The sequence below is a fragment of the Elgaria multicarinata genome, chromosome 3, assembly GCF_023053635.1.
Source record: "Elgaria multicarinata webbii isolate HBS135686 ecotype San Diego chromosome 3, rElgMul1.1.pri, whole genome shotgun sequence".
NCBI classification, from domain to species: Eukaryota; Metazoa; Chordata; class Lepidosauria; order Squamata; family Anguidae; genus Elgaria; species Elgaria multicarinata.
The window spans coordinates 15,773,714-15,915,559 of record NC_086173.1 but is presented as its reverse complement, the minus strand read 5'-3'; the positions used below and the strand labels follow the sequence as shown (position 1 = coordinate 15,915,559).

At 49.6% G+C, this 141,846-nt stretch overlaps 2 protein-coding genes across 6 annotated transcripts; both read left to right on the top strand.

Moving 5' to 3' along the window:
- Nucleotides 1–2,848: 2,848 nt before the first annotated feature.
- On the top strand, nt 2,849–20,818 carry HAUS7 (HAUS augmin like complex subunit 7). Of its 2 annotated transcripts, XM_063119381.1 has the most exons (11): nt 2,872–2,926; nt 4,489–4,604; nt 7,188–7,255; nt 10,156–10,217; nt 10,691–10,788; nt 12,681–12,839; nt 13,371–13,529; nt 13,823–13,919; nt 17,961–18,188; nt 19,531–19,642; nt 20,157–20,818. In XM_063119381.1, the coding sequence occupies exons 1-11, from the start codon at nt 2,885–2,887 to the stop codon at nt 20,222–20,224; spliced, it is 1,209 nt and encodes a 402-aa protein (XP_062975451.1). In that variant the 5' UTR covers nt 2,872–2,884; the 3' UTR covers nt 20,225–20,818. The 2 variants fall into 2 exon arrangements, with proteins under 2 accessions (XP_062975452.1, XP_062975451.1); XM_063119382.1 differs by lacking the exon at nt 13,371–13,529 and having other exon boundaries at nt 2,849–2,926.
- A 28,445-nt stretch (nt 20,819–49,263) lies between these two features.
- FLNA (filamin A) lies at nt 49,264–139,340 on the top strand. 4 transcript variants are annotated; one of them, XM_063119353.1, is made up of 48 exons: nt 49,264–49,402; nt 62,411–62,873; nt 73,947–74,195; nt 75,008–75,105; nt 75,517–75,664; nt 76,489–76,607; nt 76,727–76,804; nt 76,902–77,064; nt 81,133–81,333; nt 81,843–81,980; nt 84,686–84,812; nt 86,289–86,425; nt 87,079–87,272; nt 87,940–88,053; nt 88,262–88,405; nt 89,710–89,833; nt 90,908–91,068; nt 91,165–91,255; nt 92,837–93,006; nt 94,168–94,285; nt 96,720–96,982; nt 97,209–97,806; nt 98,868–99,041; nt 100,031–100,193; nt 101,647–101,807; nt 103,636–103,806; nt 103,892–104,015; nt 105,586–105,742; nt 106,677–106,866; nt 107,131–107,154; nt 112,121–112,368; nt 117,003–117,110; nt 119,489–119,579; nt 120,109–120,249; nt 120,912–121,040; nt 121,710–121,883; nt 122,040–122,201; nt 122,322–122,525; nt 123,616–123,768; nt 125,102–125,224; nt 127,534–127,800; nt 129,125–129,262; nt 131,644–131,759; nt 132,447–132,579; nt 135,603–135,779; nt 135,912–136,130; nt 136,667–136,870; nt 138,332–139,340. In XM_063119353.1, the coding sequence occupies exons 2-48, from the start codon at nt 62,486–62,488 to the stop codon at nt 138,517–138,519; spliced, it is 7,962 nt and encodes a 2,653-aa protein (XP_062975423.1). In that variant the 5' UTR covers nt 49,264–49,402; nt 62,411–62,485; the 3' UTR covers nt 138,520–139,340. The 4 variants fall into 4 exon arrangements, with proteins under 4 accessions (XP_062975423.1, XP_062975424.1, XP_062975425.1 ...); XM_063119354.1 differs by lacking the exon at nt 107,131–107,154 and having other exon boundaries at nt 49,265–49,402; XM_063119355.1 differs by lacking the exon at nt 117,003–117,110 and having other exon boundaries at nt 49,265–49,402.
- Nucleotides 139,341–141,846: the final 2,506 nt, after the last annotated feature.

Genomic DNA, 141,846 nt, shown 5'->3' with positions numbered 1-141,846 from the left:
GCTAACATATTCAAATATATAACCAAATTAAAGCAGTACTGAAATATTTCAAAAGCGACCACCTCTGGGTTGGATCCAGATTCACACTGGAGCAACTGCGCTGAGGGAAGTGGGTTTCCATGGCCCCTCCTTCCCACGACAGTCCTCCAGGCCCCTGGAAATACTACACAGAGGCACAGAAGCCCCTGCTCAAGGAGGTGATCTGCGATCTGGGGGTGGAGATCCCCCCCCAAATTAGGCAGAGGGACTTTCCATGAGCAGCAGGCAGATCCTAGACCCTTCCCTCTGTTGAGGCTCCTCAACTGTCCTAAACAGCAGTTAGATACGGAATGACATCACTGAGGTGATGACATCACTTGGAACCCAGAGCATTGTGGCCTCAGAGGTGTTGTGCATTTCTTCCTCTTAAAGCTATATCCCACATCCCCAACGGAAGCAGCCTGCCTGCAGGGCAGGGCAGCATACAAACCTGGATTCAAAACCACAGGATGAGACAGTACATAATTTCAGCTAGCTTGATGCCGGGCTGGTGGTGGCCTCCAAAAGGGTCCCCCAAGGCAGTTTGCTGCCTGAGCCAGAGCAGTAAATGGTCCCACCTGCCCTTACAAAAGCCACGGTACACAAAACCACAAACATTATTTTGGCCCCTGAAGCAGAAAATCCTACAAGGGCCTCTTTCCCCTCCCTGGCAGTAAGAATGCTGAACAAGACGTGGGCTACCTTGGCTGGTCCCAGGCCTGCCATCCTTCCCATCTGGATTCTGGATTTGGGCCTGAAAGGCCAAGGGAAAGTGTGGGTGTAAGTTGTAAGCATGCACAAATTGTGACACTGCACCGCATCATCACTGATCATGGGGCACATCTGTTAGGGCATCAGCTTCCCATTTCCTGGCTGTTTGGAATTTGAGCCAACGTTAGAGTGACCATGAGCCCGTCCCGTCCCCCCATGCTGCTCCTCTAGATCCGGGCCGACGCACTGCCTGTAATGGCTTTCTTCCCCTTTCAGGAGCCGCGCGGCACCTGCACGTCCGACAAGGTATCGTGAAAGATCCCACAATGCCTTGTGGGAGAAGGGAGAAGAAAGCCCTTACTGGCAGAGGAGAGGCTTGGCGGTCCATGAATCTTCCCTTCAGGAAAACCGGGGGGTGCAAAATGACCCCCTTACCAAGAACTATGGAGGCAACACGGGGCTTGGCAAGGGGGTCATTTTTGCCCCCCACCCCACCCCCGATTTCTCACTTTTTGTTTTTGTTCTTATAATCCCATTAGAGCAAATGGGATTTTGAGAAAAACAGCAAAACAAAAAACATTAGGAAATCAGGGGTGTCCCCCCCCCAAAATGACCCCCTTGCTAGACACTGTGTTGCCCCTACAGTGCTTAGCAATTCGAAAATACACAGTCCCTCAGGAAGCATATTCAACTTTTGAAAATAAACAATATCAAATAATTTACAACAACCATAATGATTTATAACATGCAGTACCATCCGGCCGTGTTCTGCCACATTAGTGTATTTGATAAACAGTAACCAAAAAGCCGCAAAGGGTCATACTTTCACTGACCTCTCATGACCTGTAATTTTTTATATGTCAATTTCTCCATTATTGCTGTCTTCCACACCGATTTATACCACTCATTCAACTCTGTAAATTTGAAATCCTTCCAATGCAATGCTATTACTTTCCTGGCAGCAAAAAACAGATATGAAATTAGCTCCTTGTGCTTCAAATTAATATTTTGGGGCAACTTTTGGAGCTTTTTACATCTGTCCCACCTAATGTGCATCTGGTGAGTTTGGTTGACTTACCTCATTTGAAAGCTGCTGTCCCGCCCCGTTTTGTGCAATATGAACTATGCGCGGAACAGGTATCGGAACGCAGTTTCTTTGCACTTTTTGTGGCTTCTTGCATCCCTGCCATGGAGTTATGCGTAACTGGTGAGTTTTGTTGATATCGCTCATTCAGAAGTGGCCGTTCTGGCTATCCCATTCTGTTCTGGATGTTGTTTTGGGAGTTCTGGGGTTAATAGTGATATAATATTGCAATGGTTTTAGTCCTAAATTATTGTTCCCAAGTGTTGCTAACACATGCCACTGTTTTTGGTATGGTTTTTTTAATATAATGGGGTCGTTCCGGCCTGTTCCGTTCCATTCCGGCTTTTACACCGTCCCAAGAGGGAATTTCACCAGGTTCTCCATATCTACAAATGACACCTGCTGAAATTCCCTTTTCTAGGCAACTGTTAAAGATACAGGAGCCCTGTCCTCCTTTTCATATGGTCACCCTATTATTGGGCCATTCATGTATTAGATTGAAAAGATACACACAAAATGCCAAGGTATGCAGGAAGGATTGCACCCTGAGGGGTCGGGGGTCGGCCAAGTACTTGCAGAGGAGTGGTATAATAATCTCCCCCAATATACAGTCAAACAACGTAGGTTTAAGACTACAATCCCGGGTGTCAATCGCTCTTCATTGTCCATTCGAGATCCTGCGTTTGTCGGGTACTATGCTCCCTGCCGCGCCAGCTGTTCCAGGAACTGATTCCTCCTGCGTGTTTGAATGCTCTCCCAGGTGAACATTGCAACAAAAGTCTTCCTATGGAGATCATCAGCATGTCATGAAGAAGAGCTCAGCCTAACTCGAACCCTCTCCCCTGGCCTGCTCTGTTGCTAAATCCAGGGGAGCCCGCCAAGGTGCAGCGCCGCCGCCCTCCGCATGAAAGTGGTACAGTTCGGAAAGAACTCTTAATATCACTGAGCCTAAGCAGTCCTTGTTTCAGAGGGAGGAGCCCTGTGCTTCGTTCTCTCCTATCAGCATCCAGGCAGCCGGGTCCGTGGCCAATAAAACTGGGGCAAGGGCGGGGCTTCTGTTCAGGCGGGAAGATGGCTGCCGTTGCTGCTGCTGCGCTCTTTGAGCGGCTCAAGGTATTCTGTCGCGCCATGGAGTGTCCTCGGGGCGGGGAGAGCAAGAGCGGTGGAATGGGAGGCGACGCGGTCCGTCTCCAAGAAGCGGGGGAGGGTAGTTTGGGGGGGGTTGCAGTGGATGTTAGGCAGGGGTCTCCCCGGAAGGAGGGGGAGAACCACTGCGGAGAACAGTCGTCCCCAACCTGGGGCCCTCCAGATATTTTGGACTACAACTCCCATCATTCCTGACCATTGGCCATGGTGGCTGGTGCTGATGGGCGTTGAAGCCCAAAACATCTGCTTTCCTTTCCTTTCCAAATTTGGGGAACAATCCATTGGGAAGATCTCCTGCGCAAGTCCTATTGAAACGAAGAGGAGCAGCTGTGTGAGAGAACAGCCTCTTCTTAATGGAGTGTGTGCAAACGGCCTTCTCAGTGAATTGTGCCCTTGGAGCTTTGATTTTTGTGGGACTTCATTTAAAAGAACGTCTGCATATGATAACCCATCCAATGTACAGTTTGCATGGCTTTTGCGAGATTGCTCGATCTCTGTTATTGGAGACATATGTTAGCTTTTCAGTTATGCTGAATTCTTATTCTGAGGAAATGTGGAAATAGCTGAAAAGTGTCCAGAATATTTACTGAGCGAGGCTCGCCCTGAATGTCAGAGTGGATTATTCCATAGCCTTGAGCACAAAAATACACTGACTGAAACAAAGTTATTTATTTATTTAAAATACTTGTATCCCACCCTATATCACTAGGATCTCAGGGTGGCGTACAGATAAAATTATACAATATAAGATAATAAATATACACAGCTAAAAACAAAACAAACCATTAGTCAAGTTAAAACCAGTATATAATTTAAAAGCAGTAAAAACAATTAAAGCAGTTAAAACAATGTGTGAGCTTGGTAAATTGTTATGATCTAGGAAATGTAGGGCAAGGATGGGGGTGGATGGGGTGAGTACAGTTGGAGTTAAGCTATCCACCAAAAGACCTGAATGTGGCTGGGGAAATGCTGGATAGATCCTAGACAGAGGAATTTGGTTTCTTCAGAACTTGGGCCTTATTTAGGGTTGATGTCTGGAAGTTTGATTCTGACATGTAGGAATTCCTGCGTGTCCATTTTCCCACCTCACCTTCATACATATCTATCCAGGGAAAGAGAATGTCAATCTTTCATGGGGTAGGCAACCTGGTGCCCTCCAGATGCTTTGGACAACTCCCATGATCCCTGACCATTGGCTATGCTGGTTGGGGCTTATGGGAGTTGTAGTCCAAAACATCAGGAAGGCATTAGGTTGCCTACCCTTGCTTTATGGTCTACATTGAAGGTCTCAAGGAGAAACTTGAAGTGACGCATTTATTTAACACATTTATATCCCGCCCTATATCATTAAGATCTCAGAGCAGTGTACAAATAAAAGCATACAGTATCAAACAATAAATATGCACAGTTAAAAACAAACTAAACCATGAACCAAGTTAAAACAATATATAATTTAAAAGCACTTAAAACAGTATAGTGAATGGAGACTAACCACTACCACCCCGCTCCTGTTTCTCACCATCTTACAGGAACTGGGCTGCCCTGCACTGGAGGGTGTCTACCTGTCAGAGGCTAAAGACATGCAGAAGTTGCTGTGTACCCCCTCAGCCCATCGCCTGGATATATTGGAATGGATCTGCATCAAGTAATGTCCATCACAGATAGATCCTTACTCCCTTTGTGCTTTTCTTTCTCTCCCTGCTTCCTACCTGACCAGTATTGCTTCCTGAGACAGTTTCTTCTGCTCCTATAGCTGTATTATATTCTTCGTTCACGTTTCTAAAACTAGAAGATTATATAGCCAGTTCTATTTTTAAGGTTAAGAGTGGGTTAACATCATTTTTGTGTCTTGTGTGCATTTCCTCTGAGTTAAGCTGCTGTTCCCAGTTCAGCTCCGAATTGTTTTCCTGTCCCAGAACTCCGTTTATTTATTTGTGGCATTTGTATACCACTGAATATAGTAAAATCCCTCAGCACTTTGCGACATTAGAAGTGCAACAAAATGGGGCGGTGTGATTAGTATACGTACAGTCCAGGCAAAGCCTAGGTGAAAAGGTGTGTTTTAGGAGGTGTCTGAAAGATGCCATATTTTCTGTGTCCAGAACTGCAGGGAGGGAGGGTTTCCCAGAGGGTGGGTGCCGCTGCAGAGAAAGCCCGTTGTAGTGGTTCTTTGTGGCGACATTCCAGTTGCTTTGGATGACCAGCAGGGTCTCCTCTGATAATAAGTGTCAGCTGGGTGTATATAAGGGAAGATGGTCTGCTAGGTATAGCTTGGCAGTTCTGGCATCTGAAAACTTTTTCTCTGACTTTCTATGCTAGAAACATCAGGAGTATGTGACCCTGGTGTGGAGGTTTGCTGCATGGTTAGGTTAAACCGGGCAGGGTGTAACGTGAAAATTTTAAATGCTGACATTCAGAAGTGATTTCCAGTGGCCTCCACATAGAGCTTTTAATATTTCATAGAATAGTAGAGTGGGAAGGGGCCTATAAGGCCCTCAAGTCCAGCCTCCTGCTCAGCGCCGGAATCCACCTCAAACCATCCCTGACAGATGGTTGTCCAGCTGCCTCTTGAATGCCTCTAGTGGGAGAGCCCACAACCTCCCTAGGTAACAGGTTCCATTGTCGTACTGCTCTAACAGTCTGGAAGTTTTTCCTACTGTCTAGCCGGAATCTGGCATCCTGTAACTTGAGCCCATTAGTCCATGTACTGCACTCTGTCCTCAGCATTGGAAGCTGGCAGAAAATGTTAATCCTCTCCTCTGTCCAAAGTCAATGATCTCTCTCCTGATGTTGTGACCATGAGTTGCAAAGCGGGGGGAGACTCTCTAGCTTGGACGGTCCTTCAACCCAGTTCGAAGTGTTGTAGGTAGTGGGGCATCTGGAGACCCTTGTGGGGTTGTGTATAGGGCTGGGCCGAGAAACAGCAAGGAAGAATGAGGAGCAAAGAAGATACTGAAGAGGTAGGGAGGTCCGGCAGCGGCAGCTTGTTTGTCCTATAGAACTGCATGGGAACTATTGAGCACTGAGTAGAGATGTAAAATTTTCCGAAATTTTGAAGCCATGGAAAAAAAACGGTTTTTTTTCTGGTTTTTTTCTGGAAAAACGGAAATTTTAGGAAAAAATGAAATAATGCAATATTAGCACTTTTTACAGATTGAAAGTCACTTTGTTACTTTAGGAACATAAAATGTAATTATGTCCAAGTTGGTTTGGCATAAAATTATTACATTTGGTATATTAAAAGTAGCGTATTCAAACAATTATTACAAATTTAATTTACCTTTTTACTTTTTTTTGGTAACAAATGGAGCCACAAGCTCCTGAACTGTAAGGAAACTCTTTAGTTCTGCCAGTTTATGAAGAGCAGGCAAAAAACAATTTTAAAAAACAACTGAAGAAACCACCAACATTAGTAACAAAGACAATTATTTATGTCTCCGCTAGTCCTCCAGTGTCAAGACATAAAGTACCCATTCCCATAAAAATAACTGAGAAAAAAAGCGGGGGGGACGGACAGACCCTGCACCTTTACTGGGGCTTCTGCCTCCAGATTCTTTGAGGGATTAAGATCAGCTCCATGACACATGCCTTTTTCAGGGGATTTTCTTTCTAAGATTTTCTGTGTGCGCCATTGTATAGCCATTAAATGTGGTATAGGGGAATACACACTCCTTTTATAGCGGCATTCAGAAAATGTTGGACTGTAGCTGGGATTACTAAGTATGGGAGATGCCCTGGAGGATTATGACATAGTGTAAACGACCCACAAACTATCGTGGATGAGCAATCATAGGAAAACCTATGTGAACCGCCCAGAGAGCTCCGGCTATTGGGCGGTATAGAAATGTAATAAATAAATAAATAGGAAAAGTCTTATGTAGAGATGCCCTAAGCTTGGGGACAGAGCTTGACTTTTTACAGTGCTTTGTTTTGAAAGCACTTTAGAAAAAAATAATTATCAGTACTTATCCAGAAATAACTTTCTACATATTGTGGTGCCATTCTTGCCTTCTCAAGCCCAGTCAATTTCCCCCCTCTTTGCTGCTTCTCCAATAATTACAGCTACTGTAATTCTTATTTGTGAAAAGGTGGGGAAGAATTTCTGGCTGTCTTTTCCAGTGCTAACACTGGCTGAAACCAAAGGTGGAGCAAATGTGTGTCCATTCTGCCACTGTTAACAATCCTTCCTGCAGCAAGGCGGTGATCCTCCTTTTGCTCTCCCTTGCAGGGTGTATCCACCTCTCCGAGAGCAGTTCTCATCTCTCAAGGAATCGCAGTCAGATTTAAAGATAAAAGGTATATATTGTGTCTAATCGACGTTGTTCAGTATAGTTTGCTGGAAAGCTATGGAATGCTTGCCATGCTGTGTGTGTGTGTGTGTGTGTGTGTGTGTGTGTGTGTGTGTATGTGTATGTGTATGTGTATGTGTATGTGTATGTGTGTATGTGTATATATGCATGCATGCATGCATACATGCACAGGGCCTGTACCATGTAGGGCGTCTGGGTGGAGATAGGGCAGGAGGGTTAAAATTTGTTTCTGTGCTGTGTTCACAGATGCAAATTGTATCCCCGTGTAATATACCTCTTGGTGGGGGCCACGTTAAGTGGTGTCAGGTGTGATGGACAGATTTTGTCCCAACCAGCAATCTTTAATTTCTCCTGTATGTATGAATTTCTCCTGCTATTTATGGGTGGGTGGGGGAAATAAAGGGATGCTTTTGGAAATATTGTTGGGGTGGGGGAGCTAAATCTGCCCCTGATGACCACAGATGGAGAAGGGGCAGCTGTGGGCCAAATCTACATCAAGCAGGATATAACACTTTGAAAGCAGTTTGAAAACGGCATATGGAATGTGTCCTGGGCCCCAAAAGTTGTCAATACTGTTATAAACTAGTATAAAGCAGTAATGTAGACCCTGTCCTGGTCCTCTGTCACTTGCATAATCTGAGATTGCATCTTGTTCAGTTTGTCCCGTAGGACTCTACGGGAGCCACTGAAACCGAAGCCAGGATTTTTTTTAATACTGCTTTACATCTTTCTCTGCATAACTGCCTTCTGGTTTTTTTGGCTGCACCAGACTCATGTGATGGAATGTAGAACTGGCTTTCTATACAGATGGATAGATAGGACTGGCTGACTAGAAGTAGATTCGGAGCTCAGTCTCTTGGCTATTGGGCCAGCCTTCCCAAACATGGTGCCTTCCAAATGTTTTGCACTTCATCTCCCAGCAGAGTCCCCTGCCAGTTGAGCTGTGCAAACCTAGCCTTGTACCTAATATTTTTAAAACTTTTCTTTTTCCTAAAGCTTTTAAAACTTGATGTTGTGCAGACTTCTACTGTTACTTTCTACTGTTAGTTTTTCCCTACCCAGTGCCTGCTTACCCTACCCTGTACCTGTTTGCATTCTCTTCCCCTCCTTATTGTTTTACTATGATTTTATTAGATTGTAAGCCTATGCGGCAGGGTCTTGCTATTTACTGCTTTACTCTGTACAGCACCATGTACACTGATGGTGCTATATAAATAAATAAATAATAATAATAATAATAATAATTAGTGTAACTAAAGGGCAGCTTTGTGGTTCTCTGTTCCAGTGTTGTCTCCTCACTACACTGCACTAGTTGGAGAATAAAAGGGGAAGTAAAGACTGTGTGATGTCTTTGTTTTGAAGATCTGGTTCAGCTTCCATGGACCTCCCCAGTGGGGGTCCCCTGCCTGCCTTAGGGCTCTAGCATCTGCTCCACCGTGGTATCCATGCACAGATGTGGATCCATGCACAGATGTGGAAGTGTAAAAACCAGTTAACTTGGGTTTTTAAAAGCTGTCTAAGACTAGCAAAACTCAAATGTACTAAACAAAGTAGTTGGCCATTTCAACATCATTCTGCATTTTAAGTTCATAGTTCGAAGGTACAAAATGGGTAAATTCAGGGCTAGAAAGCTGTCAAGTGCCTGGGCAGCCAAAGATCTGATGCTGGGGCGTAGGGGGTTGAGATGTGTCTTCCTGGCCTGGCTTCGATGAATGTAGGATGGTTTTGCCAGCTAAGATTTAGCCCTTTTGTCATCTTGCTTGGAGTAGTTCCGCTGTTTAAGTATTAAACCGACAAGTCAGTCTGACTTATTACACGATGCTGTTCACACTATTTAAAAGGTGTTCTGAAACTGGCCACTTTTATTTTGAAGGGAAAGCATCCATGCTGGGGGGGGGGGGGGCAAACTGGCATGTGCTCCTGATCATATTGTGGCCCTGTACCATTTCCTGCTAAAAAAATCCCCACCTTTTGGGAGGCAAACGGCACTCCGGGAGGGGGTTTCTGGTGGAAAGTCAGCATGGGGCCCCAATCCAGTCAGGACATGTTCCACAATGGGGGCATGCGTATCTGTTTTTCCTTCAAAATAAAAGTAGCCGCTATAAGCATGTTTTGTATCTAAGAAGGGTGAATGACGTAGTGTGTAGTTTGGCCTCCGTCTGAGAAGGAAGAGGAGGAAAAACTGCTCCTTCTCACTCATCCCGTCAATCCACCCAGCCCTCAGCAGTCGCTGTTTGTCATTTCCTCTGAGAACAGCACAGTGGTGAAGCTTCATGGCCACGAATCCAATACGATAAGATACTGCATAGTAGCCTAGAATTATGGACCTCTTAAAACTGACGCCTCATTGTTGTAGCAGTGAGCTTGTTCCACCAATATGGATCTTGCCACGGGGATAGCAGCTATCACCCCAGCTACTGTACACCGCCTGCAGGGGCCAGGGCCGGGGCTCAGTTGCAGAGCACATGCTCCTCTTTGGCTACTGCGATTCTACTTTTCTAAGTTTGGCTGCAGACAGGCAAGATGGGCATGGGAAGCAGTTATTTATTTCGCCCGAGGCCCAGGTTCAGTCCCTGATGTTTGCTCCATTAGGAGGGCTTCCTGTCGCAGACTTGGGGAAGGAAAGTCCCCCACCTAAGAGGGCTGATTCCAGTTGAGAGCAGGCAAGACCAGTGGCCTGACCCACCCAAGGTGGCTTCGCACGTGCAAGAACGCTTCATGAGCTGCACTGTGAATGGGAGCCTGTGCCTAGCTGATAGGGTGGGGATCGTTTTTAAAACCACATGCTCCAGAGCAGACTTAAGCCTGGGGAGAGGTGCATTTGCATAGAGCTGTGAGCCTGAGTGGCCCAGGCTATGTAGCTAAAACTGTCTCCCATCCTGACAGGAATAGCGAAGCTGGGATACGACCTCTGGCTTTCTCGAGCCGATGACCTGGATCTCATCGAGGTAAGCACCGGGGGAATGTCCATGGAAGGGGACTCTTGTCACCCTCCCCGGCAGCTTTTTCCATTGCTGAACTGTCCCGACCCCCATATTTAATCTAAAGCTGCCGCCTTGTAACTTCATTTCTCTGCTGCAGTTTGACCTACTTGCAGTAAATATAGTGAGCAGTTCCCCTTTTGATTGAGATAAATGGTTATATCATGATGATGATGTTAAAAAGCCTAACCGTATTCTATTCTTCCAGCCTTTCTGGAACCTTTCATAGCTTTCCTCTGAACCCTTTTGAATACATTTCATGTTCAAAGGCAGGGTATTTCTGGATGCCAGTTGCTGAGCATGGGACAAACAGTGTGTGTGGGGGGGAGGATGCCCTGCTTCTGGGCTTCCCAGAGGTATCTGGCTGACCATGTTTCAGAACAGGATGCTGTGCCACCCGAAGGCTTGCCTTGTGTCCTTACCCTCTTCCTTGCCCACAGGGAAAGGCCTGTGCCCAGAAGCAGCTTAGCTTCCTGCAGCAGCTCGTGGCTGCAATTCCACATGAGGGTCATTTCACAGTATCGGACTCTTCTTCCAGGTGAGGGGGTTTATTGGGGCACAGAGAAGATCCTCATCTCCTCTGCCGGAGAGCAGCCGTTGGGCTGGAGGGGGATCCGTTGGGTTGAATGGCCTTTGTGCCGAATATTTGGCCTCATCATGCTGCGTAGGATTGAATCAGTCCAGGTGGCAGAGGTTCTGGCTTTCCGTGCTTACAAATCCCAGCTGATTCTGAAATTTGGAATAAATCAGCATATTACGGTTGTGTCCTGGCCAAATTGGTCCCTGGGTCAACGTTCAGAGGGTATCTTTCTTTTTTTCATGGACTCAGGAGGGAAGGTCAATGAAATATTTGTGGCTTTGAGCTACTCCACTTGAGTGATTTATTGCACTGTCATGCTTGGTCTCTCACTGAAGTTCTCATGGCCTTTTCATGGCATTGTCAGCTTCCTATCCCTCCTCTGCTGTTTTCGAGCGGGAATCTGTCATTTTATAAAACCCTGAAAATGCAGTAATAAACAGCAAACATGCTGTAAAACATCACCATCTGCTGGTCGTAGAATTGAAGCCTATGGGAAGGAACTGGCAAAACTGAGGTGGGGAGATTGTGTCTATTTTGTCGATTGTTAAACCCGCCAAGACTCCAGAAGATAAAGCCCTGGAAAGGCTACAAGATTTTGCTGAACGTGGGGAGGCTGTATGTATGGTGGCGGAAGGGGCAGATAGACAGGAACTGGATGACTGGTAAAGATCTCAGGCACATCACTTCATACATACTGGCAACCCACGCACAGCCCCTCTGGTTCCTAAAACCTTCAGCAGAAACACACCATGCCCTTTTGGGCCTTCCTTTGCAGCCACGGGAGGACGAGCAATGCTTCTTCCAATGGCTTTCCAAATAGTTTGAAACGGAGGAGGCATCGGCAAGATTTTGCAAGATATGTGCAGAGAAAGACGAGTGGTCCCTGAGGATGGAAATATCTTTGTGAAACGCGTCGGGTGTATTATAGCTTTCTTTCTGGCACTTGAGAACGTTTTCTCTTGTTTCTGGCCTTAAACGCACGCACAGACATGCCGTTGGTCAGGGTCTTGCAAGCTTTAAAAGAAATGAAGAGAAGAGACAACCTCAGGGATGGACAGGAACAATCTGTTTTGAATTTGGGGGGGGGGGGCTCTTCTCCAAGCGCAACTGAATGGGGCTGGCACTGAACCCATTTCTTCAGATAGTATGTAAAACTTAAAGCAGTTCCTCTAAAGAAACTGGCTCTAGAGTCCCAGTTTTAAGGTCCAGTAATGTTAGAGGCTATTTCCTTCTTCTTTTTTTGTAGTATATAAAGGTGGTGGCGGCAATTTATTTATTATTGCATTTATATTCTACCTTTTTTTCCTCTTGCAAGGAACCCAAAACACCTTACACGATCCTCCTCCTCCTCCATTTTATACTCCAATAACCCCACTGTGTAGGTTAGGCTGAGAGTCAGTGACTGACCAAAAGTCACCCAGTGAGCTTCAATAGCCGAGTGGGGACTAGAATCTGGTCTCTTGGGCTCTTAGATGGTGATGAAGGTGATGATATCATTAGTATTGTCTTTTCTCCCTTCCTCCTTTCATCAAAGGCCTAATTCTGTGCTTCTCATGGCCATTTGTGCCATCCGGCCTCCAGCCATCAGAATGCTCTGATTCCAGATACCAAGGATGGTGCTCTGAGTCTGTTCCTTTATTAGAGCATCTTCTTCCTTTATTTTACTGAACTACATACACTTCCAGTAACAGGGCTAGGTTACAGCTTCCTTTGTGCCAATTTGCTAGACTTGATTCTCCTTCCCAGGGCTAGGAATGGAACTGCAGGAGACCTAGTGAGCTGCGTAAGCACCCTAGGCTCACTGCATTCTACCCCTCTAGTTTCCCAATCTCCTTATCTTTCTCTTCCAGCACAGTGGAATATTTCCAAGAGATGGCTATCAAGAGTGAAGAATTCTTGAAGCAGGTTTTCTGCAGCCCTGATCTACAGGCTGTGTTGAACCCGAAGTGCCATCCCTGGAGCCCAGACATCAAGCGTCTCCTGGTGGACAAAGACACCCTGCAGGAAAGGTGAACTCCCTGGTTCTTCTGCCCACCTTCTACCTGCAGAAAAGAAGAGAGCTCAGAAGTCCTGGATTGAATCAGTCCAGGTGGCAGAGGTTCTGGCTTTCCATGCTTACAAAATCCCAGCTGATTCTCAAATTTGGAATAAATCAGCATATTACGATTGTGTCCTGGCCAAATTGGTCCCTGGGTCAACATTCAGAGTGTGTCTTACTTTTTTCATGGACTCAGGAGGGAAGATCGATGAAATATTTGTGGCTTTGAGCTACTCCACTTGAGAGATTTATTGCACGCTCACGCTTGATCACTCACTGAAGTTCTCGTGTCCTTTTCATGGCATTGTCAGCCTCCTACCCTTCCCCTTCTGTTTTCAAGTGGGAATCTGTCGTTTTATAAAACCCTGGAAATGCTGTAATAAACAGCAAATATGCTGTAAAACAACACCATCTGCTGGAGACCTAGTGAGCTGCCTAAGCATCCTAGGCTCACAGCATTTTACCCCTCTAGTTCCCCTATCTCCTTATCTTTCTCTTCCAGCACAGAGGAATCTTTCCAAGAGATAGCTAACAAGAATGAAGAATTTGTGAAGCAGGTTTTCTCCAGCTCTGATCCACAGGCTATGTTGAACCCGGAGTGCCATCCCTGGAGCCCAGACATCAAGCCCTTCCTGGTGGATGAAGACATCTTGGAGGAAAGGTGAACTCCCTGGTTCTTCTGCCCACCTTCTCCCTGCGGAAAAGAGAGCTCAGAAATCCTGGAACTTAGTTTTTTTTTCTAGGGCTAGAGTGAGGTTGGAGCTGTCTGGGCAGAAAGTGAGAAAGGGAAGGACTTGGCTAATGTAAGGCTGAGCTGGGGTTCAAACTCAGACCTCATGCTCACCCCAACACCCATCCTTCCATTCCACTCTCTTTCCACACATCTTCCCTCATTATTAACCCAGTGGTGGCATCCCAGAGTTCTGATGCCCAGTCTTCCTGTCCCCTATAAAGGACCCTGCCATCAGCGACTTCCCATGAGAGAACCCTGTTGGATTCTTTGAAGGAGCTGGAAGAGAGGTCAGCCGCCCTAGAAGATCTAAGAGCGCAGGTAAGCAGTCAGCAGGGCAGGTTGTCAGGTGGGAGGTTGCAGGGTAGGTTGTGGCTGCATCGGCACCCCAGGTTTTACTTCGTGTAGGTTCACCACAAGCCACAGGTGAGTAGATACACCTGATTCTGGGAGATGGGGTCAGTAGCTTTATGGCCTGTCTCTGTTCGGTAATTGGGGAATGGTCTTGCTACTGAGATGCCTACCAGCTGGTGAAAATGCATATTGGAAAGTGGCCGTCAAGGTGGCGAGGAGAGTTGCCACCCTCAGCTCTCCTGTCTCGGGTGGCTTTGCCCTCTCTCTTTCCCTTGGACCCTGTCTCCTCCCTCTGTCATTTGTAGACGTTTTCCCCACCTGCTGCCTCATCCACCATCTTTGTTGAGGTCTCTGCTTCTCTTCAGGCTTAATTTCCTGTATCTCATCCTTGGAGAGGTCTAACCCTCAACTCCCCTTCGTCACTACCTTTGGGGCCCATTCTCTCCCTCATGGGCCGTGCTGCCTTTTTAAGTTTGTCACCTGCCTTTTCTGGCAGGTGCCTGTCATGCTGACATGTAACGTCTGTAATTATTTAAAGAAAAAGCTGCCGCCAGGGCCATCTTAAGAAGAGCCCCACTCGACCAGATCAAAGGCTGTCTTGAGTGCCATTTTCTTGGTAGAAAGGTGAGGTGCAAATCAAATAAATAATAAAGGTCTATCCAGTCCAGCAGCCCATTTTCCGCAGCGGGCCAACCAGCTGATGCTTAGAATTTCCAGACATGCAAAGCAGGCAGAGGAAATCTGAAATGGCCTGAGATAGCAGCCAGGGGCTTAGCATTGAGACCTTGCTTGTTACTGCTGTTCCGAGGGAGGCGTGGGCATGGCATTTTGTGGTCTGGGTGATGGGCGGAAGTTACAGCTTCCCCAAACAGAATAGGTTCTATCTGACCCTCTTAATCTTTGAATGGTTCCTTTTCTGCCTTCGCTAGTGAAAACCATTCAGGAAGAGTGCAGCATATGTATGGATGCCTCTGCCACACACAGATATGCGGGAGACTTTCATTATAGAAGATATTCCATAGGTGCGTTTTAAATGTGCCTTCCCTGTGGGTCATTTTCCTTCCCTCCTTAACGACAATAAATTTATTAATTTATTACTCGCCTCTCCCTCTGGATCGAGGCAGGGGACAACATTAAATACAAATATATCATCAAATAAAAACTGATTTAAAAACATAAAACTGATACAATATTAAAATAACTATCGAACATCTTAAAATTCATCTGGGTAGGCCTGCTGGAAGAGATCAGTCTTTACAGCTGTCTTAAACTCGGAGAGAGTGTTAAGTTGACGAATCTCCTCCGGCAGGCCATTCCACAGTCTGGGGGCGGCAAAAGAAAAGGTCCCCTGGGTAACAGTTGTTGGCCTAGTTATGGCTGAATGAAGTACATTCTTCCCAGAGGACCTGAGTGTGTGGGGTGGATTGTACAGGAGAAGGCGATCCGGCAGGTAACCTGGACCCAAACCATGTAGGGCTTTAAAGGTGATAACCAACACTTAATACTTTGCCCGGAAACTAATTGGCAGTCATTGGAATGATTTTAAAGTTAGTATAATGTGGTCATCCCTAGGTGTACCCGTGACCTACCTGGCTGCCATATTTTGAACTAGTTGAAGTTTCCGAACTAGGTACAAAGGTAGCGCTATGTACAGCACATTGAAGTAGTCAAGGCTTGAAGTTACCAGTACATGCACTACCGTCTTTAGGTCTTCTAACTCTAGGAAGGGGTGCAGCTGGCGTATCAGCCAAAGCTGAGAGTCGGCACTTCTGGCCGCCGTATCTATCTGGGCTGTCACTTGGAGTGACAGAAGGCAACTGCCCTCTCGATCACCTTGCCCAAAAACAGATTTGATACTGGTCTAATTATTAAAGTCCAGGGAGGGCTTTTTTTAGAAGCGGCCATACCACTGCTTCTTTTAAACATAACGGAAAACTCCCCTCCCTGAGGGATTCATTAATATGTTGTAGTCCAACTGCATCTCCTCCCTGGGAGACCAGCCGAGAAGGATGGGGATCGAGAGGGCAAGTTGTCCTCCTCACTCATCCAAGCAGCTTGTCCACATCCTCGGTACTCACCAACTGAAACTGATCCAGTGTAATCCTACTTGTGGAGTTGCTGGACACTCCACTGTCAGCTTCAGCTGTAATGTCGGCGTCTAAGTTAGCTCTTATCCAAGGGATTTTATCTGTGAAATGATCGTTAAAGGCATCACAGCTAACTACCGAAGGCTCTAAAATTGAGTTCAGGGGGGGAAGATGTCTGAGTTAAATCCCTCACCACCCTGAACCGTTTTGCTGGATGCAAATTCGCAGATGCAATGCGTGCAGTGAAGAAAGCTTTCTTCGCTGCACATATGGCCACCTCATAGGAACAAAGATGTTCTCTATGTCGTGTCTTGTCGCATATAAGTCAAGTTTTCCACCATTGGTGCTCCTGTCGTCATCCTTCCCACTTCAGTTCCCTGAGATCTCCTGTGTACCAAGGTGTCCGGGTAGAAGCGGGTCGGAGAGGACGTTTGGGGCGATCGTGTCGATAGCCCTAATTAAGTCTTGATTCCATCTGTTGACCAGGGCTTCTACAGGATCATCGACGATACCAGCCATAGAACCCTCTAAGGCTTTCTGGAATCCAAGCGAACCCATCCGCCTTCGAGGGTGGACCATCTTAATAGGTCCGCCACCCCTGCAGGGGTAGATAGTAGCCATGATACTAACCCTGAGCAGAAAACAATCTGTCCATGATAACGCAGAGGTATTTATCACCTCTGTCCCCAGATCTGTCTGTTCGGAACTGTTTGTGTTCCGAACTCCAGCTATTGGATCAATCAATAAAACAGCATCAAGAAATAAATAAAACAGCATCAAGAGTGTGACCTGCTGAATGTGTGGGTGCAGAGACCAGTTGGGATAGGCCCGTGTTTGTCATGGATGCCATGAACTCCTGAGCTGGCCTTGACAAACGGGTCCTGGATGGGACGTTGAGGTTGCCCAGGACCAAAAGCCTGGGCGTCTCCCAACACCAACTCCGACCAGTTCCGTGAGCTCGGCTAGGGAGTCTGATAGGTAGCGGGGTGGCCAGTACACTAACAGAATCCCCAGTCTATCCCTGGTCTTCTGACTCAGGTAGACACACCCGATGTGATTCAATTCCTGAACAGGAAGTCTGGTCAGGTTAAGATTGTCTTTGTAGACCACAGCTACTCCGCCCCCCCCCCCCCCCGGGCCCACTTTCCTTCACCTGCTGGGAGGGCCTAGGATGCACGTTTTTCAAATTCCTAATCAAATGGCCACCGTCTGGTCCTTCTCCTCCACCCTTAGGAGCCAAACCCAGGCCTCTTCTACGTTCTCTACCTTTTCCAAACTTCTCTGCTTCCTTGCCTTAAAACTGGAAGCTGCCCTTGCTATTGAATTTCCTCTGCACCTAATATAAGAAATTCAAATTAAGGTCAGATTCACTGTGAACTCACAAGCAACAGTGTGTGGGGGGTGGGGGGGTTGATACCCGCTAGTGCCTACTCCAGATTTGATCCCAAAGGCCAGTGCTGTCTCTGGGATTTTGAGGGCTCTCTTGGACAAGGCAGTGGGCCCGCCCCCTGGGTGCGTCTACGTTCTTGCCTCCATTCTCACCAGCTGCTATTACTTCTCCTCCTCTTCCCTCCTCATTGCTCCCACTTGCTTGCTTGACTGGCAGAGAGGCAAGGAGCAAGCAGGACGGGGCAGCTCCTGCTCCTCCTTTCTTCACATCATTGCTGCCGACGGCTAGAGCAGGAGGCCGCCGGTGAGGAAGCAGGTTGCAGAGGTGAAGAGGAGGAGCCACTCAAGGGAGGAGGGAGCTCTTCTCAGTTGGATGCCTGCTGGGGTGTGGCCCCCCAGCAGGTGCTCTCCCTTGATGCCGGCCCTGTGGCTCACTCTTTGGGAAGGGACGGGCCGTTTTACTTCCTGGCGCTGAGGGAGGGTGGGGACGTAGCAAAGCCATTCCCCTTTTAACGAAGCGGGGCCTTTTCAGTGTCCCTTCCTGCAGGGGGACCCGGCTGGTGCAGATGCCTCCCGCGATGGTGCCATGGCCCTGCAGACACTCCAGCTGCTCGCTTCCGACTTCAGCCAGCTGCTTGTGGCCTTTGAGCAGGTGTATGAGGATGAGCTGCAGCAGTATTGTGATCGCCCTACTCCCCAGCTGAACCCATGCGGCCCCCTCTTCCAAGCGGTGCACCGGGGCCTGCTGCTCTGTGTGCAGGTGCGTGCGTGCAGCGGACAGGGAAGGATTCGGGGTTGGGAGTCGGGGTGGGGGTGCGGGTAATTTAGGGAAATGCCCTTTAATCGTCACTGCCAGATGCTGCCTGCTGGCTCCTTCATCGCTTTGGAGAAGTGGTAAGTGTGGCACTACGGACAGAAAATGCTACAGCATGCGGTGGTGAGCTTCCTAGCAGCCATCTGGTTGTCTCTCCGGGGCTTCACTCCCTTTCTAGATCTAGTTCTCACTGAGTCAGTCAACCTTTGGCTGGGTTGTACCGCTTCAGAGTGCAGATGGGCCTCCCTAGACAATAATCACTGCACACTGGAAGCCAGAATGCGAGAGGACAGGTCAGGAAGAAGGATTCTACTTCGCATCTATTTGCTTTGTGAGTGGATTATTATTTTGCACAGAGGAGCATTCCATCCTGTGAGCCCCCAGGTATTGTAGAGAGTGGAAGCCGAAATGTTTTAGCCCTAAAATTAACCGCCCAGAGAGCTTCGGCTGTGGGGCGGTATATAAATGTAATAAAATAAATAATAAATAAATAAATAAATAAATAAAATAGTTTGGAATTACTCTGCTAGTCTACCTATGTTTCTTACATTTATTTATTTACTAGCAAAAAAGCCTGTCATACGACAGTTGTAGAGGAGCAGTCTGGTGAGGAGGTTAGTGAGTTTTGGCCCCTCTGCTGGGCCGGAAGCTCCTGGAAGTTACCTTTCTCTGAACTTGGAACTTCATAGAAGGCCGCAGTTCCAAGGAACGTCGCTTGATAGCGCCAGAGGGCAAAAACTATTTCTTGGAACTTCCATAGAAGGCCGCAGTTCCAAGGAGTGTCCCTAGATGGCGCCAGAGGGCAAAAACTATAACTGCCTTGGAGGAGCAGTCTGGGATTTTATATATCTAGATACACACATGCACACACATGTATATTTGCTTTACATGCAACAGACTTAACACTGCTGCCCCTCTGGAAATTGTATGTGTATATGTTTATTTATTTTAGCACTTTTAATCCCACCCTTTAGCCAAAAAGTCTCTCAAGGGGGCTTAGAAAAATATTTCTTAAGACAGTCCCTGCCCACAGGTTTACAATCTAAAAAACACGACACGAAAGGAAAGGGGATTGGGAGGGAGGAGGGGATGCCTGCTTGGGGTGTGGGCACACAGATTCACACACACACTGATAATTCATGCATCTGATGGATCTGAGTTGCAGTCCATAATAGGTTTTATACTGTGCCTGGAGGCACAAGATCTTGAACAGCTGGAGCTGTTGAGGGAAGCTACTGGAACGATGCAGCTGATGAGGCTGCCTGATTTTGTATGTTCCTCCCGACAGGAGCTGCAAAGTCTGGCCCAGGTTACAGAAACGTCTGAGCATGTTATGGAGAAGGTGAAGGCACAGCATGGTGAGGAGGTGGATTGGAGCGGCAGTGTCAAGGCCACGCTACGTAAGTTCTACTCCCAAGTCGAGGTTCCTGCTGTGGGTGGGTGGCTGCCACCCTTGGAGCGGGGACTCCTGTCTCCAGCGTTCCACTCACCCCGTAATCAGAATAGCTGCCAACTGCCCTTCCTGAACTGCTGGTTGCGAAACTCTGCTTTCCACTTAGATCCTAGTGGGAGGGTGGGACTCATAGCTGGAATGCTTTCTTCGCTCTTGCTCATTCTGCCCTGGCCTTAACCCTGTGGGGAGCCCCATTCTTTCAGGAGATGGAAACCCACCTTCCGAACCAGGAGGAGGGGTGAACATGTTGAGGATAGGACAAATTGGGTGTTATACTGGCTAGCGGCACTCAGGAGTTGGAGCCATCCGTCCCTGGGTACCTTGCTTCCAAAGAATGTAGGTTCCGTCACAGCAGGTGGGAGGAACATAGGGTAGGGGCGGGGGAGGCTGCCAGGCTGAAAGTAAAACAGGCACACGGCTACAGAGCCCCCTGATGCTAGCCGACATGTTCCCTTTTTCAGCTTCAAAACTGGAAGAGCTGCAGCAGAAATACAAGGCCATCCATGCCATGCTCGAGGATTGCCAGTGACCCTGATCTCTGGTGGACTGCAAACTCTAGGTTCCTTTGGGCAGGAGGAAAAAGCTCCCACCTTGACATGGACTTCAGAGGAGAAGGGCCTGCAAAAACATGCATGGCATTCCCAAATGTAAATACGTTGGGCGGTGGGGTTGTGAAGGGTTACAAATAAAGAGCATTTTCATACATTGTCCGTATTTCAGTGACGGGAGAAAACTCTCTTTCTCTCTCTGTAGTTGTCTGGTCTGCCAGGTGCGGTTTTCGCTCCGTGTGATTGGAAATAACAGGGATTCTCCCTAGCGTGACGCTCCCCCTCCCAAGTGCTTTATCTGCCCTGAATCCTCCGCAGTAGGCCAACGTATGGGGCAGGCGAAGCCGACCTGACCAAGACATAGCGGGATGATCGCTCCTCTGCCTTGTGCGTTGGTCAGAGCAGCTTCAGGGCACGCAGCCTTTCTCCGGTTGGGTCAGTAATCGTGAGATGACACTTAAAGCTTACCAGGGCTGCTGTATTTTCCTGATACAAAAGTGTCTTTGGTGTATAGCCATCTTGTACCCATCGCCTTGATCTGCCACTCAGATTTCACATTTGAAGGAGAAGCTATTTTTAAAGAAACTCATTTCTGCCAGTGACCGAATGAAATGTGTGGATGGATATTGTTAATTCTCCTGCTAAAGAGTATTCTTAATAAATGCTCATGTCTTAGGTACAAAAAGTCGTGACAGAGTACGCGCTTCCCTCCTTGCAGTCCAAAGAAAGACACAGAGTCTGCTGGTCCAATTAATCATAAATATATTTTCTAGCAACCATCCACCACCGACTACATCAACTACCCAACCACAACATGAACATTACCTACAGAATATATACACAGGGTTTTCAACCTGACCAGCAACATCCCAGGTGCTGCTAATCAGCACACCCTGGCTGATGCAATTAGCTCTCTTCATTTCAGGAGCTTGGTTAACCCTTACCATTCAGGTCTGTAAAATCCTTTTTACTTACAGTGAATACACTGACACCCCTCCATTTTACTGACCTGAATGAACATACACAAAACAGTTTACATATTGTGATTTACCATATTCAGTTTCTCAATTAACTCTTGATGCCTTTTTGCACATAATGGTTTAGTCATCAGATCTGCTACATTATTTTCTGATTCACAGTATTCCAGATCTATCAGTCCATTATTTACAGATTGTCTAACATTACAATATTTTATATCCACATGTTTACTCCTGGCATGCATTCTTTCAGTTTTAGCCATCTGGATACACGTTTGGCTGTCTTCATTTACTTTTATTGGTTTATCAATTGGCACATTTACATCTATCAACAGTTGTTTGAACCACACTATTTCGTTACACAGTTCAGATAGTGCTGCAAATTCTGCCTCAGCAGTAGAAACAGAAATTGCATTTTGTTTCCTTGCTTTCCAGCCAATTATGGAATCAGCAAATGTTACCACAATGCCAGTGGTAGATTTTCTATCACTTCTGTCTCCAGCATAATCACTATCCACGTAACACTCCAGATTTGGTGTTCCTGATGAACTTAATTTTAAGCATTTGTCCTGAGTGCCTTTTAAATACCTCATTATTCTTTTTACAGCTTGCCATGCATTTGTTGTGGGTTTTGCCACCAATCTACTCAAAATGCTTACTGCATTGGATATGTCTGGTCTTGACCATTGTGCCAGGTACAACAGACTTCCAATGATAGATTGATAAAGGTCTGGGTCTTGAAAATATGTTTCACCTATATTCTTTTGAAAATCTACTACCATTGGAGTTTGGACACTTTTGCAATTGTCCATGTTATATTCTTTTAATAATTGCTCAATTTTCTGTTTTTGGTTTAGCAGAAAACTGCCATCTTGTGCCCTTTCAATTTCAACTCCAAGATAGTTTTTAATATTTCCCAAATCTTTCAATTGAAATTCTTTACCAATTTCCTTTTCAAAGTCTTGAATTTGTTCCTTTTTACTTGCCATCAAACAAAGATCATCCACAAAAGCTAACAAAATCATTTGTTTTTCTCCTGTTCCCTTGGTATACACACATGGATCTGCCAAGCTTCTTTTAAAACCTTGAGATTGTAAAACTTCATCTAAACATTGATTCCAGTTTCTGGCTGACTGTTTTAGACCATAAATGGCTTTGTTCAATTTATACACCATTCCTGTTTTTCCACTTTCATACCCAGGAGCCTCCATCATGAAAATATTTTCCTTTAGTTCTGCATTTAGGTAAGCAGTTGTGATGTCAAAATGATTGACTTCAAATTTCTTTAATGCTGCCAATTTCAAAGCTAATCTTACGCTCTCTGACCTAACAGTAGGTGCATAGGTCTCATCAAAGTTCAAGTGCTTTCTTTGTGTAAATCCCTGTGCTACTAAACGTGCCTTGTATTTTACTTTACCAGACACTAGAACTTTCTTTTTGTATACCCATCTGCAGCCAACTGCTTTCTGATCTTTAGGCAACTGTGTTGGTGTAAAGACCTTGTATTTTGCCATTGAATGCATTTCCTCATCCATTGCCTCAAACCATTTTTTAGATTCAGCTTTTGGCAATTCCAACACATCCTCTAAACATTGAGGTTCATAACTTACATGACACACTCTCACTTCCCCCACAGTGAATCGCTCTGGAGGTATGCCTTTTGTTGCCCTTTCAGAACGCCTGGGTACAAAGATTTCAGTTTCCCCCTCCTCTCTCTCTACTTTAGGACTTAGAATGTCTGCTTTCTTTTCTGGACTCTTTGCTGATTCTTGTGATGGCTGCAAACTGTGTTCTGTCTCCTCACTATCACTTAGTGGCATGATTATCTCTGTGTTTGCATGTATTCCCTCCCAACCATCCTGTTCTGCAAACTCTGCTGACCTGGAAATTACAACTTTCCCATTGTTAAGTGCAAATCTATATGCCTTAGAACCAGGTTGGTATCCAACAAATCTCAGTTTCCTTGCCTTAGGCTGACCCTTTCTTCTTTGTCCCTTTGGTATATGCACCCATGCGTAACAACCAAATACTCTTAAATGAGACAACACTGGTTTCTTTCCAAACAGCAGATAATATGGAGTGTTGTTCATGACAGAACTCCATAATCTATTCAGTATATAATTCGCTGTTAAGATAGCCTCCCCCCAGAAATGCTTTGACAATCCTGAATCCTGTAACAGTGAGTCCTTCATGGTTTGTAACACACCATTCCTCCGTTCTGCCACACCATTCTCACTGGGGGAGTATGGGTTTGTTTTGCGATGCCAAATGCCTTGCCGCTTCAGCCAACGTTGAAAAACACCTGCAAGAAACTCTCCTCCTCTATCTGTTTGTAACTGAGCCACTTTGTAGGAAAACCTCCTCTCCACCCAAGCAACCCAGCTTTTAAATGTCTCAAACGTTTCATTTTTGGATTTGAGCAAATAGCAGAACCCATACCTTGTAAAATCATCTACTATTACCAGTACATATTTTGCCCCTCCTAGGCTTTGTGGCAGTGGACCAATTAAATCTGCATGCACCAATTCAAATGGTTTTTTCGTTGACCTATTACTCTGTTTACTAACAGGGTAAGCCTTTGATTTTGATACTTTGCACGCAGCACAATCCAAATACTTGCCACACTGTTTTATGTTTAACCCTTCACACATTTCAGGCATTTTGGCCAAAGCTCTGAAATTTGCATGACCTAACCTTCTATGAAGTAAATGTATACAATTATCATGCACTGGTTTGTTATACATTGCAGTATTTACATTATCAGAGATATTTTCTTTAGGTAACATGACATACAGCCTGTCCTTTAACACACCTTTCGCACAGAGAATTCCATTTTTTTCTACTTTGCAATACATTCCTTTAAATAACACAGAATATCCATCCTGTGTAAGAGAGGAAACACTTAAAAGATTGTACTCTAAGCCTGGCACCAGTAATACCCCATCAAATGTTTTGTTCATGCTTGGCACAAACACTTGCCCTTGACCATGAACTGCAGATTTCTTTCCATCTGCCAAACTAACATGGTCTTTAGAAGTTGGATTCAAAGTCACAAAATCTTCTTTTCTGTTGGAGATATGCTGGCTGGATCCAGAGTCTAGGAGCCAGGTTTCCTTTTGCAGCTCATCAACTGCTCTCACCACTGAAACAAACTGCTGACATTTGCCTCTTGTTAATCGCTGGTTCCTGGGTTTCTCAGCCCCTTCTTGCAGCTGAGCCATACAATTTCTTTTCAGATGCTGTGTTGATCCACATCTGTAGCAACGCTTTACAGCCAGAGCTCTCTCTACTCCTCCGCTGGTCGCTGCCTCCTCCATGTCTTTTTTTCCTCGCAAGCTTATTTTTGCACGGGCACATTCCTGTGCTTTATCAGTCCGTTTCTGCTCCTCTTCGAGAAGCCTCCCAGTAAGATAATGCAAAGTAAGCTCTCTTTCTGGCATTGATTCTAAGCTGGCAACAATCATATTCCAGGAATCATCTAGGGAGCTTAGAATAATATATACTTTGTTTGCTTCTGAAAAAGTCATTCCTCTTACCTCCAGTTCTGCAAACAAAGTTCTCATGTTTTGCAAGTGCTGAGATAAACTTTCCCCCAGCTTCAAGCTAGCTTTGTATAGCCTTCGGGTTAAAGCAATCTTGCTGCCTGGAGTGTCATGGACATAAATCTGTTGCAAAACATTCCAGCATTCACTGGATGTTGTTAACCCACGAATGTGGACAAGTTGGCTGTCTTCCAGACGCAAAATTATACATGCTTTAGCTTTTTCATCAGCTCTCAGCTCTCTTGCAGTAGGGTTTACTGGAGGATTACTGACTGCATCCCAGAGACCTTCCCTCCGGAGGTACATTTCCATTTTAATGCACCACGTTAGGTAGTTATGTTCATTTAGTCGGTTCAAAGGAATTCCTCCACTCACCGCAACTGCTGCCTCGGCTTCCATATCTTTTGGTGTTCTCAGGCCTCGTTACAAAACCTTCAACAGCTCAAGAAGATGCCTTAAGCACTGCTCACCAGTGGATCCACTCAAACAGAATCAGAGCTTTCAAGTCAGCTCTGGGCCCATAACCTGACAGAGTACGCGCTTCCCTCCTTGCAGTCCAAAGAAAGACACAGAGTCTGCTGGTCCAATTAATCATAAATATATTTTCTAGCAACCATCCACCACCGACTACATCAACTACCCAATATATACACAGGGTTTTCAACCTGACCAGCAACATCCCAGGTGCTGCTAATCAGCACACCCTGGCTGATGCAATTAGCTCTCTTCATTTCAGGAGCTTGGTTAACCCTTACCATTCAGGTCTGTAAAATCCTTTTTACTTACAGTGAATACACTGACAAGTCGTAAGTGGCCCAAGTACTGGGCAGGCATACAACTCCCCTTTTAAAAGAGCTCCACTGGCTTCCAGTCTGTTTCCGGGCACAATTCAAAGTGCTGGTTATGACCTATAAATAATAATAATAATAATAATAATATTCATTTATTTCTTACCCGCCTCTCCCTTTGGACTTTAGACTGTTAGTTATACTGTTAGTTTTTCCCTACCCTGTGCCTGTTTACCCTACCCTGTGCCTGTTTGCATTCTCTCCCCCTCCTTATTGCTTTACTATGACTTTATTAGAATGTAAGCCTATGCGGCAGGGTCTTGCTATTTACTGTTTTACTCTGTACAGCACCATGTACATTGATGGTGCTATATAAATAAATAAATAAATAAATAATAATAATAATAATAATAATAATGGAGCGAGGCAGGGAACAACATTAGAACAGGAATCAATACATCTTAAAAATTCATGATTTTACATTGATCTGGATAGGCCTGCCGGAAAAGGCTAGTCTTTAAAGCTGCCTTAAAATCACACAGAGAGTTAATTTTACGAATCTCCTCCGGCAGGCTGTTCCATAATCCAGGGGCAACAGAAGAAAAGGTCTTCTGGGAAACTGATGTCAGCCTAGTCTTGGCTGACTGAAGTAAGTTCTCCCCAGAGGACCAGAGTGTGCGGGGCGGACTGTATGGGAGAAGGCGATCCCGCAGGTAACCTGGACCCAAACCATTTAGGGCTTTAAAGCTAATGACCAACACTTTGTACTTTGCCCAGAAACTAATTGGCAGCCAGTGGAGTGATTTTAATTTTGGGGTAATATGCTCACCCCTAGATGTACTGGTGACCAACCTGGCTGCCATATTTTGAACTAGTTTCCAAACTAGGTACAATGGTAGCCCTATGTATAGCGCATTGCAGAAGTCAAGCCTTGAGGTTACCAGCGCGTGCACTACTGTCTTTAGGTCTTCTGACTCTAAGAAGGGGTGCATCTGGCGTATCAGCCAAAGCTGATAGTAGGCACTCCTGGCTGTCGCATCTATCTGGGCTGTCATTTGGAGCGACGGATCCAGGAGCACCCCCAAACTGTGAACACAGTCTTTCAGGGGGAGTGTAGCCCCATCCAGAACTGGCTGACACACCTCCGAACCTAGGTCAGAGCCCTTGACAGCAAGCACCTCTGTTTTGTCCGGATTCAGCTTCAGTTTGTTTTTCCTCATCCAGCCCATTACCGCCTCCAAGCATTCATTCAGAGGAGACACACTATCCTTAGCTGATGCTGTTATTGAAGGCATAGAGAAATATATTTGGGTGTCATCAGCATACTGATAGCACCCCGCCCCATGCCTCCGGATGATCTCTCCCAGCGGTTTCATGTAGATGTTAAACAGCATTGGGGATAGGATGGCACCTTGTCGTATGCCATACAACAGCTCCTTTTTTGAGGAGCAACTATCCCCAAGCATCACCATCTGGAATCTACCTGAGAGGTAGGACCGGAACCACTGGAGCACAGTGCCCCCGATTCCCAAACCCCTCAGGCATTCCAGAAGGATACCATGGTCGATGGTATTGAAAGCCGCTGAAAGGTCCAAAAGTACCAGCAGGGACACACTCCCCCTGTCAATACTCTTGCGGAGATCATCCACTAAGGCGACCATAGCTGTCTCAACTCCATATCCTGCCCTAAAGCCAATTTGAAATGGGTCAAGAAAATCTGTATCATCCAAGACTGCTTGGAGTTGGAAGGCAACTGCCCTCTCAATCACCTTGCCCAAAAATGGAAGATTTGATACCGGTCTGTAATTATTAAGGTCCAGGGGATCCAGGGAGGGCTTTTTTTGAAGCGGCCGTACCACTGCTTCTTTTAAACATGGTGGAAAACTCCCCTCCCTGAGAGATGCATTAACAATATGTTGTAGTTGTAGTCTAACTGCATCTCCTCCCTGGGCGACTAACCAAGGACAGGGGTCGAGAGGACACGTTGTCTTCCTTACTCGTCCAAGCAGCTTGTCCACATCAGAACTCACCAACTGAAACTGATCCAGCGTAGTCCTACTCACGGAGTTGCTGGACGCTTCAGCTTCTGTTATAACGACGGCATCTAAATTGGCTCTTATCCGAGAGATTTTATCTGTGAAATGATCATTAAATACATCACAGCGAACTACCGAAGGCTCTAAAACTGGGTTCAGGGGAGGAGGTGCCTGAGTTAGACCCCTCACCACCCTAAATAGTTCTGCTGGACGTGAATTCGCAGACGCAATGCAGTCAGAGAAGAAAGCTTTCTTCGCTGCACATATTGCCACCCCATAGGAACGAAGATGTTCTCTATGACGTGCCTTGTCGGATATGAGACGAGTTTTCCTCCATCGGCGCTCCAGTCGTCGACCTTCCCGCTTCAACTTCCTGAGATCTTCTGTGTACCAAGGTGCCCGACTGGAAGCAGGTCAGAGAGGACGTTTGGGGGAAATCGTGTCGATAGCCCTAGTTAGGTCTTGATTCCATCTATTGACCAGGGCTTCAACAGGATTGTTGACAATACCAGCCATAGCACCCTCTAAGGCTTTCTAGAATCCAAGAGGATCCATCAGCCTTCGAGGGCGGACCATCTTAATAGGTCCGCCAACCCTGCAGGGGCGGATGGTAGCCATGATACTAACCCTGCCCAGAAAATGGTCTGTCCATGACAACGCAGAGGTATTTATCACCTCCGCCCACAGATCTGTCTGTTCGGAACTGAAAACAGCATCGAGGGTGCGACCTGCTGAATGTGTGGGTCCAGACACCAATTGGGATGGGCCCATGTTTGTCATGGACACCATGAACTCCCGAGCTGCACCTGACAAACCATTCCCGAAAGGGATGTTGAAGTCGCCCAGGACCAAAAGCCTGGGTGACTCCAACACCAGTTCCGTGAGCTCAGCCAGGGAGTCTGATAGGCAGCGGGGTGGCTGGTACACTAACAGAATCCCCAGTCTATCCCTGGTCTTCAGACTCGGGTACACACACTCAATGTGATTCAATTCCCGGACAGGAAGTCTGGTCAGGTTGAGATTATCCTTATAGACCACAGCTACTCCGCCCCCCCCCCCCCCCGGACCACTTTTCCTCACCTGCTCGATAACACAGTACCCAGCTGGGAAGGCCTGGGCCCATGTCGGGCCACTGTCATCTCCCAGCCAGGTCTCTGTGAAACATGCCAGGTCGGCCTCCTCATCTGTGAGGAGATCATAAATTATATTTGTTTTGTTTTTAACCGACCTGGCATTGCATAGGAGCAAGGAGAGGGTCCGTGGTTGGCTTGGTTTGTTCTCCAAGTTCCCCAGGGTGGCAGGGCGACCGGAAGGAAAGATGGGTGTTAAATATCTACCTCTCCTTTCCCTGTAATGGCACTTCACCCTGCCATCACCATATCTCCCTCTGCCCTGCGCAACTTGTATTGTTGCCTCCTTTCCATTATACATTATACATCTACAATAACTTCACAATAGCAAATTAACAACAATACACAATTAACAGGGAAAATTAACAGTTAATTAGCTCAATTTCACTGGGGGGGGGGAATGGAATGGCTGCTGCCAGGTGACAGTTGCTGGAAGGGAGAAGGAGGGGCGGCTGATCAGGTGTCTCCTCAGCAGAGCTCCCCTTCTCTCTGTCTCCTGCAGCCTGGTGGAATGGCTGCTGCCAGGTAAAGCCCTATAAAGTCCTATATGGCTCAGGTCCAGGTTATTTGAAAGACCGCATTCTCCCTCATGAGCCTGCCCGTGCTTTCCGATCTTCTGGACAAGCCCTTCTTTCAGTTCCACCATCTTCACAGGTGGGAACATGGGAGAGGGCCTTCTCGGTGGCTGCTCCAGTGCTCTGGAACTCTCTTCCCGGGGAAGCTAGGCTGGCTCCCTCTTTGATGGGCTTTCGGAAGCAGGCTAAAACTTGTTTGTTCCAGCAGGCCTTTGGGGAATAATCTGGTCCTCCATCTATGTTAATTGACTTATAATTTTGTCGTGTATTTTAAACGTTTATGTTTTAATATTGGGTTTGGTGTGTTGTTGTTGTTTTTGTATATTTCTTTTCCTAGGTTTGACAATGTATGTTTTAAACTATGTAAGGCCGCCTTGAGGCCCAGTATTGGGCAAAAGGCGGGATACAAATAAATATGATAATGATGATGATGATGATGATGATAATAATAATTGGTGGTCCTGGGTGGTGAAAAACCAGTCTTATTGGTTGTCCTGGGGGTGAAGAACCAGTCCTATGGATCTTAAGTAAAACATAGAAGAGAAGTTCTCTATTTAACATTATAGTTATAGAAATTGTGTTGCTGGGTTTCACCAGGCCTTCTTCCAAAACTACCCCAATATTAGGTTGAATTAGATTCCCCCTTCCTTCCTCCCCTTGACAGGGTAAGTTGTTATGGCCGGCAGAACTGTGAGAAGCTGTGTGGGTGGGTGGCATACTCATGCTGCTATAAATGTGCGTGTGTGTGTACGTAACTTAAAGCACAGAAATCATTCCTGGGAGGAATGTTGTGAATGGAAAATGTAACATATTCATTGGCCCTTCTACATCCTTTCTTTCCCTTCAGTGACTTCAAAGCTGGACAAATGGACCAGCTTCACAGAACAACTTTTGATGTAATGTTATTACATTCTTCTAGCTAAATTCCTGAACATGTGCGTCTCATTCCCTTCTCTCCGCAGCACAATACAATTTTTGAACTTTACCAGCTTGGTCCAAAACAAAAAGTATTCTTTGTAAAGATCCAGCATTTCTCCATATTTGGATCCATTTCTGTACATCTGTATCTCACATTTGTACCCTGCTCTTCCTCTAAGCTGTCCAGGCAAGCATAGATGGGGCTAACCCATTTATCCTCACAACAGCCCTGTGAGGTAGGTTAGGCCGAGATAGTGATTGTCCAGAGTCACCTAATGAGTTTCTTGGCTGTGTAGGCATTTGAATCTGGGTCTCCCCAGTCCTAGTTTTGCTACACTAACCACAACGCTACATTAGGTTGTTCATCAGTCGAAAAACTGCATCAGGTTTGCCAAACCTAATGAAAACCGCACCGCTTTCAACAGAAACCACTTCAGCTCATTAAATCAGGTCCTAGAGCTGTCAACAAGACACGTACGACAAATGTTGAACTCTTGAACTGGGTTGAAATCCTACTTGGCAGAAGGGCCCGGGCATGTCCTGTTGCTCCAGCTTCAGTCCTTCATCTGTAAAATGGGAATAAAAGACCTGTTTTTTGATTTAGAATGAAACTGATGTTATGAGAGGATAAGTCATCACAGCTTCCCCTCCCCCATACTGATATTGTCAGGGCACATTTGAATAGATTGACATGAAAAGGGAAGACTTTGAGCATTTGTCTGAGCCCAAATATACTTGGTTATTGCAGTTGGGTCAAATTAACAGGTGTGTGGGTGTGGTTGTGGGTGTGTAAGTAACTATTTCTTAACTAGAGGGTACTGGCAACACTGACTTTTTTTTTTAAAAAAAAAAAGTCAGAATCCCAGGTGCCCTGTACTTTGAACAGCTTAAATAGTCACCAGATAAATACTCTCTTGAGCCTAAGAGTACACTAAAAAAAAATTAAATAAATCCTCAGCCATGCCTTTTTGATTCAGACCAGGATCTACCACGTCCAGCATTTATTTATTTATTGTAAGAATCCCAGCAAACAGCACCTGCAGGGTGGTTCACTGGAAGCTATTTATTTATTTGCTTTATACTCCACTTTTCCACCAAGAAAATGGTGCTCAAGTCAGCTGGAAACTAGCTGGTGGTCTCCTGGCAGACCACAACCAACCTTATGCTCATTCCTGATCGACACTAGCTTAGTGGCTAACACTTGTTCCTCTCATTGGGGGAATCCTAGACAAAGTTGGTCACTGGAAACTTCAGTAGCCTCAGGGGCATGGAGTGCCTTCCACCAACTTTGGTTGGTTGCCCAACTATGCCTATATCTGGACAGGGATAACCTGGCTTCGGTTGTCTACTCTGGTGACCTCCGGTTAGATTACTGCAATGCGCTCTATGTGGGGCTGCCTTTGAAAACAGTTCAGAAGCTACAGCTTGTGCAAAATGTGTTGGACGAATTAATAGAAGGGACAAGAAGATACGAACATATAACATCAATTCTGACCCACTTGCCCTGGCTGCCTGTATGCTTCCGAGCCCGATTCAAGGTGCTGGTTTTGACTATGAAGCTTTACATGGCTCATGACTGCAATACCTCATGGAGTGCCTCTCCTGGCATGAACCAACCTGTACACTATGTTCAGCATCTAAGACCTTCCTCCAGGTGCCTCCTCCAAGGGATGCTTAGAAGGTGGCAACAAGGGAGAGGGCCTTTTCTGTGGTGGCCCCTCAATTCTAGAATAATATCCATGACGACGAGGTCCACCTGGCGCCAACATTATCTTTTTGGTGTCAGGTTAAAACTGCTGTCTTCTCTCAGGCATTTGGCATAATCAAAGTTTTTAATCAGGCCCTGAATTGTCTTAGGTTGTTTTTATTTGTTTTAGATACATATTATCTCTGTGGGTGCTATCTGTTTATATGTTTTTATGTAAAGGTTTTGCACTTTGTGTAATGTATTTTTAACGGTTGCTAAGTTTAGTGAATTGCACAGAGTGCTTTGGTTATGGGGTGGTATAGAAATTGGATGGATGGATGGATGAATGAATTTTGTGAAGGGGTGAATGTGATGGCAGTAGTTCGGAATCTCAGAAGTCTCGGTGTCCCTCCCAAACCAAAACGTCCAAACTGGGGGAGGCGGGGCCTGATTCAAGTTTGCTGTGACAGTGTGCCGCAACCTGGGCATCAATTGCAGTGGGGCATAATTGTTCAGTCATTGGAAAGGGTGGCGGTAGTATGAAAAGTCCTTTTGTTCTCGGTTTAGCCTATTAGCCTGTTTCCCGCGTGCCGCCTATAAATTGGCATGGGAAAATAAAAGTGTGGTGTGCAAAGTGGTATCTGAAGTGGGCTCTTTGAGCTAAGAGTTAGTGGGAGAAGCCGGATGAGAAAATAAAGGTGCCAGACTGAGCCTCCAACTGCATCAATTGGTATGTGGTAATCGCTGCTGGTCTTCTTACCCCGTTGCCCCTCCTGTTTGTGGAAATTAGCTAAAGCAAGTACAACTTACACTGCTGAAGATAAATTTGGAGAGTGTGGCACAGGATGAACACTGGGGCTTTTCTATGGGCTAATGAGGGTATGTGGCATCACATTACCTTGAAGTCTGCCGTCTTTGGCAGTGGCAGACTCCTGTGAAGCAAAGTGCATCATTCCTACCCACAAGCCACTTGGAATAAAGACGTTCAGTAGCATCTCCTCAGCTTCTGTTGGCCTGGTTCACAATGCAAAAGCTACTTCAGTGCATTTCTGATTTCTAGAAGGGGTGGGTGAAGGTGAGTATGTGGGAATGCTCAGGCCTCCAGGACCTTAAGCCATGAAATTATGGTACATGTCTAGCATGAGGCATCCTTGTGACTGGCAAAAATCTGGAAATGCAAATAGCATTTTCCTTCAAACTGGAGGCAGAGCAGCCAGGAAAGTGGCAGGTAGTGCAAGGTGCATGGCCCGCCAGAAAAATCTGAAAGGGGGAAGTTTTGGTCCTAATATTCAAAATATGGGATGTGATGTCTATCCCCTCATGGAGGTTAACATTGCAACACAACAATAGCAGGGGTGAGGAAGATTTAGGCAGGGGTTCTGCAGCCTCTTCTGGATTGGATTTATGGGGGGAGGCACTAGCAGCTATATCAGTGCTTGCAAATTGCAAGCTTCCTTTATTTGTGTGTGTGTGTGTGTGTGTGTATAAATTATAGATATTGAATATGCTTACACACAAATTTATATAATTTATTGCATTTATGTCCCCCATCTTCAGCTGAAATACGTATTTGGCTGCAGAGCATTGGGGAAACAAGTGTACTTGACTGGATTACTTGGTTTGTGGCCCCACACATACAGAAAAACAGGCCAAGGAACGGCCTTGCCAAAATTAGAAAGAAGTGGCAGGGAGGGGTGGGCTTAATTTAAAGGTCTGAAGGAGGTCTGTGTCTCTCCTCTGCTCACTAGGTGGTCTGCTTGTGAAAGAGGAGATTGGGCGTGATTTATGGCAACTTTATTTTGGGGTATCTTGGATAAGAGGGCTCGATGCTATTGCCTGGTTTAAAACTTTTTGCGCTGCAGCGGTTCTGTTTTCGCATCTCTTGCAATTTTGCTTGTTTATTATGAGTAGACATAGGATCATAGGGTGGACCTAACAAAATAGAGGTGCAGCCCCCCAAAAACTCAGTACTCTACTCACAAAACTTTGATCTAGTAGTACACACACACTTGAATGAACTAATGTAATATCCATATACACACATGCAGTTTAAACTGGATAAAACCTATAAAGTAAATGGGGCAACAACTCAAATATCAACTCTTGGTCTGAAGCAGTCATCCAAGTGCCTTGGACTACAGACAGAGCAACTACCCTTCATCACTGAAGATCTTTCGCTATCACAGGTCATGTTAGGATGCAGACTTCCACGGAAGACTGCTCTGCAATGCTATTTTCTGATTGGGACAGCAGGGGGCACCAAGAGACCTTGAGAGCTAGTTACATGTGGAGCCTGCAGTTTAAATGTCCTGTGCCCCAACCCTCCCCTAGGGTTCAACAAGATGTCTTGCGTCCCATTTCCCTCGCCCCTCTTCATTCTTTTTGCCCCCCCCAAAAAAAATACCTGTGGGGGCTAAAGGACTGGATGCTTCTTGAAGCACAACACCCGTAACCCCTGCCTGCCCCCTTTAGCTTGTTCATCTAGACAAGACTTGCCCACCCCACTCCCGGAGCTCAGGAATGCAAGCCTGGAGCTGAGTCACCTTGGCTCAGTGTAAACACAGCCCCAAAGTGGAGTGGCTGCCTTATAGGGGAGAGATTCGAGTGCCCTCCCTCGCCTCCTCCACCAGCCAGGAACTGGCCTCCGTAGGCCTGGCTCTCGGCCCAGCCCACCCCACTTCCATTCTATCGCTCTCTACCCTGATCCTATCCCAGAGTTTTGAGAAGAGAGGAATCCTGGCCCACCAGCACTTCTCCAGTTCGCTAGAATTCTGGAAATCCGGCAGACCAGCTACCACAGCAATGTGTGTCTGTGTTTACAGCAGATGGTTTTAGCCCCCTCGGGTGTGTGCATGTCTTCTCTTGCATCCTACAGTTCCCTCAGAACTTGAGGGGCTGGGATAGCCCTCGTCTTACAGGCCTTTTAGCCCTTGTTAAGGCCCTTGCATCCTGCTGTATCGTGGCTGCCATAGTGCTTGAGGGCCTAATAAGGGGGCTTCCAGGGAGCGCCTGTGGGATTTTACAAGGGGCCCAGGCGATGACATTTTCTACTTGTAACCCTCCCATATTTTCAAACCATTTCCTCCCTTATCACAGAAAATTCACCTCAGGCCACCCACCCACACCCATGGACAAGAATAATGACATGATAAAAGGCTCCCCGGGAACGCGTCATTGGGGTTTTCCCCTCTTCTTTACAGCAGTAAATCCATTAAAGAGAGAAATACTGAATAGCTGCACAATGGCTTTTTATCCTTTGACAGCCCAAAGAGGAGCAGAAGCACTGTTAACTGCCCACCCTGCTCTAAATATCCACTGTGCCACCATTCTTCCTGTCCCCACGCAACACGGTCCACCATCCCGTCTCGTTATTAGCCAGGGGCATCCATGCTGGGATTCTCTGTGCCAAAAAGGGAAGCCGCTTAAGGTTAGGAGGACTTCGGAGTCCAGGCTATAAAACAGCAGTGGGCAGAAGTTTTGGACTTCCACTCCCAGCATTCCTCACCGTTGGCCATGCTAGCAGGGGCTTCTGGGAGTGGAAGTCCAAAACATCTGGAGTTCTACCTTATGCTAACCCTTGCTCTGAAACACAGCTTTCTCTGAATATACCCAGAACCAGGAATATTGCTTCTGGTGTCTCCGAGGCACCGTCCCTCCCTGCGACTAGGAAAATACGTCTAGGGGGGAAACCACCCATGCCTCCCCTCGGCAAACCTGCTTTTTTTAACCCACTAACCCCTTTGTGGGCCCTGCTGTAGGTTCTCTCTCCCTTTGCATGCTGAAAGAACAAACCCAGGCATCCTAGCTTGCAATGTTCCCCTTCCATGCTAAGGCAGGACACATGCCCCCCCCCCCCCCCAGCTGGTATTTCTCAATGACGCTTGGGCCTATCTCCCTCTTCTTCTCCCCCCCCACCCCATCCTTGCAAAGCCAGATTCCTGAGGGTCTGAGGTAATGGGGCTGGGTAGGAGGCGGGGGAGTGGGAGGGCCTGGCTGCTGCCCTGCTCACCCCGTTCTTGCTATCATCATCCGGCAACGAGCCAAGCCTGGTCTGGAGCATCCGGCTCTCAGTTCCTCTGGGCTGGAGCCAACGCCCAAGGCCTGCTGGAGAGCCATGCGGCCTCCTGGCTGCTTCACAGGCTTCCTGTGCTCGCTGTGGGGCAGGATCAGGGGCAGAGGGGAAGCGGCCTGTGTCGGACGCCCCTCGGCTCGTCCCTTCACGTTTCCCTTTAGTTGCCGAGAAGAATCAGCAGGCCTCCCTTTTAAAAAGGGCTTTTCCAAGAAGAAGGGGCTGCTGTTTTTACTGCCAGTTCTCTCAAAGGCCCCTCGGGACCACCCACTCTCCTCCAGGACTGGATTTGGGATCCCGAAAGCCAGAGTGGGGGCAGCAGGCTGTCAGTGGAGGAGGAGGCCTTAACCAGCAAGGTGCGCCGAAGCTGAAAGCGCTCCAGAGTGCTCTGGCCAGATGACTCATACAAGTTAGCCAAGCTGCGCCATGTGCCAATTCCCAACACCCCCCTCTCTCTTTTTTTCTTTTTTCTTTTTTTGCAGCTTCACCTTCCAACTCTCTGTCCTGTAACTAAAGGTCAGCTTCGTCATCATTCTCCACAATAGTGCTGCCCAGGAACGTTGCCTAGCTTTGTCTCACTTTTTCATCGAGCCCCCTTTCGATCTCAGGGGCCCAGGAACTGCCCCATTTTGCCCCCTTTGGGAGCTGGCTGAGCCATATCCAGCGATCGCTGTTGATCAGGTACAGCCATAGACACAGTCCTGCTACTCACCCCCCCGGGTAAAATGATTAGGTAGAATGAGGCAGCCGCCACAGGCAGCAGATGCTGGGCAGAGTGAGTACGTGAGAAGGTGCAGCTGCCCCGTGGCTCTTCTTTTCTATGGGTAGATAAAGCTGCACTGTTTTTATTTTGTTTTAGAATGCAATCCTATGCAAGTTTAGACAGAAAACAGCCCTAAACTCCCAGCATTCCCCAGTACCCCCCAACACGCATAAGATGTGCTTTAATGTTTGTACCTTGTTTTTAATGTATTGTACACTGCCCAGGGAACTCCAGTTATTGGGTGGTTTGAAGGGACAATAAAGAAATACATAAACAGAACCGCGTGTCCCAGACAATCAGCCCTGTACCCGTAAGCTGGCCTCCCATCACCACTGTTGAAGTAAGATTCAACTGCCAGTCCAGTTGACTAATGTTGGTGAAATGGGGGACGATGGGTTGCCATCTTTTCTTTTGCTTCAGGTAACAAAAGGTTTCGGGCCAGCCCTGATGCTGAGGGTGGGGGTGAGGGTGGTGGTGAGGTGTTGGAGGGACAGAACTTTGTCCTCCAAGCTATTTATTTATTTATTTATTGCATTTTTATACTGCCCAATAGCCAAAGCGCTCTGGGCAGTTCACAAACATTAAAACCATTCAAAGTATAAAACAGTATAAAAGCATGATATTAAATACAATATAAATGGGGAGCTCATTCCACAGCCACAGCAGAGAAGGCTCCTCCTGGTAGCCACCTGTCTCACTTCCTTTGAAGTCTGCCGCTTTCAGGTACTGTGAGGGTGCACCAAAGTAGCTCTACAGCCACTCCGGTCAGATTATGTATTTGGGATGGGATTGGGACGGGGTGGACGCCATCTTGCCGTTTGCCTCAGGCAGCAAAATGACTTAGGCCAGCCCTGCTCAGCGCTTCAAATCATTATCCCTGTTTCTTCCTGTTCCTATTTATTTATTACATTTCTATACCACCCAATAACTAAAGATCTCTGGATGATTCACAAGAATTAAAACCTTTCTAAGCCCTGGAGATGCTTCTGAGACATTTTTATGGCATGCTTGCTTTCCTTCCACCATGCTATAAAAAGGAACTTTGCAGTCAGCTTCATAAGTAAGGTCATTACAGAGTAAGTAAATGATTAAAGCCATGGTTGACACTTTTTCAATGCATCCCCCCATCTCCCTCAAGCCTGGGCAGTTTAATAGTGGTTCAATCTCGCTGTTTATTTCCAAAAACAAAAGACTTACTATAAAGTGGTTGGGTGGCCTATTTTAAAGAGGGCGCCCCTCTGTTTTGGAGAGATGGCAGAGGACAGTCCTCTCTTTGATGGGCTGCCCAGTCCAAGACTGGTTTAATGTCAAAGAACCATAAGAAAGGGAGGGCAGCAGGGGCCTTGGAGTTGCCCATCAAGAGTGAGAATCTGGATGGCAGACTGAGCAAACTCACAGGTCACCTAGAGGGAATCTACACGTCGTTGTGAGGGCGCTTACATGCGCCCCCAGTGTGCCCCCACAACAACTGTGTAGACCGAGAAAGAAGAGACGGAGGAAGAGGAGGAGGAGGAGGCGGCTGGGGAACCGGCCGCGTCCTTGCTGCGGCGGCGGCGGCAAGGACGCGGCCGGTTCCCCAGCCTCCTCCTCCTCCTCCTCTTCCTCCGTCTCTTCTTTCTCGGTCTACACAGTTGTTGTGGGGGCGCACTGGGGGCGCATGTAAGCGCCTTCACAACGACGTGTAGATTCCCTCCTAGTCACTCTTCTCCCCAAAGATGAGATATTTTGTGTTTCTATTTGAATTGCAGATGTTCATTCTCAATTTGCACCTACAAATGTGCATATGCAGCTGTTATGCAAATTGGTTAGGGTTGCCATACGTCCTGGAAAACCGGGAATGTCATGGTTTCCAAGCATTTCCAAAATGTCCCGGCCAGTCAGTCAAGTATCCCGGATTCCTGTTCCAGCGGGCCGGAGAAATTCCAACCTCCGAAATGGTGCCCTGAGCCTGCTCAGTGGAGTGTAAGTCTCCATATTGAAATCTCCTCTAGCTTTTGAGAACTAGTGGAGAAATGTAATTTTGTGTCATTTTTTTTCTGTTTGTTTGCTTAAACTGTTCTTTGCCTATTATTTGTTTGCAGGTGCTTAAGTACTTTAGGCTGCAATCCTATGCATACTTACCTGGGAATAAGCCCTATTTAACTTAATAGGATTTGTTTCTGAGTAGACACACATAGGATAGCAGTTTTAGATAACTAAAGCTTAGATAGCTTTCATTCTTTCCCTAGACCTTTACATATTGCTTAGTTTTTTTTATAAAAATATCCTAGCCCCCTCCCCCCCAAAAAAACTGTCCAGGTTTTGTGGATTCAGAATATGACAACCCTAAAATTGGTGTCCTCTTTTTGTGTGTGTGTGTGTGGGGGGGGGGGGGAATGCAGACACGGCTGCCTGACTTGCTCATTACTATCAATTGAGCTGTGGTTATAAGCCCAGCAGCAAGAACGCCTGGTGGAAAAGTTGGCAACCGGAACTATGGGAGGCAGAGGAAAAGCCTTGAGCAATCCGCAGTAGTGGAAGAGGGGAAGGGGTGTGTCCATGTAACGACAGGGTGAAACAAAGTGCCCTGTTCTCATCCGTTAAGGCCTGCGGCAGGGTATGCCATGGACACACCGCCTGCTGCCCACCGCCACGCCTCTCTTTCTGCAATGCGCTTCTTCCCCTGCAGGCAATGGTGCTCTGCCTTACAATATAGCCACTGAAACCATGTCCGAACCACAGTATTTCAGCCTTTGTGTGATACTTCCTGTAATAGTGTCAATGACTCGACATCCTTTCCGGACATGGAAGGCAAACCCGCTGCTCCTTCCCAGCCCTGTGGTTAGATATGTGCTCCAGAGTCTAAGACGGGGAGCGTACAGCCTCCCAACACAATGGATCACAAAATGACCAAGCATTTACAGAGGGAGGAAGCCAAGTTGCGGGTCTTCGTGCTGTAGCTTATGTGAGATCTGATGAATATTCTTGTCCCCGAGTTGTAGTGCAGAACATGAGAAAAGCCATGCTGGGTCAGATCAAAGGTCCATCTAGTCCAGCAGCTGACAGTGGCCAACCAGATGCCTCTGGGAAGCCCACGAGCAGGACACGAAGGCAACCTCACCCTCCCGTTCCTGTTCCCCAGCTACTGGTACGCAACGGCGTGCTGCCTCTGGACCTAGGGCTTCATATAGCCAGCATAGTTAGTAGCCATGATAGACCTGGCCTTCTCCATGAATGTATCCAGTCCCTTTTAAGAGCCGTCTAAACTAGTGGCCACCACCCCACATCCTAGGGCAGGGAGTTCCATAAATCAATGACTGTGTGAAATACTACTTCCTGCTGTTTCATTGGATGACCCCAGGTTCCTCTAAAATAATGAATATAAGAAGACTAAAAACAATGTGTAAATATTACATAATATTTATTTTTATTCATTTAAAGTACTTTTATCCTGCTCCTCAATCAAAAAAGGCTTCCAGAGAGGCTTGCATGTAATCAATAAAACAAGACCGTCCCTGACTGCAGGCTTACAATCTAACAAGACATAATACCCAAGGAAAAAGGGATAGGGAGGGAAGAGGAATAAGAACATCATCATCATCATTATTGGATTTTCTGTCTATTGCATTTGCAGTGTGCAACTGGTACCTGTGGAATGTGGCTGCATAGATCTCGCATCAAGAATGAATGCTTTGCTGTGTTTAATTGCTTTTAATTTTAGATGTTTGCCACTTGTAGCACTATCTCTCTGCTTTGCTTTCCTGCGTTAACCATGTTGTGTTTGGGTGTGTTCACTTTAATCTGTAGGAAAAATAGAAGTTTTAACTGCTTTAATGCAACAACAGAGGAGCTAAGAAAAGAAGAAAAAGAAATAAAAGCTATCAGGATGGGTTGGGTTGGGTTGGGGGGAACTGAACTGGAAAATAAAGCTGCAAACAAACACAGAAAGAGAAACTTAGTTCCCGAATCTGTGACCTCTCTGCACCCTCTACTGCATCAAACAGGTCAAACATTTGTGTCAGATCTATACCTGAAGATATGGGAGGAGAAAAGAGACGTTTAAAAAATGGCATTAATTATTATTTTCATAAGTGATTGTGAGATTCAGCTGGCTTGAAAGGTTGTCTAGGACTTGAGTAAATAATTTTTACATGATAAGGTAAATAAAGTTAAGAAATAACATTAGAAATTAAATGAATCCTGGGGTGCTTCCAGACAAAGGGGGCGTAATGCTAACTGTCTGGAGGCATGATGCAGCTATTCCATCTTTATTTTCCTTAGAGGATTTTCCACTGTGGGAAAACACAGGAGGCTTCTGAGTTGAAGGTGCCCCTGTAAAATTCTGTGAATGAGACAGAAAGAAAAGCATTGTCTGTACAATTTATTTGCAGTCTGAGCGGAAGAAAGAACCTTTGCCTCTCTGTATGGCTGATGGATTTTTTAAAAGTGTTTCTCTTGCATCAGAATAGACTGAACACCTCCAGATGTTTTGGACTTCAACTCCCAGCATTCCTAACCATTGGCCATGCTAGCAGGGGCTTCTGGGAGTTGAAGTCAAAACTATCTGAACATCTGCCTTCTGCTTTCCCTGCTGATGACCAGACTTAAATTTCTGGTCGTCACTGGGGCTCTTTTGAACATATTTGTGGCTCCTGCATTCTGCGATGTAGCTGTAGCTGCAGCATTTCTGAATTTGTCACCATCTTGTCACATTTCTGAGGACATGTCCAATTCCCCCATAGGTTATCCTGTCATTGTTGTCCATTAGCTAACTGAAACAAGCCCTTTGACAGGGTGCCTACAGACGAGGCTTTTAATTTGCAAGCACCCTGCCTCGTTCAAGATGTAACCTGCATATAGCCTAGTGGAGCATACTTTCAAAATCTACAATCAGTGCCTCAGTTAAGACCAACTATATATACACAAATTTATGGGCAAGCTTTTGAGATCTCTAGATCTGTTAATATGGCTCTGGAAAAGTTGAAAGCTTGCCTACAATTCTGTGACACCTAGAAGCTTGCAATTTTGTTTTGGGTTTTGTACAACATATTCCATTTCCTCTTAGAGCTCCATCTTACCAGTGTTTTATCGCACTTTCATCCTGCTTTGTTTACCATTTTGCCCCGTGACACTCGCACATCATTGTCCCTGTCCTGCAGTCATTTCGCCTCTTCCCTCCATTTTCTGTGTTTTCCCTGTTTTATTCCAAATTAACTTTGATTTCATTGCAATTAAGCAAGACGTGGTCAAAGGATAGGATAGCCATTCCCAGCCCCCAATTTTGGGTTTGTGTAACCAACAAGCTGTTACAGGGTTATGAAAAACTTGAAAGCTTCCCCATAATTTTGTGCAGTTTGGTTGGTCGTTCATGTGTGTGCCCTGTTTCTAAGCGACCACGTCGCGGGCCTACATGCTAGCAATTTTGTGGCAGCACCCACTGCTGGCTTGCAGCCCCTGATGTCCTTACCTGGAGTCAATTCAGCTGGTGGGCCGAAGACGATTCCCCATCCCTGTAATAAAAGGTTATTGCCTGATAGTAGAGAAGTGAGCTGGTTAACTTTAGGGCATCCCCTCTCCATGGAGACACCCATTCTTTCCTGATTCATCTCAAGCACCTCAAAGAGCGCTGGGTTCAGGACAAGTGCCATTGGTAATTCCCCAAGAAGGAAAGACCAGGTTGGCAAGGACCTGACAGCTTGTTGTTCACAGCTCTGAGCATCTTGGGTCAGAGATCTGACCTGTAGATGGAGGTGAAAGCTGGCTTGTGCAGGTTTCCACACCAGCAGAGGTCACTCACATGTGGGATACCAAAGAAGACGACCACCATCACCTGCCCTGTCCAGAGATGTCTGGCATCCCAGGGCTGGCCCTACCATTGGGCAGAGCAAGGCGGCTGCCTTTTGGTGTCCTGTGAGGGCAGCACATTGATAATGATTAATGTAGTAGTAGTATTTCCTGCCAGGGAGGGCACTTGTGGAGGATTGTGTTTTGTTGTTTGGGTTTTTTTGCAAGGTGGCAAAATAACTTGCCTGGCTTTAAATATTATTTACCGGTGGGGTGGGATGTTATTTGCTGCTCTGCCTTAGGCAATAAAATGCCATGGGATGGCCGTGCATTGCCCCCGCCCCCTGGCATTGTGGCATTAAGTTTGGTCGCCCAAGCACCATCTAAATTGTGCCTTTACCCTGACCTGGGCAAGTCATGAACTTGTAAGCATGTCAGGGTGCAAAATAGTGACAGGCACACGCGCAACTCCGCCGTGGGACACTTCCTTCTACATTCTTAGGAAACACACACAAAGTAGCCATGAGGGTTGTTGGGTACAGCACAGAACTGAAAGGCCCTAAGAAGAACTTTTTGCCCCCTGGGAATCCCCACCCACAAGGAAAGGAGAAAGGTCATCGCAGAGCGAACACAAGTTCTGGAGCTCTCCTTCCCTATTTGCGTAGATGAGCAGAAGATCATCACAGATTACATGCCCTGTGTTAGGACTGGGTACACCCACCAACAATTCAGTTGCAGAAATATTCTGGTGAAACTGGATGAATTTCCCAGGTGTCCTCTGTATGCATGGAAAATTGATTGGGATTCTGGATTTAGAAATTATAATTTTAATATAAATGCAGTACATCTCAGCATAGTGTGGAAGACTGTGACCAGACCAGGTGACCTGTGGGCCTGCCTGTTCAAGTGCTAATTCTTCATGGGCAACAGTTCTTACAGTTCTTTATCTTTAAAGCAGAATTGAAGCGGGCAGCTCTTCGATTCAAAGATGCTTTCAAATAGAGGACAGTCCTCTGTTAAAGAAGACACATAGCCACCCAGGGGCCCCTGCTATGTGGTGTTTATGTCATGAAAGGGGTGTTCATTTTTCTTACACACACACAGGCTTGCATGCCCACATAGGTGGGGAAAGTCTGGGATGGCTCCTTTTCACAGCTCTGAAGGCCACCATTTTGTTGCTGGACACATCATATACATTTGGCAGATTCCAGGGCTTGGGCAAGAATGCTGAGGTTGGCCATGATCAGCACAAATAGAGGCGGGGGGGGGGGGCTTGGGTGTTCCCCCTTCCAGTGTTTGCAAAGTGTGAAGTATGGGGAAATCCCATTCGTGGATGTAAATATCAAGAATGTTTCCAGCTCTGAAGTGTGGGAATGACATTATCACTGTATACCAGGGCCTGGAGGAGGCCTGAAATAGCTTGGTTATTCCTGCATTGAGCAGAGGGTTGGAGTCGATGGCCTTATAGGCCCCTTCCAACTCTACTATTCTATGATTCTATATCCCAATTTGGACAGGCCCTGGGGCCCTAAATGGTTTGGGGACTGCTCCAAAGTGTGTTGGCAGGGTGCGGACTCTCCAAATCCTGATTCAGAAATCTAGGTTTGGCAGGATTTGATAGCCTGCATGAGTAAACCAGATCCATATGTGAGTACATCTGAGGATTCACAAGTGACCAGACACAGTGTGGTGTTTACTTCATGTGCTGAGGAGAACATATGTTACAAGAAATTTGCTCGGTGCCAAAAGAGTTTGCTGTTTTTAGTGAGCGCTGGAAGATCCAACATGTTTACAGATACCTCCCAAGAGATCCATCAAGGAGATGTTCCAGAGTAGAGCATCACATATGTACAAAAATAGCTGGGCAGTGTTCTTTTTCAAAGGCCTCATCCCTCCCCAATCTTCCTTTACTCAATGCAAAGGAGTATGGGACAACCGTCCCTTCCTTTCTCAGTATGGGCGTGAAACAAAGAGAGCAGCAGTAGCTTAAACTGAAGTGCTTGAACCCTCTGGAAGTGAAGTACATTGCTGCAGGCCTTAACATGGGATTACATCACCGTGCTTATTTTGAAAGGTCTCCAGCAGTAAAGCCTGCCTGTGTGAATCGAAAGTATTTATTCCTGATGTTGCAAAGAGTCATTTCAAGGGTTGCAAATATGGTCATGCTGGTAGTTGCAGGAATGCGCCCGATCACACATCCTATTGCTTACGCTTTTGCACACAGGCAGCACGTGCATTCCATTCAAGTGACTAGAGGGTCAGATCCTAAACGTGATGTTGGATGTGCAGCTGGTAGTCTTGGATTCAAATCCTTGCTTAGCCACGTATTTGAGGGCAGGCTTTGGGCAAGCTATTCAGATTCAGGGTGTTTCCAGATGAGGCTTTTATTGTGCAATCGTCTTGCTTCAAACGTAAAATTGTATGCAGTTTCCAGATGAGGGTCTTCTATTTGCAAACCTCCCATGTTTTCCCACTGCTTCTTACACACATGTGCATGTGTGTTAGCACCCCAATACCATTTCTTTTTCAAGAAGAGGACAATGGATAGCAGAAAAAGAGCTTGCTTGATGTTTCTATACACTCACCATTTCCTTGCTCCAAATTTCCTCCTTAAGTCACTCCCCAAGCATACACACACACACACACACACACACACACACACACACATACACATCTCCCAGTTCCTGGAAAGACCTCTACCAGAGAGCTGCTACCAATCAAAGTAGACCAGGAGTGGGCAGACTTACAGGATCTGCTTTGCCTCTCAGTAGAACCCATAAGTCCATCAAGCAGAGGCAGGTGCAAAATAGACGGGCAGTCATATGGACCCCTTGTCTAGATAGCCTGGTAGATAGTGTTGGGCGGAGCCAGTGGTCGTCATGCACATTGATACCAATGACGTGGGGAAATTTAGTCATGAGGTCCTGAGAGCCAAATTTAGACTGTTGGGTAGGAAGCTGAAAGCTTGGACGTCCAAGGTAGCTTCCGCTGAAATGCTTGGTCCACACACAGGTGAAGCTGTGGCGGAGACAGTGGTGTAGGGAGAAGGGGTTTAAATGTATTAGGCACGGGAATGTTTTTGGATCAGCTGAGCCTATACAAGAGGGGTGGTATCCACTTGAAACAGATCAGAACCAGACTGCTGGCATTTAACATAAAAAAAAGATGCAAAGCAGCTTTTAAACTAAATCATGCAGAGAAGCCGACATGAGCTTTTGGTTCCTATTGCCCTAATGTGTCTGACTGCCCTAATGAGGACGCAGTGGAAATAGGCAATGAGCATTCAGTGAAACCTGATAGCTGGTCAAAGAAGTTGAAAGGCCATAGGGGCAAAAGCACATGTCAGAGGCATCTGGGGAGGAACATGTACAGGTGTTTCTATGCTAATGCGAGAAGCCAAAGTGATAGAATTAGAGTGCTTGGTTTTCAAGGAGAACCTAGATATAGTGGGCATTATGGAAAGCTGGTGGAATGGACAGAACCAATGAGAAATGGTCATCTTTGGATACAAGCTCTATCGGAAGGACAAGGAAAGCAATCTGGGTTGGGTGGGTGGTGGCACTCTGGACGTCAAAGAGAGCACAGTGCCACCGAATTGTTGTGGATGACAATACTAGCCCTCCCCACGAAGTAGTTTAATATGGAGGACTTGCAAAATACTCAGGGCAACCTTGAGATGGAGAATAAAATCAGGGAGGCATCCAAAGGAGAAAGTGGTGTAGTAATTTAAGTTGCCCTCATATAGACTGGATAAATGTGTGCTCTGGACATTTATTTATTTATTACATTTCTATACCGCCCAATAGCTGGAGCTCTCTGGGCGGTTCACAAAAATTAAAACCATTCAAAGTATAAAACAACAGTATAAAACCATAATATAAAATACAATATAAAAGCTCAACCAGATAAAAACAGCAGCAATGCAAAATTACAAATTTAAAACACCATGTTAAAATGTATTCATAGATTGTTAAAATGTTGGGAGAATAAAAAGGTCTTCATGGACATAATGAAGAGGTGAACTTTCTTCATACCCTGAACGACTGTTCCCTAGTTGGAAGCGACTTGAGGGAAGGTGACCCTGGAGTTAATCCTAGGTGGTGCCCAAGACCTAGTGCAAAATGTTGGTGCTGATGAATCAGTTGCAAACAGTGATGACAGTTCTATCAAATTTAATTTACATGAAAGTCAAAAATTGCAGAGAACATACACATTTGACTTCAGAAGTGGGAAACTTCTCTAAAATGAGGGACAGGTAAAAAGCATGTTAAAAGGGAAAGTCAAGAGGATCACATCTCTCCAAAATGCTTGGGGTTTACTCAAAACCACAATAATAGAAGCTCAGCTAGAATATATATGACAGGTCAGGAAAGGTTGCAGTAAGCCCAAGACCTCACCAGCTTGGTTGACAAGCAATGTCAAGGAAGTGATTAGAGAAAATAAGGTTTTGTTCAGAAACTGGAAGTTTTGACCAAACAAGGAGAACAAAAAGAAACATGAACTTGTACAAAAGAAATGCAAACAGGAAATAAGGTATCCCCACACACACAGGATTTTGAGGAGCTTATTGCTAATAACATTAAGGGGAAAAAAATCTTTAAATACACTAAAAGCAGGAAACTGGCTGGGGAACTAGTTGAACTGTTGGAGAGTTAAAGAACTATCAACAGGGTTAAAGAAGTATTAAAGAAGGATAAGGAGATTGCAGAGAATGTGAATTATTATTATTATTATTATTATTATTATTATTATTATTATTATTGCATCAGTCTTCACTACAAGAAACTGTTCGGCCTGGACTACAGGACATATGCCTGAACTGATGTTTTCAGGAAGGGTGTTTGTAGAATTGAGGCAAATAGCCTCAAGATATGAAGTTCTAGACCTTATTGACAAATTAAAAACAAATCAGATGGTATCCATCATAGAATTCTTAAAGAACTCAAATGTGGAATTGCTGATCTTCTAATAAAGCTATGTAATATGTCTCTAAGATTGGGCTTTGTACTGAAGAATTGAAAAGTGGCCAATATAACATCATTAAAACAGAAGAAGCTGAGGTGGGATCTAAGGGTGATCCAGGAAATTTTAGGCCAGTTAGCTTTATGTCTATCCTGGGTAAATTGGTGGAAAATATTACTAAAGATGAAATTATCAAGAGTATAGACGGAGAAATCTTGCTGGAAAAGATTCAACATGGTTTCTGTGAGGTTAATTCCTGTCTCACTAACCTTTAGGGTTCTTTGAGAATGTCAGCAAGTATGTGGAAAGGGATGATCCAGTAGGCATGGTCTACTTGGACTTCCAAAAGGTTTTTTGATAAAGGCTTTCACCAAAGTCTCCTGAGCAAAGGCATTTGGTGGGAAGATGGGATACAAACTTTTACAAGCAAATAATAAATAGGAGTGCATGTTCACAAGCTGGCACAGCCAAGCACCCACATTGGGCCACCAATGAGCAGGCAAACATAAATCATCCCCATTACATGAAGTCAAACGCATTACATAGGCTTGCTCAGCTACATGCATACATGAACTCAGGCGAATGGGTAACGAATCATGTAGATAATTTAACACATTTTTAAATTTAACGGTTTATCGGTTTTTAGACATAAAGATGGATTCTGTACATATTATCTCTTGCGAATAATGAAAGGCTTGTTATTTTAGCACCCATGTAGTTTCTCTCCCAAGTCTTTATCAAACCAAGACAGTCACCAGCATCTCCGGCTGTGGCAATGCCCAGCTGCAACTTATCACCCCACAAAACCGATGCCTGCCTTTCCTCATTTCCTGCCTCTTCTGAGTGTCCCCACTTCACTTCCTACCCCCCACAGGCTGACTCTCTCCCCTGCACAGAGGCACCTACCTCCTATGCCCATGATTCATCCCCAGACAAGACTGATGGCGCACGGAACAGTCTCATGACTAAGATGACTGATGCTCGGGTCAATGTAGGCAAAATGGGGCAATCAAATTACCATCCCTCTGTGACCCGGTTAATGGGGGGAGGGGCCTTGGTCTCGCCTCCCCAAAGTTTAGCGCAGGGGAAGGAGGAGCCCTAGAGGCATTTTGGTCCTTGAGGGAGAAAATCCAAATGGCATTCCTTCCCCCACCACACACACCCAGGGCACAATCTACACAGAGGTAGACAGCTTCTGGCCTTCCAGATGTGTGGGCCTACAACTCCCATGATCCCTCACCATTGGCTATGCTGGCTAGGGCTGATGGGAGTTTTAGGCTAAAACAGCTGGCGGGCCACAGGTTGCCCACCCTTGACCAGGAGGTTCTTCTGTGAGTGCCTGGGTGAAATATATGGGACCTGGGCAAGAGCCACCCAATTCCTTATGGCTGGTGTCCCATAAGCCAGGCCTGTTTGTCCTGCCCCCATCCAAAACCCGGTGGCCTGGAGGTAAGCCCCCTCCCCTTGCTTCAGCCCATGGCTGCTGCCACCTAGCGGAGGGAGAGGATTGCCCCGCTTGTTAATTCGCCGAGCTGCCCAATACCGGTTTCGAGTTGGCGCGCCCTAGAGGGCAGGCGCACCTCGACCACCAGCGCACTCCCCACCGCTCTACTCCGGATCGGGGCGGCACCCTGTACCCCGGGTTGCGACCGCTCTGAGCTCATCCCAGGGGCGGCGTCTGGGTCCCTCCTCCTCCCACCCTCTCGCTCCTCTCTCCCCCTCCATCCATCTGTTGCTGCCACCGGCAAACCCTCCCTCCCGTCGACTCTGCTCTTTACCAATTAAGGCTTGCTGAGCCGCCCGCCCGCCCGCCCGGCCGGTGTCCTCCCTGCCGCCCCCCGCCGCCCGGCCATTCCGTGCCGAGCTCCGGCCCGAGAGGCACCGTCCTATCCGAACCTCCGTGGGCAGCAGGCAGCAGCACCGCGATCCCCGTCCGTCGGTCCGGAGAGGTGAGGAGGGACTAGGCGGCGGGGGGCCGAGGAAGGGGCGGAGGCGGGGAGGGACGAACCCGGGGGACCCGAGGTGGGGAGAGCGGGACCGCCGCAAGGTCGCGACGAAGCAACGCAGCAGGCACGGGAGGACGCGGTGGGGAGCGGTGGGGGGGGGGCGGAGAGAAAGGGAGCGCAGCAGGGGATGGACGGAGGAGTGGAGAAGGGGAGTGGCAGGAGCGGAACAGAAAGAAGGGCAGAGAAAGAGAGAGGACCGGGGCTGCTCGGGGAGGAAGGGAAGGAGCGAGCGCGGCAGGGACGGGACGGGACGGGACGGGGCGGAGGAGTGGAGAAGGGGAGTGAGATCGGGCATGGGCGGAGGGGCCGAAAAGGATGGAGCGAACATGAGGGACCAGGCGGAGGAAGGAAGGGAGGGAGGGAGGGAGGAAAAGGATAGAACCCCAACAGAAGGTGAAGACAGGAGCAAAGGGATGGGGTGGCGGGGGTGGGGCGGAGAGAGGAGCCCGGAGGAGGAAAGATTGGGAGCCCGGAAGCGAAAATAGAAGAGGTCGGGATGCATCGGGGAGGGGGCAGGAGCCCCGAAGTCTAAGATGGGGAGACGGGGCGCGGGGAGCCAGAGGCGGCACGTGGGGGGCGGGGGATGCGCTGTGATGCAGGGAAGGGAGCTACGCGGAAAAGCGAAAGTGGGGAGGGGGCATAAGGGACGGCAGAGGTCAGGTGGCCAGCAGGCTGGGAGGGGACTCGGATCGTATTCCTTGCCATGGTCCGCTCCCGGGCTCAATTCCATCTCAACCCGGGTGGGTAGTGGTGAGTAAAACCATTAGCAACGGTGAATTCGCCATTATGTTAATGTCACCGTTTGGGGGTGCCGCTGCTCCTCCCACCAGGGGGTAAGGAATGTTTCACTCTCACATCAGGTGCAGCCATGTGATAAACTGCACTTCTGTATGAGCCCCTGCTGCATGCAGATGTGATCAACCAACTCCTATCCCCATTCCCCCCTCCGCTTGGCAGAGTGATACAGACCATCGGTTTATCAGGTGATTTGGTGCACACCCTCCTAAACTCAACAATCTTCTCTGTTCACTCGTGGCCGGTGTGGGATTGTTGCCAGTGCGTGTTTAGACAGGCAGGCTGGGAGTTCACATCGGGAGCCCGTGAACCACCTGTGTGGCTTTTGCAGCACATTCACAGGATCACTAACTGTGTACATGGTAGCTGTCACTAGGGTAATTAGAATTTGCCTGATAAGCATGAATTCAACATTCAAATCCATATGCTCCCACTCCCACTAACGTGGGGGGTTGGCAGTTACTGGACTGTGCCCTTGTCATTAATGTGACCCTAAAATGCTTTGTGAGGCCCTCTTATCTTCAGAATAGGTCTGTCTCTGGGAGAAGTCTATCTTTTAACAGCTTTTTAGCTTTAAGAGTCATTAAATTGTGCCAAGGGAAACTTATCTGCCATAAAAAAAAACACCCAAAAGTTGCAAGGCCCATAAGAAAAATGCCAAAATCTGCACTAGCGTAATGCTTTTATTAGGCCAATCAAAAGATCACCCAAAATGTGCAGAGTTTGCACACTAAACCCCCTCCCTGCCAATAACATGGATTTTGGAGATTTGTCTGCCACAAGTCATTTCTGGGTAGGCACCCTTCACACTTCATCGCATGCCACAATGCACGTGTTTCTGATCACTTTTTCCTATATGCCAGGGCATGCACTACAATGTGATCACACAATCATATGGTGGGTAGATATCTGAAGCTGTGTCAGCCACAAATGGGTGTGGATGAGGAGGGGAGGGGAGAATGCATTAGAGCACATGAGCTATCCCCGAACATCCTTTAAACATCTCGTCATGCTCATAATTTGCAAAATCATGATATTAATATCGTTTCTTCCCTCTAACGAGTTCAGGGTGGCATACACAGTGTTATCCCATCTTATCCTCATAACAACCCTGCGAAGTAGATTAGTCTAATAGAAGCTCTTAGGTACCCAGTGGGCTTTCTGCCTCAGTGAGCAGATGACCCAGTTTTTTTTCTGCTCCACGTCTAACAAGCTATCCATTCCACCACACAGACAATATTGAATGTTTTTCCTCGACCATTTTGATACATATTCATTCATGGGTCAAGTGGAAATTCTTTTGCAGCTTAGTGACTGCAAGCATCGAATCAGGAGGATATGGTATTATTCCAGATGAATTAGCACAATGTAGAAAGCTACAATCCTCTCTCTGTGTGTGTGTGTGTGATACAGTACAAATGCAGCATGATCACTCCTTAGCCACCCATTTGTACACATGGCTGTGGGGATTAAAGAGTTTTTCATCTCTTCCAATGCACACTCACATTCAAGATCATGTACCGTGAAATTTAGTGCAATCTTATACATGTCTATTCAGAAATAAAACCCACTGTACTCAATTAGGATCACTCACAGGTAAGTGTGCATTGAATTACAGCCTTTGGCTGCAGTCCTATATGTACTTACCCAAGTGTAAGTCCTATTGAACTCCATGGGATTTACATCTGAGTAGACTACGATTGCTCTGTGAGAGAGATCTCTGAAACTAACTACATGTTCACAATAAAACAGAAGGAAAAGGGTGGGATCCACATTACTGATAGTGATTATGGAAGCTGGATGGCGGTGATGTAATTTCCTTCATTAACTGATCAGGTGTAAAATGTTGTGATCTTGTGCGTGAGCCCTCCAAGCTCTTCTGCTGTGCCTTTGAAATGTGAATATTGTAGAAGGGGGATGGTAGTTATTTCAGATTATGCTGGAAGGAATATGGGGCACTGTTGTGTGTGTAACTTCTAGAAGTGTATTGAGGCAGAAAGAGGTGATTGGCAGAGGAATAGGCATGGTAGACAGTAGCATAGATACCATTCATTTATTGATTACATTAATACCAGGGAAGGGGACCATAAATGTTAAGGAACAGATTCAAGGCTATAACCCATCTGTGTCAACCCCAAGCACTACAGCAGCCTTCTGGCGCCCTCTAGAGGTTTTGGACTACAACTCCCATTGGCTAAGATTGATGGGAGTTGCAGTCCAACACCTCTGGAGGGTGCCAGGTTGGGGACAGCTGGAGCACAGGAATGTGCTTAAGAAATGTCATAGAGCAGGCATGGAGTGATCCCTTCTGGAACCCACTCAGAATTATGGAGTCCTAGTGATGGGTAGCTTCTAGCAGTTAAAAAATTTAGGAAGGTATTGCGAATTAGGATAGATGGAAGAGGTACATCCTTAGTGCTGGGTCTTTGTGCTGTGTTAGAACATTATTGGATATATTCTTACAGATTCAGCTCTATGCCATGTGTAAAAGAGAGGGGTGGGGTGGGGTGTCCCAGTGTGGTGAAAAGCAGCCTTCCCGAAATTCTGGTCCAACCTATTTGGAGGACACCAGGTTCAAGAAGGAAGATCGTAGCCTGACACTTTACACCAGTGAGACCCAGGTTAAAATCCCCACTCGGCCAGAAAGCTTACTAGATGGCCATGGGATGGCCACTGCCTCTCAGCCTAGCCTACTCACAGGGTTGTTGTGAGGATAAATGGGAGGAGGAATGCGAAAGTCACCACTCCAGGCAGTCACTTCACTTTGCCTCATGCTTGCGCCGCTTCTGGCAGAGGTAGGCCAAGCCATTTTGGTACCTGAGGCAGAAACTCTAAAGCCCACGTCCCCCCAGGATGGTAAAAATAAAACAGCAATAATAATGAAATACTTGACATTTTGTTGCTGTTTTAATTGTGACTTCTGCCCTGGTCCCGCAGAATTCACCTCCTGAGGCAGTTCCCTCATATTACCTCATACTAGTACCACCTCCCCTGTGGTTTTAGTCACAGCTGCTCAAAAACCTGATCCAGGTTTACCTCTGCCTGTGGCAGCAGCCAGCTTTTACACAACCAGGCAGTGTAGGAGTAAGTCAGTACCGGCAGACTAAAATCAGTGGCCACTCTGGGCTCAAAATGGTCGTGTGAACGGGCCCTGGGCCTTAATTGTGTCAGCAAGCGGGACTCCTAACCCTTTCTCCCGAGTGCTGCGTCCCTCAAGGCCGCAATGCAGCTCAGCTAGCCCATAATGCCTGTTAACTATGCTACCATACTCACAACCAGGGCAATTAAAGATTGGCAAAAATATAAATCACACACACATTCCTCTCACTCCTTCAGTGTATACTTATAAGGAAAGTAAAAGCCTTGAGATGAATACAGAATCGGGGGTGGGTGGGATACTTATTGCAGGTTAGGTAAGACAGAGTACCAGGAGTTGGGTTTTTTTCTAATGTAGCCTTCCTCAACATGGTGCTCTCCAGATGCTTTGGATTACAGCCCCAATGGCCAGGAATGATGGGAATTGTAGTCCAAAACATCTTGAGAACACCCAGGCAGGGAAGGCTGATCTCACAGCAGAACCAGGAACTGGGACACCGTCTTTGCTTCGAACTTCATTCCTTACAGCTGGGTCTCCCCTTGCTCTGATCCACCCCTGCACCCCCTGCCAATCCAGCCACTGCCCCCGCCACCACACTGCTGCCGTGCTCCTGCAACACCCGCGCATGCCGTTGCTCTGCCTCCCGAAGGCTCCCTGCTTCTGTTGACGCCCCTCTCGGAGCCCACTGCTGCCTATCCCCATCCCCCAGGGCCCTGGGGAGGGTCCGTCTGGTTACTTGAAAAACCCAAAGAAATGAAGCTCTCCAAATAAGGGGAAAATATGAAGCCGGGTCCCTAGGCTGGGAGTTCTTCTGTGCTGCTTGAAGGAGGAGGAGTGGCGGAGGTGATGGGGCGGGTGTGGATTTGGGAAGGGAGGCAAGAGTGCCATCTATTGACTGAACCTTGGAAGTGCATCCCTCTCTTTCATGAACACCCCGCCCCCATCTTTTCCAAATAGACCTGTTTTCTGGGTTGCCCTAAGGGGAAAGGAAGGGGCTGCTGAACATTTATTTTTCTGCAGCACAAAGCGACATCATTATTTCTCAAAGCGAGTGTTCAGTGAGTTGCTCTACAGATCAGATTATCTCTGGCTCCTTGGGTGGGTGGGGGTGGAAGGATCCAGGAATACGTAGCAATTTGTTTGGGGACATTCGTCCCTGTTACCTGCTGCTTTTTGTGCCTCTGTCTTGTCCTTCCCTTCCTGCCTGGAAACCACCTATTACCCCACCCCACCCACTAGTCGCTGCTGCAGAGGCAGCCCAGGATATTTGGCTACCAGAGGTGGAGTAGCAAATGGCTCCCCGTCCCCCCAGGACAGCCAAATTATTTTGGCACTTGAGGCAGGAGATCCAGCAACAAGCACCTCTCCCCTTCCCTAGCAGTAACACACACACACACACACACACACACACACACAGCAATAATAATAAATTAAATACCAATTTACTGCCTTTTTTTGACACCCCAAACCAGCCACTCATTCTGCCTTATGCAGGGGTGCAGAACTGCAAACCCAAGGGCCAAATCCAGCTCTCCTGGGGTCCCAGGATGGCCCTCAAGGGTTCCCCGGATGACCACTCCTCTTGCCTCTGGCCCCTCCCCTTTCTCCCAACCACCAATCATTTGGTGATTTCCTGACTTCTGCATGCCCCTCTCCCCTCTCTAAATGGTCAAAATGGCTTAGCTACTGGCAGTAAGGGCTTGAATGTAAAAGATGTGTTGGTGTTTTGGCCATGCCCCTTTTTGCCTTCAGCCCTGCCCACCCCTGGAATGCGGCCCTGGAGAGCTGCTTCCAAATAGATCGCAGCCCCGGGGCTGAAAGAGGTTCAGCACCCCCCTGCCTTCTCGTCATCACTACTTTCAGTTGAGAGCATCCCTTTCACAACATCACCCGCATACCACACCTGGATATCCCGCAGCCAGCCCAACGGAAACACACAAGCAGGACTGCCGCTTGTGGAGACAGAGATTTTTTATGGGTTCCAGGGAGGCTGTGTGGAGGTCCCAGAGGGCACCTCAAGACTCTCTTACAACGTCAAGAAAGAAGCTGGGGCTCAGCCCTCCTACTGTGCACGTCTCTGTGGACAACCTTCCCAAACCAGGTGTTCTCTGGAGGTGGTGTACTACAACTCCCATGCTGGCTGGGGATGCTGGGAGTTGTAGTTCAGCCCATCTGGAGGGTGCCGGGTTTGGGAAGGTTGCTTTGGGAATTGCACAGGTGGCATCACTGCTTGGGGCTGACACAGATCTATATTCTGGGCAGAAGCTGCACCACATGCCAGGTTCTGCAGCCTTTCCCACCCAGATGTTTTTCAACTTCAGTGCCCATCAGTCCCACCAGCATGGCCAGGGATGATGGGTGTTGTAGTCCAAAACACCTGGAACGCACCTAGTTAGGAAAGGCTGACCTAAGAGTTCCTTCAGAGGTACAACGTCTAAAAATGTACAACATGCCCCCCGAATGAAATACCTACTTTGCAAGACGGCGTTCCCTCCACCTGTCATAAAATCTTGGACACTTTGCTAGCAGAGAAGTGAGCCGGTGCTCTGCTGGCCACCATAGAGCTCTGAAGCCAAGGGTTGCTGAAACCCAGTCAAGTAGCAAGAACCACGATGACTGGGGTACATTAAAAAACCCTCCTGGCAATTGTAATGTACACATTTGCATGTGCGCACACAATGCAAACACCATCACTCCAAGTGCATAAGCGTGAACGGGCGTACCTTCCTCCAACACACTTGCAGGAGGGGGTTCCACAGCAAATGGTGTACATGGCCAGGTTTTCCGGTAATAAGCAGGGGGGGAAAGAGCCTGATCTTTCCTTGATTGCTGCTTCCGTGATTACAGGGGAAACAGCCGATTTCAATGGGTATGTGCCATTCGCAGTTGACAGCACTGTGTCTGCATTTCCCCTCTTTAAACTGGCATCTTCCCCACCCCTTCCCACATTCAAAATTTAAAGTGTGAAATGTCTATTCTCATGACAAGTGCGTACGGCCAGCCACACACAAGAGAAAAATGCTTAACCCTCGCACTTACTGTCCTACTTTTCAGAGTCACGGAGCCTGGTCCTCCTCATACTGGGCCTGAGACACATTTATCTCCTCTTCCTCCCCACTGTGGCCATCACTGACAAACTAGCTTGTGAGCAGGCTTTCAGAAGTACCTGCTAAACCTGGAAACGGCCCTTCCCCTGAAGTGCAATCTGTTATTACGTTATTAAGGCTGTGTGCTACAGTTTTGCACAACTACCCAAGGACCCTACTGGCCACTGCCTGTGACATCACGAATGTCAAAATACAATTCTTCCGCCCCTTCCCGTGTGTGTATGAGTGCATGTGTGTGCAAATTGATAAATGACATAACAGCATTATTTAGTTAAGTGCTTGGGCAGGCTTTATCAGTAATTAAAGAAGGGTGCAATTCTATGTATGTTTAGACGGGGGGGGGGAACCTACAACTCCTAGCATGCCCCAGTCAGCCATGCTGATTGGGACATGTTAGGAGTTTGTTTTTTTGTGCATATTTGCTTGTTTATTCCTGCAGTTGCCCTCATAGGAGCTCAGTAACTACTCTTGTAGCATTACCCCACTGGCACCAGCACACGCACACACATTATTGTATTCTATGTTCTTACATCTGCAATATGGCGATAATTTTGGCTTACTTTGGCAGGCTGTTGGCAGGCTCACTGAAATGCCATATGTGATGCACTTTCAACACTTGACCCGTATGCTAGTTCACACTACGACTCCCACCATCCCCAGCCAGCAGGTCCAACACATCTGGAGGGTGGCAGGCTGGGGGAAGGCCATGCTTTATCGACGCTAAGTGTTATCCTGACGGTGACTTCTGCAAAGGCTTGAGGCCTGGCACATCTCACATGAAGAGTTTTGCCAGCAAAGAGGCTGTGTGTGAATTTTAACTCTCAGGCAGGGCTTTTTCAAACCTTGTTTTTTCATGGATCGCAATAAAGAAGTATGGTATGGCTTTTTCAAAGGCGTTGCAATAAGGGACTCTAAGCAAACTATAACAATTCCCGGGCAGACCAGCAGGGGGCACCCACGCACCCTTTTCCCTGCCCAGATGCTAGTTCTCCTGTTCTCTTCATTTGAGAGCCTATGGCCCTCCAGATGTTGTTGGACTGCAACTCCCATCAGCCCCAGCCAGCATGGCCAGGGATGATGGGAACTGTAGTTCAACAACATCTGGAGGGCCACTCACTCCCCATCCTTGCTTTAGACTGTTCCGAGCACTTCAGGCACATTGTCTCAGAAATCTTGATAACAACCCTGTAGGGATTAGGGCCATTATTACAGCAGTAGTGGAGAGGCTGAGAAAGAGCGGCTTGCCTAAGCCCACCTTGTGAGTTTATGGCTGAGTCAGATAATTTGAAGTAGGGACGTCCTGATTCATAGCTCAGGCTCTTCTGGGTGTGATTAAGGTGTCCAGATGCAGAAGAGGACAGACGGGGTTTCTGCAGCTTTAATGGTTGTGTAGATGGTAAAAGAGGGAATTTCAGCAGGTGCATCTTGCATGACAAGCTACACCCGCTGACATTCCTTCTTCTACACAAAGGTGCAGGATCCCCCTGTCCTCTTATGCATCTGCACCCCCTCTAGCCAAGATGTTACTCTTAGAATGACCATATGGAAAGGAGGACAGGGCCCCTGCATCTTTAACAGTTGTATAGAGAAAGGAATTTCAGCAGGTGTCATTTGTATGCATGCAACACCTGGTGAAATTCCCTCTTCATCACAACAGTTAAAGCTGCAGGAGCCCTGCCCTCTTGACCATACGAAAGAGGACAGGGCTCTTTTATTCTTAAACAGTTGTATAGAAACGGGAATTTCAGCAGGTACTGCATGCATACAAATGACACCTGCTGAAATTCCCTTTTCTATACAACTGTTTAAGAATAAAGAAGCCCTGTCCTCTTTTCCATATAGTCACCCTAGTTACTCTACTCTATTTATGCCAACACCAAGGCTTAGCCCCCCCTTGATCATGTGCAATGAAAATGATAAAGAAGAGTGCCATTGAGCATGTGTTGAGTTCTTTGTCCCGCCCTCATCTCTACCACCCTGCCACATATCTAGAATGAGGAGGAAGAAGAGGGCCAAAGTTTAGAGCAGGAGCAGGAAACTTGTGGCTGCCCAGATGTCATTTGACTCAACCCCCTATCAGCCCCAGCCAATGGTCAGAGAAGATGGGAGTTGTAGTCCAGCAATAATTGGAGGATTCTCCACCACACAGTTTAGAGGGCCTAGTTTTGGGGCCATACCACAGCCTCTAAGAGTAAAGAATTTAAGCTCTCCCACCAATATTCTCTAGCAAGGGGCGTCCCCTCCTACAACGAAACACACATATTGTTCCGTTGCTCCTACACACACACACACTGCCGCCCCCCCACCCAAAGTCCTTTCAGATGAGGAAGTCTCACGGTGGGGTTGTCAGGAGCTGCTACAGAATGAGAAATTTTAAAACCGTTCTCAGGAAGTCTGGGTGGGGTCGGTATTGCTTCTGCAAAGTTGTTGGTCAGGGCAGCTTTGCTGAATCATGGGTGTACGGGGAATGAGGACAGAGCAAGGAACTCAGCAATATGTGTGTGTGTGTACGCACACACCTCTTAGGTATGTGCTTCGCCAGCAGAGGGCAGTCTCATGCTGCTCTTTAGCTATATATTCCCACGACTGGGGCTAATCCACATGTCACATCTCCTGCCTTGCTACATGCCAACAGCTGGGGGGTGGGGGGCATTAAGACATCGTCCTGTCCTGGTCCTGAGGAAATCCTATTAGAGCTGAGCGTGATGCTGGACTGAAGCTGCCCCACGCCCAGGCATTTCCTTCCTGCAAAGAATACACTAGACCAAGCTCCGTGAGAAGACCAGGTGCATGCAAAACCAATGTCAGCTATGCTTTGGTGGGCACAGGGCTCTATCCAATGTGAATCCTACTCAGCGTAGACTCATTGAACTGAATGGGACCAAAGTTAGACAGGGTTAGGGTAAGTCGCATATGGGTCTACTCTGAGTAGGACTAACATTGGATACACAACCCACAGAGTACAAGGCCAGCCTCAAAAATGCTTTGAGGGAAAAGACCAAATCCCCCAATTCCTGCTCTGCTGACTACCATGGAGCACAATCTATGGGGAAAGCAATCCTGCACAAGTTCCATTGAAATGAATGGGAGCTAAGCAAGAGCATGGCAGCGCTGTTGGGGTGGAGGTCCCATCTATTCAAATGGAACTTGTACAGAGGAATTCCCTGGTTCATTGTGCCCAAGGGATGGTCATATCCGTGCGTCTCCCCACTCACCACCCTGACTGATGTCACCTTGCCTCATGGTAGGGCTGGTTCTGAATGAGCGACATGGAATAGATGGGGAAAAGGCACGGGGGAAACCCAACCAGTCCAGTTACAAGTCGGGCTCAGATGAGCCTGGCATCACTCTAACTAGCACTGTGAGTGAAGGGGCAGGGGGCAGGGGGAGGCAATGAGAAGCCACCCATACATGGGGGCTGTAGCCCAGCAGAGCGTCTTTTGCCTGGGGAGCCCAAACGGAGCAGTGATCTGACTCCGTGTAAGCCAGCTTCTCACGAGTCCCAATGTTCTTGGGCTGAGTTAATCTTCTAGCAGGAAAATCAGGTGCAACTGGTGAAGTGGGCCTTAGACCACGAACGCTAGTGGCCGTAATGTTAGGGTGACCCTATGGAAAGGAGGGCAGGTCTCCTGTAACTTTTAACAGTGGCACAGAAAAGGGAATTTCAGCAGGTGTCATTGGTATGCATTCAGCACCTGGTGAAATTCCGTCTTCATCACAACAGGTAAAGTTGCAGGAGCCCTGCCCTCTTTTGTATCTGGTCATTCCCTTTTCTACATAACTGTTAAAGATAAGGAGCCCTGTCCTCCTTTCCATATGGTCACCCTACTAATGTTAGTCTTTTAAAATGCTGCAAAACACTTCATTGTTTTACAGACTTGCTGGGAAATGCTGGGAGTTGTAGGACTCCCGCCCCCCTAAACCTGCATAGGATTGCGCCCTAAATTCCTGTTGCGAAATCAGGGCTTGGGAGGACTTCCAGTCCTGAGCGCCCCTACCCCATTCATTTGCCTTAGTTGTGCTGGGATTCTCCTCCCCAGCATGGAGGCAGCTCTGTCCTGTGGATTGATTGAGCATGTGTTCGCCTGAGAGAGAGAGAGAGAGAGAGAGAGATGGTGATTACAAGATGAGACTGGCCCTGTCGCAGTCTTGCGGATGGAGAGGCGAGGCGGAAGATAAGGAACTCTTGATTTTGCAAAGGTAGAACTCGGCCCAGCCACAGCAGCCACCCAGGCCGGCCCATCCAGGTAGAAACAGACGCACGCAGGCACACCGCCCTCGCGTTTCCATCGCCTGGGGGGACTCTGGGATTCCTCCCCCCCCCTTTCTTTCTTTCTTTTTCGGCGCAGGGCCGGGCCGGGTGTGGAGGTTGGAGGGGAGGAGGCGCAGGGAGCCGAGGGGGCTGCTCCCCTTCGGCGGGGCCTCACCGCGCAGGAATTCGGGAGACGTGCGCTTACTAGCCCGGTGGTGTTCCTCCGGCGCCTTCCAGGGTTGGGGTGGGGGCTGCTGAGCGGCCCTAAACCCACCTAAGCGGCTGACTCCCTCAGCTTCAGATCTGTCTCCCCAGTTGGGCAAGTTTCGTTTTCTCTCCTGTATAGCTGGATGGGGCGGGGGGGGGTGTCTGTGGGCGCGCGGGGTTTGTGCGTAAATCTCAGGTTCCTGGCTAAGCAGCAGGGACGCGCTCTCTCCTAGGGCATGACCCCTCCCGTACCTCAGTCCCACCACAGGCCCCGGATCTTTGGGCCTGGGGCCTACAGTCCTCCACTTTGAAAAAGATGAGAGCAGCAAAGGAAGGCATGGCGCTTTCTCCATTCATTCCCCCCACCCCCCTCCACCTCGTCTCACTCTCTCGCTCCAGCGCCGCCTTCCTTTCTACCGCGTGGAAGAAATCAGTGAATGTGGTGGCTGGATCAGTGTCTGGCTCGTGAGTCAGCTTGTCTGGCTCAGGCTGGAATTCCCAAATTCTCTCAACTCCCCCCCCCCGCACCTTTCCTAGATTTCTTTTTTTGCTCACTTCCCCTCTCCAAAGGTTCAGCCTCCAGCGCCTCCTCCCCGCAGCGCCCATGAGAAGAAAGGGGCCTGGAATCCTCTCGCCCAGGCCCTGCTGGTGCGCGCGATCAGCTCTCCTCTTCCTCAGCTGTACTGTCGTCGCTCATACCCATCTGCTTTGAGAAAGCCTCCCCCAACCTGGCGCCCAACAAATGTGTTGCGCTACAAGTCTACACTTCTGGAGGGCGCCAGGTTGGGGAAGGTTGCTTTAAGAGCCTCAGCCGATAGCCCCGCCTGATCGAGCCAACCAAGGGGACTTTGCAAGCGGGCATCCTGCTTCCAACACTAGCTAGCCTTCAGGAGGCTCGCAAACAAGGCAAAAGAGCCTTGCCCTGTTTGCCTCGCAGCAACTTCTGTTCCGAGGTCAAGTGCCTCGGAACAGGGAAGCTCGGTTTGGCTGTCGTGACGAAGACACAGCTAGCGAGTCAGCCGCTTGCAGGTTTTGCAGAGTTGCCCTCCTCCCTGCAGGATCCTGGGCATGTTTACAACCCAGTCCTCTAACGTTCACTCGGGGGTAAATCCTGACTTTATTTCCGTGGGCCCTCCTTCCAAGTAAGCAGGCGAGCAGTGGACGGCACGCTCTTCCGTCTAAGCATTCCTCCCCTGCCTGTCCCGGCAAGAGGCGCGCGTCTTGCAGGAGCTGGCAGCTTCCCTAGGGCGGCTGTCCGGGTGGGATCGCCCCAGCCCAGGGGAAGGCGCGGCGCTTCCCTCCTTGGGGCCCCTGCGTGGTGAACTTCCCGGGCCGTTTCCCCCCGTCCCTCCTGCCTGGGACAGCTGTGTGTATTGGGGGGCAGTGCATCTCCCCAGAGCCGCCCCCTCCCAATCCGTTGCCACTACAATGAGCCTCGCCTTGCGCTCCCAGCCTCGCGTAACCGCGTCCCGCTCTTCTCTCTCTTTCCGTAGGATCCTGTGCCTTTAATCCGGGGCCCAACCCACCCAGCGCCGGGGTCCCACCCACCCCCAAGCCCAGCCGTTATAATGAGCGGCTCTCAAACGCGGCTCCATCAGGCCGCAGGAGCGGGAGGAGTCGGCGGCGGCGGAGCAGGCGGGAACCAGGGGGAGGCCGCTGCCGAGATGCCGGCCACCGAGAAGGACCTGGCCGAGGACGCGCCCTGGAAGAAGATCCAGCAGAACACCTTCACGCGCTGGTGCAACGAGCACCTCAAGTGCGTCAACAAGCGCATCGCCAACTTGCAGACGGACTTGGGCGACGGGCTGCGCCTCATCGCGCTGCTCGAAGTGCTGAGCCAGAAGAAGATGGGGCGCAAGTACAACGCGCGCCCCACGTTCCGCCAGATGCAGCTGGAGAACGTGTCGGTGGCGCTGGAGTTCCTGGAGAGGGAGAACATCAAGTTGGTCTCTATTGGTGAGTCCCCGGGGGGGGGGGGTGTCCGCCCGTGGGGAGGGGAGAGATTTTTCCAGGCGCAAAGATTTGGGGTGCAGGAGGGCGAAAGAGGGGAGCTCAAGGGGGCGCCCAGAAAGGGGCGAGTTGTCTGCGGAGAAGGGGTGGGGAGTCGGAGGTACCCAAGCCGATTTTCTATATAGGGGAGGGGGCGGGTATTCAACGTCCTGCTGGTCTTGCTAAGCCCCCGCGCTCTTCTCCGCTTGCGAGGCCCAGGTGGAGAGGAGAGGGGCGCCCTGGGGAGCCCTTCCCGCGAGGGGGTGAGGGTGGAGGGGGTATGCGCAGCGTCGCGTTATGGGGGCGCGAGGGGGGCGCTGTCGGGCGCCTGAGCTGGTTTGAAGATGGGGCGAGACGGTTCCTGCAAGCAGGGGGTGCCTCCTGCAGAAAGTTGTGTGTGAGTTGTGGGGCGGGGGTGGGAGGGGGCGAGGAGAGTCTCCACTGGCCGGGGCCTGTTGGAGGGGTGGGGCGGGCCGTAGGACGCCGCATCTAGGCGTGGTCGAGGAGGGTGCCGGGGGCGGCGGCGGCTCCGGTTTCAGGCTTTTTGTCTGCGAAAAAGGGGGCGAACCCGTTCCCTAGGCCCGGCCTCAAGTCGCGTTGGTGCGTCTGCCAGCCTCCCTTCACTCTCTCCGCCCCCCCTCCCGACCCATTCTGGCCTAGCCCACCTCTGCGCGCTGCAACTTCGGGAAGGCCCGTTAACTTCTCCAGAATGGGAGGCGGGGCGCGAGAGGCTTCCAAGCACCATATGCTTTTGATTCGTGGATCGTTCTGGATGCCCTGATCTCTTTCCTTCCCACCCTCGCCGCACCCCCACCCCACCCCCCGCTCCCGGTACCCTCAAGCCCCGTGTAAAAGTCCGTATACTCATTTTTCAGGTTCAACCAGCTTCTTTCCCGCTTCTCCCCGCCTTATTCTCCCCCACCCCCTCCCGTCCTCCAAATCTCTGGTTTGCTGCCAGATTGTGAACAAAGTTACCGAGAATTTGTGGCTACTGAGAAGCGGGGTGGAGAAGACATGGCTTTTGGCCTGCCGATCATTAGTGGCAACCTTTGGTCTGGAATAAAAGGGCCACCTTTAGGAGGCCTTTTTGTCCTTCTGCTTGGGGAATGCAGTAGACTGGGTCAATGCAGGGTTTGCAGGAAGGTTCTGCCTTGGGGCAAATTGGGAGTGTATCAAACAAGATGCCATTCCCTTCCGGCCCCAGGATGTCCTAGCCCACAACAATATAGGTGTGGCTGCCCATTTTGTGGGTTGGCCTTGGTGGGTGAATCACTTTGTATACTCTTTACAATGGCTGCTGCTTGCCTTAATCCAAGGGTGAGGAGCTGGGATGTTCCAGATGTTGTTGTGTTGCCAGTATGTGCATTGGTCAGAGAAGATGGTAGTTGTAGTCCAACAATACCGAAAGGGCTCCAGACTCTTACCTTGTTGAGAAGGTTAGAAGCTATAGCTTTTAAGTGTATTCCTAGGTAGCCTGTTTTTTGTTTTTTTGGCTAATCCAGTTTATGGAGAGATACCTGCAAATATCTAGTCTACTGACAACCCTAAATATCAGAGTTGAGGCTCTCCAGATGGGTTGGACTCCAGGTCCCATCATAGGTGATCATTGGCCATGCTCGCTAAGGCTGATGGAAGCTGGAGTTGAACGACATCTACAGGATTATAGGTTCTCCATCCCAGCTATTTAGCTCACCTTGGAAATGGGCAAGGAGCGTTTAGACTGAATTTAAATGCAACCTATGCCCCCATGTAGTGCCAAGTTCCATGAGATGAGTGGATAACACCTCCCACCAGCCTCTGAAACCAAAGCTCAAATGGCATTCCCTAGGATATTGCACACATGTAGGAGAGCAAACAACTATTAATTGCCCTCTGCCACCTGTGATGGTTGCCTCAGTCTGCTTCGTGTTTGGGCCCTCCTTGAAAAACACATACTTGGTGCTTGTATGGGTTCTATGCTTGGACAGTTTGTCACACATCCAAGCTGATGGCATCTATGGTCTGTGGACCCAACGAAGGAAGTCTGCATGGTGCTGGCTAGCTTGCTGTGTGCATAGATTTGGACTGACTGGTCCAACATACTTGTGCTGTTAAAGCTCCTATGGTAAGTCTGCGGAGGATGTGTGTGTGATGTCTTGAGGAATGCAACATGGCCTTGGGCAGCCTCATATCTTACACAGCCTGATGGAGGAAGAAACTCAGAATCTATTCTAGCCTTGTCTATCACAGTCTTGTCTTGAATGGGTATGGCCAAACATATTCTGTGGCCCATTAATGTAGTCTTGTGGGTGTCCTTGGCAGGCAACTCGTGGTCCTCCAGATTTTTTTGGGGGGGGGCTTACAACTCCCATAATTCCTCCCCATTGGCTACGCTGGATAGGGCTGATGGGAGTTGTAGGCCAGAAAACAAGGACCACCGGTTGCCAACCCCTGATGTTCTCTTTGACTCCTCTAAAACAACAACTTATTATATGTATGCTTTGTTCTTGCATGAGGCTTCAGTGGTCTCTTATTCAGATTGCCAACAAGGTCTATGCCTAGTTCAGCATCCTCATTGTTGGGGTTGATGTAGAGCCACCAACATCTTGTTCTGGAGATGTGGTCCAGGTGGTCTCCAGTGATGTTCTGCCCATAGCACTTTCCTGTGAACAGGTGAGCCGGTATCAGCCCTGCAGTCTAAGTACGGTGAGATGGTATGGACCTTCCCACTTCAACGTGGCACAATAAAGTGTGTCTTGATCTAGAGCAGGAGGGGGGAACCTGTGGCCCTCCAAATGTTGTTGGGCTACAACATCCATCATCTCTGACCATTGGCCAGGCTGGATGGGACTAATGGCAGCTGGAGTCCCACAACATCTAGTAGCCTAGTGTCCATATTAGAATAGGACACTGCATTGAGCGGGGGGGTTGGACTCGATGGCCTTATAGGCCCCTTCCGACTCTACTATTCTATGATTCTATAAGGGCACCATGATTACACCTGGAAACTTTAAACCCTGCTGTTGATTGGCTCAGGCCACGTCTGAGGTCAAGAAGCCACCTTCCATCTTGACAATGCCAACAGCAGCTCTTCCTGTACTGATGCCCCAGTCTTCTCTGCACTCCTGACATCCCAGTTGACAGAGGTCTTATCTCAACCTGGGAGGCATGGAAATCCAACACATGTGTGGCCTGGCATCCACTGGACTGGGATCTAGTAGTCTTCTCAGGTTGTTGCTGAATGCAGCCCACTGGACCCCTCTGTGGGTGGGTTGGTGGGTGGAGGAAGTTGTTGAGACCTCCTGTAATCCCAATGGGCTGTGAGATTAAGTGGATGCCGCTGGCGGTGGTTCAAGAGCTGGATAATCCCCTACTTGGCTTGGGACTGTGCAGTTTGGGATGAGATACATGGTGATGGTAATCCAGATGCACCTTTTAAAGGCCTGAATGCTAAATGTGGAGATCCAAGGATCATGCTGATGGCTCATAAAGAGGCCAGAAGATCCGTGTCCTATTCCCCACTTGGCAACGAATTTCCTTGGGTGACTTTGGGCCTGTCACTGACTCTTGGCCTAACCTGCCTCGCAGATTGTTGTGAGGAGAAAATGGAGGGGAAGGTCTTGTGCACTGTCTTGGAGGAAAAGCAGGACAAATGTAACAAACAAATAAGTTAATACAAAATCAGCCAAGTCCTGGAGCTGCAGGGGTTTTAACTTCCCAGCTCCTTCAGAGTCTGGGGACTGAGCTACCCACTGCTAGCAGTGAAGAGAGAAATGTGTAATTGGAGAACATTTTCCTACACTGCTGTTCCTGTGGCATCTGACTTGCCAGTGATGGAACACTCTTGAGCAGTCTGCTGTAGCTGGCTGTGTCTGCTTCATTTACCCTAGATGGCTTGAGGAGGGACGGGGCGATTTGGGCTGCTCTGGCGAACTTGCTGGATGGCTTTAAAGGGGAGCTGGATAAATTCCTGGAAGAGAAGGCTATCAATGGCTACTAACCCTGATGGCTGAGTGCAGCCTCCAGTATCAGAGGCAGTAAGCCTATATACACCAGTTGCTGGGGAACATGGGTGGGAGGGTGATGTTGCACTCATGTCCTGCTTCTGAGTTTCCCACGGGCAGCTGGTTGGCCACAGTGTAAACAGAATGTTGGACTAGACTGACCCTTGGTCTGATCCAGTATGGCTGCTCTTATGTAGAAATGTGGACATGGGGGCCACAGTTCTAAAAGGGTCCTGTGCTGGATCAGCAGTAGGAGGAAGAGGAGGCACGTATTGCCTTCTCTCTCCCTCCCCCCACTCCCAGATCTGTGGCAACATAAGTCACGGAGGCCAGTGGGAGAATGGAGTCTAAGCCTTGCTCTTTGATGCTGTGAGTCACTGAGCCACAGACGCTGACTCAGACCAGACCAGACCAGGCCTGGCAGAAAAAAATACCCATGGCTGCAGGCTAGAGATAGGTAGCCCAGGTCTGGGGAGTGTGTGTGTGTGTGTGTGTGTGTGTGTGTGTGAGAGAGAGAGAGAGAGAGAGAGAGAGAGAGAGAGAGAGAGAGAGAGAAGCTGTATGATAGTGAAGAAAGCTAGCTGCTGAATGGGGATGGAAAAGGATTCCCCTTTATCCTGCCCTCTAATGTTAGATTGGTTGTGGTGCTTGCTCTGGTAACTCCTCCTTTTGATTTTGTAGGAAGGATGGTGCTGTGAAGGCTGTTCTCTCCTTTTCTCTGGGAGGCAGGATGTACTGGGGGGGTGAGAGAGGGAGGGGCTGAGCCTAGCGTGTGGAGGGAGGGGGTGTTCTCTCCCCTCCCCCTGGAAGGAGGATCCTGCTGGGATATAGGAGCCGCTGCCTGCCGGCCACTCCATATAAGGCTAAAAAATGCTGGAGCGGCCTGCGCAGGGCTGTGCGGCTGTGTGGGCGGTGCAGGGCTGGGTAGGGAGGCGGCTGGGGATGGCTCCTGACTGCCCCCCTAAAAAAAAAGTGGTGGGACGGCATGGAGGGCTTAACCCTGCCCAGGGAAATAGGGAGGTCTGGATCTGCTATGGATCTCCCCAAACAAAAGTGCTCTGTGTGTGTGTTTGTGTGTGTGTGTATGAGAGTTAATTGGAAGGGATTCCCATTCTGGTTGTTCTAGTAGCCTTTAGGCAGGATGAGGGGCCTGCAGCTTTGCTTCCATGGGGTGGGGTGGGGTGGCAGCCTGGTGCTTGTAAATCCCACCTGCCACTCCCTCCCTTTGGATTCTCCCTCCTAGGCCCGGATGCTTTTCAGTCCTCGTGCCCTCTTTCATAATGCTTATTCGGCTGTTCATGGCTCATTCAGCTGAATAGTGCTGAGTATTTTTCTCTAGCTCTGAGGGAAGTCCCGAAGCCTGTCCTTTTGAATGCTCCATAGGTCTCCATGGGGGTGAAGAGCAAAACTCAGAGTGGGTGTGCATGTGCAGGGATTTCCCTTTCCAGGAAGATATTGGTTCCGTTGTCCATGCAGCCTGTAACTAGACCTTGGAGTGTCCCGTTGACCCATGATAGGGAGAATTGTCCCCACACATTAGCAGTCGTAACAGCTAGAAAGCTGCCTTCTCCCCAGTCTTACATGAAAACGCTGAACGCCACGGAGGCACGTCACTGCATTCCGTAGCTGCAGTAATGCAAATTTCTGAATTCATGTTAGATTCCCATCTCTTGCCTTGATTCTATTCCATGAAGTTCCTAGGGCATGAATAATCTTTTACACACTGAACTCTGGATCCCAAGGACTCCCAAGGTGGCCTGCATGTAGAGAATGAAAGAATGTGCAATTCTAAAATAAATTAAAATACAGGAAAGCAGAAGAATACATAACTAGTAGCATAATGTCAATCTCTAGATCAGCCTTTTCCCCAACCTGGTGCCTCCAGATGTGTTGGACTATAGCTCCTATCAACCCCAGCCAGCATGGCTGGGGATGATAGGAGCTGTAGCCCAACACTTCTGGAAGACATCAAGTGTGTGGGGGAGGCTGCTTTAAAACCTTCCTTGTAGAGCCAGGTAATCTACTGCAATGCAAGCAGTGATTAGGCCCCTCTCCATAGGCAGTCCCAGAATTGTGGTGCCACAACGGAGAAGGCCCTGTCTCTTGTGCTTGCCCACCTCACTTTTGAAGTCAGGGGAATATGGAGCAGGGCCTCAGCGGTTGACCAGAATGCGCGAGGAATCACATTGCGTGAGCCCACTTTACTGAGCTTGCCCAAAGTTTGAGATTTAGGACTTGTACAAAGAATAACTGGGCCCTGTTCATGTCGTGTCTAGTCTCTGACAATATCATCTTGGCAAGAGGCCAAGGCATTGAGTGAATTCTTTGCTACTCAGAATCCTGGTGTGTTTACGCCCATTCTGCTCTGCACAGTCTGGGCCAGACTTCCTCTGTGTCTTTTTTCTTGCATTCTTACCTCTGGGCATGTGTGAAAGGCTGCATCATTCCTTTGTGCCTTCTTAGTAAGCTGTTCTTTTTGGTAGTCGGAATGCAACCCTGCCGCCTCTACACTTTTCACTCAAATCCCTGAATTAAGGACACTATGCAGCAAAACCATCTGGATATTTCTCACCTTGCTACTCTCGTGCATTCAGGCCATTTTTTATTTTTTTAAAAGACATGGAGGCAGGCAAAAAGTCTAGTTTGGGACAGCCCACGTGTGGTATTCCTGGCAGTGTATGTAAACAGCTTTGTTCAGCTTCTACAATTGTAATGTAACTACAGAGGTAGAATCAAAATGCTGAGATGCAAGTAGAGGTGCAAAAGAATGAATTGCTACCTGCTTTGGGTTCGTTTCTGCTTTTCCAACTCTGTACTGAACGTGGGCTTGACTTCAAAGGCCAGTTCACGCATCTTGGCTGTGCAAGCTGAAAACACCAAGACAGAAATCCCGGGAATCCTGGTTTATCATTTACAAGTGAGCATGCCAGTGCCTGCTGCCCGGTTGCGCCCTCTTGGCTTCTGCCCATGTGAAGTCTCAGTAAAAAATAGTGACAGCCGTTGCATTTTCATGTGCAAATGGCCCACTTCACCGTTCAAAACTAAAAAAACAAAACCAAATTCCGCAGTACATGAAACAACCAGTTAAGCATCTCCCTTTAAAGGTGGCGGCAGAGAAAAACTAACCATACACATTAAAGGCCTAGAGGGGGGGAATAAAACCATTCTTATCTGGTGCCTGAAATGCATATGCGTTGGCACCCAGTGCTTGAACTTGGAGGGGGCGTTCCCAGATTGGGGCGCGAACTCTGAAGAGGCCTAAACCTTGGATACTGCCTGCCGAACCTTAGTCATAAAGGAGGCCCTATTACAGGTAACTCCACTGTCCTTGGGGCAGGTTAGTACGGGAGCTGGTGGTTCTTGAGGTACCCTGGTCCTCAGCCAGGCTGCTGATAGAGACGTTCTGTGTCTGGTGTCTTATCTGTGAGGGCTCATTCCTTACAGATAAGATGGCCGAATCCTAATCTGATGCTGCCGCATTCCTCAAGTGGCAAGCATGCATGTATTATTACAATAATAATAACATAATATATTTATTTGTATCCCGCCTTTTGCCCAATACTGGGCCTAATGTAAGAGCCACTTGTGGGGTCTGCTTTCTTTTTCTTATTCTTTTTCTTTTTTTAGTAAAACCCCAAGGTCTATCAAACAGTGTGGTACAAAAGACATACATCTGGAATTAAACAATTCTGAGCCCCCAAATTCGTTTTGACTACTGAAACTGAAGAGCTTTTCCACACAAAAATCCATACATGGGCCTTAGCTAGACCTAAGGTTTATCCCAGGATTGTCCTGGAGTCAAACCTGTTCATCTAAGTGCCACACAGGGCATCCAGCACTCAGGCAGGGATGAACCCGGGATGATCCTGGGATAAACCTTCGGTCTAGCTACGGCCTTGGTTACCTGTCCCCCCTCCCAGCTTTCTTCATTTCAGCAGTATAATGGATGTGTGTCGGGGGGTGGGGGGGGAAGAGATAACTTGTTGCAGCTTTTGGGGCTGTTCAGCTCTGTGGTTGTTTTGAACCATGGGTTGTTTGATGAACTGTGAGTTAGTGTGTTGTCTGAACACAGCCAGGGTGGCTTGTTAACCGTGAACTGGGCTTATTTAGTCAAACAAGCCACCTTGAGAGCCCATGGTGGTTGTTGGGTTATCAAAGGTGGCTAACAAGCCACACTGCATGGTTAACAAGCCTCCTAACTGCGTTCAGACAACACAGTAACCCACCCTGTGGAAAAAGTGCTGCGTTCAGACAACACACTAACTCACAGTTCATCAAACAACCCATGGTTCAAAACAACCCACACTCAACCACTGAGTGTGAGTTAGCATGTTGTGTGAACAGCCTCATTATTAAATAATTGGGAGTTTGGCAAGGTTTTATTTCTATTGAGTTCTACCAGTTGATTCAGATCTTCCTTCTGCCTAACCCTCCCTCATGTCAGGGGAGATCCTGAGAAGAAGCAAGACATATTTTAAACCTTGATATCTTTGCCTGCATCTGCTGTGGGTTTTATTTGTTACATTTCTACCCTGTTCTTCCTACTCTTGATCGGGCTTAGGGTGACACACATGGGCCTTCCCACCTCCACTCCCTCAGTTAACCTCACAACCAACCCTGTGAGGTAGGTTAGGCAGAGAGAGAGTGTCACTGACTCAAGTTCACCCAGTGAGCATCATACTTAAATGGAGATTTGAACCTGGGTCTCCCCAGTCCTAGTTTGACACTCTAACCACTGCATTGGACCAGCTCTCAGGTGTGGTACATAAACTATTTACTTTAACCTGACAGTTCTGGGAAGTGCTACAAGCTAACCAGGTTTTATGAATCTTGGCATCTATGGAATGGCTACTGGTCTGCCTCACTTTGAACCTGTTCAGCCACAGTGGTTAAGCATTTTGAGCTAGCATGTCACGTGAACCATTCCTAACCATGGCGACTGCATAACCATGGTTTAAACATGCTCGCTAACCATTTACTGCAAAGGGGTTAGTGGCCCAACCATGGCTTAGTGTGTCATCTGAATAGGCCCATTGTCTTTTTGCTCCTGCTTCATTATTATTATTATTTATTTATTTATATAGCACCATCAGTGTACATGGTGCTGTACAGAGTAAAACAGTAAATAGCAAGACCCTGCCGCATAGGCTTACAATCTAATAAAATCATAGTAAAACAATAAGGAGGGGAAGAGAATGCAAACAGGTACAGGGTAGGGTAAGCAGGCACAGGGTAGGGTAAAACTAACAGTAGAAAGTAACAGTAGAAGTCTGCACAACAAAGGGTGGTGGTGGTGGTAGCAGCAATGGCCCCAACCTTTGGCATCTCGCCGCTTTGCTGGCAATACCTGCTCTCCCTGAGATCCAATCTAATTGCTTCCTGCACTCAGGGCAGCTTGACAAGTCAACAAAAGCTAGTAGCCCATGCAAATGTTTACTGGCTTGCCTCATGATATTAGTTGGAGCCCATCAACAGCACGAAAAGGGCCTAGGATAAGATGAGAACAAGCGTCAGCATACCAAAGTTTCTGCATTTGGGCACCTGGAAACATATCTGTCTTATCCATTTGCCTGTGGCTTCTACAAAACTGAATTTAACTGATTCAGGGTTTCTTCAATTTCCTCTTTCCAATTTCTTTGGTCAGTTCCAGTTGTATTCCCCCCCCACACACACACACTCGCATGTAAACACACACTTTGTATAGAGCTACCATCTCTCTATTTCAGATGGCTAAAGGCGAGACTGAGAACTGTTCTACCTGGGAGGAGCTGCTTTCCCTCAGATCCCTGCTAGGCCTTGAGCAATGCCTGGAGGTCGGTCCTTCCTGGGTCACTCATGCTCCTTTGCTCAGAGCTGTTCTGTACATCTTCAGCACACTGCTATTCTTTACGGGGTGTCTTGTGGAGTGTATTGCACCAGTGCCCAAACATCTGACCTGGCTTCTTGCTTGTGTGTTCAACTCGAGGTGTTGAATTTACCCTATAAATTCTTCAACAGCTTGGGCTCTGTACGTGCTCCTGGGTACCACCTTGCCTTCTTAAGACAGTCGTGACTGTGCCATCTCTATGCCAAGCTTGAGCAGCAAAGGGCACAGAGGCCTTCTCAAGTTGGAGCATCAGTCCAAGCCCCCCCCCCCCCCCCCGAGGGTTGTGACACTACATTGGGGTTGGTATTCAGTGGTCAGGAGTAGGTTGGCATGAGGCAATTCTTCATGCATGGAAGCTCACTGGGTGACTTTGGGCCAGGCACAGCCCAAACTATCTCACAGGTTTGTTGTTGTGAGGTAAAATAGAGAGGATGAGGATTATGTATGCTGCCTTGGGTTAAGGAAGAAAATGATGATGATGATGATGTTTTTGTGGGGGCTAACTTGCCCTGAGCCCTTGGAAGGACAGGAAAAGAACTGGAACTAAACCAAATAGTGGCACTAATCCTGGTTATGTTGGGATTTGTGGTGTCTGGTCCTCCCAAGGGAATTCCTACGGCTCTGAGGATCTGGCAATAATGCAGATCAGGTTTTGAGGCGGCAACTCTGTGGTGAGCGGGGACATCAGAAATTGGTGGAGCGGAGGACAGGTCCATGTTGAATATCTAAAACTTGAATAGAAGTAAAATGCTTAAAATGCTTTAAATTGATTTAATACCATTAAACTGTCTAGTACTTGTTGGTTATTCCGGTGACTTTTCTATGCACTGGATAAGTATACAGTGCATAGAACTGGCTTACTACTTTAGAGACCAGCTGGGTAGCACACTGCCTGCGTACTTTTCCATGTAGTAATTATTATTATTATTAATTAAATTTATATACCGCCCCACAGCCAAAGCTCTCTGGTCAGTATAAAAAAGTATTTCCCCCTATGAATGGGCTAGAGACTTGCCTTTCTGCTAAATGAGAGAGAGCTAAACTTTTTTGTAAACCGCCCAGAGAGCTTTGGCTATGGGGCCGTATATAAATTTAATAAATACATAAATAAACTAAATAAACGTTTGGAGGCCATTTTCTCCTTGTGCCATTTTCTACGCATACTGAACTGTGCTTCTGACTCCCTCCCAGACAGCAAAGCAATTGTGGATGGGAACCTGAAGTTGATCCTGGGCCTGATCTGGACACTGATCCTGCACTACTCCATCTCCATGCCCATGTGGGATGAGGAAGACGACGAAGAGGCCAAGAAGCAAACCCCCAAGCAGCGACTCCTGGGCTGGATTCAAAACAAGCTGCCCCAGCTGCCCATCACAAACTTCAGCAAGGACTGGCAAAGTGGCCGGGCGCTTGGAGCCCTGGTCGACAGCTGTGCCCCAGGTAGGGAAGGCCAGGAATCCTGTGCATACAAGTGAACGGAAGGGTGTTGTAAGCATGTTGGTTTTGGCAGTGGAGGCGGTTGCATTTTGCTGTGGAGATCTAGATTTCCCACAATACCTTGAGGTGGCATTGCCGGGGTGCATTGTGGAAAATGTAAAATGGCCACTGCCAGTCCAGTGGCAAGGAATTCTGCTGATAGACTTGTGGTGGGCTGGCCATTATTGAGGGTACCAGATAGCACTTTGTCAGGGGCCTTTTCAAACCTGGAGCTTCCCCTGCGTCAGTGTGCCTGGGCAGACGACGATTCATGCGTGAGCAGGAAGGGAGCTGGCCTGCCTATGTGATCATGGGCCCGCGTTTCAGAGTCCTTGGCAATGCAACACCAGAGTGCATGGATTCAACTTCTTATTGGCCTGCCTTGATCATGAAGTTGCTCTGGGGTTGTGCATTGATCGTTTCTGCTGGGCAATCTCCAGATGGCCTGGTCTTTTTTACCATGGAAATGGATGCATTTACACTTTAAGTAAAATGGGGCATGATGGAACTGTTTAGTGCTTTGTGGACGAAATTCCTGCCATCCTAAATGACATTCAAAATATACTAGTTTAGTTGGCTGCTTTTTCCCTTCTGGTAGGGCCACCTCTTCTAGACAGGTCTTGGTGTTGGTTGAGATTTCAGGTATTAATGACTGCCAGTCGACTCTGGTTAGAGGTGCAGGTATATACAGGTCACCCTCCTAAAAACTCTTCTGTATGGCGAAGTAATTTCTACTGCCTGTGGTTAATGGGGGGATGGGAACTCTCTCCAAATAGGTCTTTGCCCCGACTGGGATTCATGGGACGCTAGCAAGCCTGTCAACAACGCCCGGGAGGCCATGCAGCAAGCTGATGACTGGCTTGGCATCCCACAGGTGAGTAGCTAATACTTGGCCTGTGCAGTACACAAATCTTCACTAAGCTGAATTCTGCTTTAAATGATGCTAATATTGGCCATTTTTTAAAAAAATCAACCAAGGAAGGGGCAGTAAGCAGGGCAGAGGGTTGGAACATTGTCCTCCCTCTCTCTCTCTCTCTCTCTCTCTCTCTCTCTCTCATACACACGCACGCACGCACGCACGCACGCACACACACACTCCAACTTGGATTCCCCCCCCCCAGATATTTGGTGCAGGCTTTAAGGGCTAGAAGTTTGCCATAGAAAACAAAACCCAATTTCACGGGGGGCTGTCTCATGTTGGTCCTGCATCTAACCACTTTGGCCTTGGGTGTGCTGTGCAGAGCTCTGTCCTCTACAGCTATTTCATCTTCTTTCTCCTCTGTAGGTGATCACTCCTGAAGAGATTGTGGATCCCAATGTGGATGAGCACTCTGTCATGACATACCTCTCCCAATTCCCCAAAGCCAAGCTAAAGCCAGGAGCCCCCCTCAGGCCCAAGCTGAACCCTAAGAAAGCCAGAGCTTATGGCCCAGGTGAGTTGAGGCATAGAAGACGAAGATCATAGTGCTTGAAAAACTTGTTGATACATGCTCATGATTACCCTGTGATGGTCACTTTCTCTGTAGTATCTGTTAAGTTAACTTATTTGAACATAACTTGGTCCTTTCCAGATGTGTTGGACTCCAATCTTATGCCTATAGCAAGATCTAGGCATGGAGGAGCTCAGAAGGGATGTTCAGCAACTCCTGGCAATTATAGAATATCGGAATCCTTCCTCTTGATTAGGGGTGGGCAACATGTGGCCTTCTAGATGTTTTGGCTTCCAACTCCCATGATCCTTCACCATTGGTTATGCTGGCAAGGGCTGAGGGAGTTGTAGGTCAAGAGAACAGGAGGGCCATACCCCTGGTCTAGATAATCTTGTAGATGTAGAGTAGAGGGTACACAGGTGTGTGTGTGTGTGTCCTTGCCTAAGGCCACTCCGGGTGCAATCCTATGCATGTTTAGCCAGAAAATGTCCTACAACTCCCAGCATGCCCCAGCTAGCCATGTTGGCTGGGGAATGCTGGGAGTTGTAGGACTTCTTTCTGGCTGGAGAATGCTGGGAATTGTCGGACTTCTTTTCTGACTTAAACCTGCGTAGGATTGCATTCTTGGTTGTGCTTACAGTTGAGATGTGTTTTTGACCAAGGTCTTCTGGCCGCTGTGCTATACTGGCTCTGGAGTCAGTGACCCTGCATTGAGCAGGGGGTTGGACTTGATGGCCTTTTAGGTCCCTTCCAACTCCACTGTTCTGTGATTCTATGACCCCAAGGCAGCAGGGCAGTACAGTCACTTCTGCCTCTGGTTATTTCAGGCATTGAGCCCACAGGCAACATGGTGAAGAAGAAGGCTGAGTTCACAGTAGAAACCATCAGTGCTGGCCAGGGAGAAGTGTTGGTCTATGTTGAGGACCCCGCTGGGCATCGTGAAGAAGTGAGTACTTTGCGGAGCATGTAGGGAGAAGGTCAGGCTGGCTGGGAATAAGGTGGGGGAGTTGAGGGACCCATGGGGGGTGCAACAGCAGCCACGGCATAATGCCCCCTGTCTTCTAGGCCAAGGTGATTGCCAACAACGACAAGAATCGGACATTCTCAGTGTGGTATGTGCCCAAGGTGACAGGCATCCACAAGGTAAGAGTCTTTACTGAGCGTAGCTGAGTGGAATGAGATCCTAGAGCGGGGCCTTGTTCTCCATGTTGACTTTTGGCTTTCTTCTCTTCTACTCCAGGTAACGGTGCTATTTGCAGGGCAGCACATAGCCAAGAGCCCGTTTGATGTGAACGTGGACAAATCGCATGGAGACGCCAGCAAGGTCACTGCCCAGGGCCCAGGCCTGGAGCCCATGGGCAACATTGCCAACAAGACCACCTACTTTGAGATCTTCACTGCTGGTCAGTGGTGGTGGTGGATGGGGCTGAGAGGGTGGTGGATGGAGGAGGGCCTGTTGATCCTAGACAGATAGTAGCCTGGGCAGGAAATGTTATAGGTGCATTGGCTTGCTCAAAGCCTGCCTTAGAAGAGTGGTACATCTCCAGACGTTTTGACTTCAACTCCCAGAGGTCCTTGCCAGCATGGCCAATGGTGAAGAATGCTGGGAGTTGAAGTCCGAAAAAATCTGGAGATCTATTTCCTGACCACCTCTCCTTTCGAATTTGAAGGCTTTTAAAGCAATGAATAATTTTATCTCTGAAAGACATCTCTCAGAATGGATTGAGTTAATGGCATTGGGAGCTTTAACACTGCATATATGTCGAATGTTTCTAGCTTTCATGCTTTCAAGTGTGTCTGTGAAGATGGGCCAGTGTGTTGAGATTTGGGTAAGGCTTTCAAGTTAGAAACGGTAGCTGGAGTTTATGTAGCACAGCTTTCCCTAACCCAGTACCTTCTGGATGTTTTGAACTACATCTCCCAGCATTCCTGACCATTGGCTAGGTCTTACGGGAGTTCAAAGCACCTGGAGGACACCAGGCTGGGGAAGGCTGATGTAGCACTTTTAAGTGTTCAATGCTTCATACGTGTTTCTTGCAAGAATTGCAGAGAATGTCAAGAGGAGGTTATTGTGACTGAGGTGCTGGCTCAAGGCTAACCGGTGAAGTGAGATTTGAACTTGGGACTTTCCAGCTGGCATCTGTTGCCTTTACTACAGTACATGAGCCTCCATTTATAGGGAGTGGCTGGATTACCTCTAGCCAACATTATGCCTATTTTGACCAGCATACTGTGGAGTAGAAAGGGAGAGAAGGACCCAAACTTTCCTCAATATTAAGGGATCCACATTTACATGGTTCCTTCTAAGCATGTGAGCTAATCTTCCCTGCTCATAAGTCACTGGAGATTCTAAGCTACCTTGTGATATCTTATTGAACTTGGCAGGATATAAAATCAAACAATGATGCAGAATACACAGCAGTATTTGGATGAGATCAGTCATCCCTGCGACTCCTAGCTACCCCAAGAATGTCAGCCTCCTAGGAACCGGTTTCTTTACTTACCTGGCTTGAAACTTTGGCTTTTGCCTGAAGGGAAAAGAACCACGATTTCCTTGTCCCAATAGCCCTTGGCAAACAATTGATCTCTTGTCTTGGTGTTGCTTTTTATACATAACTGGCTGTTGCACAGCCTCCTTTGAATCATCGGAGGCTGAAGATGAGCACTGTCAAAAATTAGCTGCTGCGTAAGCCATCTATGTGGAATCACTGGCTTCATCTTTGAAGCATGAACCTCTCTAGTTAAATCCCAGCTGAAGCCTGGCCGGTGCTAAATAGAGCAGAACTTGCATCCCACAGTCACTGTATCAAAGCAGGCCTCCATATACAATTTTTGCTTTCAAAAATGGGTCTGACCATGAGCCAGAGCGAAGCTTGAAACAAAACATACAGAGTTGAGGAACAGGGAGCTTCACAGCACTGTTCCCCCGGGCTTAAAAGCCAACTGCAAACTATGTGTCAGAACATTCTTAAACAGCTTTAATCGCTAGGTGGTTGACTTTGTATATCTAGTGGAGGCAGTAGGCACGGAATATAGTGAAGTAGTATAAATGGTGAGCTCAAGACAAGTTTAATTCTGGTTTTTAAAAGGCTATCCCCAAAAGCCCAAGCTTTGCTACCTGTGTAAATTATGTAAATGAAGCAAAATGTTATAATGTGTCTCTTTTATGGTTCTATTAGCCATGGAGGAGCTAAGCAGGACACACCTTTTCCACGGGAAATCTTCAGTCACCCTTAGAGCTGTAAAATTTCCAGAAATTTTGAAGCCATGGCGGGAAAAACGTTTTTTTCCCCGGGTTTTTTGGGGGGGAAACGGAAATTTTCGGAAAAATTGAAATAATGCAATATTAGCACTTCTTACAGATTGAAAGTCACTTTGTTACTTTAGGAACATAAAATGTAATTATGTCCAAGTTGGTTTGGCATAAAATTATTACATTTGGTATGTTAAAAGTACAGTGTATTCAAACAATTATTACAAATTGAATTTACTTTTTAAAATTTTTACTTTTGGGGGTAATAAATGGAGCTACAAGTTTCTGAACTGTTAGGAACACCTGAACTGTATGGAACCTCTTTGGTTTTGCCAGTTTATGAGGAGCAGGCAAAAAACCAATTTAAAACAACAACAGCAGAAGAAACCATCAACATGAGTAATAAAGAAAATTAGTTATGTCTCTGCTAGTCCTCCATAGTGTCAAGCAGACATAAAGCCCCCATTCCCATAAAAAGAACTGAGAAAAAAGGGGGACCAAGATTCAATGAATATGCATGAAATTTAATCAGACTCATTTTCTAAGTTATAGCTATCACTATTCGTTTCAGTCTCTACTTCAATGGCAGTGCTGCCCCCTAGAGGCAGAAATGCATCTTGCCCTTGCATTTGAGAATTGTAGTCTTAGTTTGCAACCTAGGACTTGCTTGTCCTCGGTGCACAGTAATTGTAATAATCTGATACTGTACATAGTTTTTATAAATCATTTAGAGAAGTAAATATATGAACACCTTGTCTTAAACATTTTATTCATCGTGCTAAAATAAAACATCCCATAATCCATTTTTCTTTGGTTTTTTTTCAATTTTTTGAGGGGGAAACAAAAAAGCCTTCGGGGAAAAACATTTCCCTATTTTTTCCAGGGGTTTTCCAGGCCTTCACATCTCTAGTCCACCCTACTGGATTTAGGTTCGCACTACGCACTGCCCATATGGTCACACATATATTTGCACCAGTATGGGCTAGGATCTTGGTTTTCATTTAAAGAAAAACCAAGCTCCTCAAGCACCCAGGATAAAGTTCTGCACTTAGCGTAGGAATGTATAATATATACACAGTAATCCCTTCCCCTGCCATATTCCACTTGAGATTAGCTGTGTTGAAGATCTGTCCCACTTTGCGTTTGACAGTGTGTTCTATTAGCAGCATCCAAATCCAAAATAGACTTTACAGCTTGGATCCCCTATTCAGCCGTTCCAAACTCTTTTCCTCCAAGCCAATTGTGCAAGAATTATCACTGGTGTTGTCAGATCGAAACTATCATATTCCTCCCAGAATACACATTTTAAAATGGGCCGGGTCCCTGGCTTAACTGAGACAGAGCATCAGTCTTGACACAAGGGTTTACATTCAGCGGTCTCCTGACGGGGGTTGTTGCGTGTCCTTGGAATTAGGGAAGTAGGAAGTATCTTAACGATTCTGCACCCCAAAAAACAATACATACTTTTTGCATAAGCTTGATGCTTGCGACTGGTAGAAGGTCAGTGGACATGCGCTGACCTCTGGAAACTGGCATCTACTTGGAAATGGAAGGCTGAAAAGTTTACTTTATAAAGGTGTGATTCCCAGGAGTCCAATGTCCATAGAACATTCCATACACAAAGCTGCCTTTTAAGATGGAGGTTAGAGCAGCCTTCCCAAATCTTGTCCCTTCCAGAGGTTTTGGACTTCAACTCCCATCAGCTCCAGCCAGCATGGCCAATGGCCAGGAATGTCGGCCTTTGTCGCCTTAAAAACATCTGGAGAGCACCAGGTTGGGGAAGGCTGTTCCAGAGGTGCTGTGCCTGATTCCACTGGAACGCGATAGGATTTGAGCCTGCAGCTCCAGGGCTGAGCTTAACAGAGCCCACTTGTTTCTGGGTGCGAGGAAAAAGTAGCTTTGTGCTGAAACGAAGGCAGCTGTGGTTGGGAGCTGCCACGGAGAAAACCAGGACCTGTCGTAGCTGTGATCTGCCGCCACTTTCTCTTTAGTATGAGGCAGGGAGTCCTTAAAACCATTTGAATGTGTTCTTGATCCATATAAAAATCTTGCTGTAACTCAGCCCTTCCCCACCCTGAGGCCCTCCAGTCGTGCTGGACTCCGACTCCCAACATGCCCCAGCCAGCATGAAGGCTGCTCTAGCTGGATTCTGATAGTTACGCAAGAGAACAACCCATGTGACCTCTGTGTCTTTATCTCCCCACCGCCCCCCAAATAGGTGCAGGGGTTGGGGAAATCGAGGTCATCATCCAAGACCCCACTGGCAAGAAAGGGACCGTGGAGCAGCAACTGGAAGATAAAGGCAACAGCACGTACCGCTGCACCTACAAGCCCACGCTGGAGGGCACCTACACCATCTACATCACCTTTGGCGGGATCCCCATCCCTCGCAGCCCCTACACGGTCACCGTGGGCCAGGGTGAGCCTCCGGCTGGGCTCGTCAGAAGGGCCTCTCTTGCCCTTTACCCCCACTGCCTCTGCTTGGTTTCCTCTTTGTGGCCGGAAGGGGTTGATGCTCTGTCCTGCGCTAACCTCTGTCCTCTCCTCTCTGCCTACCTCCTCCTGTCTGGCCAGCTCTCCTCTGCTCTGTCCTCTCTTCTCTGAAGAGCCCTGGATCTCTGCCGACACTCATCTCCTCCCCGGCTGCTCGGCGCCTGGACCCGGGGCCAATGGTATTTCATGCTGCAGGGGCGGGTGGGGTTCTGTGGCCAGGGTGCATGTCAGTTCTGTCCACGGAGGGCGGCCCGCTTGGCTTCAACTCTCGCCCGTCAGCCCCTTTCGTGGTAGGGGAGCTAACGGAAGGCCCGGCACATTAATGACAGCAAAGACCTGTCTGGTTGGAAATCCGGGCATCTCATCTGGCTCTAGAGAGAAACTGGGTGGGAATGGTTGTCTTGCTCACCCTCTTTCCCCTCTCTGCTGCTGCAGCATGCAACCCCAGCGCCTGTCGGGCCGTGGGCAGAGGCTTGCAACCCAAGGGTGTCCGGGTGAAGGAGACGGCGGACTTCAAGGTCTATACCAAAGGCGCTGGCAGTGGAGAGCTGAAGGTCATAGTAAAAGGCCCAAGTAAGTTTCTCTGTGTGTGCGTACTTCCTTACCAATGATTTGCCTTGAAGATGAGGTTGGTGGCAGGACTTGCACTTACCTGGAAGCCCTACCCTTTGACCTGGAAGCAGTGGTCTCTGATTCCTGTCTCTGGATATTCTGTGCCCAGTTGCATTTCACATGTGCTGGTTGGTGTTGCCCCTTTGGGAAGCAAATCATGTATGGCAAAGCCCAACTGGCTACTGAACCCTTTCTCAGTCTGGTAGTCTTCAGATGTCTTTGACTATAACTCCCAGCATTCCTGACCATTGGCCATGCTGCCTGGGCTGATGGGAATTGGAGTCCAAAACATCTGGAGGGCACCAGGTTGGGGAAGGTTGAGTTAGTGCATGCCCAGATGTGCTTCTGAATAGAAGAGGGCTGAGCGGTGGCCTTGAACATTTGTTAGATAGATTCATAGAATAGTAGAGTTGGAAGGGGCCTACAAGGCCATCGAGTCCAGTTCCTGCTCAATGCAGGAATCCACCCTAAAGCATCCCTGACAGACGGTTGTCCAGCTGCCTTTTGAAGGCCTCTAGTGTGGGAGAGCCCACAACCTCCCTAGGTAACTGATTCCATTGCCTTACTGCTCTTAACAGTCAGGAAGTTTTTCCTGATGTCCAGCTGGAATCTGGCTTTCTTTAACTTGATAGCTCTTGATTCTCTTATGTCAGCAACTTGTTGGTGCCGTGATCGCTCCGACTCCACTGGTTTACCAGCTTGTGTAGATCCTTCTTGTAGGGACAGACTAGCTTTCCCACTGCAGGTGATGGAGAATTGCCACTACAGGCTGCTCCAGAATAGGCAAGAGCACGCTGGCCCTTCCTAAAGGCCACACAGAGTAACTCTTGCCTCATGGCAGAGGCTTTAAGAGCCTTAGTTGGATGCAGCTAGCTTAGCACCTTGAAATATGGGAGCTACTAGGCATGTTCTGTTTAATCCTACAGCTTCTTGCCATTGCTGGCCCTGAGATGGACCTAGGAAACGAGACTGAGTATGGTGCTGTTAACATAGTTAAAACCAAGCAGAACTTGGCCTAGAGAGGGAGAGTGCCTGGCGAGGGGATAGAAGTTTGAAGTGCCTTAAAGACAGCAGCCTTTGGTGGTAAAACTTAACGCTGGCCCTGTTCAGAAGATGCCTTAGGCCATGGCTTTAGCCACGGTGAATAAAGCAAAAAGGCTTATTCACTGTGGTTAGAGCCGTGGTTTAAGGCGTCTTCTGAACAAGGCCAATGTCTTCTCCCCTGCCTGTTTGCGCCTGATGTGCAAACGCTAGAAACCTCAGCCCCATCGTTTGCCTATGGGCAATTTTAAATCCTTGAGTCTCATGGCAGGCAGTTCCTCCTAACACAAGCGTATCTGAAGTGTAGGAGGGTGCTCATCTTGGATATTTGAACTTTGGTACAAGAAAGGAGATGTTGCGAGCCAAAGAAACAAAGCAGTCAGCTATTGGGAGGTGTAACAGAGTTGGGGTTGGATGGCAGGGCGGCTCCTATGTGGCCAGCCGTGGCTCTGCGCTGCTGCTAAAGAGCATAATGGGATCTTGTCTAAGCTGGAAGTGGAGTACATGAATGATGGGGGTGCTGGATTTGACAGTTGTAACCCTGGGTTCAAACCGCACACAATTCAAAGCCAGGTTGGGCAACTAGGCCTGAGGCAGGCCTGAGGAGCCCCAGACTTTTGTTAGAGCCAACAAACATGATCTCTCCTGGCTGGAAGATAAAAATCTTGAGAACGTAGCTGCAGTTTATTCGCCTGGGGGCTCCATCCTACAAAGAACCCAAAGAACCCACTGGCTGTTGTCAGTGAGGAATGCGACCACATCCGGAATGCTTGGCTTGCCACATAGCAAGCTGTGCCTGGGCTAGCTGCAGGTGTGTCTGTGTGAGGCCTGTGTGATCTTAGGCACCTCTCATGGGGCATGGGGGTAAGCAAAGGCCACAGTTCCCACGGAAGCACAAGCAAGCATCTCTCGGGGACTGAGGGGGTGAGTGGGTCGTACCCATCAACCTCCCCTCCCTGCCAGAGTGAGGATGACCTTGGTGGCATCGCAATGCCAACCTGCGATGAGCTGCTTCTCATGCCCTCTTCACCGCCGTACCCTGCCCTTCTTTTTCCAAAGAGCTCAGGGTAGTGTAGATGGGAACTGACTCCCATTTTATCCTTGAAGAATATGGGGTGGGGTTGTGGGATAGTGACTGGCTCAAGTTCGCTTGGTAAGTGGGCATTCGAACCCAGGTCTCCCTGGTAGCAGTGTTGGACTTGCTCCTACACAACAGACCATCGAGTCCACACATGAGGTTTTTCTGTGGTAAACGATAGGCTGGCAAATACATGGAGGTGTTTTTTTAACTTCCTCTGTATGGATGGATGCCTGTCTCCCTCAGCCACAGTTCCTGGCCTAAGAGATTTTGCTGCCTGAAGCAGAGCAACAAATGGTACCCTTCTTTCAAGTCAAGGTGCATGCTGCCCGAGGCTGGCCAAGTTGTTATGACTGGAAAATAACTGAGGCAGAAAATCACACAAGTGTCTCTCTCCTTCCCTAGCAGTAAAAAATAATATCAACAGTTAAATAACAATTTGCTGCCTTTTTCACCATGTCCCAAGTTAGCTGCCTGAGGCAACTGCTTCACTTTGTGTCTAACAGTAGGGCCGGCCCTGCTCAACCACCCCAATCTCTCTCCACAGAAGGGATGGAGGAACGTGTCAAGCAGAAGGATCTGGGTGACGGAGTCTACGGTTTTGAATACTTCCCCACCACGCCTGGCAACTACACGGTCACAATCACTTGGGGCGGGCAGCACATTCCCCGCAGGTGAGACTGAGATGATAAAAACACGGGGGAAGAAGGCTTGAGAGCAGGGAAAGCGGATTATAATAGGCCTCTGCCAATAGGAAATAGATGGAGAGCGTTACGTGCTTAGGGTGAAAGTGGCATCATGAACTGTGGAGTTCATCGATTACATTTCTATGCCGCCCAATAGCCAAAGCTCTCTGGACGGTTTATGAAGATTATTACATTATACATAGTATAAAAACCCATGTACAGCGCACACACAAACACGCATATCTAAACAATTTTAAATGACCAACAATAAGGAAAACCCAGGACCTGATTAAAACCTTGTCATATGCTGCCAAAGCCTCGAGATAAGAGGAAGGTCTTCACCTGGTACTGTTGGCAATCTCAATGCAGGGAGATAGTTCCGTAATTCGGGGGCCACCACTGAGAAGGCCTTTTCCCTTGTTTCCTTGAATCCCTTCCTTGTTTAGCATTCAGGTAGATCATTTAGTTGCAGGGTGCTCGTTTTATTTATTATATTTAAGAGTATTTTATGTCCCACATCTTAGTTTTTTCCCTTGGATTTTCATTACCAATATTTGGTCATATTCATATTATCTGTGCATCTGATGAAGTATAGCGCATGAAAACTTATGTCAGAATAAATGAAAACTTATGTCAGAATAAATTTGTTAGTTTTTAAGGTGCCACAAGACTCTTGTTTGTTTGGCTACTTTCTGTATATTTGCCTTGTATTTGATACGTTGCCAGCGGCTTTGGGTAAGATTAATGTCTAGATAAGATTAAACAAACGGGTCCCACAAAGCACCTTTCAAAAACATATATATACCGTATATAAATAATATAATATAATTTATATCTCTATAATCTCCATTGTTAGTCGAACTTAGAATCATAGAATCATAGAATAGCAGAGTTGGAAGGGGCCTACAAGGCCATCGAGTCCAACCCCCTGCTCAATGCAGGAATCCACCCTAAAGCATCCCTGACAGACGGTTGTCCAGCTGCCTCTTGAATGCCTCTAGTGTGGGAGAGCCCATGACCTCCCTAGGTAACTGATTCCATTGTCGTACTGCTCTAACAGTTAGGAAGTTTTTCCTGATGTCCAGCTGGAATCTGGCTTCCTGTAACTTGAGCCCTTTATTCCGTGTCCTGCAGTCTGGGAGGCTTAAGTCTCATTCTTTTCAGTGGGTAGAACTAACATGGGATACAACCCATGGGAATAATTTGTTTAGATGTGGAGCGGTATATAAAGGCTGGAAATGCAAGAAATAGTATATGCAATTAAAATCCAGAAGAATTCTGCGGCTTTCTTGCTCTGCATCATGACAGGGAGCGGGGGAGTGGGGATGGAGCGGGCTGCAAGTAATTCTCTTGTCCTGACTGGTTGCATTGCTGAGGCAAATCTGAGCATGCAAGTGCTCCTGGCGATGGATTTGTTGCCATTTGACCCTGTGGCATGAAGGTGTGTTGTCTTTTGACTTCTAGCCCATTTGAGGTCAAAGTGGGAACAGAATGCACAAACCAGAAGGTGCGAGCCTGGGGGCCAGGCTTGGAAGGAGGCGTCGTGGGCAAGTCGGCTGATTTCGTGGTGGAGGCCATTGGAGATGACGTCGGCACGCTAGGTGATTTGGGAAAGCCGGAAGGGGACCCAGCACAGTCTTGCGCTCGTGGGTGGGAAGTCCTGGTGTTCACGAGTGCATCGCTACCTTAGGGAATTTATTTATTGCATTTATAGCCCGCCTTTTTTCCTCCAAAGAACCCAAGGTGGCATACATAATCCTCCTCCTCTCCATGTTATCCTCACAACAACATCCCTGTGAGGTAGGCTGGGCTGAGCGAGTCTGCCTGGCCCAAAGTCACCCAGTGAGCTTCCATGACCTAAACACAGGTTTAGGCCTGTGTTCAGAAGGGTCTTCATTTGACCTTGCCTTGCCTGTCCAAACCTCTAGGGTCAAAATGATTTACATGAACATTAGAAGAGCCCTGCTGGATCAGACACAGGGGCCAACCAGCTGTTGACCAGGGACCAACAAAACAGGACGTGGTGCAACAGCACCCTCCCACCCATGTTCCCCAGCTGCTGGTGGCTTTCATTTTGCTATATTTATACTTTAAACAGCCTTGGAAACCCCTGTAGGATGAGCAGGCGGGTTATCATTTTTAAGCCAAATAAGTATCTCTTCTCCGGTGGCTGGGAATTGGCCAGTGTAACCTTGATCTCATTGCCTCTTCTGCCCATGCCCCCTTGCTCCCTCTCCCTGCCCCCCCCTTGCAGGCTTCTCGGTGGAGGGCCCCTCGCAGGCCAAGATCGAGTGTGATGACAAGGGCGATGGCTCCTGCGATGTGCGCTACTGGCCCCAGGAGCCAGGTGAATATGCGGTTCACGTGCTCTGCAACAATGAAGACATCAAACTCAGCCCCTTCATGGCAGAGATCAAAGCTGCTCCCAAGGACTTCCACCCAGAGAAGGTAGGTCGGATGCTTGTGGGAGAACAGGGGGACCTGCACAGCACGCTTTGTGGCGTGCACACGGATCTTCGGGAGGGGAGCGCAACTAAGAACCGGTAACCACATGCCCCACATGGGTTCTGTGGTTGCCGCCGTGCCTTCAGGAGGTGTCTGCTCAAGGCTGGGTTTAAAGCAATTGCTCTTATCTGGAGCAAGCATCTGCTCGCTTGGAAAACAGACTTGAGTCATAGGTTCTAGTCTTCATTTTTGCAAGTCTTCATGACCCCCCAAGTTTCTCTACAATTGTCCCAGTCGTATAACGGCTATCCAGCCTTGGTTCCGATTTCCTGTCTGCCGACTAGTTCCTTTCCCCATCGCAATCTCGATGAGAATTGGGCAACCGGATTGGGCAAACTCAACCGGAGCAGCCTCCCCCAAGCGAATGCAGTTGTGTGTTTGGCAGCAGCCACGCTTCTTCCTCAAAGTGTTGTATATATGAAAGTGTCCAGATTCCAGCCAAAGCCATCCGCTCCCTCTTAAGCGGAAGGACATTTGCTTTCGCTTGCTTTCAAGTCCCTTCGGGTATCTTATCAGTTGACATCGCCTTTGGCTGCAGTGACGATGGTGTCTCTAAACAGGGCAGAAGCTGCTTTGCAGTTCAGATTCTTTTTCCCATCCCGCTTTCCAGGTAAAAGCCCACGGGCCGGGCCTAGAGAAGACAGGTGTTGCGGTCAACAAGCCTGCTGAGTTCACTGTGGACGCCAAGAGCGGTGGAAAGGCACCTCTCAAGGTGCAAGTACAGGTGAGAGTTGTCGTTTGCCCTCTATTATCTAGCTGGGCCTTCCCCAAGCTAGGGCTCTCCAGATGTGCTGGGGATAATGGGTGTTGCCGTTCAGCATGTCTGGAGGCTGCTGGGTTGGGGAAGACCGATCTAAAGGATGAGTGTGGAAGTTTCCGCGCGGCAGGGTTGGGATAAGGGAAGCTGATCTCCTGCCATTTCTCCATCGCAGGACTCTGAAGGATCCCCTGTGGACGTCTTTGTGAAGGACCATGGCAACGGCACCTACAGCTGCTCCTACCTGCCCAAGAAGCCCGTGAAGCACACAGCTATGGTGTCATGGGGAGGAGTCAACATCCCCAACAGTCCATACAGGGTCAGTATCCCCTGCAGCAGTAAGCAGAGTGGTGTGTGTGTGTGTGTGTGTGTGATGGCTTGATGGGAGTTCACCATCCATGCTCCCAGAGAACAAAAGCTAGAAGATATTGTCTTAGTAGTAATAAATAATAATAATAATAATAATAATAATAATAATAATAATATATTTGTTACCCGCCTCTCCCTCTGAATCGAGGCGGGGTACAACACAAATAAAAACACCAAAAAATACATACAACTAATTCAAACGTTTAAAACCGGTGCATTATTAAAATCAGCACACCATTAAAAAGGCATCTTAAAATTCAACTGGGTAGGCCTGCCCGAAGAGATCAGTCTTTATGCCCTTCAAAGGGCTCGGAGTCCAGATGCGCCTTTCCACCAGCAAGCGGTTCCAGTTTGTGGGCTCGGCACAGAGAACTGCGTTTTCCCAAGTGCTCTACAGCTAAGCCAGGTCCTTGCAAACTGGTTCTGTTGGTATGGGCTGATGCGCTTGTGGCGTCAGATGTTATGATCACACACACATCCCACCTCTCTTCCAATATGGGCCTCAAGGTGGCACATCTAGGGTTTCTGGGTGGCTTCCCATCCAAATGCTGACCAGGCCCAGCCCTGTTTAGCTTCCGCGAGGCGGTTCCTCATGCACCCTCGGACCAAGCCGTGGGACCGTGGCATGCCTTCGCCCCCCGAATCCCATGAAAATATACCCCTTCAGAATTTTTTGCATTCGTTTCCCTCAGACCTCACTGCCTACAGTTTCCTCTTCAACAACTCTGTGTGTGTGTGTGTGTATGTGTGTGTGTGTGTGTGCGTGTGCGTGGTTAGGATAACGCTTCAGATGCACAAAGGGGACTTGAATCCCCCCAAACTTGTGCCGTACTAAATGAATTTGCCGCAAGACTCTGTCTTAGGGTGGTAAAGTTACTCTCTTTCTTTCTTGGAGGTTGAGCACTCTCTGCAGTGCTACTGCAGTTGGACCCCTCTTAAGACCTTTAGGGCAGAGGTGGGCAACGTGTAGGCCAAAACATCTGGAAGGCCGCAGCACTAACCTTTGGCTCTGCTGGCTAGGATTGATGGGAATTGTGGTCCTCCCAAGTCTTTTCGCCTACCGCTTGCCCACCTCTGCCATTAGGGCAGGAGCCCTGGGAACAAATGGGTGACGGTTTCCGTTCAGTAACCACAGCGGACTCCCACAATCTCGCTACGGTACACGTGCCGACTCTGGATGAGGCACATCCTACTTCGTGGCGCGTCCCTCCCTCAAGTCAAAGACAATAATAGCTTCTCTCTCTTGCTGTCTAGGTGAACGTTGGAGCTGGCAGTCACCCCAACAAAGTGAAAGTGTACGGTCCCGGTGTGGCAAAGACTGGCTTGAAGGCTCATGAGCCCACCTACTTCACAGTAGACTGCACAGAAGCCGGGCAAGGTGAGTCTCGAGACGGAAGCGCTGCTAATCTCTCGCCGTGCTGCATCTGGAATGGAGGCCTAGGAGAGTGTCCACCCCCCCACACTCCAAGCTCTGTTAGCCAGAGTGGGGGTCCGGCTCTGATAGGCCAGCCATCTTCTCTCGCCCCACCCCTCGCTGTTACCAAAAGGAAGCACAGCTATGGCCGAGCTGGATGGAAGCCAATGGAGTTTGGGGAAGGTGCTAGAAGTGGAGGAAGATGCAGCATGGGAGTGAGGATTCGGCCTATCCCTCTGCACATGGTTGGAGACTGCATATGTATTGAAGCCCGTGTGGTTCTTGTCCCTTGCTTTATTGTAGCCGCTACCATTTTAGACAGCTCTAAAATCTCTACTGATGGCTTCAGCTTCCCTTGGAACTTTTGTACTAAGTGGCAGTCCATACGACACCCTTTTCCAACTGGGCACCCCCTCTAGATGTGTTGGACTACAGCTCCCACTGTCCCCAGCTAGCATGCTGGTGGGGATAGTGGGAGTTGTAGTCCAATGAATTTGGAGTGAGGGAGTGCAAAGTTGGGAACGGCTGCTGTAAGAAATGATGGGTAGATGTTGCACGCTGCTTACCAGTTGGAAGTGAGGGTGCTGGAATACACCAATCTTGGGCTTATCTAGCAGCTGTAGAAATTGTGGTGGCTATAATCGTCAAAGCTATTTTTAATGGGGGTCAGAAGAATCTTGTGTCTGCAGGCTGCCCTGCTTATCTTGAACAGCCGCATAGAAACAGCCTTCATCTTCCCTTGTCTGTGCCTCCCTTTCTGCTCTGGCAGCTAAGGAACTGACTGACAATGCTGAGTATTCTCTTTCCTGCCCCTCTGCTTAGGTCTCTCTCCCCTAGTTCAGCAAAGCCTCAGCGGTGTGTAGAAATGCAGAATCTGCACCAGAGGTTGCGGTACGGCTAGAATTACTTGGCCCTTCCAGTCCCCTGCAAGTTTGGCTACTTGCTGCACACTTGGGCTCAGGCTGTACTAAAGCAGACGCGCGCCCATAAAAACAGCCCTCCTTCTGCCATTTTGCTGATCCTTGTCCCTTCTTAAAGGTGACGTGAGCATTGGCATAAAGTGTGCGCCCGGCGTTGTGGGCCCAGCTGAGGCAGACATAGACTTTGACATCATCCGGAACGACAACGACACCTTCACGGTCAAGTACACGCCCCGTGGCGCCGGCAGCTATACGATCATGGTGCTTTTTGCTGACCAGGTAAGACTTGGGTGACACCTGTAGAATCTGGGTGTTGGGGGACAAGCTGAATGGATGTGGCCGTGATTTTTATACCTGCTCCCTGTTCACTTGCAGGCCACCCCCACCAGTCCAATCAGAATCAAAGTGGATCCTTCACATGATGCCAGCAAGGTCAAGGCTGAGGGACCTGGCCTGAACAGGAGTGGTGAGTTGGGGAGCACCATGAACAGGCATGGGTTGGTGTGGGATCTGGGGGTGGGAGTCTGGAACCTTGAGCAGAGACGGCTTCCCTCGTGTCTGTGTGGAAGAATGAGCTTCAGCCACAGGCTGTACGTTTGGACGTGGTGCTTCCTATCTTTGAAAGCTTGGGAGGTTACACGTGACTCTGAATCTGGGGCAGTGCATTGCTGTGTGTAGAAGGCTACTGAGGTGAGGGCAGGTTAAATTTGGTGGGGCGGGGCTTTGTGCTAAAAATCCCAACCCACCTTGAGCAGTGCATCCCCACCCCATACAGATGGGTCTGGCAAACAAGTATTAGTAATAGTAGTAGTAATAAATTTATGTGCTGCTTAACAAAGAAATTATCAAAGTGGTATGCGATACAAATACTGATGATTTACAAATGATGATGATAAAATCAATAATGATGTAATTCCCCCTGGAGGCCACATCCTTTATTTATTTATTGCATTTTTATACCACTCAATAGCCGTAGCTCCCTGGGTGGTTCACAAAAATTAAAACCATTCAAAGTATATAACAGACAGTGTCAAACATGATATAAAATACAATATAAAAGCACAACCAGGATAAAATCAGCAGCAGTGCAGAAATACAAATTTAAAACAGCAAAGTTAAAATTAAATTTATAGGCTGTTAAAATACTGAGAGAATAAAAAGGTCTGAAAGACTATAGTGTAGGTGCCAGGCGAGCTTCCTTAGGGAGCTCATTCCACAGCTGGGGTGCCACAGTAGAGAAGGCCTTCCTCCTGGTAGCCACCTACCTCACTTCCTTTGGCAGGGGTTCATGGAGAAGGACCCCTGAGGATGACCTTAGGGTCCGGGCAGGTACTTATGGGAGGAGATGTTCCTTCAGATAGCCTGGCCCAAGCTGTTTAGGGCTTTAAAAGTTAATAACAGCACTTTGAATCAGGCCCGGACCTGGACTGGCAGCCAGTGAAGTTGGAAAAGGACTGGCGTGATGTGGTCTCGTTGACCAGTCCCTGTTCGCAAACGTACTGCTCTTTTTTGTACCATTTGAAGTTTGCAGACCGTTTTTAGAGGCCGCCCTACATATAACGCCTTGCAGTAATCCAAACGAGAGGTTATGAGAGCATGGGGTGGGTGCTGGAACTGGCTTGCAGACCTGCCCTTATGCCAGACTCTACCCACAGTTTCTGTTGCCCAAGGGTAGAAGCAGAGGTCTTCCCAGGGAGTGTTGTGTCCAGATCTGTTCCGTCTCTATAGAGACATACTTCGTCAAACACCCATTGGAAATCTAGGGCTAAAAGAGAGAGGTACAATTCCTCTGAAATAGGCAGCTGGCTAGTTTCCAGTCGGTGATTGACAAAAGGCAACAGATGGCTTTAAATGTGTTTCTACCAACTTTGCAAAATGGGCAGAGCTCAGACCGTGACAAGCAGTGCAGAGGAGGCCTTGGGAAAGGGTGCATTGAACTGTTAAGATCAAGAGGGAAGGGGGTAAGCAATGTGCTTAGGAGCATGTTAAGAGAGCTCATCCTATGGGCCTTGGCAGACCTTCGTAACATCCCTCTCTCTCCCCGCAGGTGTGGAGATTGGCAAACCCACCTACTTCACAGTCAACGCCAAGCCAGCTGGCAAGGCCAAGCTGGATGTCCAGTTCACTGGCCCGGCCAAGGGAGACGCTGTAAGAGACTCTGAAATAATTGATCACCATGATAACACCTATACCGTCAAATACACCCCTGTTCAGCAGGTAAGTGGGAGGGGAGGGTGAGAAAGTGATTTCAAGAGCTCAGACGTACTTGACACCATGATCAGCTATAGACTTCAGCTCAGAATGCACAGCTAGGATCGGGCTTTTCTAGCTCAATACTGATAAGAACCCAGGGTTCTTGGTGACTTCATGAGAATGGGGTGATGCTGGATAGCCTTTATGTAGGGTTGGTCCCAGGGCATGGTCTGAAGGCACATGAGGCAGCCACCTTGCTGAAGCTAAGCAGGTCTGGGTCTGGTCAGTGCTTGGAGGGAGACGACTTGGGAATCACATGTAGCCACCTTGAGTTCCACAATGGAAGAAAAAATTGAAATAAATGTAATAAATAAATAAATAAAAATAAGTGTCCTAACCTATATGGAGGAGTACTTACGGGAGCCCCTGCCTGAAATCTGAGGTATTGCAGTCCAGGTACAGGCTTGCCAGCTCAGTGAAACTAGGCCTTAAATCTGCCCAGGTTACAAATGTGACTGACCACGGTCTGGGGGAGGCTGTAGATGTGGTCTCTTGTCACTTAACTGTGCCTCTACATCAGGGAAGGGGAACCCTTTAAAGTCAAGGGCCACGTTCCCTCAGGCAAATGGTCAAGGGCTGCAGAACCTGTGGGGCTTGTGGCATGCAAGGCCCGAGTGAGTGGGGAAAACCCTTTTCTCTCAGGTGTGTGTGTGTTGTAAGTAATACACACACACACACACACACACATTCTTCCACACGTTTCTTTCTCTCTGTCTGTCACACTCTATGTGTCTGTCTGTCTCTCTCTTTCACACACACTCACACTCACCAGGATTGCAGGAAGAGGGGAGTTTCAGTCCTTCCCTCAACCTGTGATCTGCTGACAATTGCTCCTTTGCTGCTACTATAAACTTGTGTGTGGGGATGCTTAATAAAAGCATATTGGGGGGGGGGCAGTATCTTCCATGGGATCCCAGGGGAGGGAAAGAGCTAAATCGCCCCTCCTCCCTGCTCTGCAGATGGTTGACAGGATGCGTTCCTGCCATGAGCAGCCGGACTCGGTTGCCGTGCCTCCTCTTCCTCTCTGAATAGTTGTTTCCTGAGAGGGGGCACAGTAGGCAAAGGAGGCTGGGCTGAGCTGAGGCTGCCCGCCCTGGGTAACACCAGTGACCTCTTGTCTTCCAGGGTAACATTGGGGTGAACGTCACGTACGGAGGAGACCACATTCCCAAAAGCCCTTTTAACGTGGGTGTGGCACCCACGCTGGACCTCAGCAAGATCAAGATCTCTGGGCTCGGAGACAGTACGTATCTCGGTGGCTAAAACACTGGGCAGAACAGGGCTTATTCCTGCTTTTGCTAATCATAGGGTGGTGAGCTGTATACCATGCTAGCCTCCAAGCCCTAGGAATCCTGTTGAGGCTCTCTTTGCCTCTGGAAACTTTGCCAGAGCATCCTTTTTTCGCTGCCGCAAAGGCTAGAAACCTGTCTCTCAGTGAAAGATTCTCAGGATGTCGAATCCTGCAGACATTATAAAATCTACGTTGCCTGTCTGCACATGCTCAGCAATACTCTCTCCCCCCTCACCACCCACTTCTGAAATCACAACCCTATCCAATGCATTTCACTGGTTTAAGTAGCCATTCGCAGGGGCATCTCCTCTAGATGACTAGATTAGGAAGCTTCTTGTCTTGTCTCCTTAAACCAGAATTGACACAGCTAATCAAAACCCTTGTGAATCACTAACCGTCCCGGGCTTACGCTTCTGATCATTGCATCATTCCACGGCTGTGTTGCAGTTCAAAACTGCAGCCTGTGGTCTGGCTCGCAAACCACAAAGGACCAAATCTGTTCTGTTGCGAAAGGCCGTTGCTCATTCGTAAGTCTGGAACTAAAAGCAGGAGGGCCATCTAAGCTTGAGGGTAAAGTAAGATGGCACCAGTACCTCCCATCTAAACTGGCCTTAGATTAGGCCAGTACTTGCCTTGTGGGGGACACATTGCCTTGATTGCATTTTTCAAAAAAAACCCACCAGTAGTCGAATATGAGTGACCACTATTTGTTTTTATTTTAAATGCCACCTGTAGGTAACATAGCAGCACGACCCAGCTTCTCTACAGTCATTCACTTTCTCTGAGACGGGTTGGGCGTAACGTCCCGGGCAATCCCTAGGCTTAATACAATAAAGCCAGTGTTTGCAGCTGACTCGCGCAGGGCGACAGCTGCCCTCTGGGACCGGACCAAGAATCTGTCTGTTCCAGCTTTCTGCCAGGGCCACGTTGCCCTGAGGACACAGCAGGCCACGATTGAGATGATGACTAAATGCAGCCTCCCGCGTTCATAGGCCGTATATGCAGGGCTGTGCACAGGGCCGTTTTGCAATAGCTTAGGGTGCGGGCCCAGAAACCCTGTTCTTCGTCTCCTTGGGCTTGTGAGGCCTGCGGAACATCAATTGTGCTCGTTCCGAGCACGCGTCTTCCTCTTTCTTTAAGCCGAGCTTACTTTTGACCTCAGAAGAGGCTGCAGTAGAACCATGTCTCCAGTGAAAGCTGATATCTTCAGCGTCAAATTAGGTTGCACAAAACATGCAAACGCTGCCGAAGATGGCAACGGTACACTTCCCTCACCACCTCCTCCCTCCTCCTCCCTCACCACCAACATTCCAACCTGGTGCCCTCCAGATGTGTCGGGCGGCAGGCCCCATCATCCCCAGCCAGCTGGCTGGGGATGATGGGGCTTGCCGTCCAACACATCTGGAGGGCACCAGGTTGGGGGAGGCTGGATTTGAACTCCCCAAGTCGTGCTTCCCTGCCCTGACAAGAATTCGGGGAAAGTCCCTGCCCTCAGAGGCGTCTATATTACACAGCCACAGCCCCCTTCTAGAGCTGTAGTTTCAGGGATAAGGCCATGGTGGGAAAACTTGCGTGATCAGGCCCTGCCTTCGGAGGTCTCCCCGGTGGCTGCTGATTAAAACCTTTCCCTTCCTGGAGACCTGCCAGGGCCAAATGGTTGGAAGCCCTCCAAGGCCTCTTTGTTTTTCAGGAAACATTAGTCATGCCGGTATTACTCCCTTTTCCCTGCTTAACCCTTGCCCCCAGGCCTTGGGATATGGAGGCATAAATCTGCAAGCTGCTACCTAGGAGTCGAGGGGTTAGTCCCTCCTCGGGGCTTCTTGACAATTCTTAGGGCCTGCTGTACTGGGCAGAGGGCATGAATAGACGGCAGTGGTGTAACGGAGCCAGGGATCACAGGGACGCAGTACCGGCACTCTTTTATTAGCAGGGACCCTGACGTCATCTGCCACTACCCCCCACGCTCAAGAATTCCCCTGTTCCCTCTGAGCTTAGCTGCAATCACACAGTAGCTGCCGGGGAGTGAACTTTCCCAGCAGTAATCCAGTATATTGTTCTCTGTGGGTATGCAAAGTATTCTGGGGTGGCTCGGTCTTGAATAGGCCATTAAGACCCAGTAGCTTTATGAAAGTCCTGCTCCTGGTGGAGATGAAAACTCCTAGAATTGGTTCGTTGCTGTGGGTCAACACAGCAGCCTGGATTCTTGGGCCCTTCTTGGGGACGTGGCTCTGGGGATTCTCACGCTGAGCGCCTGCACTTTGAAATTCACCGCTACGCCGCTGCTTGTGGGTGTGGGGATCTTTGGCCCCGGGAAGAACGAGGTGGGTCTTGGCCAGAAGAAGCCATGTCAGTTTCTCTTCTCTGACCCGCCACGCCATTCTTGCAGAAGTGGAAGTGGGCAAAGACCAAGAGTTCACCGTCAAATCCAAGGGGGCCGGAGGCCAAGGCAAGGTGGCAGCCAAGATCACGGGCCCCACCAGCAAGCCTGTGCCCTGTAAGGTGGAGCCCGGCCTCAGCTCGGACAACAGCGTGGTGAAGTTCATCCCCCGGGAAGAGGGGCCCTACGAGGTAGATGTGACCTACGACGGAGTGCCTGTCCCAGGGAGCCCCTTCCCCGTGGAGGCTGTACCCCACACCAACCCATCCAAGGTAAGAGTCCCCTGGCTGGCTTACAGCAGGGATGTACAACCTCAGGCCCAGGGGCCAAAGCTGGCCCTTCCCAGCTGGCCCCACCTTAACCATGCATGACTCTGGGGGCAATCCATAAAGCATTTCTCTCCATCTGGGTGGGGTAAAAGATCTTGCTTTGGAGAGGCATCTCAGATAGGGGCCACAGTCCTCATTGGATGTTCTCTTTTGCCTGTGCTCTCCCCAGGTGAAGGCCTATGGACCGGGCCTGAAGGGGGGCTTGGCCGGCTCCCCTGCTCCCTTCACCATCGACACCAAAGGGGCTGGCAACGGAGGCCTGGGCCTGACGGTGGAGGGGCCTTGCGAGGCCAAGATCGAATGCCTGGACAACGGCGACGGCACCTGCTCGGTCTCCTACCTGCCCACGGAGCCGGGCGAGTACAACATCAACATCCTCTTTGCCGACACCCACGTGCCCGGCTCTCCCTTCAAAGCCCAGGTGGCGCCGGGCTTCGACCCCTCCAAGGTGAAGTGCTCTGGGCCGGGGCTGGAACACGCCACGGTGGGGCAAGCGGGCGAGTTCAGCGTGGACTGCTCCAGCGCCGGGAGCGCCGAGCTCACCATCGAGATCATCTCGGAAAGCGGCACGCAGGCGGAGGTCCACGTGCGGGACAACGGGGACGGCACGTACACCATCACGTACATCCCGCTCTGCCCAGGCGTCTACACCATCACCATCAAGTACGGTGGGCAGCCTGTGCCCAACTTCCCCAGCAAGCTCAACGTGGAGCCAGCGGTGGACACCTCCGGGGTGAAAGTCTATGGGCCTGGAGTGGAAGGCAAAGGTGAGGCCGCGTGGGCACGTCGAGCCTCCCCGGCGGGACTCGAGGTCGGGCAGTCTGCGCTGTGTCATGGGAGGGTTAAGGGCAGCGTGGGATGTGCTCTAGGAAATAGCTTGTGAAAAAAAGCCAAGGGCAAGGGGTGGAAACGGAGAAATGTCTAGGAAATATTTATTTGTTTATACAAATAAATATTTCCTAGACATATCTCCGTTTCCACCCCTTGCCTTTGGCTTTTTTCACATGCTCTTTGGGGTTCCCTTTCATTTCTGGGGAATAGGTGCCAAGGCAGCCGGTGTTTGCATGATTTCTGTAGGCTGGAAGAACATCTTTGCATCGCTATCGTTTCTCCGTCTTATAATTCTGCTTCCCCTAGTCTAGGGCTGGACAATTTGTAGGCCCAAACATCTGGAGGGCTGCAACTCCCATCAGGCCTAGCCAGCATGGCCAATGGTAAGGGATGATGGGAGTTGTAATAGGAAACATCTGGAAGGGAGCCAAGTAGCCCAACCCTGCCCTAATCATAGCGATGCCTGAGTTCTTACGTAACCTCTCTGCCTCAAGGTTTTGCTGGGCCTGCCTTCATACTTCCAAAGTGTGCTTCACAGCCTTAAGGACTAGACACTTAAAAGCATACACTGGGAACAACTTGCACAGTATTCTGGCAGGCCACCCTCCGTGAGTGTAGGGTTCTGCACTCGGAGGTTTGGAGGAGGTTAGTGGGCATGGGAGCGAAGGCCCTTTGAGAGAGTTATGGGGCCTGGGGCCTGTACATGGGATTACATAGGAGCCTCTTCCTTGCATTGAGGGTGTCCTTGGTCTGGGGATACCCTGGCAATGAACAGAAAGGACCATGTGTTGGTGTGTCGTCATGGATTTCGGCTCAGGCCCATGAGCATAATCCGGAATACCTCACCAGGTGGTGCTGGGTGCAGTGGGGGTCTAAGGTGTTGATAGGACAGGATGCGAGTGAGGTATCGCTTTCTCGGACTGACTTGGGAGGAGTTCTCTCCCGAAGCCTGCTTCTTCCGTATTTTGTGGCTTCTGACGCTCTTCTGGGTTCCCAGGTGTGTTCCGGGAGGCCACCACAGAGTTCAACGTCGACGCCCGGACCCTGACTAAGGCCGGAGGTCCTCATATCAAAACCAGAGTGTCCAACCCCTCGGGAAACCTAACCGAGAGCTATGTGCGTGACAATGGAGACGGCACCTACAACGTGGAATACACTCCTTATGAAGATGGTGAGAGCTGGGGGGGGACGGGGGACAAAGAAAGGGGGTTCTTGTGGTGGTGGGGAGGGGGTGGCGGGGAGCCAGTCGACATTGATAGGGGAGAAACTGGTGGTGAAAAAGGGCATGTGCTCCCTCGGATGCTTGCCTTGTAGGCCTGACTTTCTTTTTTTGAGAGAGAAGGGGGGGGTGTTGGTGCCAAATTGCAAAATGCAGGGCGTTTCTTAATTTATTTTTCAATTTATTTAATACATCTGTCATGGAACCCTAAGCGACGTATGCAGGGTTCCCAGGCAGTCTCCCATCCAGGCACTGACCAGACACAGGCCTGCTTAGTTTAGCAAGCTGGCAGCATCTGGTGTGGCTAGGATTGTAGACCTGAGCCAGAGCCGGCCCTGACATTGGGCACCGTGGGATGATCTGCTTCGGGTGGCAGAGGTGCTGTTAAAAGTGCAGTGAAGTGTGTGCCTAGACCTGCTTTAGTTTTATCTGCTTTTTTTTCTCCTGGGACACGCGGTCCTTCTCAAACATTCCGCCTAAAATACCAACACCTCTTGGGCTGTTTGAACCAGGCCTTAAGCCTGCTGCGTAAAACAGGGTCAGAGGAGCGAGCAGCCGTCCTTGGGCTGCGCACCCCTGAGACGGCAGAGGGGAGCTTCCACCGGGAATCGTCTCTGACGCTTTGAGTCTTTGCGCCCAGGAGCTTAGCTGGGGGATTGAACAGCTCCTGCTTGTGTGTGCGGGATAGGAACGCTGGGAGCTGCCTTATACTGAGTCCTTGGTCCATCTGGCCTAGTATTGGCGACACTGACTGGCAGCCACTCTCCAGGGTTTCAGGCAAGAATTTTCCCAGCCCCATCTGGAGATGCTGAGAATCGAACCTGGGGCCTTGGGCACACAGAGCAGCTGCTCTGCTGTTGAGCTACGGCCCCTCCCTTCGCGGTGAGCAAGCGGGGCGGATTGGACTCCTGCTGCTCCTACCCTTCCTCATCTCCTTTCAGGCGTTCACTCTATTGACGTGACCTACGATGGCAGCCCTGTGCCCAGCAGCCCCTTCCGTGTCCCGGTAACGGAAGGGTGCGACCCCACAAGGGTTAGAGTGCATGGCCCTGGCATCCAGAGCGGGACGACCAACAAACCCAACAAGTTCACTGTGGAGACCAGGTAAAACTAGAGAAGTGGGTGGCAGGGGTGGGCGGGGATGTTGTGCTAAAGGTGTGGGGGCTGAGAGAGGGGCAGCGTGTCCGTTCAGTCTGCCTGCTCTTGCCCTGCTGCTTCGTGAAACACAGCCCTGCCTCCAAGACGTTTCTGGAGACCACCGGAGGATTAACCTCAGTGCCTGCTGGGACTGTTGCAAGGCATTGTGGGACTGTATTAAAACGTCTGTGGTGCTTTTGGGTCCACTGAGCCCCCGAAGCAGCGTCCAGTCACTGAGATGATGGCGATACAAGGAGGAGCAATGGCAACCACTGATAGGCGGGCCAGTTAGATCTAGCCGACTTTAGTCTGATGTAGCCAACAGGGGCTGTAAGGAGGCGAAGCGAGAGTGCGCATTTTGGAATGCAGTGAGGGCAAACTCCTCCTTTAAAAGGGCCTGGGCAACATCCGATGGGGCTGCTGCTCTCCCGCTGGTTTCATTGTGCCGGTGGGACCCACCGCTTGCACAACGGGGAGTTAGCGCTTTGGGAAGGGACCCAGGGAACACGTGGAAATGCTCGTTTCCGGATCCGGACGGGTCAGCGAAGCTCCCTTATATAGCTGCCCTGTTCCAAAAGCGAGCGTTTCTCCTTGTTTCGGGTTGCTCTAATAACAGCTACTTCCCCATTCAACTAGCGGGGTATGTCCCATTGGTGTACGGGCAGCATAGTATCCTAAGTGCGTCCTCTCTCTGTAATCTTTCAAATCCATTGGCCTCTTGGAGATTTAGTTTCTTTTCTTGGGTCATCAAAAAAACAGTTAGTGAAAAATGGACACAAAGAGGAATAAAACAAAAAGACAACCTTAAGAGAGATTGGCAAAAATATATAGAATATATGAAGAAAGAAATGGACAGAACAACTCTGGCAGAGGCCTATAGGACGCTCTGGGACTCCTGAAAAGAAGTAATGTTAGAAAATAACTATAAATAAAATAAAGGAAGAGATAAACAGAAACGATATAACATCCCAGAAAAAGAAATGGGACAATCTATGAGAAATGTACCAGGCTGGGGGGAGGGAATGAGATAAAAGGGATAAAAGATGAAACCTGAATGGAAAGTAATTATGCTTATAATTTTGGGTGGTAAAAAGGTTTTACTGTATAATGAACATTCATTTATTTATGAACATTTGTTTATATATGTATATACTGGAAAAATAAAATTATTATCCGGGGGAAAAAAAGACTGTCAAAAAAGTAGGGTATGCAAGACGGCTTCACTAGTCTTATGAAAACATTTTAATGCCCCCCCCCCGCCCTTTGGAATTGCCTGAAGAGGCGCGTCCTTGTTCCTTCTTAAACTTCTTGCTTAAGGCAAAGTCTGTGATGACACCAACTCCCCATCGCGCGGGCTTGGGTTCAGAGATCGGTGGGCCATTTAACATGCGTGGTCCACACCTTGTTTCTTCTGCTACAGGGGTGCAGGTACCGGGGGGCTGGGCCTAGCGGTGGAAGGTCCCTCTGAAGCCAAGATGTCCTGCACTGACAACAAAGACGGCAGCTGCTCCGTGGAATACATCCCCTACGAACCGGGGACCTACAACCTCAATGTCACTTACGGGGGCCACCAAGTGCCAGGTACCACTCGTGGTGGGGCGATGGAGTTGGGGCAGTGGTAGTCAGCGGGGGAGGGGGGGAGTTGTGGTGTACAATTGGTAGCTGATGTGTCTTGGTTGAGGCGATTCCTGAGGCAAGGGTGCCTTCTCTGTGGCTACCCGGTTGGCACTCTGCGTGTGCTTGGGCCTAGAGAGGAAGAGGGTTGCTACACATAAAGGCCGTGCTACGTCAGGCCAAGGGTCCATCACATCCAGCATTCTGGCCAACCAGCTGCTTGTGGGAAGCCCACAAGTAGGAATTGCGTACCGCAGCACCCTCCCACTCGTGTTCCCCTCCAACTGGTACTAAGAGGTGTACTGCTTCTGATACTGGAGGTAGCATCAGGGCTAGTAGCCACTGACAGCTTTATCCTCTCATGAATATGCCTAACCCTTTTTAAAGCCATCCAAAATGGCAGACATAAGTGGTCGTAAATTCTATCGTTTCACTATGCCCTTAATTGGTGTTTGCTGCTGCTGTTGATTTTTCACTTTCAGGGCATTTGTGGAAATAAGGCAAAAGTCAGTATTGTAGCGAGTGAGGCGAATTGTGAACTGCCCAGAGAGAGCCTTGGCTATTGGGCAGTATAAAAATGAAATAAATAGTGTCATTCTGGGCTTGCCTGTTATCTGAAAATACTGACAGCCAAGCTAAAGACACATAACAGGAATCTTCAGCCCTGGATGTTGCTGCATAATGAATTTACCAACTTTATTTGCATTCTTGGAGCATTTCGGCAGCTCTCCTCTAAGGAACAACGGCCAACCCAGGGGAGGGGTGTGGTGTGGTTGGGCAGATATGATGATTTAGCTGCTAGCCTGGGGTTCGAGACTCCAAAACTTTTGCATCCCCAGCTGGTCCAGGCTGCTGTGGCATCCTTGGGCTGGTCACCAGTAGTCCCCATAAAGCCTGTAGGATTTGGAAGCACTTTTGAATCGGCCGCACCCATCCCTTGCTAAAACCTGGGTCTCTTCAGTCCTCTTGAAAACACCAGGCAGGCAGGCAAGCAGGCAGGCAGTTGGATTACAAATAGGGTTCGCTGCTCAGCATCATCTGCTTCCCCTGAAACCAGGCAGTAGATGGAGAGGAAAAAGTAGCAGACCTCTTTGGAAATGCACCAGCTGTAGGGTAGAGTTGCTTTGCCCTATTTATTTATTATATTTATTTGTATCCCGCCTTTTGCCCAATGCTGGGCCTCAAGGCGGTCTTACGAAGTTTAAAACATACATAGGGTGGGGGGAACATAGTTTAAAATACACAACAAAATTATAAGACATTAACATAGATGGAGGGCCAGATTATTCTCCAAAGGCCTGCTGGAACAAACAAGTTTTAGCCTGCTTCCGAAAGCCCATCAAGGAGGGAGTCAGCCTAGCTTCCCTGGGAAGAGAGTTCCAGAGCATTGGAGCAGCCACCGAGAAGGCCCTCTCCCATGTTCCCACCAAGTGTGCCTGTGAAGATGGTGGGACTAAAAGAAGGGCTTTTCCAGAAGATCTCAAAGCACAGGCAGGCTCATAAGGGAGAACACGGTCTTTCAAATAACCTGGACCCGAGCCATATAGGGCTTTATAGGTCATAACCAGCACTTTGAATTGGGCCCGGAAACAGACTGGAAGCCAGTGGAGCTGTTTTAACAGGGGAGTTGTATGCTCCCTGTAACCAGCCCCGGTCAACAATCTGGCTGCAGCTCTTTGAACCAGCTGGAGTTTCCAAACACTCTTCAAAGGCAGCCCCACGTAGAGCGCGTTACAGTAATCCAATGCCCTAGATGTGGCTCCTCAGCTCCCACCTGACCTCCTTTCCTCCATAGGGAGCCCGTTCAAAGTGCCGGTGCATGATGTGGTGGATTCCTCTAAGGTTAAGTGTTCAGGCCCCGGCCTGACTCCAGGCGTCGTCCGAGCCAACGTTCCCCAGTCCTTCACCGTGGACACCAGCAAGGCAGGAGTGGCCCCTCTCCAGGTCAAAGTTCAGGGCCCAAAAGGTAAGCAGATCCCTACCTGGCCGAAGCCGGTTAACGTCTTCCTGGGTCTCGGCTTTTCTCTTACCTGTCGCAACTCTTCCTGCAGGGGTGGTTGAGCCTGTCGATGTGGTGGATAACGCTGATGGGACTCAGACTGCAAGCTACGTGCCAAGCCGGGAGGGGCCCTACAGCATCGCAGTGCGCTACGGAGACGACGAGGTGCCTCGCAGGTACAGGATGTGGGTGCAGGCCAGAGGGCGCAGAAGCCTCCGTGGGACAGGAGTTTGGTCCGCGGGACCTTGGCGCTTATGATCAAGTTTCTAGTCCTTATGATCAATTACCCGCTTCTAGGGAAAAGGTGTTTTAAATGAGCCGTGTAACGGCTTTTAAATCTTGTGGGGCCTCAATAGATGCACCCACTTTTGTCTTCTTAAATACTGTGTTGCCTTAATTTTAGACGGTTTAAAAGTAATGTTTTAAGGTTCATGTATTTATTGTTTGTTTTTAACATGTGTTTATGGTGTGTGAAATGGTCTGAAGACTTATTCAATGAACTTTTGATTGATTGACCCACTTCCAGTGGGGAAAATGCAGGAAAATTGGCAGCCAGAAGGGACTGAGCGGAGCTGCTGTGAGTGAGTGAGTGAGTGAGTGTGTGAGTTAGTGAGGGAGGTGTCCTCTTATGGCTGTCTCTTAAGCTTCATACTGTTCCTTACTCCACGAGAACAACACTTGCGCAAAAAAGAAGAAGGGACAAATGTTAGCTTTGAAATTCTTGAACCATGCAAATTCTTGAACCATGTACAATAAGCAAAGGTTGGGAAAATGCCTCATGGGGACCAACCAATGTAGTAGAATTAGTTTTAAGGACACAGTCCTATGCATGTTTAGACAGAAGAAAAACCTTCAACTCCCAGCGCTCCCAGCCAGTACGAGGCATGCTGGGATTTGCAGGACTTCTTCTGTTACATGAAACACATTGGGCTGATTGAGAGACAACTGTTAAATCTTCCTCATAGTTATGGCTTGTGATTGTAACTTGGACGCAAAAGATTTTGCCCCAAATATATTTCAGAGCAAAAGGTGCCACAAACGCTACTTGCCCTTGCGGTGGTTTGGCAGAACGGATCAGATAAGCAGATACATCAGAGCAGTCTTCCCCAACCTGGTGCCCTCCACCTGTTTTGGACTACAACTCCCATCATCCCTGGGTACTGGCCATGCTGGCTGGGGCCGATGGAGTTGTGCCCTGCAGGGTTTTTGGGCTCCACTGTGTTGCGGGACGCTGAGCTAGAACAAGATGAGTTGCTTCCGTTGAAGCTGCTGTTCCTGCCTGCCTGACAAAGGGACCCATCATTAAGTCCTCTGTACCAGACAGGCTTCAATGGTGTCAACCTGGTAGGCCTACAGCACCCCCCTTTTGTGAAAGAGGGAAACAAGAGTGATGTTGAGGAACATCTGTACACCTCGGAAGTGGAGGTTCAGCACCTGGTTGTTTTTTTCTTAGGCTCTGTTCAGAAGGCACCTTAAATCATGGCTTTAACCATGCTGGATAAGCCAGAAAGCCGGGCTGTGTTCAGAAGACACCTTAAACCACAGGTTTATCCATGGTGAATAAAGCAAAAAGCCTTATTCCCCATGGTTAAAGCCATGGTTTAAAGTGTCTTCTGAACACGGCCCATCTTTCTGGCTTAGCCACCATGGTTAAAGCCATGGTTGAAGGTGACTTCTGAACGGGCCCTTTGTCTCATAACATCAGCATGGCACTAGTTTCTCTCTCGCTCTTTTCTGTGTTCCCAGCCCATTCAAGGTCAAGGTTCTACCTACACATGATGCCAGCAAAGTGAAGGCCAGTGGTCCAGGGCTGAACACTACAGGTGTGCCAGCCAGTCTGCCTGTGGAGTTTACCATTGATGCTAAGGATGCTGGAGAGGGCTTGTTGGCCGTGCAGATCACGGTAAGGGGAACATGTCCCGGGGCAGGGGTGGGGGAGTCCTTGGAAAAGACATAAGTTGGTGTGTGTGTGTGCGTGTGTGTGTGCGTGTGCGTGCATGCGTCCTGTAGATCTCCAGATGTTTAGGACTTCCCAGCATTCCTGATGATTGGCTGTGCTGGCAGGTGCTTCTGGGAGTTGAAGTCCAAATCATCTGGAGATCTACCTTCTGCCCACTCCTGTAGAAGCAGCTGAGCAAATTCCAAGTAGATATTCAGGGTAGCAGTGAACAGGCAACAGCGGCAAGGAACTGGGGCCAGCTTCAAGCTCCACAGCTCAAGGGTCGTGCTCAGGGAGATCAGGGATGGGAGAGCTCTCGCCTCCCTGATCAAGTCGCTGGAGTTCCCTTGTGGTACCAAGCCTAGTTGCTGAGCATGATTCTCTCTAGTCCTCATGTCATGGCACAGCTGCCTCCGACTTGAGCCTGAGGGCCTCCTTGACTTTGAGAACGTCTCTAAACTTAGCAGAGCTGCCTTGTTCAGTGTCCACAGCCTCCTGAAGCCGCTGCCCTCGATTTGGGTGACACATCTTGCCTCTAGTTGAAGGACCTGAGGGTCTGTCGTGGTGGGAGAGTGGATTTGGTCCATATCGCTGGTGGGCCGTGAGTTGAGCTGGCGTATAGAGCATTGCAAGGGTTTAATAGGAGTAGCTAGTGCCATTGTAGGGTTGTCCTTGTAAGACTGGAGGTTATCAGTTGTGATTTCTTCTGGATCATCTTGACTTACCCATGCTTCAGTCTTGTGTCATGAAATGTAAGTGGGTTGTTACTGTTGTTTTTTAAAAAGTGGTTTTGTTTCTATCAAAATTCTAGTAACTGATCATGGTAGCTTTGGGGTTCTGTCTCCCCCCGGCTCTAACTAAAATGCCTTCCTTCCTTCCTGGGCTGTGCCTCTGTCAGGATCCTGAGGGCAAGCCCAAGAAAGCCACCATCCGGGACAACCAGGACGGCACCTACACTGTCTCATACGTCCCTGACATGACCGGCCGCTACACCATCCTCATCAAGTACGGCGGGGACGAGATCCCCTACTCGCCCTACCGCATCCGCGCCCTGCCCACCGGCGACGCCAGCAAGTGTACTGTCACAGGTGAGAGCGCCCCTCGGCCAGGGGTCTCGGGGATGCTGGAGGGTGGGGCGAGCCACGCTGAAACAACGCCACGCCCCCCTCCTCTCCACACACTGACCGCTTTTTGCCGGGCACCTCCGGCCACACTGCTCACCTACTGTGGGGAGGGAAATGCGCCGCGTTGCGTTGTGTTTCTCGTGTTGTGTTGTTGTTTTTAATTGCGCACTGTTCTGTGTGATTCTCGTCTCACTCTGATTACCCTTGCTCTTTGCCCTTTCACCTCAGTGTCGATTGGAGGTCATGGGCTAGGTAAGCAGCTTGCTGATGGCTCCCTCCTCCCCCACTCCCAAATCCCTGCCTGCCTGCTTCCCCCTGCGACCTTGCATGGTTCCCCCCCACCCGTGTTAGACCCCACTTCTGCTTAAGTTTGGAGAGAGGGCACGGCTCCAAGGTGGTGTCGGCAGACACCTCTCCCGGCACCCTCCAGTCTCCTTGCCCCTCTTGGAGTTTTTATTATTATTATTATTATTATTATTATTATTATTATTATTATTATTATTTCCCGCCTTTTTTCTCTCCAATGAACCCAAGGCGGTTCCTTGGGTTCATCTTCCTCCTCCTCTCCATTTTATCCTCACAGCAACAAACCCTGTGAGGTAGGTTGGGCTGAGAGTCGGTGACTGGCCCGAAGTCATCCAGTGGGTTTCCATGGCCGAGTGGGGACTAGAACCCGGATTTCCCAACTCCCAGTCCAACACCTTAGCCACTACACCACACCGATTTTATTTCCTAAGATTAAAAAATGATAATAATACTGAGAGGCTTGCAGTGCTGCAAAGCAAAGTGCTGCGCTCCAGCGTCATCTGTATTTGGCGTTAAAAGGGTGTTTTTGTGTTTTGGAGCTGAGGCCCCCATCTCTGCCTCATACTTTGGTTCTTGGGGCAAGTGGCTTTTCGTTTAGTCGTCCTCTTTGCCTTAGAATCATTGAATCGTAGAGTTGGAAGGGGCCTCTAAGGCCATTGAGTCCAACCCTCTGCTCAATGCATCCCTGACAGATGGCTGTCCACCTTCTGGGAAATAAGTGCTTTGCATCCAGCCCTGGCCCCGGTGGGCAGTCTGTTTCAGCCCAGCCCACGGCAGCCATTTTGTGAGAGCGTCCACATTCCAAGTAGGCCCACCGACTCAAAGAGGTTGGGGGCCCCCTTCATTAAGGTTTCCATTTAACTGAAGCTGGCTGGCAGGTTCCAGTTCTAGCTTGGACGAGGCATTTTAAAGTGTCTCCATGTTCAGGCTAAAATTAGGACCGTCCAATTAGAAAAGGTAAGACCAGTCGTTTCCAAAACGTCGTGGTGCCTTGGCACGAAGCAGCTATTAGTCGCTTAGGTTAACTTTTAAAGGAGGCATCTTTATTCCCTACTATAGTAACACATACCAGGGGCAAAATTAGCTTCAGAAAATCCAAGCGTGCCCTTAAGCTGCTGCTCCGCTTGATTAATCAACGCAAGCCTTTGGTTTTAAAAGCTGCAGTCCTTGTTCAAATCCTGTTTTTCAGTAGCTCTGTTTAGATACCTCCTGCTGTACAGTTTCAGCAAAACAGGAGAAGAGATTGAAGGGAGAGGTACAATCTAGCATGTTTTAAGGGCACACGTTGGAGGCTTGTAAGGAGCACACACCAAGACCGTCTGCCCAGCGGTCTGTCCATTGATGCCTCAGTCCATTTATTGAAGGCAACCAAATATAGGTTTTAGCCAATTACATACACAAAAGTTATACGCAGAGTATAAAAGCGTGTCACGTACAAAAGTATAGATAAAACGTTATAAAACGTTAAAACATACATGCGCATACAACTAAAACCATACATCTCAAGGCTCTTGATGCCTTCTCCAATCTGGTGCCCTCCAGATGGGCTGGACTGCAACTCCCCTGGCTGGGGCATTCTGGGAGTTGTAGTCCAACACATCTGGAAGGCATCAGATTGGAGAAGGCTGGTCTTTGGCAAGCAACACCGGCTCCCGACGGTCTTGAGCAGAGGCCTTCCCTGGCCAGCCCTTCTAGGAGAGCTTTTTTCTTCCTTTCTCCTTTTTAAGAGCAGAAGCTCTTTCCGCCCGAGGGCCGGATTCCATTTTGAAGACGCTCTCGGGGGCCGCGTTCCTGTGGTGGGGCGGGGCTAAAGGCAAAAGAGAGCAAGGCTAAAATATCAAGCTATTGTAGCTTAGAGCACTTACTGCTTGTAATTAAGCCTCAGCAAAGACATTTCAACCTTTTAGAATGGGGGGGGAGGGAGAGAATTTCACAAAAGCCAGGAAATTGCCACACAATCAGCAGCTGGGGAAATGGGGGCGTGGCCATCTAGGGGGACCCCAGAAGGCCAGCTTGGCACCCTGAGCCTGAGGCTCTGCACCCTTTTTTTAAAGCAAAGGTGTCAGGAATTAAATCTAGGCCATCCCTCTTCCTTTCTTTTTGTGTGTGCAAAGCTGATCTGCTGGGTCCTCCCCACTGCTTGAACATGTATTTCAGTTCTGTTATGGCTCCTGCCAGTAAGGCAGGGTGGCTTGAGAATCGAGCTTCTCCTTCAGAGGGCAGAAAAACAACCACATTTTGCAGAATTCTTGCACTTTCTCCAACCTTAGGAATTGCTGTAAAGCAAGGAGGTGGGCCTAAGTGCTGGGATGGGGTTGCAGCATGGCTGTCCTGGAACAACCTCCCCCCCCACCCCAAACCATCTCCCCACCGCCCCCAAAGTAACCCTTTCCTCCCTTCAATCTTCTGCAGCACTCCGGAAGTCTCCTCTCTTGCTGGGCTGGGCTTGCACAAGGAATGGGGTGTAATCGGGAAACGGATCAGGGCCGTGCATGTTCCTGAACCCTTCTTGGGGTGGGGGAGGCTTTTCTCATCAGGCAGGCATGTTGCAAGCATTGTGGTGACTTGGGTGGACCCTGCAAAGAGCCCTGTTTGCCTCGGTTTTCCCCAAGTTGTAGACGTCCCTCGATTTCAGGCATGCGCTTCAGAGTTGGCCTGTGGGGCTCCCTGGAACCACCAGATTCCTGCATTTAATATGGTGGACTCCTGGATGGGCTACTTGAGAATAGGGGAACAGACAAGCAGTTGCCATTTCCAGGGCCGCAGGGTCCTCTGCCCCCCAGATCAGGTGAGAGGAAGAGCCCCAACGTTGAAGGTGGTGCGCAGTTCTGCACTATAAGAACCACCCTGCGACGCGCTGAGGCCTTCTCCTCTCGACTCCAGTGGGACTTGCATGATCCATGCAGTTTTCTAAGCCATCTGGTCAGGGAGACCAGTCGCCCGCCTTTGCTAGAACAGAGCCAGGCCGAGTTAAGGCTTGGGTGGGGGGTGGGGGCGTCTACCTCATTTTTACTAAAAGCCCAAAGTCCACCAATCAGAGCCAGGTGCAAAATGGAGGTGGGGGAAGAAGCTAGATGGAAAATCCTGGTTAAGCGAGTGGATCCAGTTACTGTCTGCAGCACGCGAGCCGCAGGCTGTGTATACAGATCTGCATCTGAGCTACTATAGATCAGAGATTCTTAGAATTGGCCATCAGAGCTGCACAGAGACCTGGTCAAAAGCATCTGCTTTACAGGCGAGGAACACCAGCGATTGATAGAAGGCCAGCTGTGGCAGGGAATGCTTTTCGCCTCCTTGGATTTTTACTTGTTAATCTGTTGGGAGTCGGCCTTGCAAATCCGCCGTGAAATCCGGATCTGCCTTCTGCCCACCCGCTGGCCTAGACGGGTTTATGCTGCCTCAAATTGGCAGGATAAAAGTCCAGACACTTTCCCTTCTCAGCCTGCGTGTCCCAGGAACCCTTCCACAGCTAGAATAAAGGAGCCCGGTTTGTACCAGCTTTGCATAGCACTGATTATGCCCCCCGCCTTCATAGAACAGGGATGCTAGCAACTCTTACGAAGTCTTGGCTTCAACTCCGTAGCTGTGCTTGGAGGATGTGTTGGCAAAAAAGAGGCAGTCTCAAAAAAGCGGCTTTCCGTAGCAGCTCTGTCAGTTTGGAGGAGCCATGACTTAAAACCCTGCTTCTAAAGTATCCTGAGAAGGGCAGCTTGTAGGCCTGGAGAACTTGCCGTAGGAGCCCTGGCACAAAGGGACTAACACTTGAAAGCAAATCAAGTCTACAGCTTGGATGAGAAGGTTATATTGGTGCGTATAGGGACGGAGCTCCCATTTTCCTTTGCTTCTGAGGCCTAGGATCCTTTTCCAGTGAGCCCCGGCTCTTCTGCAAACAGCATTGGCACACGTCCCCAGGCACCCAAGGCGGTAACATCCCTTGCTCTGTGAACAACCAATTCTGCTTCTGCTGGGGTCCAATCATAACTTTGGTTGCTATAACTCCCATCTTGCTTGAGTCTTTTTTTTTTTAATGTGAAGCCCTCCGGCTGGTTCCTTGGGGGTTGTAGGAGATACCGGCGGCTGTGTCTGACCTAGCTCCCAGCCTCCGGTGCAAGCTGGCAGGGTTTTAAGCCATCCACCCACCCAGGACAAACAACAGTGGAGGCTGCCACGCTCCCCGTTTGCACCTTGGCTGCCGTCTCCCTGGCAGGACTACACGGGGGGACGGGAGTGAGCCACGGAGGTGCATAAGGGGAGGACGTAGTCAAAGCTTCTGGTAGGTAGCAGTGTGCGGGGGGAGCCCTTGGCTGATACCTCGGATCTTGAGGAAATGGGGCCTGGTGTGTTAAAACTGCTGCTGACCAGGGTTCTAGAAGCAATTGGGGACAGAGACGGCTGCTGCGTTGGAACAGTTGCAATTGGGCAAGGGGCTGCAGCTGTAAATACAGGCCTCCTATTGAAGTGTGTGAATTCGGGGGGTTTCTCCCCAGAAAGGGCTTGCAGGGGGACCAGCAGCAAGTGCGAACGGCCCTGGGCTTTACCAGCATGCATTTGCTGCTCACAGCTGAATGTCTGAATAAGCCCATTGGAAAGCGCTGCGCTTGAAGGGGCTTGCCCATGCAACTGTCATTTGACCCTGTGATTCCTTAGTCCAGGGGTGGGCAACTGGTGGCCCTCCAGATGTTTTGGCCTTCAACTTCCGTCAGCCCTAGCCAGCATATCCCATGGAAAGGGAAGATGGGAGTTGTAGGCTTGAGTCCATTGATAACGCAGCCCCTCCAACGTTGTCCTTGGGGGGGGGGGTGGCCCTGCCGGCTAGTGTTGGAGGCTGAGGGCTTAGGGAGGCGGACTGCGCGTGGTGGGAGGGCCTTTGGGGGCCACGTTCTCCGTTCCCCATGGCTCTCCCTTCTGCCAGGAGCCGGCATCGGCCCCACCATCCAGATTGGCGAGGAGACGGTGATCACGGTGGACGCCAAGGCGGCCGGCAAGGGCAAGGTGACTTGCACGGTGTGCACTCCGGACGGCACCGAGGTGGACGTGGACGTGGTGGAGAACGAGGACGGCACCTTTGACATCTTCTACACGGCCCCCCAGCCGGGCAAATACGTCATCTGTGTGCGCTTTGGCGGAGAGCATATTCCCAACAGCCCGTTCCAGGTCACGGTGAGTCCCGGGGGGGGGGGGGGGGTGCGCTTGCACGTGCCCAACGGCTTCCTTGGAGGGCCCTTGGTACAGTCCAGGGCTTAATGCTGAGGTTCTGGCCGGGATTATGGGCTGGGGGTGATACAGTGCTGCTACCGCTGCCGTTAGAAGGCTCATCTCTCACAGATGTGGGCAAGCAAGACGGACTCCCCCCTGGGATCGTTCTGCCTGTTTCAGTGAGACGGACCTGGGCTCTCGAGGCATCCTGGAAGCGGTGCCTCTTGGCCTATGAGCCTGGATGTCATGGTGGCGGAGGCTGGATGATTCCCGGAAGAGTTGGGGAGAGGCGAAGTATGAACAGAGGCCTTTTTGGGGGGTCCCTGTTCCTGGCCAAACTTCACAAGCTTGTCCAAAAGCAATCACCGCCTTCTCAAGGGAACAAGCACCCCAGCCACCAACCATTTCCCCCAGCAGTATAAAGAGGGAGCCCGAAGTCATGCCTGGATTGAACATCCAGGAAGAAAAGTGGGGAAAGTCCCCCAGGGTGGCCTGGCCAGAACGAATCTGTTAAAACGGGCGAGCTGGTACTGTTTATTGCTGCCTTCCTCAACCTGGCACCTTCCAGATGTGTTTGACAAGTCCCATCATCCCCAGCCAGCGCCCGGGCAGTCTGGGAATGGTGGAACGCAGAGGGCCCACACATTTGGAGGGTGTCCGGTTGGGAAAACCTGGCTTTATTGGATGGATGTGGAGAAACGGGACTCACGCTTGGGAGGCCGAGTCACGGGAGGTTGGGGGTGGGGGCAGCTCAGAGGCCTGCCCCTTTTAAAGCCCGGGGACATGGCTGGACTAAGTGCTGAAGAAGAACATGGGCCTCTTTGTCTGCGTATGTATAGACTAGAGTCCACCTGGACTGACTCCAGCTTGCCAGCCCAAGGGACAGCCTTTTCTCAGCGTTGAATTGAAATCTAAATCCCGGGCTGCGTCCGCCCTGGTTTGATGGCTGGCTCATAAACCCCCGTTTCCCTCCTGCTTGCCCTCTTGGGAGACGGAGGAGGCCGGCACTCTGCCCCTCAAAAACCCAGCCTCTGCCTCTGGTCTCGGCCGCAGCAGGGGGAAACTGGGCCAACGCAGCATTTGAGCTTTAGGGCTCCTCTCTGCTCCCCTTTTGTGTTGTCTAGGTCTGGTGAGACCACGTGCTCTTTGCAGGGATACATGTTCTGTGCGCCAGAAATGCCCACTTCTGCATTTCTGACTAGACTCACATCTAGTTTTAAAAAGCCACAACTCTCTTTCTAAGATCCATTTGGAAACCTGATACTTTTGGGGTAAAAAGAGGAGGAGTTGGGCAGAAAAGTTGCTGTGCAGCATACTGAATGCCCACTGTTGCCTTTGAAAAACCTGCTGAAACTCCATGCTGGTTTTTCCATGTTGCTTTTCTTGAGGGCTAGAAACACGTTTTTAAAGCTACCAGGTGTCTTGTTCTTTAATGTCCTGTGTTTGCCTGGCTTTCCTGTGCGCAGGACAATAAGCATTCCTTGATCTGCCAGTGGCCAGAAACATAACCCTGTTCATGCCTTAAGTAAAATTTCTAGGCCGGAGCCCTTCAGTCTCCAGGTTGGGAATTGCATTTCTGAATGCATCCCGATGTTCAATTGCTGCGTGTAGTAAACTAGGACAAAATAGGTTTTTCTATCATCCCCTCCGTGACGTGCTCATGGGAGCATGCTTTTAGAAAACAAGCTCTCTTCTCAAGTGGTGCAGGGTAGAATTTTGCCACCTTGTTCCACACGATCTATAGATCTGGAGGCTGGCGTAAGTAAGATGCAGGGGATGGAAAAAGGGCTCTTAGGTAGGGAGGGTGTGTGTGTGTGTGTGTGTGTGATTGTGATTGAACTCCCTCAGTGGCATCTATGTTAAAACGCCACCTGACAGCCAAGAGCAAAGCTCGCAACACACGACTTGTCCTCCCATAACTTGTGACTCACGGCTTGGCTTTTGCAAACTGAGCCTTCCTGTTCAAACGTTAAGTCACTCTTTCCAGGTTCCAAACACAAAAGGAGCCCTCTGGCTCATCGCTGGGGAGGGAGGGGTGTTGCGAACCGGGCAGTGTCCCTTCCCTTTCACTCTGGGTATTGTCTTGTGTGCGCTGGGAGGGAAAGCAGGCAACTGTCCTTCAGCCAAGGAAGTTCTGACTCGGTGGAAAGCAATAAACGTTTATTCTCCTCCTCCTCCTCCCCTCACTCCACCTCCCAAGAGAGAGCACAGTGAAGTCTCCCTGCTGGAGCACGGATTATCATAGAGTCAGCCACACATGGTAAACTTCCATCTTTAATTCTGCGAAGTCTTGATCTGAATTTCCACCAGTTCTCTCTCTCTCTCCCCCCACCCCGAGTTTGTATTTCAGAGTTCCTGTTTCATACTTAGGGAAGACCTTTCAGCCCAAGGGACAAATTTCATTTCACAGGGGCTCTCGGGGTGGGTGGGGGGCACGTTACAGCAATCGGTCAGGCTAAAGGCGGTCGGGCCGAAATACCTAAAATCCTAGCCTGTTCTAGTTTAAAGCACATGCTGCCAGTCGCTCAGGCTTTGGGGGAGCATTTCAAGCTTTTAGAATGGGGCGAAAGCTGGTGGGAAAGCCAGGGAAACACCACCTGACCCAGGGTCTGGAGGAAAGAGGGTGGGGCCATCTGTGTCCAGGGGGCCCAGATTTGGCTCTGGGGCCTGAGGTTCCGCACCCCTGACATAGCACTTCCAGTGCCAATCAGTCATTTGCACGTTTGCTCAGAAAGTGCTCCCCACCCCACCCCATCCCCATCCCACAGTCTTGGGCTGTACAGGATCTCAACTGAAAGTCTCCGGAGTTCATCATATTAGTTTGATGATCCACGGCTGACCCTAAAAGGGCTGTTAATACTGTATTGCAGAGAGGTGGAGCTCAGGGAGGCCTGGGCTGGGCCAGGATGCTTTGCCGGTTGGGGTAAAGACAAGGCAGTGCCCTGAACCCAACGTCACCCTCACCTTCCAAGGCCCGAAGCCATCCCAGGCTGGCAGTTGGACCTGACTTGAGCACTGGCAAGAGTACAGCGTCCTCTTTTGCACCCAGCAGGCTAGCTTGCAGAAGTGGCCAGGTGGTCCACACACACAGGGGTGTCTACAAACACCTCCCCACCCCCACCCCAGCGTCGGCTGCCTAAAGCAGCCCCCTCACTGCCTCCTGACAGAGCCAGCCCCAGCGAAGCTAGCCTAAAGCTCCCCAGTGCTCTCGTGGCTGGGGTGACACTGTAAAACACACACAACCCCGGGCTTTCTGATGTTGCCATTCGTGCTTCACTGTTACAGTAGCTCATACCTATATGACTACAACTAGTGGGCCCAGTCTCCAAATCTTTCCCATTGATCTCTTCTGCAGGGTAGCTGAAATTCTGATCTGTCCCCCAATCCCTGCCCTCAAACTGCCTAACTTGACTCCTAATTGGAGGTACTAATTGGAGGTGTTAGCTTCTTAAAATGGCACAATCCAGTTTAGGGAAGTGGTTAGGACAGATAATCCAGACTGTAGAGAAGTGTGTGTGTGTGTGTGTGTATATACGTTCATTTCCTCCATCCCTAAAGGCTCAGGTGTAGGGGGTGAAAATCCTAAAAATAGCCAGGCATCTTTTAGCAATGCAGTATCTCGTGCTGTATAGTGCGGAAGGAGGGACAACACACCCACACACATTCTGAGCTTACACACACTACATTCCTAGGCTGCCTCTGCCCCGGACATAAGTTGGCGCTCCATTCCATAAAAGCCCACATGTTGCAATGAGATCATTTGTGGGCGCTGGCCAACTGGGCTGGCTTCCTTGTGCGTTCCTGATCCCAGAACCCTCTCGCTTCACACGGCCTCCAAATACTTCGAATGAGGGTCTGTGGCTCGTGGGACTGCAGAAAACTCTTTGGGATGAGGGCAAAAGGGTTTCTGGGAAATGGAAACCAGGCTTTCTGGTGTGCCTGGGTTATCCTGGTGCTCTTATGCCATCCCTACTGGGGCTTCCGCCTACGGAGCGAAGCTTCCTTAAAAACAAGTCCCTGGCTCTCATGGCTGCTGACTACTTTGGGAAAGTGGCAATGCCAGATTCAAGCTGGAACCCTTTCTGCAGTGAACTCTTGGGCAAAAACAGCAGAATTGCATTTTTGGCACATCAGGAGCCCTGTGTGGGTCTGTAACTGTGGGAATTCTGGGTAAGATACTGTCCTCGAACCGGGAGCTAGCGTCTATCAAGAGAAGACTGGGTTGCTCAAATGTGTGTGTTTGTTTTTCTTTCTTTCTTTGCAAAAGAGCTGGGCTTGTCCCAGGAAGATGGTGGCTGGTAACGCCTCCATTGGGGTCGCTTTATGGCGAACGCTTGCCCCAAAGGACTGTTAATCTGTTCCTGTGTTGAAACAGAAACGCTGTATAGTGCAGGGGAGGGGAATGTCAGCCTTCCAGATACTGTTGGACTGCAGCTCCCAGAACTCCTAGCCACCACAGCCAGTGGGTGAGGGAGGCTGGGAGCTGCAGTCCACCAGGGTCAGGCGGGCCGTGCATTCGTCATCCCTGGTGTCGTGGCCCTGAGGCGGCCGCTCCGTTGGTCCACGCTAACCCTCTTGCCCCCCCCTTCCCGCCACAGGCCCTGGACGGTGAGCGCCCGACCCCCCAGCAGATGGCCCAGCCGATGCGTGCCCCACCCTACGCATATCCACCTGGTGCACAGCAGCCCTGGGGACCAGCTGTAACAGTTCAGTTTCTTGGCGGAAAAGCTAGCCCAGCTCATTCTGGGTGGGGGAGCCAGCCCGTGGAATTCAGCAGCCTGCTTTTGCACTGTTGGGCGCTGCTTGGGGGCTGGGTTACCGCTGCTGCCGCCGCTGCCACTGCTTGGGACGCCGAGGTCCGAGACACCCTCCCCTTCACGCGTCTGGCCCAACGGGATTAGTCAGCGGCAGGATCCTGCGCCTAGGGAAATCCCTACTTGGGAGGACCGCCTTCGCCACCCTGCCGCCCTCCAGATGTGTTGAATTAAAACTCCCAGCACCCTGTCTGTGGATGCTGGGTAGTGTAGTCCAACAGGTCTGGAGGTTCCCAGATGTGGAAGGCTGGATTGCAGCGTGTCTCAAGCAACATAACCTAGTGGCAGGAGTGATGGGGAACCCCCATGTCCTGAGGCCGATTTCTCTCTCTCTCTCTGTCTCTCTCTCCCTCCCTCTCTTCCCTGCTTGGGGCAGAATGAGAATATCGTGGAGGGGATGGCTATCAATGGCTATTCGTCGTGGAAGCCATATGTTGCCTCCAGTAGTGTTAGAGGAAGGGTGCCCTCGTCCCAGTTGCTGCAGAGCCATGAGCGAGAGGGTGCTGTTGTGCTCCTGCCCTGCCTGTGAGCTGCCCATTGGGGCGTCTGGTTGGCCACCGTGGGAACACAGTGCTGGACTAGATGGGCCTTTGGTCTGATCCAGCACAGCTCTTCTTGCGCTGTTCTTCATGCAGACGTCAATACCAATCCCCTTCACAAGCAACCAGAACGTGGAGGAAATCTCATACAAGTGGGACATCTTAGTTAGGGGGCATTTCTCCCTTGAGGTGGGGGGGGGCACCTCCCTTGAAGCAGCAACCCCTTCGACAGCCTAGCTAACAACCATTGTCTGCCTTTGCCAACTTGTATAACCCCTGGTTCGGAATCCTTTTCAAGCTGCCCTGTTGCCGTCAAGCTGCAGTGAGTTCCGCAGGTGTCCTGTGTCAGGAGTTCCAGCGTCCTGTAGGCACAGAACCTACCTTCAGCTGGCTAGCAGCTCTAAACGTCTTCCTCAGCTTACGCAGCGGACTTTGCCAGGCGGATGGGGGTGGGGGACGGGTGTTCTGCCAACAACAGTGCCTTACGTGGCCTGCAACAACCCAGGGAATGGGCTTTGTGGCTTTTGGGGGGTGCCTGTCTTGCCCCCCCCTTTGCATTTCTTGGATCCCATTTGCAGCCTCTTCGCCATCACTGCCCGCTCTCCCAACACACATGCGCCTGCTTTAACGCTAATGCAAACGAGCTGCGGCCAGAAGCATCTTTGGTGGGGCGCCTCTTTCCCCCTTGCCTCGCCGCTCCTGCACGTGAATTCCAGGGGGGAAGCGACCCCCTAGAATGTGAGGGGATTGGGGCTTTTCCCCCGGGTGTCTTTGTCTGAGCTCATGTCCCTCCATCTCTTGGGGCTGGGAGGGGGGCCATCCGTGCTTTGTGTGTCGTCCTCGTCAATGCCTCCGTCGCTGGGGGCGGCCCAGTCCTATCCCAGTCAGGCTGTGCTGTGTCCGCCTTTCCAGAACAGGAGGACACGCAGCGGCAGGCAGACAGAGTGCTCCTCCTCCTCCTCCTCTGGCCATGTTGGAGACCTGCCTAGCTGGTTGCTGCCCTGCCCAGGGAGGCCGCCTGGTTCCCTCCAGATGTATGGGACTACAACTCCCATTAGGCCTAGGCAACATGGCCAGTGGTTGGGAATTGTGGGAGTTGTAGTCCAGAACATCAGAGAGCCCCAGGTTGCCGACTCCAATTCAAAGGGCGCTTGCTGCTAGGCCCAGTTCCACAGCAATGGGATTCCAACGCTTTACGCTTCGATGGAAGACACCCAGATTTGGGGCACTCCGTGCCAGGCAAGTAGGGCAATGCAGCATAGAGAACCTGGCGGCGGGGCAGGGGGGTGCTGGGAGCAGTAGAGCAGCAACTCCTACCTGCATTGTGCCCTCTCACAATGGGGGATTCGTCAGTGGGGAGCTAGAAGCGCAGGGCTGGGACTGGGACCGTCCCTCCATAGGACAGGGAAGGGAAGCGAGGTGAAGCGGTTTCCCCAAACCCATTTCATTCAATAGCTCGGGTGGCTTGCTAGCCAGACACCCCTGCCTGCCCACCCGCCTGTGTCCCTCACTCGCACACATGTTACATATACATGGGTTGGCAAGCACATAGGGGCTTTTAGAGGGGAATAAATCCAGGCGGCTTTCCAGGGTCTGTCTTTGTCGGCTCCATGTTCCATCGCTGTTTTATGGACTCTTGCCATTTCTTCCCGCCCCTCCTTGTCTTCTGTGGTCCCAGAGTGCCGCTTCTCACGCCTCTGTGGGGTTGGCGGGGTGCCTCTTGTCTTGCAGGCCACAGATCGCCCTGTCAATGGGCTGGATGCTGGACTGCGGCCCTTCGACCTGGTCATCCCCTTTACCATCAAGAAAGGAGAGATCACAGGTAACGGGGTGGTGGTGACGGCCAGAGTGACTTCGGATACTGCTTCTGTGGGTTTAAACTTTGAGCAAGAGGGTTTGTATCCAAGGCAGTGTCCCAGGAGCGCAGAATGTAAAACTGGTGGCAGAATTCGACATTCTGATTCTTGCTTTTGCTTTTTGTAAAGTTCCTAGCCCATGTGATGCTGAAGATCATGTTGAGAAGCCTGTGGGCAACGCTGGCTGAATAGGATGGCCGCTGGCTCTGGGACGGGGGGACTTCGGTGCCTTGCCTAGCCTGAGGAGCTGTGGACCGGGTGGCAGGCATAGGTTTTTTTCTAGCTTGCAGCATTCTAAGTATACCCATCTGGGCCGGCGTCCCTTAAGGGATTCCAGCTTCATGTGAACCAAGGCCCTCGCTTCACCCAGTGAGTGGGAGGATCAGGGAATCAAGCCCATGTCCTGTTGAAATGTCCGCTCTGGTGCCCTGGCTCCATGCCCTGAACAACTGAAATACTGATTTAGATTCTGCCTCACTTTTCCCCTACCTATAGGTGAGGTGCGCATGCCTTCTGGCAAGGTGGCGAAGCCAGACATCACGGACAACAAGGATGGCACAGTGACGGTGCGCTATGCCCCCACGGAGGCTGGCTTGCACGAGATGGACATCCGTTATGACAATATGCACATCCCAGGTATTGATTGATTGATTGATTGCATTTTTATACCGCCCAATAGCTGAAGCTCCCTGGGCAGTTCACAAAATTTAAAACCATTCAAAGTATAAAACAAACAGTATAAAAACATGATATAAAATACAATATAAAAGCACAACCGGGTAATGTCTGCAAGGGAAGAGGGCCGTGGAATTCCCAAATGTAGCTTGATTCACACCTAACACTAACTCATGGTTTATTTAACCCATGGTTTGTTGCCCTACTCGGGGTTGTCTGGTGGGCAATCAAACAAGCCATGGTTTGTTTTCTCAATCCCTGGGTTGTTTGTTTCTCCCCATATCCCAAATGCTTTTGTGTTGCTGTAATACTGGCATGTAGAGCGGCTGGTGGTTTTTTGCTTGCCCCCTCTATAGACTGATGAAACAACCCACAGTTCTGAGTTTGCACATAATGACAACTCATGGTTCAAACAATCCAGCGTTTAAAGCCCAACAACAAACCACGACTTTTCTTTTGGGGTTGTTAACAAACCATGGTTTGTTGGCACAGCCTGATTTGCACATCACAGAAACCCAGAATTCAACAACCCCTGCCGTGGGTTAGTTTCTTTGTGAACCAGGCCAATGTATTGGGTGCTAGTTGTACCTCAGTGATGCCATGCCCTCCTTCCACTTCAACAGGCAGCCCCCTGCAGTTCTATGTGGACTACGTCAACAGTGGCCACGTGACCGCTTATGGGCCAGGGCTCATCCACGGGGTGGTCAACAAGCCGGCAGTCTTCACCGTAAACACGAAAGATGCAGGAGAAGGTGAGTTGGAGAAGTGCTCTCTGCACTGGTCCTGTTTCTAGCCCTGTTCGAGCTCATGCGAATGCAGAAACCATCTTTGCCCAGTGGACGTTGGCTTTCTGAGCTCTCGTCAGTCGGGTGGGGCGGCATCTCCTGCGGTTCTGTGTAAGTGCAGAAAGTGTTAAGTATTTTTATCCCACTCCTCAGCCCAAAAGGCTGCCAGAGCAGCGTACAATCTAAAAGGGCTCAACACACAAGAGAAAAGGGATGGGTAAAGAAGAGCCCCGAGTGAAGCAGACCCTTAGCGGGGGGGGGGGGGCAGCCCCTCCTCACCATCCTCTGTTACAGCCTGCTGAAGTGGCTGCTCGATTTCTCCATCCGTTGGAGTGGAGGGGAGTTCGTCCTTGGCGGAGTGTGTGTCTTCCTACTGTGTGGACTGCACCTGTTGAGCTGGTAGGGTTTCCATTGGTGAGAATAGGGTCCTAGCAAATCTGTCCTTCACAGCTGGCAGAATAAAATAGGCAAGCTTGCATAAGCTCTTCAGACCCGCACAGAATTTTCAAGCTGGGCGAAAATGGTACGACTTGCCTTGAATTCAGCATCATTTTAGTGCTGACTAGGTAACTGGGGTTACTAGGATGAATAAGACCCTCTTGCCCGTCCTTATTTGACTTTCTGAACCGGTTGCAGGAGGCCTCTCCCTGGCCATTGAGGGCCCCTCTAAGGCCGAGATTGGCTGCACCGACAACCAGGACGGCACTTGTACGGTGTCGTACCTTCCCATTCTGCCTGGTGACTACAATATCTTGGTGAAATACAACGACAAACACATCCCAGGAAGTCCCTTCACCGCCAAGATTACCGGTGAGGCCTGGGGCCGTACCGGAGGGGTGGGGCGGGGTGGGCAGGCGGCCGGCCGACCGACCGGTTGGCGTTGAAAGGCAGCCCGTCCTCCTCTGCTTCTCTGTGCTGGTCTCGGACCGTAATAAAGTGATTTGATTTGATCTTCTGCTTCTACAGGAGATGACACGATGCGGATGTCCCACCTCAAGGTGGGCTCTTCTGCTGACATCCCCTTGAACATCACCGAGACGGACCTGAGCCAGCTGACGGCCACCGTGATCCCACCCTCCGGTCGCGAAGAGCCTTGTCTGCTCAAGCGCCTGCGCAACGGCCATGTTGGTGAGTGGCCAAGACCCCCCCACGGTTCCCCTTCCCCCGAACCGATCGATAGAAACTGTGGGGTGCAGGAAAAGCGGGTGGGTCAGGCTCGGCCGACTCTCTTCCTCCTTCCTCCCGCAGGGATTTCCTTCGTCCCCAAAGAGATCGGAGAGCACATCGTCAACATCAAGAAGAACGGGCTGCACATCCCCAACAGCCCCATCACGGTGATGATCAGTCAGTCGGAAATTGGCGACGCCAGCCGCGTCAGGGTCTCCGGTCCGGGGCTCACCGAGGGACGAACCTTTGAGCCTTCAGAGTTCATCATCGACACAAGAGATGCTGGTACGAAGATGCTGAAGTCTTTTAGACGGGGTGGGTGGGTTGAAAAGTCTTTAAACCCGCGGCTTTTTGAAGGTCACTGCTTGAGCTTTTTGGCCAAGTGCATTAGGTATAGTACTTCTGGGGCACAATAACACCAGACATGCAGTGCATTTAGTCTAACAACTCATTGTGTAAACAGTCAATAGCCTTGGCCTGGACTCCTCGGCTTGTTCTACGCCTCTCCCTCCCCCAGTCTGTTCCTAGTGATGAAGCCAGGGAGCTCCATCTTCTGGAAGCAGCATGCTAGAAATGTACATAGGGAAAGCTGGCATGCCGGCGTGCTGCAGCTTCGTGCAGATTCAAAGTTACAACCCTCCTCTGCGTAAGGATTTGGATAGATGCCCTACTGAAATGTGTGGCGTTTGACTTTGCAGAACTTCCCATACGAGAGTGAGGTCTAGAGGGAAAAGAGCAGGGTGCAAAAGGAGAGGAGGAAGAGGTGGTACTAAGAAGTAGCGAGACCCTAAGAAGTCCCTGGATCACATCACTCCCATTGCATTGGCTGGAGGAACTTGAGTCTAGGGCTTCTAAGCCACGTGCTTAGGCAGACCGAGCTGGGAACTCAACTCAGGTCTTTCCACAGTGGCGGCGGTAATACTGGCCTCCCATTCAGGGTCTGGAAGGATTAAGGAGGTGCAGAACTCTGCATCACCCGACTTTTCAAATATAAAGAAAGGGAAGAAAGCAACCCTGCTGGATCAGACCAAGAACTCCTTTAGTCTAGTATTCCGTTTCTATCTTTGGCCAGCCAGATCCAGGAAGCCTTTATAACTGCAAGCCGGAAAGTGAGGGCGAAGCCAGTGAAAGGAAGGGTCACTTGGTGATCATTGGGGCGAGGGAGGCTCTGAGACCCTGCATACTTCCTGGGCCCACTTCATGAATAGCTGTAGCAGAATAACCTGTGCAGTGCGAACAGACCTACGTTGCTTAAATTCTGCACTCTTGCAATTTCGTGTGTGTGTGTGAGAGAGAGAGAGAGAGAGAGAGAGCGCATGCGTGCACACATCTGTGCTGGTGAACCCCTCTAATCGCAAGCTGCTCCCTCCCTTAGGTTATGGTGGGCTCAGCTTGTCCATCGAAGGCCCCAGCAAGGTTGACATCAACACAGAGGACCTGGAGGACGGCACTTGTAAAGTCACATACTGTCCGACGGAACCTGGCAACTACATCATCAACATCAAATTCGCAGACCAGCACGTGACAGGTGAGGGCAGTGTGACGGGCAGGGAGGCGGTTCCTGTTGGAGGTGGTGGTGGGGAGTGAAGGCCCCTGAGACCCGGGCCGTTTGAAGAGACTGCCAGTGTCTCCTCTCTGCTTCCAGAAAGTGGCTGGAACTTGGTTCCCGGGGGGTGGGGGGGCGAGTGGGAGGTCTTTGCTCCAGAGACCGCCTACCAGAGCGCTTCCTCTTAAACTCTCTTCACATCCGCTTTCCCCAACCTGGTGCCCTCCGGTTGTGTTGAACTACAGTTCTCATCACTCCCAGCCACAGGAGTCCCAACATGTCTGGAGAGCACTGGGTTGAGGCAAGCTGGTTTAAACCAGGAGTGGGCAGAAGGTAAAACTCCAGACATTTTGGACCTCAGCTCCCAGAAGCGCCTGCTGGCATGGCCAATGGTCAGGAATACTGGGAGTTGAAGTCCAAAACACACATCCCCCTGCTTCAGATCATGCAGCCTTACGAGCAGTTACAGTAGCTAAAGTGTTAAAATAGATGTTTATCTTCCAACGCTTGCTTCTGGGTGGAGTGAAGAGCTGAATGTGTGTTGAGAGTGGAGGCCATCGGCCCCCAAATGTGGGTCTGGGCGTGTGTTTCTGTAGCCCCCTCAAGCTGCACGATCAGCAGAATGGCGTGGTGGAACTTGCTTGACTGTACTGCTTTGGATTTCAAGTAGCGGGTAGTCTGGATGCTCCCTGTATATAAACACTGAAAGGTGGCCCCCAACCACACAGGGGAAGCCTGGCCTGGCTTACTTCCTGATACAGTTTTCTAATGTAGGGGCTCTTAAGGAGAACTTCCAAACATTCAATTGTCCACCGCCAGTTTGGAGTGATGGTCTCGTGAAAGTGTGGCGAGCGCATCGTGCAATTTTGTGGAGGAGGCTTACTGTGACAAGAGTGGCTCTTGGTAACCTGGAGCCAGGGGGATTGGAGAACATTCAGAAGTTCTGTCAGCGTAGTTAAATACCTCCGTGGGCCTCCTCTCTGACCTGTCTTGTACCCTTACCCAAACCCATGATCCTTCCGTGGGTTTCTCTCCTCTTCCCATCCTGAAAGGGAAGATGGGTTATGTGCATCTTTGGCTCTTTCTACACCTAAGGATTATCCCTGGAAAATAGAGGGGTCGTCCCTGCCTGCTCCCAGGACCCCATGTGTCATTTCGATGCACAGGGATGATCCGGGGGTGGGGAGGCAGGTGTAGAAACAGCCCAAGCCTCTGAGAACCTTTACGGGGCTGGAAAGCACCTGCGCTCGGGTTTTGCTCCACCTGTTGTGACGCCAAGGGCTTGTTTCCTTCTCGTCCCGCCGCTCCGGTGCAGGGAGCCCATTTTCTGTGAAGGTGACGGGAGAGGGGCGAATGAAGCAGATGATCACGCGGCGACGCAAAGCCCCGTCCGTGGCCAACATTGGCAGCGAGTGCGACCTCAGCCTGAAAATCCCTGGTGAGTGAGCGGCTGGTGGAACAGAAGGGGGGGGCACAGCTCAGCGGCGGAACACCAGCTTTGTACGCAGCAGGGCCCGGGCTCAATCCCCGGCGTCTCCAGTTATAGGGCAAGGAAACCTCCTGCGTGGAGCGCCACGGCTGCCAGCCAGTGTTGACTAGACAGGCCCATGGGCTGGTTCAGCATAAGGCAGCTTCCTGAGTTCCTGTGGAATTGCAGCCATGTTATTTCTATCACCGTCTCATTCATCTCATCGCTGGACTAGATGGACAAACAGACACACTTGGGCAGAGCAAGCCGGTGGGGTTACATTTAACACTCACACATGGGTTAAAGCAGAGGTGGGCAAGCGCAGGCCCAGGGGCCAAATCCAGCCCTCTTGAGGTCTCCGCTTGGCCCGCTGGGGTTCTCTAAATGGCCACGCCTCCTCCCCTAGCTCCACCTGCTTCCTCTCCACCACTGGTTCTTTACTGGTTTCCTGGCCGTTGTGCCTTTTCCCCATTCCGAAAGGTTGGAATGTCTCTCCTAAGGCCTGTTTACTGGCAATAAGAGCCTTAAACTATGCTTGTTTGGAAAAAAAGAGAGATGGCCCTGCCCCTTTGCCTTTGGCTCCACCCCCTCCAGATTGCAGCTACCAGGAGCATCTCTGAGATTGGATTTGGCCTTTGGGCTGAACAATACTCCCCACCCTTGGGTTAAACGGGCAAAGGCCGCGGTGCGGCAGCTCCGCATTCCCCCACACTGGGTGCCTGGCATGGCATGGAAGTGAGTGCTGAGTCTTGGACCATTTCAAGCGAGTCTCCCTGTGCCTTCATGTGCCCAGCAAAATTTCGGAAGGGGCTGGACTTGCCAGTATTGTGTTCATGCCCGAACGCTCCTTTCTCTAGAAATGTGACCCAGGCATTTATAAATCTCCAAAGTGTCCATTCCAGCACTCAGGTTACGCCTGGCCCTTCCCCAGGTCTCGAAGCGGGAAGAAAACGACAAAAGTGGAGAGGCGTTCACATCTTCCGACTTTATTTCAGGCACAGAATGATAGCGCGGGAGTAGAGCCTCCTCCACTCGCTCTGAGTTGTGGCTATCCCTGGTAGCACACAGGCAACGTGGTGCTGGTGGCTAGTAGCGCCTCCTGAAGAGGCTTGCCAGAAATAGCCATCTGGGAACCCTTCCATACCTTAATCAAAGTTGCAGTAAACTCTGTCCCTGAGAAAAACTATGGGCAGGTTATTGTTTTCAGTGTTGAGTGTCCCCTTGAAGGCTGCTTCCGTTTGAATATAAGCTATACTGCTGTGAGCTTTCCCACCACCTGGTGTCCCCTGGGTGTTTTGGACTACAATTCCCATCACCCCCAGCCACCATAGCTGGGGCTGATGGGTGTTGGAGCCTAACACGTTTGGAGGGCGCCAGGTTCTGGGAAGGCTGTGCTAGGACACTGCATCGAAAGCCTAACATACGCAGATCTCCTTGGAAACCACAGAACAATTCTGGGCATGTTTTGGTAATGCACGAAGGCCGCTGCAGAACTACCTCTTGAGGAGAACCCTTTGGGACACCTGCCTTCGCCACACCTCTGCCCCCTTATGCCCCACAGCTGGTGTTGTCCAGCTGTAAAAAGACTCCCAACATATAGACCTTGATCACTGATGAGGTGTAGAGTTGGATTGTACCGTCAAGCACTCCAGGCTATGCAGGGTCTCGACTCCCGTGTTGAGCTCCTTGTGGAAGGCAGCCCCAGTAGCGGAAGTAAGCAGTATTGACTTCTTCCTGGCATCACTTGCAACGATGGCTGTACAGGAGAACTGGCCTCCTACTCTCAAGTTTTAAGTTTTGCAGAAACAAGACTGTAGAGAAATCTGGAGACGTTTTTTGGGATTCTACTGTTCAGAGCAGGAGAGCTGTGAATAAGTCTCTCAGGAAATGGGATAGGAGGGAGGGGTGAGTGGAAAACTGGGCCAGCTTCCACTTCACACACACCCCCCGAATACCAGGTGGACTATTGCTGACCTAAGCTGCATACAGGTCTTGATGTCTAGCATAGTTGTGCTAATAGCTGGTGGGGAAGGAGTGAAATAGGTGCAGTGGTCGTAGCTGAGCCCCTGCGTGCGGAACGAATCCCCCAGCATCTCCACGTAGAGCTGGAAAGTCTGCTGCCTGCAACCCTGGAGTGCCACGACTGCCAGTCAGTGTTGACTAGACAGGCCCATGGGCTGACTCGGTATAAGGCAGCTTCCTGAGTTCCTGTGGAATTGCAGCCGTGTTGTTTCTATCGCCAGCTCATTCATCTCATCCCTTCCCCCCACCCACCCCAGAAATCAACATCAGGGACATGACGGCCCAGGTGACCAGCCCGTCGGGCAAGTCCCACGACGCGGAGATCTTGGAGGCCGAGAACAACACTTACTGCATCCGCTTCGTGCCCACTGAGACGGGCATCCACTCGGTCAGCGTCAAGTACAAAGGGCAGCACGTGCCCGGAAGCCCCTTCCAGTTTACCGTGGGCCCACTTGGCGAGGGGGGCGCGCACAAGGTGCGAGCAGGTGGCCCAGGCTTGGAGAGAGCTGAAGCCGGCGTGCCAGGTATGCCCTGCCTCCTGGAGGGAGAGGGGGAGAGGGCTTGAGCGGGGGGCGCCATGGGATGTAGCACAACGGCAGCACTTAAGCTGTGCTGAGGCTAAAGACCTGTGATCAGTGGCATAGAACAGGGGTGGGCAGCAGGTGGATTGGGGTTGGATGATCAGCGAAGGTTTCTGACTCCCCGTTATCTAACAATAGCAACAACTGAGACGCTTTTCTCCCGCCTCGCCACCACACCACACCACACCACCATAAATAGATCACCAATTCCTGAGCGGTGCCATGTGCTCAAAGCCACCCTGTTCCTTAATTCTTAAATGTTGTGCCCACCCGCCGGAGCCACTGCGTTTCACCTGGCTCCAGTTGGAGTCTACTAAAACCCAAAGTCGATTCCGCAAAGCTGAAGCCCACCCATCACTGACAAGTAGGAGATTTTAGGCAGGTCGTGGCATTGTGGGACTTTCTGGTGAGAGGGAGGCGGAAGCTGATATAGAGAGGGGCTCGTTATTGTGCCCCCATCCCGGGGGGGGGTGGCAGGGGCGGAAGGCAAGTCCTTGTCACCCTTGCCCCCCTCCCTCTTATCAAGTGTTCTCCTCTAATCTCCTGTAAGACTCCATGGATATGGAGATTCATGTAGCATCATCAGTCTTGTTATCATACCAACAAATGGCTGAGAAATGATTTCTCAAACTATTATGTCTAGGGGTGCCTCTTTGGACCTTACCCCAGATCTAGGGGTCAAAGAGTCAGGATCCCAAAACTTTCAGACAAGTTTTCCTAATAGGACAGGGTTGCAGAACTCATTGGCCCAGCAGCCAAATCCAGCTCTCCCGGGGTCCCAATCCAGTACTCTGGAGTTCCCCCGATGGTCCCTTTTCCTTTCCTCAAACCACCAATTGTTTGGTGTTTTCCTGGCTTTTGCATGTTTCTCTCCCCACCCCACCCCCCCAAAAAATTCTGAAAGGTTGGAATGTCTCTCCCAAGGGTTAATTACTGGCAGTAAGAGCTTTAAGCTAACGTAGGCCAGTATTTTGGTCCCGCCCTCTTTTGCCTTTGGCCCCGCCCACCACTGGAATGCGGCCCCCGAGGGCTTCTCTGAAATGGAATGAGGCCCTCGGGGTGAAAGAGGTTCAACACCCCTGCAATAGGGATGCAGAGCGGTTACTGGAACCAGCTCTCCTCCAGCAAGAAGGCCTGGGATATCGGTGGGGGAAGCCGTGGTCTTGATTTGGGTGCCTTTAGCCCCAAGGTGGGACTTTCCTTGGCAAAGGAAGAAATGGCGCCGGAGCTCTGCCTAACGGGATTGTTTGCTTCCTTTGTTCCCCAGCTGAGTTTAGCATCTGGACCCGGGAGGCAGGCGCTGGCGGCCTCTCCATTGCCGTGGAGGGTCCCAGTAAGGCAGAGATTGCTTTTGAGGACCGGAAAGATGGCTCCTGCGGAGTGTCCTACATCGTGCAAGAACCTGGTAAGTGGCCTGGTGAGGTGTGTGGAGTCGGGTAGGCGTGTTTCCAACGGGGGAAGGCTGCAGCACAGTTGAGAGTTTTAACAGCATGGAAGAAGAAAGGGAGAAGTTAGCAGTGGCTTGGAGGTAGGAGGGATCTCCTCTGAGTAGAGGGAGGCGATTGCTCAAACTGAACATAAGAACGTAAGAAGAACCCTGCTGAATTAGACTGAGGGTCCATCTAGTCCAGCACTCCGTCCACACAGTGGCCAACCAGCTGCCCATGGGAAACCCACAAGCAGAACATGAGTGCAAGAGCACCCTCCCACCCATGTTCCCCATTGTATAGGCTTACTGCCTCTGATACGGGCGCTAGCACACATAGCCATCAGGATTAGCAGCCCTTCTCCTCCAGGAATTTATCCAACCCCCTTTTAAAGCCATCCAAATTGGTGGCCCTCACCACATCTTGTGGTAGTGAGTTCCATGCGCTGTGATGGGTGAGGAACGAGGAAGATCCGGTGAGAGAAGAAAGAGGCGGAGAATTGCAAACTTGCTTCGGAATAGGAGCAGGGAACCGGTGCCTCCCCAGATGTTGCTGGAGTAAAAACGCCCATCTTCGCTGACCATCATCCCAGAACAGCCCTGACCATGTACTCCGGTGACATGGTTGGGAGTCCAGCAGCCTCCAAAGGACCACCAGTTCCCCACCCCTTATTTCAGAATAATCTGCGGGATGCAGAAGCCACATGGGAAGATCATGCGACGTGCAAGGAGCCCTGTAGCCTGTGGCCTCCAAAGACGGAGCAGCTGGAGAGATGAAGACCGGGAGGACGATTTTTATGGAATCCAGTGTGGGAGTTGGGAAGACGTCCTGCCCCGTCCCCCTGTGGCTAAGAACTGAAAAGCAAACGCCTTCCCCAGCCTGGTGCCCTCCAGATGTGTTGTACTGCAAGTCCCTCCAGCACCTGCCAGTTGGGGATGATGGGAGTTGCAGTCCAAGACACCTGGAGGGCACCAGGCTGGGGAAGACTCTGGAGAAGAGGGCCTTAAAACATCATCATGGAAGACAATGATGTGGCCAGGGCAAGGGGCTGGGAGGGGTGGGGTGGGGGACTTCCGGGTTTAGTTATTTATTTATTACATTTCTATACCGGAGCTCTCTGGGCGGTTATAGTATACATTTCTATACTATTCTAGCCGGAGCTCTCTGGGCGGTTCACAAAAATTAAAAACATTCAAAGTATAAAACAACAGTATAAAACCATAATATAAAATACAATATGTTGTTTCTAAGCATTGGAACCAGGTAGGACATTGGGCCCAGATGCACCCAAGATCGGAGGAGGAATCTGCAGCTTTAGCACGACTCAGAATGCCCTGCAAACTGGGGCCTATTCCAAGGGTGGGGGCTGGAGGAGCTCCAGAAACAGATTTCAGCGCTTGCTCTAGCTCCGTCCCTTGGAAATGGCTCTGGCAAGCTGCCCGGCAAAGCTGCCCGGCAGATTCCAGCTTTGAGAACCCAGCTGGCAGCCTCCTGCCAACTACTTGGACGAGAGCCGGCATTGTAAAGAGCTCTCTTGTTTGCCAAGCAGGCAGGCGGAGCTTTGGAGCTGCCACCTGGAATGCAGGCTGGGTAACCTGCCACCCCATAGTTTGCAGGTAGGGGAGGCAAAGCCAAGCCGGTAGATCCCAAACAGCTTTTCCGAAGGCGGTTTTGAGTCAGTCGGGCGAAAATGGAAGGATCTGCAAAGCGACCTGCGAGAGCCGCAAATTATGTGTCTTTGGCAAAACTTCGAAAACACGACGTTCAGATAGGAATTTGCGCTTAACTTTTATTTTATTTTATTTTTTGCAATTGTCAAAATACATAATCTCAAGCGAACTGTGAAGATACCATACAAGCTATTGCATTTTGTGTATCCAATACTGTCGATGAGTAAATATGTGGCAGTTAATGCCATATGAGGAGCCATCTGCACCAAGAATGAAGAATGTTTGGCAGCAAAACACAATGTGGAAGCAATCCCTCTTTCTACAGGATTTATAGTCATCTATTTTATTAAAATACTTCTTCTCAACTGCTATTTTTTTTTAAAAAAAACTACCATTTAGAACTTAAAGCAACACCACTGTTTATTACTAAACATTTATAATATATCGCCTTATTTGCTTAAAAAATATATCCCTCAAGGCTAAAAAAAATTACTCCCCCAAAATGGATTCTACACAGGCGCTTCAATTTATCTATTTGCTCTTGCACCGTTGGGGTAGACGTCCCTCCTGGTATCTCATGAAGGGCCAAATGACACGGTAACCTTTATTATGCCTCTTCAAGTAAAGGTTCACTTTCCGGAGTGAGTGCAATCTGACTTGCTGTTTCCCGCATTTCTCTTCCCCGGCAGGCGACTATGAGGTTTCCGTGAAGTTCAATGACGAGCACATCCCGGACAGCCCCTACGTGGTCCCGGCCACCTCCACCTCGGACGATGCCCGCCGGCTCACTGTTTCTAGTCTTCAGGTGAGGCACTGGGAGAAACCGCCCCCTTGCTCCCCCTGCTGGCTGGATTGAGTTGGCACTGTTGCTCTCCTGGGCTGGCTGTTCCTTGAGAAGAAGCGGGTGCTGGCGGGGGTTTCAGGCGGGGAGGAAGCTGTGCAGCAGCCTGTACGGCGGGGGCCCGTGAGTGACCAGGCATCTTGTCCAGGAGGGAAAGGTGATTGAGACGAATCCAGGAGAGTGTCTCGTGCCAGCCTCAGAACAGTCACGGTGCCAACTCGGCTGGCCGCACGGGGATCTGCGCCGGGGTTTTTCTCGTGTCTCGTTTAAAGGCTGCTAACAGTCCTGCAACCCCATGGCCGGGGCTTAAAGATGGAGAGCTTCCCTGGGCCCGCCTCTGCCAGCCTTGCTGCCAGCCTTGGAGACTGCCCGGCCTCTGTCTTCCCCAGGCTGCTAGCCTAAACGCCCCCCGTTAGCTTGCCTGCCTGCCTGCCCGCCTTTTGCGCTCGTGCCCAGCTTCCCCCGGGGCAGCTCTCCCTCTCTAAGTCACTCGGCTCAGGTAAGTGACCGTCCGTCTTGTGTGCATGGGGTGGGGTGGGGTTTGGGGTTGGGGAGAGGGGTGGGAGGGGAGGGGAGGGGCAGCCGCAAACGCTTGATGCCATTTCCTGCTCTGTCCTCCTTTCTGCTGCCTAACGCGCTCTGTGCTTCCAGGAGTCAGGGTTAAAAGTGAACCAGCCCGCCTCGTTTGCCGTCAGCTTGAACGGGGCCAAGGGCGTGATTGATGCCAAGGTGCACAGCCCCTCAGGGGCCCTGGAAGAGTGCCATGTCACCGAGATTGACGAAGGTAAGGAGTGCCGGCAGGACAGGGCTGCCCTGCTCGACTGCGCAGCCGGTAGGACTTGCCCTGCGGCAGGGGATCCACCCCAGTCATCTGCCTCCGCCTCCCCTCCCATCTGTTGAGTCTCTTTCTTTTTCTCCATCCCTTAATGAATGGATGAAATCGCTAAGCCATCACAATTTCCCCACAATGAATATTAGAACTATGAGTTGGGGATGGGGTTGGTCAAAGATTGTACGGCATTAGCGAATCAGTCTGAGGCAGAAGTAGCCTTACACTGAAATTGCAATGATGATGATGATGATGATGAAGATCTGCTATTGCATGTGGTTGACTGTTACCTACAACTGAGAGTCAGTATTAAAACAGCAGTGCAGGTGTTGCAATATGAACATGACCTGAAAGGACATCGGGGCACTTCAGCACCTGTTTAAACACTGCATGATTTCGTGGCAGGCTGTTTTCTGTTTCCAGACAGCCCTAGGGGTTAGCTCCATGTAAAGTGCATTACAGTAGCCCAGTCTCCCCCAACCTGGCTCCCTCCAGATGTGCCAGACTACAACTCCCATCAGCCCCATTGGCCATGCTAGGAATGATGGGTGTTTTGCCCAACGTATCTGGAGGGCACCACGTAAGTTGCCAGTCAAGCTGCCACAACATGAATGATAATGGCTAAGATTCTGTTAGGAAACCGCTGTATCCCTTTTACACTCAGCCTTGCCACAACTATGATCTGTGCACCCAAGACAAAAATGGACCCCCGATCGATGCACAGCCAAACTGCAAACATGGTGCGATAAACTTCCAGAACACCAACACCACCACGATGATATATTTATTACTTACCCGCCTCTCCCTCTGGATCGAGGCGGGGAACAACATTAAATACAACAATATAAATCAAATACATAAAACGTACTAAAAGAGCATATGCAACCTATACAACATTGAAATAACAATCACGACATCTTAAAATTCATCTGGGCAGGCCCGCCTCCCTGAAATCAGAATCAACGCTTGCGAATGGAATCCGGGCTCCAAAAATGCACCTATTCACCCTCCTCCAGTTTGTAACAGCGCTGGGTCGTCTCGGCAGCGGCTTTTGGAGTGTGCTGGTGCTATATTGCTGATGCTGCTGACGCACCCCAAAGAGAGAGATGGGTGTCGCCAGAAAGTGTACACTCAAACTACATTTCCCAGGTTCCCTTTGCTGGGCATGTAGCTGCAGAACTATAGCCTAAGTAAAGCCACAGGAAAGGCCTCTCTCTCTCCGCTAGGTTTCCCCCCAGTTCACAGTAGACAAAACAGAAAAGGAAATGGGAGGAGCAGAGGCTGGCCCAAGGCCAACAGCAACAAAATTCTTGGCGCCTGGCTACTTCCTGCTGCCTTGGGGATTCTTCCTAGCCCACCCCTGTTCAGGGAATTTGGGGAGGAACCGCCCAGAGAGCTTCGGCTGCTGGGCGGTATAGAGGCTGGACGAGGAGGAGGCAGGGGTGTCTTGTAGCTGTCCGAGCTAGACCACAAGATTCCTCCCTCCTGCGCCATCGTAACTCTAGTTGCAGGGTTAACAAATCCTGCCAGGACGTGCCTGTCATGACCACCACCACACCACCCCGCACCATGCCAAGAAACGATTTAGACAGAGGCCTGAGTGGGTGCAAATCTGTAGGCTGGTGCGTCAAATTCTGCTGAATCTGCAGAATTGGTTTCCTGTGGTGGAACCCTATATATATTTAAAGTGGGGGAGGGTGTAGCAAGCAGCAGTTGCCACCGCTTCCTGGGCGGCCACCTGCCATCCTACTTGTGAGCCGTAGTGACAGCCCAGAAGCTGCTTTCTGGCATGACTCACATGTTGCGACCGCAATGGCAGACGCTGGGAGAGAGTGGCAAAACTGGCCGAGCCTCGTTCTGGTGCAAAATCCCTAGAGGTACAGCAGGCCGCCTATAAAGGCGTGAAAGGGCCTCGGGCCCTGCGTATCTTGGGGAGGGCCTTCCCTTCTGGTTCCCCATCCAAATTTGAATTCAGGGTCCCCTGTCCGACTCAGTCGATGGGACAGACTAGAGCCTCTTCTGCTGAGAAATCTCTCTAAGGCCTGAGCTAAGTATGCTGCCAGCCAACCAACCTGGGTTTTTGTTTTAAATCTAGGCCTGTTCCACCTGCACGGCAAGCAAGGAGTGAGAATCTGTCTTTTAGAAAAGAGGGGAGCTCAATTCATCCCATCGCCTCCCCACCAGCGCTTTCCTCCCAACTATCCTCCAGCACCAAAGTGCGCTTAGCTGGGAGAAACACGTTGGGGCAACAGTAGGCTGCAGGAAGGCAAGAGATACGGGAGCTGTTCGCATGTCACAGCAGCAAATTGTGGGTTAATTAACCCACGATTTGCCATGGAGCATGCCATGGCCATTTTAATATTCAACCCCTAATTGAGTTGATTAGGGAGTGCTAAGTGACACCCAAACCCAGACACTATAGGTTAATTGTGAGCTAAACAACCCACAGTTAACCCACAATTAGTGTATAATGTCCAGGTTCAGACATCACATAGCTTGATTATCAAAATGCCCAGCACACACCACAGCAAATCCTGGGTTAATTTGCTGCTGTTACATGCAAAGCAGGTCATGGAGAAGGAGTTGGTATCCCCCACCTGCAAATAACTTTGCTCTAAACCAAATACCCACCACAACTTTATATATTATAAATATTACTTCAATCTGGGCATGCTTTAAACTGGTGTGTTATATCTAGCTTGGTTCCTAGTCAGCATTATTCAGGATTTATTTACTTACACACACACACACCAGTCTGTGCTAGACTTCCTTTATTATTGAATAAAGTTGACTTAATATAGGACGTATTATATGATCTTAAAAGTGGAGACCCCTGTAACTTTAGACAAAGAAGGGAATGCAAAAGGTTAGGCCGATCTAGTCTCCCTTTGTGTGCATATGCAATGATTCACATCAACTCATGGCTTCCCTGCTGACTGTCGGCATCCTCTTAAACCCTGCCCGTTCCTCCGGCACAGATAAATACGCAGTGCGTTTCATCCCCCGTGAGAACGGCATCTACTCCGTGGATGTCAAGTTCAACGGCAGCCACATTCCAGGCAGCCCCTTCAAGATTCGTGTCGGGGAGCTGGGCCAAGCGGGAGACCCGGGGATGGTGTCTGCCTACGGCCCTGGCTTAGAGGGCGGCGTGACAGGTAATAACAAGAGACCCTGGTGAAAACGGTGGTGATGGTGGAAGGGGGAGCATCAGGAGGCTTGGGGAGCAGGAACCCTTCCCACCCACAACTTGCTTTGTGGTTTCCCCCCCTCTTCCTCCTCCCCTGTAGGAAGCCCTGCTGAATTCATAGTCAACACCACAAGCGCTGGGCCTGGGGCGCTGGCAGTCACCATTGATGGCCCCTCCAAAGTGAAGATGGACTGCCAGGAGTGCCCAGAGGGCTACAAGGTCATCTACACCCCAATGGCTCCTGGCAGCTACCTCATCTCCATTAAGTACGGTGGTCCATACCACATTGCTGGCAGCCCTTTCAAGGCCAAAATCACAGGTCAGCAGCCGGGGTGTTGGAGGTGGGGTGTGTGGAGAGAAACCTGGCTTAGAGATGGGAAACTTGGGTATTATTTGAACCCTCTAGGGCAGCACTTCCCTACTTGGGTGGTTTGGACCAGCAGAGGCTGGTTGTGCTCATCTCGATTGGCTGTGAATTCATTCTAAGGTTCAGTCAGAACTCTAAAGGAGCTAGCTACGGTGTTGAACCATTTCCCCCAAATCGCTTCAGTAGCTCCTTTAGACTTCTGGCTGGTTCTGACTGAAACCCAGAATGGATGCACGGCCCCACCAAACTCGGAGCCACCGGCCTCCACAGGTTTGGACTACAACTTCCAGCATTCCTGATTATTGTCCAGGATGGCTGGAGCTGATGGGAGTTGAAGTCCCAAACACCTAGAGGATAGCAGGCTGGGGAAAGCCGCCCAGGGAACAACGGAGTAGTGGTTCCCCAGTCATGTTGCAGTGGAGGGTGGGTGCAGATGCTGGCTCTGTGCTGTTAGCACTTGTGTAACCTCCTTTCCTCCCTCCTGGCAGGAGCTCGGCTCGTCCCCAGTCATAGCCTCCACGAGACGTCCTCGGTCTTCATGGACGGAGTAGCCAAGCCTGATGGAGCAGCAGCAGCAGCAACAGCCCCCAAGTTTGCCTCTGACGCTAGCAAAGTGGTAGCCAAGGGCCTGGGCCTCAACAAGGGCTTCGTAGGGCAGAAGAACTCCTTCACCGTAGACTGCAGCAAAGCAGGTGGGCAGGCCGGGCTCTGCAGTGCAGGAGGGGCTGCCTAGAAAATCCAAATGGCTGCCACCTGATGTGTATTTATCCAAAGCCGTGATCCTTCTTATTTATTTATTTATTGCATTTGTATACTGCCCCATAGCCGAACCTCTCTGGGCAACTGAACTTTTTAACAGCTGAATTGAGCAGTGATGAGTTGCAAAGACAAAGGGGTGGTCTGGGCGGAGCTGCTTAGCGCAGGTGTGGCCCTACATCTCCCATCAGCCCTCGCCAGCGTAGCCAGTGGGTGAGGGATCATGGGAGCTGGAGGCCAAAACAGCTGGAGGGCCCACAAATTGCCCACCCCTGGCTGAGTGAGTCAGGTGAGTTTGATGCATCTAAATACCTAGCCAGCAAATCCTAGAGACCTGGGGACTTTTAGGGCACCGTGGCCTCGCCCCTCATTCAAGGAATTTGAGACCGTGGCCTCCCCTCATTAAGCCTCCTGTGTTTTCCCGCCATGCGGAAAATATATTAAGGAGAAAAAGACGGCGTAGCTGCACAATATCTTCTAAGGTCCTGTTCAGATGGCACACTAAGCCAGGATTAGGCTGCTAACCCTCTTGCAATGAATGGTTAGTGAGTGTGTTTAAACCATGGTTAGGAATGGTTCACACGACACACTAAGCCGCAGTGTTAAGCTCACAGTGCCGTGGCTTAGCATGTCGCCTGAACAGGGTCTAAATGGTAGTGCTGAGTCCTCCACCTAGAAGCACCCTTGGTGCGGGAAATGATGGCCAAACAATCTAAGCTACCAGACACCTTTCCTTTTTGAAAAAGAACGAAACAGCAAGGGTAATTCTGCCTGCGAAACCCAGGCCAAAAAGAAGGTTTACCGTTAACTCCCAAAGATGCTTTGGGGTTCAGGATCTCCCTGGGAGGGAAGGGCGAGGGGTGACATAAATCACGCCTGTGGCTCACCTGCTCTCCGCTGTTAATGCCCAGAATGTGTTGCGTTTTGTCTAAGAGCAAGAGTTGAGGCGCAGACTTCTGTCCAGTGATATTCCAAAGAAATGCTAGTCCAAGAGGAAGGGCAAAGCCAGAGTTTTCTAGAGCATCTTGATGTGATTGGCAAGCCAGCAGAGGACGCGGGGAAACTGTGGTGTGGCTGACGGGCGTGGTAGAAAAGCCCCCAGCCCTTGAAGAGGAAGTTGAGTACTGGAGGAGCTTGCTTTGCCCTCCACGTACTCGCCTGCTATACTGTCCACTTCTTCTCTCCTAATTCCTGGCATAATGCCTGCAAATGCTGCTTCCTCAGAGTTGAACTGCTGTGCTGGGAGTTGTAGTCCAAGAGTTGCAGGAGGGCAGCAGGCTGAAGAAGGCTGGTCTTAGGTGATGGAGGGCAGGAGAGCAGGAGTAGCCGGCGTGGACGTCAACCGGAGGGACCTCTGTTCCCGCCCCGCCTTACGCCGCCCCGTGCTCTTTCCGCAGGGAACAACATGCTGCTGGTGGGCGTGCACGGCCCCAAGACCCCCTGCGAGGAGATCGTGGTGAAGCACCTGGGCAACCGGCTGTACAACGTCACCTACCTGCTGAAGGACAGAGGGGACTACGTGCTGGTGGTGAAATGGGGCGACGAGCACATCCCCGGCAGCCCCTTCCATATCTCTGTGCCTTAATCCTCCACCCTCACCTGACCGTAACACTGCCCCTCCTGAGCCCCATTTGTCATGCCACTGCCCCCCCCCACCTGAGACACTGCCGCCCCCTTGCTTTACTTCGCAGGGTGTGTGTGTGCCAAGGAGGCTGGCTTTTTATGGGGGTGGGAGGGAGCAGGCTGCCCTTGGGATGAGCCAGGGGGGATTCCTGTGGATCTGTTTACATGCATCACTAACTTTTTTTCAACCGGTTTGCCAGTGACTTTCCTCCCCGCACCCCTGCCCCTGTCCTGGGGGTGCAGGAATGATTCACACTTTCCTTGCCAAAGCACTGGCTTCGTGCCCATGGACTGAATTTGTGCCCCCGCTGGGTTTGCCAGAGAGGTCACTTCCCCACCAAAAGCTGGCGCCTGGATACTGTGTAGGTGTATCTGTGCCACCCACCGCTTGAGAGAAACCACTGCTCCCCATGGAACTGCAGGCAGCCCGTCTCTTTTGCCTCTAGATCTCCTTTCCTTTATTTTTTCTTTACGGCTTGAGATGGAAGCTCTGTTGATAACAGATAACCCAGCCGTCCCCAGCCAGGGGCTCTCCACATGTGCTGGGCTCCAAGTCCCATCACCTCCACCTGTCATAGGGACGCTGGGAGTTGTAGTCTGATGCAACGGGAGGGCACCCGGTTGGGCACGTCTGAGATAACCGTGGCGGGAATTACTCCTTGCTTTGCCGGTTTTATAACCAAAACCTTGTTTTAGTCCTTCCGAGACTTCCAAACCGGCGTTGTGCACAACTGCCAGAGCCTTCCTCTGCGGAGGGAAGGGAATAAAACCGTTCTTGCTTCAGATGGCTGCCTGTTGTCTCTGTGGGTTTCCTTCCCTTCAGTGATTTGCGCTGCCAGACCCTGCAGTCATTCAGGCTGGTTGGGCTTAAGCTTGGAGAGCGGTGTGTTTGAAATTTCATACCAAGCAACTACAATTCCCATAATCTTTGACCATTGGCTAGGCAAGCTGAGGCTGATGGGTGCTGTAGTCCAAAACGTCAGGAGGGCCACAAGGCTGCCTCACCCTGCTTTATGCACTTGAGGAACTCTTTCCCCGCCCGCTGTCTGCGACTGAGATTTCTGGAACACGTTCCATGGTGCTCCGCTCAGTTCGTGCAGGATTATAGTCGAGTGTGTCTGGTTTAGCAAAATCTCCGTGAACAAGGACTGTGCAAGACTCCTTGGTGGGCTGTACAGGCACAGCAAAAGCTGGTGGACCATCTACCACAGAAGCGTCCTCTTGACTATGCCAGTCTTAGTTCGGGGGATGGCGGCTCCAGGCTGACTAGGAATAGTTGAAAAGTATTTCAGCACATTCTTTCCTAAGCTAGTGATTTCCCCCACCCTTTTCCTACAGAAGATAGTGGGCAGCTTGAGTCCACAAGGGAAGTAGGCGGAGCTTTGGAAGTACTAGGCTTCCCATTTGCCACTTCCATTTAAACTCTTACAGCCGGTGCTTAACAATCTCACCTGTATTTCCCACTGGAACACCTACAGCAGGGGAGCAGCAGCTCTTTCAGCCGGAGATCCGATGGCATTGCAGCAGGGGGAAAAGGCCAAAAATTGCCAACGTATTGTAGCTTAAAGCTCTTACTGCCAGTAACTACACTTTAGGAGAGGCGTTTCAAACTTTAGCGGGGGTGGTGGTGGTGCTGTACTGCACAGAAGCCAGGAAACTACCAGGGGGAGGGGGGTGGCTAGGGAAGGGGGGTGCAGCCATCTAGAGAGCCCAGAAGGTTCTGCATCCCCTGACCTACATGGAAAGAAGCCCCAAATAAGACTCCAAGCTGCTCCACAGGGGTAGCACAGGGGTGAGCAACTTGTAGGTTAAAACATGTGGAGGGCCACAGCTTCTGTCTTACCTCGCTATTGGCTACGCTGTCTAGGGCTGATGGGAGTTGTAGGCCATCTACATGTTACCCACCCAAAGTAACAGTTGAAGGGCAGAGAGCTGTAGGCAACCCTGGCAGGTGGTACCCATAATAAAATGTATTAGAAAACACACAATGGTTGCCTGCATTATCTCTGTACGTGTTTAAAGTAATGTGTACCTACTAGCATCTCCAGGATAAGGCCAATTCAAATTAGGGAGCAGCTTGTGCTTTGTACCTCTGCAAAGCGTGTGTGTGTGTCGAATGCGGCCCAACGTGGTTTTTCGAAGATCCACTGAAGAGCAGAGGAGGCGGTCTTGAGTGCATTGGGACTAAACAGTTAGAAAACTATGCCTAGAAGGTCAGGGAAGCAAGCACAGACCTTGTTGGCCTCTTATTCTGCATCTGTTTTGAGCTTGCAAAACGGCCCAAACAGCAGCCCTAGGAAGAGCAACTTGGAAGTTGAGGAGACCCGGTCCTACTAGAAGCCTCCAGGAGATAAAATGCCCAGGAAGTCGGACTAATTTCCTTGCACTCCTTCATTCTGATGCCATGGTGGCAGCACTTGTAGTAATCCTTTTTTTCTTAATGCAGTTAAGACAGAGGGTCTCTATCATGGTTCTTGACAGGCCCTTTCTTGCCACACAGCACGTGCGGCCGGAGCCTATTCTACCTTTGTTACAATGTGAATTGGCAACAAAGGTTTGTGTGTGTTTCTATACTCCTCCATTCAAAAACATTTCTGACATTGAGTGTCTTGATCCTCAAAGTGGGGGATTCAGGCATGTCCTACGCACAATTTTCTTCAAATTAACATCCTTTTGGGTCTCAAATTACCACCTTTTCTCGATTCTTATGGAGCGCCGTCTCCGCCTGGACCATAATTGCTTGGCCAGTACTTTGGCAAGGCAATCCCACTTAAACCCACCATCATTTTAAACAAGCCCTTTGGGCCTGAGGTGGCTGAGCACGAATTCACTATGCCCACGGCCCCTTAATAGCAGGGTTGACTATGGGCTGCAATTCTGTGGGAGGAACATAAGATCTGCAGAATGCAGTATTTGGCAGAGAATTCTGCTTCTTGTGACTGTTTCCCATCTATAGAGAAATGCGTTTCTAGCATTGATGGTTGTGAAGGTCACACTTCAAAAGGTGGTGGAAAAGCTTGCTGAAAGCTCAGAGGCCCATGCATGGCTGAGTAACAGTATCTAGTGGAAACTGGGTGGTGGCTGCAGTTACTTACCCTGATGAGCAAAACCAAAATTATGTAAGATAAGAAACCTTGCATGTTTGTGTACATTATATGGCATGTCGATGTAGGGGGGAAAACCGCACCAATAAGTGTAGATGCTAAAAAGAGAAATCAACTCTGGTGCTTGATAAACGTATTAAAAACTATTTTATTCATAAAATCCAAAAATGTTCGTTTCAGACGTA

Coding starts and splice junctions, on each gene's coding strand:
- HAUS7 (XM_063119381.1), top strand. CDS start 2,885: ATGGCTGCCGTTGCTGCTGCTGCGCTCTTTGAGCGGCTCAAG. Junction 13,530..13,822: donor GAAGACATCTTGGAGGAAAG/GTGAACTCCCTG, acceptor TCCCCTATAAAG/GACCCTGCCATCAGCGACTT. Junction 13,920..17,960: donor TAGAAGATCTAAGAGCGCAG/GTAAGCAGTCAG, acceptor GGGCCTTTTCAG/TGTCCCTTCCTGCAGGGGGA.
- FLNA (XM_063119353.1), top strand. CDS start 62,486: ATGAGCGGCTCTCAAACGCGGCTCCATCAGGCCGCAGGAGCGGGAGGA. Junction 88,406..89,709: donor TCCCCAACAGTCCATACAGG/GTCAGTATCCCC, acceptor CTTGCTGTCTAG/GTGAACGTTGGAGCTGGCAG. Junction 91,069..91,164: donor TGGTGCTTTTTGCTGACCAG/GTAAGACTTGGG, acceptor GTTCACTTGCAG/GCCACCCCCACCAGTCCAAT.